Genomic DNA, 144,179 nt, shown 5'->3' on the forward strand with positions numbered 1-144,179 from the left:
CAGAGCTGCTCCAGAGGAACACCCAGGGTTAGGGGAGCACAGTGACCACCTGCGCTCCCAAGCTGGACAGTCCCACCAGGTCCTGCCCCAGGGACCCACTGGGTATCAACACACAGTTTCTCACAGGTTTGCAGAAGGAATTGGGCTGTCTGCAAGATGGAGTTGTGCGCAGGCCAGCTGGACAGGGCTGGATGAGACTGCGGCAGTCCTCAGGCTGCTGAACCTGAAAACATTCACAGAAACAGGAGTCTATCACCTCACACTGGGCTACCAGGTCGATGAGCAAGCTATCTCCCTGCTGTCCAGCTTTCTTTTCTGAGGACTCACTTATCACTAGCACAGGATGTCCCCAGCTCACACCAGGGAGAAGAAACTCAATAATTATGGTTTAGTCAATTAACCTTTTGGACTCCAGCTCTAATGGGGCTACCGCTGACATCAAGAAAAGGGATAAGGGGTGTTGTGGGATCTAAGCTTACTAAACCAAGGCCCAGATTAGCAGAATTTTAAGGTATTGGAAAATTATATCAAATATAATTTATAATCATAGCTGTTACAGAGCAGATCCAATGAAAAAAAAAAAAAGTCCTTTGACAAAAATAAAGACAGCTACAAAATAACCTTTCTGAGGCACTAGCATTCCCATGTAAGAATCTGAAACCAAATCTATACTGCAATGAAATAGTTTTCTGCAAAACCATGCTGCAGTCCATTGGCTAGGTCATGCTCATGAGCTGAACTGTGACTCTGGGATCTAAAGGCATCAGTCACTTCTGTCAGAGCAGTGTTAGTAGTTGTGAAGCAGGAACCAGGATCTGATCTCTGCAAAGGGACATAGACAAGTTCAGTCAATATATTATTTGCTGTGTCTACACTGACAGCTGGATTGGATCCAAGCCCCCTGGCCACCCTCTGATTTACTGGAGCCTTTTAGTAACTGCATTTCTGCTTTAGCTCAGTGGTGAGCCAGAATTAGCAAGTCCTGCTGAGACCCCCAAAGAAGGGTTGTGGTAGGTCAGAGCAGCTGTAGCCATGGGGAGAAATGGCAGATTTCTGTCAGTGTCCAGTCAGGGATTGTGGCAACTCTGTGGGAACATTTTCCAAAGATAAACTAGGTAAACATCTCATTAAGACCCTTTCCTGTTGGCCATCAGTGGATACTCACTTTCTCATCTTCTCAGAGAATCCTATACTGGATTGCCATAGGACCAACATCAAGCTCAGCTACACTGTTCCTGCTGAGAACTGTCTTGGTTCATCACGTCAAAGCCACTGTGACTCTCCTGCAGGCTCTCACATCCTCCAGTTTGGAAAAAGACAGCACAGAGTCAGGGCAGCAAGAAAACAGATATGTCTTAGAAAGTCCTCCCCAAGCTTAAGTAAAATACAGTGAGCTGTGAACCCACCCAGGGGACACTCAGACTGAATCACACTCAAAGCTCAGGCTTAAAATCAGGCTGGAGCAGAACATCATGTTGATGATCAGTGCATTATTACACAGCAGCTGGGCTACAATAATTGTACTCCTCCTTAGCCTTGGTAACATCCCAGATAATACAGCATGGCTTATCCCCAGGAAAAAGAAAGGTTACATCAAGCTGCTCCAGTCTCAGATTAAAACCATGTGAACAGAGGGGCAGCCAGCAGTGCCCACCTGCCTCCCAGTGACATACTGAGCCACTTTAATTTGGAAAATTGTCTAAGGCCCATATTTCATGGTATTTCTTTTAATATGCTGGAGGGTGTTTGTCGTGTTAGGCTGTGTAGCTTAGGGCTGGTTTGTGGTCTGTTACAGGGCACAGTTTTTTACAGTTCCTGTGCAGGTGCTGGGGAAGATCACAAGCACTACCCATCATGTCAGGGACACGTACACCACTCCTCTCAGCCCATCTCACCAGCCTCTCCAATTGCACAGGAGTGATCCCTGTGCTGTTTAATACATTTTGAAATCCATTAAGGCTGACATTGATGCAAATGTAAGTGTCTCATCCTTATTAAAGGGGATGTTTAACTTTGAGCTCCTATAAGAATATGTGTGTGCTGTGGCCATCCAGGAGCCTCTCACACCTTCTGCCTACTGAGACAAATGGGGCATTTCAAGCAGCCTCCCTTCTTCTTCCCTGTGAGACCACGAGCTGTTGGCACAAGGGCTGAGGAAAGCCAGAGCCATACTGACACTGACTGACTTGTTCTATGCCTGCACCAAGGAAGGTCACACAGACATTTTAATCTTCATCAGCACAAAGCCCTGCATCTGAAAAAAAAAAGACCAAGAAAAAGGAAAGGGCAGAAGAAGCCTGAAAAATTAACACAGGGCCACCTTCCCACCCCTGTCTGTTCATACAAGGAAAGGATGTTCTATCAGGACTGTAAATGGAGCCCCCAGTTGGGTGATGCTGAGATGTGCAATTTTCCTTCATGCTCTGCCTCCCACAGATGCCACTAAATGATAGTCTTGGAAAGCTAAGGTGTCATCCCTTTCCTGGAGTGATTTCCACATTCTTTGCCTACATGTGGCACTTAGGGACGTGGTTGGCAGTGTTAGGATAATGACTGGACTTGCAACCTAAACTGTTCTATAGCTGTATTTGGTCACATTGCACTGTTCATTAAGTGATCTCAAAAACCTCTTTGAAAGGTGACTCCTGGCACTGACATCCTTGCAGAGAGGGCAAATTGAAGTGTATTGTGGTGAGGGACCTTGCCTGTGGTCCCAGGGATTAGGAGCCATTGGAGATGGTTTTGAAGCCTCAGATTAATTCAGGCTGCATAATCCAGGCTGGTACTAGGTAGCTGCTGGCACTGTCAGCTCTTGTTCCTGCAATGAAATAATTATTTGATCATGAGATTTCTCATACACATATATCTGGCATGTACACATGGAATTAGCCATAACTGCTTCAATTCTAAGCCACATGAACTCATTAAAATTCATTCCAATTAATGCCAATGAGCCGAAAACAAACCCAACACCTGCAAGCCAGAGAGAAATCAGCAGTTACAATACTTTACATATGTCACCCTACCTTGGAAGTTTTGCTGCAGCTTTAATGTGCAGGCTGTGAATTGAAAATGAAAATTTCTCTGCTTAGACAGATCTTTACAGCTAAGGAGTTGAGAAGGTTAGGGAAGCCAGTGCACAACTAACCTCATGTGGCACTCTGCATGCAGCTGGTCCAGAACTACCTGCTTGCACAAGTTTGGAAATCTTTCCCTCATCTTACAGCCAAGGAAAGTGAAGCACAGAAGGGAAGGCACAATGGCACTAGAATTGTTCTCCTGTGAGTCCCACCTAGAGGAAGAACATGCACACAGGTGTTGACTTGATCAGGGTAGAAGAGGCAGAGTCTGCAGTTCCCCTAGCCCACACTACTTTGTGACAGAAGTATCCTAGAAATTGTCTGCCAAAAGCAGGAACGTGCTGGTGGTGAGAACAGCCTGACAAGCTGCTGAGGTCCAGCTGCAGCTGCCAGCCTCTGCCCGAGACCTCTATCAATCAACTACAGCCCTCGGGGTAGGGAAGAGAGCTTGAAAGCACAGGAGCACACAGGTTATTCTCAACAGCCCAAAACATCACATCCTCTCCCAGCTCTGCCTCTGTGCTAGAGGAGATAGAGCTGAGTCCCCTCCACAAAACCATATCCCTTCCAAGGGTGTTCCACGGCTCTAGAAAGGTTTAGTCATGGGGACCTCACTTTAGCCTCATGCACAGGAACATGTAAATTGCAATGGCAGCACCATTTCCTTGTGTCACACAAAATCTGGGCTCATGGAGCTTCTGGGGCAGGAGACCAGAAAACAAAAATAAAAGATAGAAACTTCTGAAATTCATGTAAACTATTTCCCATGTTTCTGCAGTGCAGCAGCACTTCAGAGACAGAGCGTGCCTTGTGTTTGTTCCCTCTCCTATCTGCAGAGCTGATATTTGCTTTAATGATTTTTTTTCCATTTCTTCTCTAGGTGTTCACTGGGAATTGTCAGCATCTCTTTTCCCCGACCAAGAGTGAATGAACCACAAGTGCATTTTGTATTCAACTGAACAGACTGATTGACTTTAGACTAAGTTTCACTATTTCTCACCTAACTTTCATTACCTCGAGTAAAATGGTAAGTCAACCTGAACTGAAAGTAATTAAGGGAGTTTTGGAAGGGGGGCGTAAAAAATAAAAGAAAAAAAAATCATTCTCTCTTCAAACACATAATTGTACAAAAATAACATAAAATGTAAATTACTTATAGATGTGCCAATCTGGCTCATTTGTTGTCACTTTGAAGATGGTAACTACAAAGGGCTAATATTTGTAATCTACTGACACAGTAGTACTGCTAAAGTGTGCTATTTAGCATCTTCCAAAAACACCTCCTGGGTGTTTTTGGAAGATCCTAAGCTTCCTTCAGATACCTCTAAAAGTATCTGAAGGAAGCTTAGAAGTCGCTTCTCATTCAGACATTCCCCAAAATATCAAATCAAGCAGGATATGGGATAGACTCATGTGAGTTAACATTCCAGCTCTTGGATTTCACACAAAGGAAAGTACAGCCCCTTTGCCAGCATGACTGGCTGCAAGCTCAAGGGTATATGGTTTTAAGGGCTCTGTTCAAGGCCAAAATATTCAAATGTACCTTGTCCAAACTTGGATCTGCACATGACAGGCAGGATTTCTTGTGTAGTCATTACCAGTATTAGGAGTTTTCAGTATTGGTAGATTAAAAAAGGTATCCCAGAGAGTTATAAGGGACATAACAGAATAATGTTGGAAATTATCTAAATGTATTCCAGTCTGCTTTGGAAAAAAAATCCAAACAGACTCATAGGGACAACCTGAGTGTTGAGAATGACACTTTGTAGCTCTAACTACTTCATCCAATAAAATTTTTGTTTTCAACAAGTGCCATTAAAACTCTGGTGGCAAACATTTGATGGCAAACCAGGAATGATTTTGGATAAGGATCAGGGAGAGGGCAGAGAGCAGGGCATGGCACACTTTGCCTCTAACCCAATACACATTACACTCCTTCAAAAAATCACTTAATGGTGATTTCAGCCTAGATCTTATGCTGCTTGAAGCACAGGAAGAGATAACAGGCTCCATATATGGCCCAATTAACAGTGAGAGGAGGCAACAAAGTGTTAATGACAGCAAATCCCCAGGAATGAGGCAAGGACCAGCAGTGCAGGAGGAGGAATACATGGCACCAGCTTGTTCAAGTCCTTACCCTAACAGCTGATAAATGCCTGCCATTGAATCACCTTTTGGTCACACATCTAAATAAAGCTTCCCACAGAGCAGAAGGCTCCAGTGGAACAAGAACTCATTTCTGACATGGAAGACTTTCTTCATCTCAGCAGCACAACAGTTGAATTAAAGATAAAAATTGGGCCAGGGCTTTAGTTTGGGGCAGGTCAAAAGCACAAAGCACAGAGGTTTTCCTTTCCCCAAAACATATAGTGTGAACAGCAGCTGTGGCTGCTGTGAGATGTCCATGAAAGCAATAGATTTCTGGCCACTGTGTTTTACTCATGGTTCATGGACTGGAACCCCATTGGATGTGGGTCCAAAGCCTTTGGGGACTTTTGGATGAATGACCATGAAAAAATATTTTCTCTCATTTCCAGATATCTGTGCACTGCAGGGATTTATACTCTAAACAAGATATTTATCCTCTGAGTAAGCTTCTCTGTCATATTAAAAATAGTGAAACCTCTTAAAACAAAGAGGAATTATGCTTTGAGTTTAAGCATCCAGCATCATGAAAGGGGATAATTTATGCATCAAATAAGGAACTGTCACTTTGTTCTGTGATGGTGAACAGTGTGAAATTCATCACTCATGCTGCCTCCCAGCACAAACTGTAGGGAACATGGATGTGAGTAGAGTGCCCTGGGTAGCTGGAGTCTGCAACTAGCATCCTCTACCAGTTTTCTGTCAGGCTATGAGACTCCAGCATGTCCCTTGGAAATTTACAAGCAAGAATTTCCACAGATGAGAACCAGGCAGGGGATACAGGTGTAGAGCTGCCTGCTCACCTGGCTTGTTTATAGGCTCTGAGTCTGTGTTTGCTGCTGCTACCCACATGCCTTCCTGCCAGGTGAGAAACAGTCTGAACCCCTCCCATGCTGGATCTGGTGCCTAAGAAGGAAACGTATCCAATATCTTGCTTCATCACGAATGTGTTTTCTTCTGAGTTTTAGCAGAAGAGCAAGATCTGGTTTATCAAAGCTGCTGCAATATGGTAAGAGCCCTTTATTCTCATAGCACATCTGGCCTCCAGTGATATCACAACCATTTATTAAAATTGAGTCTCTCACAATTACATGGGGGGGCCATTATTCAACTCTGAGAAAGCAAATAGTAACAGTCTATCCTAAACCCTACCCATACATACCAAATCTATCTATTTCTCTGCCATCCATCATTAAAAGTCCTCCTGTCCTCAGGCCCTTCCTAGGGCACACTTAAGTTGCAGCTCACATGACAAACAGCCTTTGGACAGTATGCCACAACACTGTGTGTCCTCTGTGCATTGACAGTGGCCAGACAACCCTTTCCCACTACCTGCTAATTTCTAGTGATGCCAGGTCCAGATGAGCCAAATAGACATCAGCTGTTCATAGCAGTAGCTCTGGAAGCAGTGGGGGTTGAAATTTTTAGGAAAGACTGTCCTTTCCTTCTACCTCTACAGCTGTCCTGTGACCTAAAGGGAAAAAAAAAAAGCTTAATTCTTTTTTCATTAATTGTTTTTTAATTCACTCGATTCTCTGATCCTGTTCCAGTGCCTTTGCACAGACAGTGCACAGTCTGTGCAGCAAAGGTAAGATCAGGAGCAGCAAGAGGAAGGAAAGGTTTGAATGCCTGACTCAGTATCATCATGAATGCTTGACTTGGGAAATCAAACCTGAATGTTCCCACCTGTTTCTGAGATTTTAGCAACCCTTTTCACTCTAATTGTTTCACTGATGACTGTAATTAAATCAAAGTACAACAATTGCCCCCAACATTTATTTACCTGGAAGCTGGCTGCTTGTGCTTTAGGCCCAAAGAAAGGCTGTTGTGCCCACCAGTTCCTTCAGTATTCAATTTTTTTCTAGATATGGCTCTTGATCTAATAAGAAAATCTATTATCCCTGTCTGTCAATTTTATCTCAAATATTTATGGTGATTATGTTACTAGGGGCTGTAGAGTTACTTATCTGTCAATATATGCTCACTAATTTATATGTTCATAATATTTTTTTCATTTACCTGCAAGGCTGTTTTTCCTTTTCCTTTTAAGATCTATTTAGCAATAGAGCTTCTTTTATGACAAAGTTTCCAGGCCAGGTTTGGTGCAGAAGCAGACATTCCTCCTCCTCCTCACATTCCCTCTAAATTGTGTAAGTGCAAACACAGAACAACTGCAGAGCTGCATTTATACAGCTGGTCCCACACACCACTTGGTGACCCCTACCTTCAGAGAGCTGACCTGAAGTCCAGCAGTGGGGAGAAATCCCACCCCAGATCAGATCCCGCACTTCTGAGCAGGACAGACACAGCTGGCAGCCACAGTGGTCTCCTCACAGAGAGTTATCTTCATAAAGGACACTTCAAAGTTAAATTCTGGGCTAAACAATTAAAAAAAAAACCAAAAATCAGGCTGGAAGCACAGCTGGGGTTCAAGGCAAAGGCAAGATAAGAATTCTATGGGAATCTGGTAGGGACAAACACAAAGCCCTTGGGATAATAATGGAGGATCTCTTATCAGATCTACCAGGAATCACCTACTTGACATTATGCAAATCTTATAGAGCAAAATTCTATACTCTATTAATATTCTATAATCTTAATAGATTATAGAACATTAATAATCTATAATATAACATTTATTAATATTATATAATATTAGGGTTTAGGTGTTAGGTTTATCAAGGTGTAGTCAAAAGGCCTTTTTTTTTCCCTTTAGTGCTCTGTCACACAAGAAACTCATGAGATCATAGCCCCTGTACAGACTTGAGCAGAACCTCTAGCTGGAGTTTTACCGATTAGAAAATGTGTAAGGAAGGGGGATGTCACCCTTTAAGGCTGCCTCAATTGTGCTCATGCAGGGAAACAGCTCCTGAGAGCTTTATCTTCCATTCAGCTCCTTCATGCTCCTGGGGAGCTGGTCACCCTTTTCCCACTTGTCCTATTTCAGAGTCAGATGGCCAGTTTGGTTATTTTGGGCATGTTTCAGCACCCTTTCAGGTTCTTCCAGCTGAGATAAACAGAGAGAGACTTTAAGGGGAAAAAACAGCTCAACAAAAACACTGTCCTCTTTATTTCTGTAAACACAAAAGCTACCCAAACCTTTGATTTGGATTTGCTTTTAGAGGATGCCTGCATGTCTGCAAGGCACTGCTGGAACACCAGAGCTGAGCAGAGTGGACCCACATGCTGGGCAATTACCCAGCTGCTAATTCCCACAGACAGAGCAGCCTCTGATCTGGAATGTGCTGGAAGGACAGGAGCTGCCAACCACTTTGGGCACATGTGGGAGCTTTGTTCCTGTAACTTCAGAGGAGCCATTTCATCTGGGCACCCCAGCAGCCAGCGAGTGGGGCAGCCCTGTCAAATGCAAACTAGCAATGAGCAATGCCTATAAAAGAGAGATATCATGAGAACCTGCCTCTTGGGAATAATGAAAGGCTCGGGCAGGTTGCTCTGATTGTGCAACCTACCCGGGGCCTGTCAGCTCTGATAACAATGGCAGCCATCAATTCCTGCAAAAACGGCAGCGGCGTGAATTGCAAATTGTCAAGAACCATTTCGGGTCGAAATGAGATTTTCTTCAGAATGCATTTGTCTGCTTGTTCCCGTTCACTTGAAAAGCCCTGGACAGATCAGAACGAACATGAAGTAGCCAGGGTTGGGAGGGGTTTTTTTGTTATTATTCCTCCTCCTCCTTACAAAGCAGTTTTAAATGCCAAGAGCTTTCACAAAACAACAGTGGTTTCAAAGCTGCCAAAGGGCAATTTGAAAGTGAAAGGTATTCTCTTCAAATTACCTTGGAAAATGATACATGTTATGAAAGGGGTTTACTTTTTGGAGTGTTAAAGAGATACCAAAAATCCAATTTTATTGTCAGATTATGGAGGCAGGCAGTAGGGGACTGTGTAAAATTGCCAGATCTCCTCTTTAGATTCCACAGATGTCTATTTGCCTTTCACTGACACCTACAATGAGGTATCAGACAGAACTGAAAGGGACAAAAGAGTTGTGGTTGTTTGGAAAATCTGTTTTGTTAGAATATTAACAAAAAGAGTCAGAGCTCACACAATTGTTACCTATTAATAGTGAGGAAAGAACTTGAGACAATGCTGGTCAAACTCCCTGGAGAGACAGGAGCTACAAGAAATTTTTGTATTGGTTAAAGGAAGGTTGAGCCTGAAGAAGAAAATAAGTCAGTGACCCTCTTTATCAGCTTTAGATAACAGTATTTAGAATGCAGGTTTTTAATAGGGCTTTTTCCCCACACCCTTTGGTGCATGGAAAAGAGATTTTTGCCTTTTCATTTTTCTGAACAGCATGACATCTATTATTCCCCAAGGGAAAGAGCAAATCAAGTCAGCCTCCAAAATGTATGTTTTCTAACTTGTAGAATGGATGGATGGAAAATAACAGCACAGGCCTTTGAAAAGGGAAAATTGAGTCTGAAATCTGAATAGGATGAACATAATCGCTGTGTTCCATGCAGAGGAAAGGGCAAACCTCAGGATTGAATTTTGCCCCAAGATGAGCCGGGAAAAGTAAACCTGAGGAGGAGTTCAGTCCTGCTACACAATAGACTCCTTTTGCTTATAAGTCCCAGTTCTATTTTCCCTCTTTCTTGTTCTTGAATTGGTTTTTATCCTTTAGAGAAAGATGGATCAGTAAAAAAAGCTACTTTTTGAAGAGCCTAGCACACTTAGTTCCCAGATAGTAGATATTCCTTTCTCTGAAATCACAGAAGACTTCTTTTCTCTTCTGGTCCAGGCTGACCAGTGACAGCTCTGTCCCTGTGTGCAGAGATGATGCTCATCGATCCAAGCCCAAACGTGACAGTCATGGATGATGCCCTCTGACAGCTTCTGGGAGACCAATTCTAACTCAACTAAGAGCAGTCAAATCCAGCTCCCACTGGAGTCAGGTGGTCCACACTGTCGTTTGAGTCCCTCAACAAGCAGTCAGGTGGAGGTAAGACTGGTGAGAACTTGGAAACCTTTTCTGTCTCTGTTTCTTGAAAGCAGAAAGTGACAAATTGCTTCCTCTTCCTGGAGAGCCCCTTTGCAGTGGGACCAAATCTGGAGGACTGTCCCCCTGGTTCCCCCAGTTGTGACTTTTTTCCTGTGCTAAGTCACAAGCCACACTGGGAGCATTTTAAAGCTGGCGTCTGTGACCACACAGAATTTAAGATGCACTAATATTTGCTTTGCATAACAGGCAAGGAGCCACACCTGGGTTAGGGCTCGCTCTGAGCCCAGTGGAAGCAGGGCTGAAAGCATACTTACCTCTAACTTTCTCCTGCATCTGTCACCCTTAAAGGAACACCTGCAACACAGGAGCAGAGCTGCATTTGTGATTTTTTGAGCTCCAACACTTGTCTTTGAGGGAGAAAGACTGCAGCATGAGCCCGTGTGAAACACACTGTATTCATACTGTCCAAGGTATTGCAAAGAACCATCAGGAAGAGAAACAAGCTCCCAACAGCATCTCATTGCATTACTTCTAACTTGTCCTTTCCTTGCCAACTAAGCTTCTACAAATTCAAGAGCGTTCACTGGAGAATTTCTTTTTGAATCAGAAAGGTCAAAAGAGAAAAAAGGGGGAAAATTGTTTCACATTTCCCATTGTTGCTTGCTTTGCTATTAAGGCTTCAAAGCAGGCTTGCAAGCAGGTGGCAGATCTGTGTTTTCTGAGGCTGAAACATACATGGGTGCACACACACTCTCACAAAATACCAGTCTCTATCTGTCAGCTCCAATGAGCTCTTTCTGCCTTTTTTTTTGCAGAGAAGGCTGGAAACCATGTCCCTCAGCCCATGCTGCCGTGAACTGTTATGCAGCTGAGATAACAGAGGCAGATTAAGGGGAATTGAAAGCTTTTGGGGGGGAATTTGCTACCTTAGAGAGATTTGTGAAGTTTACAAAGCCAAACACACCAAAATCAGGAGCTAAGTCCTTTTGGAAAACAAGCCCTAATTTGTTTGTAAATAACATCTGTGCATGTATGCATGCACATGGACATCCTCCCAACACCAGAAGCTCTGATTGTACCTGCTCTTTGAAAGCCAATGTTTGTTGCTTCATAAATGCTTAATGAAGTTTCTAAGGAGAAACACAGCTTGCTTTGGGAATATGTCATTCATGATTCACATTAGTGGCCAAATTATTGCAGCTTTAGGGGCTGGGGGCATAGAGAGGCCATTTGCTCGGATGGAATATTGAAAGCAAGGCAGTTAACCTTTTGTGGCAATCATGGTTTACCAGGAACCTTACCCAGAGAGGGCCTGAGGGCTGCTGTTCCTCTGGCTGGGTCTCAGCCTCCCTGACTACACGTTGCTCCCCACTGGCAGCTGCAACTGGAGCAGTTTTTTACCTTCCTATTTTATCCTCAGACTCTGGTTTTCCAGTCTTACCATGTGTAGGCAACTGATGCTTTGCTTTACAGTGAATAACATGTTTTGCAGGTAGAGAAGACAGCCTGGGGGAAAGAGCAGCTGCTTTTCCAACCAGAGTCTTTGGGGAGCATTTGTTTGGAGCTGGTTAAAGCCTTTGGGTACCCCCATCACAGGAAAGCCCAAAGAGACCCAAACTGAAGAGGTGGATCTTGGTGACACCCAGAAGGGAGTGGCACTGGGCTGGCAGTGCAGCACTCATGACAGGAGCCAGGGTCCCCTGCTCGTGCCTCTCTGGTGGCACTTGCACACAGCAGTTCCCTTCCAAGACAAGCCTGGGTGTCCTGTGCCATGCTTTGGTTGTCCCCTTCAGACCATGGAGTGATGCAAATTCTGCTTCCTTCCTCTGCCAGGGGATTTCTATTCATTTTCATCAATATAATAAACCAGCTTTCAGTGATTCATTCCTGCTGGGAACCAAAAGGTTTAACCCTTACTCCTGCCCTTGCTTCCCCATCTGTCACCTGTGGTGGCACAGTGATAAAGAATGCTTCAGAGCCTGGGAGATGCTCACAAGCTAGCAGGATGCAGGAGAAGACTGGCACATCTTATTTTGGCCAGCTGGGAAAGGAAAGCCTTAAAACAGCTTGGGGCTTAGCATGTGCTTCCAGAACAGCAAGAGCGTGTGCTACACTATTCACCCATCTTTGATATTCCACTTCTATCATCATCACAAAGAAGTAATTGATTAAAAATTAATATCCCAGCTCTGAGATAGCAGTATTATTTCCTAATAAGTGTCTTGCCAGCCGCTGCAAAGCAGTAAATCTCACATGGCATGGTCATAGAGGAAACATATAATCCTTCACCCTCTTTTTAAATATCTACTCAAAATTCATCCCCATGCCTGTAGAAGTTTCCAGGTATAGGGAACCTTGTCCTTCCTTCTTAAGCAATGTGAGGAGCAGTAGTTAACAACAGTTAATTGTAATATTTGTCTTGAGGAAACCTTTTGCAGTGTTTGGCAACACCATCATCATCAGAGACCTCTCTTCCCCCTGGGGTGTTGAAGCATCACCATCTACTCACTGTCCAATTATTTTTGTGTCAACTCCTGGCAGTCTTTGAAGGCTAAAGAGTGAGAAAGGTATCATACCCTGAGTTACTAGTAGTAGGACCTCCATTCAACCACTTTTCTTTCAAATATCTTGTCCAGAACATTCATAACCCATAACACAGATTTTTATCCCATTATTTATCCTCTCTAAGGTCTCATTCTTCCCACCACAAAAAGATGCTGGAAGCTGATACATTCCTGCCCCAAATCCTCGTGCTAAGATCTAGAGCAGGGGTATTATCTCTTATTAACACAATACCTCCCCAAATCTAGCTTCTGCACTGCTCAGACTCAGTCATGTGCCCCACAGACTCAATGCTCAGCATTCTCAGGCCATTTGCTAAGTACAAGCAGACTCTGTTCAAAGCAGGGTATTTCTAGGCAGAGAGGGGATTTAACAATCAAAGGAGGAAACAGCAGCAGTCAAAATAAAAAATATTGACTTGTCCATTGTAAGCTGAAAAGTCTAATAATAACCAATAAAGTTCCTCTTCTTTCCTCTACTCCCCAACCTAAAATATGTCTGCTTTTCAGATCAACTCATTGCTACTCAGGCTCCCTGCCTTCATTCCTTTAATGTTTAACACAATATATTAAAGCAGAAAACAATGCCCTCAGCTCCATTTCAGAAAGCACTATGAAGTAAAGTATATCATAATCTGCTTCTTTATCTTTTCTCCAAGGGAATCTTTGCTCTCCTTCCCTCATAAACCTTCCTAGTAAACTGGTACTGCTGATTAACTCCTGCTCTCTGTCGGACTGGCTCTGCCATTTGCTTCTGTTTAATGTGGGTTTTTTTTTTTGTTTTGGCCTTTTTGCTCTGAGGTTCAGCCCCCAAAGTCCCAACAGGCAATGAAAAAACACCAGAGCACTTGGGGTTTGGACTGGGCACACTGTGTGAAGTCTCTGAAGACAACTGCTGGAGACCTTCACTCACCTCCAACTTCTGGACAGAGATGAGGAACCACACCTGGGGACAGACCTGTCCCTTGCACAGTGTGTGCAGACATCTGGTGAAATCCTTCATCCAGCAGCTCAGGTTCCCCCAGGTGCTCCTGGCAGCCGCTGGTGTCTGACAGCCCCATGAGAAACTGGATTCCCTTTTACACTGGAAAGTGGCAAAGCTGAAAGCAAAGATGACCAAGGGCAGAGGGAGGATCCAGCCTCCCAAGTGGCAGCCAGGCTGCAGCACACAGAGCCCAGACCCCTGTCTCTGAGCCCTCTGCCTAAACCACAGGGCTATTAAGCTAATAGGCATTAGTGTATGATTTTTCCCACAGGAGCATTTAGTTCCTTGTGTGGTTAACTGCTTTGTCTTGTATTTCTCACTGTCATTGCTGTGTTGGCATTCTGCAAACCTCCTTATTTGCTGTTCTTTGCCCTTCTCTCGTGGGTTTCTGTCTGCACTGGGATTGAGGTAGACTGAGGCGCCTTTCATCTCACCTGCTGAAGTAATGATGTTTGCCATGAGACAGAGGGTTTGATCAGGGAGAAGGAGGGGGAGGATTTAGAAGGAGAAAAACAGTGAAAAGAACATGAAGGAAAAGTAAGTCAGGCTGAGAGAAGAGATTGAAAATGTTGGTTGATTTGACACCTGATGCTTTGGAGAAATTCTTGGCCATATCTACTAAGCAGGAGCCTTTGTGCTCCCTTTCTAGCAGCAGCAGGAGAGACACAGCAGCAGAGACCTGTGCTGCAGACAGTCAACAGAATATCTCATCCTCAAAAAAGCAACTGCTGTCCTTGTTCTTAGGGATAAAATGCCCTGCCTGGATTTTGTGGGGTTTGCAAATCCTGGAAAACTGTATTTGGCTCCATTTTACATATTGCTACTTGTCTTTATTTTTGTGCTTTGCCTTTCCCTAGTTCCTGCCAAAGAGTCTCTATAGTCTCAGTAAAACACCCCTGCTGTTTATGCTTAGGGGAAGTGAACACAGGAACAGAAAGCAAGTCTTCTTTCTGATGGAGCTGTTTCCCTTTAGGCAACTCAGGACTTGATTCCACAAAGCCACCAAGACACAGAAACCAGATCTGGGGACAAGTGGAGATGTGTCCAGCCCTGTGACCTGCTCTGCCCAAGCACTGCTGACTCTGCTGTACCACCACAATCAGCTCACCTGTGGCTCAGACTTACTTTTTCCCTGTACAAGGAGCAGAACCAAAGCACAACAAGGGGAAAGGAGCTGTTGAGGGAAGCCTCCAACTGGATGAGAAGAAATAATGATTCAAAATCTAGCTAGCTGCCCTGGGCAGTACTAAAGCCCAGGGGAAGCACTTATGCTGTCTAGAACAAGTGGAGATGCTTTGCTTCCCAAATCACCAAAGCTTCAAGAGTATTTCAGGCCTTAAAGCTGCCACTTCACCAGGATGGGATGTTACCTCTGAGGCTGGGAGGTATTCACCACCCTGAGTGATGAATTAACAGAGAAGAAGCATGGAGATATACACATGTACTCACCTGTATGCTGTGCCACCCAGCAGGATGCCTGTGACAGAACACCTCCCTGCCAGGGCTCCTGAAATTCTCCCCTGCAAAGCTGACAGAAAGACACTGTGAATAGCAGTGGGTGGATTTATGATTCATATATAGACACCTAAATGTATTTCTAAATCTCTTTATACATCACGAGGGCTGCCTTGTTCCTGTCTGGGAGCCCCTGGACATATCTAACATGCTCTTAAGCACATGGGCCACAGGTTTCACATAAAAAGCACAGAGTATCCACACAGCAGATGGGAAGGGATGTTGTCAGGGAAGAGGTAAAAGTACAGCTTAGGTACCTTATGTCAGACTACACTGGAAATCCAGGAAAAACAGGGAAAATTCTTAACATCAAACTGAACAATAAAATGCCTAGGAGAAAATGTAATGTCCCATTACCTTTATATTTATTTATACAGCTGTATTTAATTAGGTGGGTGCGTAGGTTATATGGGATAAATAGATTTGACAGATAACAAATTGCACAGGAATATAAATAAAACATATTGAGTAGGCAGATTTTACATCATGGATCAGCTGCTTAAAGCTCCTCAAACCCATGAAATTGTGTCAATCATCCCCAGGAGACAGGTCAGTGCTAGGAGCACAAATAAGACAGCAACCAGCACGCCATGAGGCTGTGTCTGGTCTGGATTCGTGTGCCACTGCTCCCTCTCAGCCAGGCAAAGTCGGGATGAAGCTGTCACTCAAAGGTGATGCTTTCCTTTGGGACTAGACAGTGCTAACAATCAGTGGGGTGGCATTTTATAGTGCTCCCTTCCAATACTTCCTACAGAGGTTACACACTTTTCCTTTCTGCTACCTATAGCAGAAGTGTGTGTCCGGCATACGTGGTCACTTGAAATGCAAAAAATAGAGAAAACAGAAATGGCCTTCTCTTTCTACAGGGCAGTGATTTAACATTGCCAGATGTGAGCCCAAACTCAGGCTTGCCATAAAGCCACTTGAATTCCAGCACAGTGGGACTGGAGAAAGAGAGATGTTACCAAACTGGGACTTTTCCAGAGTGCCCTTAATTAAACCCAGCATGGCAGGACACAGACTTCTGCAGTTTGCATCTGTGGACTATTTTGTATAAAACCCCCGATGCTCCTTCTGGGGATACAACTCCCCGTGTGTCAGCGAGAAAATTGAATAAGCAGAGGGAGCAGCTCAAACCACAGGGCAACACTGCCACCCTGAGCTGCTCCTGCGGAGCTGCACATCTGCAAGGCAGCAAGTTCAGCTGCCTAAGGCAACAGGATCTCTGTGCAGCCTGGCTTAGGCAGGAGCTCCCACAGCCATGAAGAAAGCTCTCAAACTGCTTTTGGCTTCAGCCAGACAAGTTACCAAAGTGGAATAGATGTATCTCATTCCTAAAGCCCAAGTAATGTGTTAACCAGGCATGGCACTCATGGCTGTGCTGTCCTGATAAAAGCCTGTCAGGTGTCAGCTGTGACACCAACCCGTCAGTCCAGATTCCCTGTGACAGAGCCATTGCTGAGCCTCCCAGCCTTGCTCCCTGGGAGAAATGCTGCAGCTCAAAAAAAACCCACAACATGGAGTGTTTGAAGGACAGAGACTTCATTTGGCATCATGATATAAAATCCCACACCTGGACATTTATCTGCAAACTGTGGCAGTGTTTCAACCCTGACTGTAGGATCTCCTGTCTCTCCCCACAGCAAAATTCCTCTTCTGCCAGGGCCAACCTTCAAGCACCCTTCCTTGCTCACAACCTGCCTCCTGCAACCTTCCAAAGGCTGAGGGGTTGTGCTGCTCCCAGGGGACCTGGCCACCTCACAGGGACTTTTTTGCTTTCTCACAGGACCTGAGCCACCTTGAAGGAAGAAATGTGCCCTTTGCACAAGCATGTCAGTAACACACAGCAGTCCCCTGAAGTGTTGGTGGAGATACCCTGTCTGCAACACTCTGTGCAGCACTCAGCATGCTGACTCTTTAACTGAATTTAGGAGAAAAAGGTATGCTGTTCTTTATAATGCACAGGTCAGTGCTATAAATCTGGCTTTTACAAGTGCCTGGTGTGATCAGTGCTTTCACAACCTTTCAGTGTGGCTATAACCAGTCCTGTGGCTTTCACTCACCACAGGGTGTTGCAAATGAAGTACTTTGGTCCAGCAGCCCAGGCGCTTTTACATCACGAAAATTTGCTTTGTCACAGAGTCCATTAAGGAGAAATGGTGCTGTGCTGCAAAGCAAGTCTTCTGTACCCCTGTAAAATCATATAAATCTACCAGTCTCACTGCTGGGAGTGACTGCAAACAGGCTGAGGGAGTTCTGCAGAGAGCCAGGGCTATTAAGTGCTATTGACTGGACTTTAAAAAAACACAGGGAGTTGGTGGTTCTTTTAAAGTCCGTGTTAATAACTATAACACACACACCCCAGCTCCTCATCAGAGAAGTTGGCCTTGTCTTCTATTTGCTGCTGAAAGATCTGCCCAGCTGCCATTATGCTCTGCCCTTCTCCATCTGATGGCTGGACCACACTCCCGGGTGTGATCCATCCTCAGACAAGAGGACTTTTCTCCTCTGAAGAGAGGGTGATAAAACTTGCTCCCAATAGTAAGAAAGCAGAGAAGAAATAACAACTCTGCAGCTGTAGGGCTTTATCCTAATTACAAAACTCTTCCCCAGCTGAGATGGGACCTGTTATCTTTCTTCCATCCCATCCCATGGACCAGTGACACCTGCAAGACAATTTCCAGCCACAGCAGGAGAGAGGATGCAAGAAGCATGCTTCTTGCTGGGGCTCCACAGCCTCCATCCCACTCCAATTTTTTCCCCTAAACTCAGAGCCAGGCTGCAGCACTGCAGGGCTGAGGTTTTTGTGAGCTATTTCTGCTGAAACAGCAGTGCTTTTCCTCAGCAGAAACAGCTGCATGGGGGCAGGATCATAGCAAAAGCCCCAAATGCCACAGCAGCAAATCCTACAAGAGCTGTAAAGAAATGGTTTGCAAGCAAGGACTCACGTCTGTCAAAGCCAGCTCTTGAGCCAGCCAGGACCCTGGCTGTAGTGGGAAAGCGAGATCTGAATGTCATAAGGAGGAATTGAGTCTGGAAGAAGCCATAAGAGGAAGGCATTACTTGTTCTCATACCCAACAGCTGCTAGCCCGTTGCCATGTGGTCTTGAATTTGAAGAAGCAAAGTCATACAGTGCTGTCCCTGGTAGCACTGAGAGACACTTTGTCCCTTCTGCAATGGCTGTTATTAGAGACACGTGTTCCTTCCAGCCTGTCCCAAAAGGAAAATCAACCCCTAGGAGACACATCATGCTAGGCATGATACTGGGCTCTTGTGACAGGTTTCCTGCTGAGAAAACATGAATAATATTTCTGGAGATGAGGAGAAGTCCATCTCATTCCATAGGAAGCCCAATATGTTAGTGATTTCTGACAGAAACTGGACACAGTGGCCATCAAAACCTGTTCAGAGACTAAACAGGACATGGGGTGAGGAACCTATAAACCAGCCTCAGCTGCTGTGCTCTTAAGAGCCTGGAACTCCATGACCTCCTGTGGTTATGCAGAAGTCTGGGGCAGGGCAAAGACCAAAGCCAGCCCTCCTGAAGCCCATTGCAGCTGAGCTCCCTTTCCTGACCCACCTACCCTTATTTAGAGATGATCTTTGGTGTTCCAGAAGCAAATTGTACATTTATCTTGTTTACCTTGGCATTGGGTATTCCTGTAGCTGCCAGCTCTCTGTGACATGTGACCAACATTCTTGAAAATGGGATTTCTCAAAAGTGTCTTGGAACCTCTGAAAGCAAAACACCCATGATTTCAGTAGGATGTAGGCATGGAGGCTTCTCAGTCAGTCCCCACAAGTATTTATCTGAATCCTCCAGCACCTAAACACCGTAGAAAATCCAGCCCAAACATCACACTGCAGCCTCCCACTAGGATGTCTGAATAGTTGCATGACTGACATGAAAACGTGCAATTTCCCAGCTGACAGCTGCTTCCACTACAGCAGTGCCCACGTTTGTGTGAGTGAGTATCAAAGGGGGACGGCTCTTGTACATCATCACATTTGGCCAGAAGATAACTAAGCACCTATCAAAGCGGAGACACAGATAACAACACAGATAACAAAACATGGTTTCAAAGTACAAAACAAATCACCCTTTTCCCCCCTCATTTTCTTTGCTTATTCTTCTTCTTTTTTTTTTTTTTTCCACTCAAGCAACTGCCTAGTGACTACCCCACACCTGAAGACAGGTGAAGCAGAGGTGCTTTAGGAGTGCTGCTGCTGTGAGACATTCCATGTGTCACAAAGGCTTGGCCTGGCTACCTGTCCTGCAGAGAAGGGCCACTGAAACATTGCTCTCTTTGCTGTTGTTCTGCCAATGTGTCCCTTCTCCCTTAGCCATGGAAAGCCCAATTTTGTTTTCTGCAGCTCAAGATCTTTCTGCTCAGCAAGTGTGATGGTTGGCACCATCCCTTAGCACGAAACCAACCCCTCAGTTTTAAAACCAGGCTGGGTCTCGTCCTTCCTGGAAGGCTGTCATGGTTTATTGAAGAACCATGTCCCTAAGATGCAAAAACTGCTTGGATGAACATTGCTGTGCACAGGGAGGGGAGATGCAGGAATGGCCTCAGTGCTGTACGCACATCCTCTGTTCCACACACACACAGAGGCTGCAGCTCAGTTGCTACAGACTCCCCAAAGAGTGGTGCAGCCACAACAGCAACCACCTAAGGAGGTTAGGTCTTCTTCAGGCTACATTTAATTCCTTCACTTATAAACCTACACATTAATAAAAAGGGGGTATTGGAGGAGCCATTCATCTCCCAGTGCAAATGTTTCAAGAGACCATAAACGAGGCCTTGCAGGAGTTAAAGAGCACCAGAACAGCAGAAAGTTCAAGTGGAAATGAAAAAAAGTCATTACAGATTAAACCAGCTGTGTAAAACCCCCAAAGCTTAGAATTAAAAGCTTTTAAAAAGCTTTGCATGGACTCACTGACTCATCAAAATTTAAAGGCAGAATTATTCCAATGGAGATGCCAGCAGACTTTTAACTCAATGATGGAGAAAGAAGTAGAGCAGGAAAGGATTTTTAAAAATAAAGAAAAAAAATTCCTTTCAAGCCCCGATAGACTTGAGCTGGTCAAGCTGCTGATAGCAGCACTGCTGAGTGGCTGCAAATCCCATCTTCATTGTGGAGCATGAGGCAAATGCACAGCTGGGAACTGCATGGGCAGTTGCTGCAAAAGGCTTGAGCACACTGGATCCCTCACACTGCCTTCTTCCAAGGCAGGGATCAGATCCCACTGCCCTCTCCCAAGGCAGGGATCAGATCCCACTGCCCTCTCCCAAGCTGCTCACCTCTCCAGGGCTCCCAGCCACAAAGCCTGAGACAGAGGTCCCAGAAGGTCCTTAATCCAAAGGAGTTCCTGCTGTATCCTGCACCGTATCCCCAGCTGCATCCAGCAGTCACAGCACCAGGACTGCTGCTGGTTGTGACTCTGAACATTAGCTCTCATCAATTTCCCCTGTCTTTTCATGCTCTTTAGCCTAATAACTGTAAGGAGTGTTGCATTTCTGGCCTGGACACATACTTCTTGAGACTCAGAAACAGAGCTCAGAGAGAAACAGAGGTACAGACAACCCAACTTTAACTCTGAGAAACCTCCATAAGAAATTTTCTTTTGGGCATCTCAATTCCTGTTGAAAAGCTTGGGATTTAGAAATCTCCTGATTTCTATTTCAGGATCTGTTAAGATCACAGCAGTTTCACTTTCTTTCCCCTTCAGTTTCTTAACACACACTAAGATCTGCAGGATTCCCTCCTGCTGCTGGAGATAAAAATGGTGCAAGCCCAGGGCTCTGCTTGGGAGTGCTCCATATCTAAGCTAAGCAAGGCTGGTCAACAGGTGCATCACCTTACATCAAAAAAAGAAAAAGCTTAGCTAACAAAATTATAAAATTTGTAGAACGTTTGTAGAAATATTATGTTCTAATGCTTTGATTTTCTACTCTTCACTTCCATAATAGGACTGTGTAATTAAAATCAGGAAATCAATGTTTATAATAAAAAAGGAAAAGCTGGAACAGGAAAATACAGAAAACAGGAGTTCTCTGTTTGGCAGACTGGTATTATGCATCAGCTCACTGAAACTGAGTTTTAACTTTTAATCTCAATTTGCTTTTAAGGCAAATTTGAAAGTCTCAGGCTAGCCCAGAAATAGAAAATTAAACTTTGATTTTAATTCCAATCCACATTTATTCCTACATCACCATTTATTCCTACATCACAAAGAGCTTATTGTATCAGAACAATAATGGCAGAGGAAGACCCCATTCCTGGCTTTTGCCCAAATTTCCAGCATTAACAGGCAGTTCTTGAGAAAGCTGCAATTTCTGCAAAGGGACTTTGAAAACACACAGAGCTCTCTGAGTCTGCTGCTATGGCACCTTCGTGTTGCCCAGGTCCTTTGAATTGCACCTAACCCTGCAGATCCCACAAGAAACCCACATAAGATAATCCTGCTTATAAAGAGCTTGAGCATCAAAATTAATCACAAGCAAGCAACAGGCCACAAAAATGACACCTGGAAGGAGGAAGTCAAAAACATAGTCTAATTTCAGGAGAGAAGACTTTCCTGGTTGTCTCACACTCTCATCAGGAAGCCATTTGTTTATTCATTATTATTATTATTTATGATAAATGAAGTGTGCTGTAAACCCAAGGCCGGAAGAAGCTGTGCAGCTGGAATAAGATGCTCCTCAGATGGCTGCTCTGGGGAGACTGAAATGTTTTTGCAGAGCTAATTGCCTCATAAATTGGTTTTATTCTCCTGGCTGAGGCTAATGTCTTCTTTTAAAGTTAATAAAAAGAACTCAATTTGCTGATTGTTCTGGACTGCTACTAGGAAAAAGAGCTGCTTAGGGATCCTGGAAGGGCCCAGACAATTCCTCAAAGCCATTGCAGCTTGGATGCTAAGTGGTGACAAGCAAGGTGTTCCCTGTCTGCTATTTAATCTGCTTTCCAGCGATCCTGTCACAGTGCATGCCTTGGGTATCCCCAAAAACGTTTGAGGGAGAGAGATTATAGCTGACAGCCTCCTGTAGCAGACTCCAGGGCCTGGGGATTGAGAGAACAGAGCAGCTGTTTATGGCAAAGAGTGTGTTATCAGCAGGCACGATGTGAGCCCAGGTCCCAGCAGTGCTCCAAGGCGCAGCAGCCCCGTGCAGCCTCCTCACACCACACATTCCATGGCTCAGGGCCACCAGCCCACAAACTCACCACTCCCAAGGGCACCCCTCTGCAGGTCAAGGTCTGAGCAGCTCTGCAGAGGTTTGTCAAAGGGGGCCTGTAGAGTCACTCCTGAAGCTGGCACACACTGACAGCCCCATCACAGGCAGGGCTGGGCTCTGCCCCACCACCCCAGAGCCAGGTGCATGTGCAACTGCACCAGGAGGAGCATTTTTGCCCTGGTCAGGTAAGAAATGAGCTATTCCCTGCTGCTGATCCTTACCTACGCCGACATCCAGAGTGAAGTGTGAGCCCCTCACAGCACAGAGTCCCTGCCTTTCCAGTCAGGAAGTAAAGGAAATCCCTATCCATGCCATGGCAGTGCAGTGCCTGGATGCTGCATGCAATCATTGCAGACACACCAGCTGCAGCCACCACCCCTATGGGACCTCTTTGATAATCTGAGATAAATGGGAATGTCACAAACCTACAGCTTCTTACATGGACACACATTTCCCAGGACTTAAGCAGGGACTGACTGTGGAAAACTTCAACTGAAAACTTCAGCAGGGATCCAAGGAGGCTGCTTAAAACTCGGTGCCCCTTGGCCCCTCCTGCACTGAAAGGATCAAATCCTCTGCTTGTGCTGAGCACAGGGAATTCAGCTCTGATGCTGAGCTTAATTAAATAGAAATATGAAGTAAGAAAGAAGGGCTAATTAGATAGAAATGCAGAGTTAGAGGATGTGAATGCTGATTAACCTAATAATAGACAATAATGCTGTTAAAGGGAGTTAAATGGATTGCTTAATGGATGGAATGATCTATAGTATATAATATATAAAGTACTTAACAGTAAACATTTAATTACCTCTTCAGTTGCATTTTTCTTTACTGTGTGGGGAAAAAGTGCTTCATAAAAGAGTTATTGGATGGGAGTAATTTACAGCCCTGCAAAAACATCTGTATTGTATGGGAAAGAGCAACAATTTGTCAGAGCCACAGCAGAAAGCCTGAGACACAGTGAGCAATGCTGGAGCTGCCAGACAGGGCAGAGCAAGGCAAGTTAAATACCTGTGCTCCCGGTATGGTACATCACTGCCTCTGTGGGGCAAGAGGCACAGCCTTCCCTGATGTGCCTCCCACAGGAAGGAGGGCTTGGGAAGTAGAAGATGGATGTGACACTTCATGAGATAGCTCCAGGTGAAACTTGCTGAGGATTTAGGAAGGTGACCACTTGTCACAGAGGAGCAAAGCCAGCTTCTGCTGTGCCTTGTGGGGAAAGTTCTTAGAGGGCTGGAAGCACCTCTGGATAATGTGACCATCAAGTGCAATGCCATGGCCCAGCCACTAAAACACTGTGACTGCTCCCAGCACAGATGAGCTTTTTTCAGTTTGAGCTTTTCTCAGATTTCCCCAGGGGAGCCAGCCAGAAGTCTGGCGTACAGCAGGTGTTTTTCAGACCTTTGGGATGTTTCATACTGAGACAGGGAGCTCATGGATGTCACGAGTGCCTCCGTGTGGCCAGCTGCCTCCTAAAGCTGCATTGCCCTCAGTAGCAAATACAGCACTTTCTGCAAAATCAATAGTCAGGTCTCTCCTGGAGGCCTCTAATAGAGATGTACAGAGGCAATCCTGGACGTTAGAGAGGGGGAGTCACTCCAGGAGGCTCTCACAGGTCATTGAATTGGAGATAGGAAAAATTACAGTCTGTGGCACAGGGGTTTCTGTACCTGCTTCTCTTCTGCTGTACTAGGCATCATTGTGACTGTCACAGAACGTGCCCTAAAGGGGCACATGATCACGTCCCTTTGGGACACAGGACAAGGCTTGCACTCCTTACTGGCAGCACAGCAGCAGTCTCAGTCCCATCACATTCATTTCACACCCTGGGCTGTATCATATTGCTCAAAAGATGAAAATGTATGCAATTTAATTCCTATACCTTGCACTCCTGCTAGAGCTTTTCTTTCTCCTATCTTATTGCTAAGCAGCTGGGACAGAGGCAATCATTTGCACTTGGTGGAGCTCAGCCCTCTCCCTGGCAGGGTCACTACTGGAGTGGATTGCTTCCTCGTCACTTGGATTTCAAAAAGCAGCCTTGCTTTCATGTCCCCGTTACAGCACAGCTCTGTCATCTCCAGTGCCTGATGCAGCATAGGTGGCACCTGAATTTCTAAATATTAATTCATGAGGAAGTGCTGAGCCAAGCAGAGTACATGGGAAGAAGTCAGCCTCAGTAAGAGGGAGCACAAGCAGGACGTGAGGAAACAGCAGGGCTAGGAAAAGAAAAGCTGATATTAGGTTGGGCTGTGCCAGAGTTGCCTACCTGACTTTGATAACTAACAAGTTCCCTTACAGATCTATTCCCCCAGCATCCAAAAGAACAATCTCACCCCAAACCTCAGCAGCACATGAGAACAGCTCACAGAGTCTGCCCATTGTCCCTGGCAGGGGGCTATGCCTCGTCCAGTGGGAAGCGATGCCTGTTCCATTACCTGCACCACAGGGCCAAGGAGAGCAGCCTGGCCATTAACTGCCTGTGATGAGCTAATTAATCACGGGCACTGGCTGAATACCTGCTCCCACACCGTTATTAATGGCTCCGTGGATTGAGCTGCACAGCAGAGGCTCCTCCACGTGCTGAAGCAGCAATTCTGCTCTGCAAAGGGCACCAGCTTCACCCAGCCAGCAAAGAGGAGAAATTGCTGAGTGCTGCCCCAAACTCCCATCTTCTCCTCACTGTTATGGACTGACTCCTAGCTGCCCACTGGGGCTCAAGCTTCCTGTCACAGGTCTTCCAGGGTGGCATGGGCTCCTACTGAAGGACAGCCCTGGTACCAACTTGACCCTTCATGTGGGCATGTCATGAGGTGACTGACACCAGTCACTGCCAGTCCACTGCAGAACAGAATGCCCTGGCTTCCACCTTGCCACTCCCAGACACTCCAGCCTCACCTGGTGCCACATGTGTCTCCCCCATTTTAGAGGCTTCCTTCTCTAGCTGTGTTGCCAGAGGGATGCCCAGTCTTCCCTCAGTGTGATGAGGTCCACTGAGGTTGGACCAGGGCCCCTTGAGCCTGATCCTGCTCCAGATGCTGCCAGAGCTTATGTGGCCACAGCCTGAACATGGCCAATGACACCAACTGCTGCTTGTTTGGAGCAACAAAACATCACTGGGAATGAATTGTGCAGCTGAGCAGAGGCTCTGACAATGAATTCTTCACTGCTCCTACTCCTCTGTCTTCTCCCCTCCCATTTCTTCGTATTTCTAGGTGATGGGAAGGAAACTGTGTCAGGCAGGACAAGCAGAAGGCATGAACAAAGCCTCTGGGTCTTGCTCCTGCCCGGTGAGCTTCCATCTGCAGCAGAGCTGGCCCAGCTCAGCCTCCCAGGGGCCACACACCAAGGCAGAGCCCGAGTCACCAACTGCAGTGATAGTTCCAGGGGCACAGCCTGCCTCTTGTTCTCTCTGTGCCACCAGATGTGACTCAGGTCCATCCCGATGCCATAGAGGTGAGAGGCTAAAAGGCACTAAACCCTCCAGGCTGTCTGGAAGCAAAGGAATGGTGCAAGAACAGCCTAGACAGCTCCCTGAGCTGGCTCCAGGGCTTTTGGGGCTGCTTCCTAAAGCAGTGGACTCTGGCAGTCCATCCATCAAAGTGTGCACTGGCACCAATTTACAGCTGTGCCAAGCCTGTCTGGAATCAGGCATCTGAAGGAGGGAGTGGCCCCAAAACCAGTCAGCTATGAACTGTGAATCATTATAATCCTGTCCCTCAATCCCTGGGGCTGATGGGCACAAACAGATCCTTTTCTACCTGCAAAGGAAATGTCCAATTCAAAAAGCAGAACCCAAAGCCAGCCTGGGAGCTGAGCTCATACAGGTGTGGCAGCAGGCCAGAGGGAGCTGAGAAAAGTTTGGCCAGGTGGCACAGAGTGCCCTTGCAGTGTCATAGTCCCACCAAACACCTGCCTTAGACAATGAAGGTCACACTACTTTGGGGTCAGTAGCTAATAAAAAGATCTCAAATCCTTCCTTACACTACTTTCATTTAGTGTCACAATCAACTGGACCAGAGATGGCTGCTACAAGAGCTTACCCTGCTTTTGTAAGGACCAGCATCACCTTCTCCATCCCATGAGATTGTAAGAACTCCCAATGTTAAAGGTGCCTGGACACCAAACATCTATGAAGCTACTCATCTCTGTGGGAAGAAAAATGTCCTGAATTGTTTTAGCTTCTTAATATAAAGGTAGGAAAAAAATAGAGAGAGAAACTGACACAGGATTTAGGATGACACAAATTATATTTCTGAACATCACCAAGAAACAAGATGGGACAAATTCATCTAGTACTTGTGGAACTGGGTATCACAGCTCTAAATACAATGGGAATTGTTCAGCTTTGATTAAACAAAACAAAAATTCATTAAAAAACCACTCAACCCCCAAACACGTTTCAGGTCATTGTGATTAAACTCAGAGACTGAATTAACAGAAGGAAAAGAGATTGCTAATACACTGCCAAAGTCGTCCCCACTTAATTCAGCTAAAGAGAAGCAATAAGCCCAGGACTGCATCTGGCAAGTTTCAAGTAGGCACCTTCTACATGAAATGCAGACTAGGGTCACGATAGCAGAATAAGCTGCAGAAGGAGGAGAAGGAATTATAGCCATAGGACACATCAAAGTACAAGCTTATACAGACCAGTCTTCACAGCTGTAGTTTCTCCATTTAGCTTCATAAGAAAAATTTCCAAAAGTCTTTTATTCTTAGCCCCCATGTGTCACCTAGACCCGATGGTTTGTGAGGGCTGGTGCCACAATCCAGCTCTGGGCACCACCCTGGGCTCCTTTCCACCAGGAGCTATGCAAAAAGGTGTGAACCAGAGCACGCAAGCAGAGAGGTGTCTGCACCAGTACCAGGTGTGACAGTGCCTGTGTGGCAAGGAGTAGCTTCCCTTTGGTGGCCCAGAGAAGAAAAGCTGTTGCTTGTTTTCCTGATATCAGCACTATGAAGCTGCATTTTGTAGGATTTGCTGATGGACATGTTTGTGCATCTTCTGGCTTTGCACTTTTTGGCTGGTGGGACGTGCCCGATGCTGCCATCATCCTCAGAGAGCATGGGAGAGGCTGGGAAGTGAGAGGAGCTGGAGAATGGAGCCAGTGCTGAAATCAGAGGTGACTGTGTTAGATGCACACAGTCCTCCCTTGTCTGTGGGAGACCCAGAGGTCTTCCTAGAAAGGGCTGAGAGACACCTCTGCCTCCCTCAGACAAGGACATTCACTGTTTGGGGGCACTGGCTGCACAGCATCCAAATACCTGTGGCAGAGCATTGCATCTGTCTGGCCCAGAGCAGGAAACAGGCTCTGAACTCAGTGCCACTGGCAGGCAAGAAGCACCTGTTATCAGATTGAACATACACATCTTGGCCATCCATATTTTGTTCTCAGCCCTGTAGAGTTTCTCTCTGGAACTAAGAGGTGAGGGAAGTCAGTGCATCCACCCAAAATGAGAAAGATGAGTCATCCCTCCATCCTCCTCCATCTCCTTAGCCTTGGGCCTTTTCCCTCCAAGAGGCTACTGCAAAACCTAACTGAACTGACATCCTAGATCCAGGTAGAATTTGGAGCCCTCAGTCCTGCTCCAAGTCCCCTTTGACTTGGGGCTGTCTGCCTTGGCCACGGTCTTAGGATAGTGGGGCAGGAAAGGGCTCTGCAACAGCGAGCAAAGCTTCAGGTATTGTGGCACAATTCACACAAAGCACTACCAGCTTTGAGCAGCTGGAAATGAACCTGCACAACCCCATTTACTGCCTCACCTCAACAGCCAAGCAAAACAAAGGTGATAAAAGCAGACAGCTGAGGAATTCCCATGGAAAATAGCACAGAGTATGTGGGAGTCTCACCTGGAACACATACTCTTCTTCACCCTGGGACTTTTCTTTAATTCTATCAAATAAATATATTACTGACACTGCTGAGATAGAAAAAGGGGGTGAAAACAATGTCTTATTTCTTTCTTATCAGTTGGGTAAATATTAATTCCCACTTCATACTAGGATTAGGCTCAAACTGGAGCATCATAAATCTGTAACCAAACTGAAGCCAACAGAGCAAGAATGTCTTTTTAAGTCCAGCTACAAAACCAGTCAATGGCATGGGATGAGAGATGCTTTTATTTTTCACCCAGTAGAACAATCAAGTGGAAGATTATTAAATGGGGAAGACAGCAGTTTTGATGGGCCAGATACCAAGTAATCCCTGAAATGTGTCCAGTGTATCTGTCAGAGGAGCAGAACTGGGCTTCTTTGGGTTCTCTTCAGTGGATAATTGCAAAAAAAATACAGTTTAGAGCTAACTGAAACCAGTCATCGGATTAAGAAAAACGGCAAAAAGGCTATTAACATTAAAACATTTTCTTTCAGCATTTTCAAAACAGAAGGTTTCACATTTTTGCTTCAAAGCAACTTGTTACAGCCCAAGACATAACGTTTATTAAAATGCAAGCCTAGAAATTAATGTTTTATTTTGGTATGAAAGGATTTGTTTGTTTCAATTTTTCCCTTTTTCATTCCACTGCGAAAATGGAAAAAAAAAAAATTGTCTCAGGTCACCCTTACATTTTTTCTCAATTTTTCAGTTCAGCCTGCAAACTGAAAAACCGTAAGGGCACAGCCTACTTGGGAGTTTACTGTCCCTCCTTTTATTTGAATCAGATCTAAACCAAAGAAAAGGGGAAGTTCATTTCACCAGGTAATACCAACCAGAATCAAGGTATTTAGGAGATGTAAAAACACTGAAAATGGGAGGAGCCATTGCTGTTTACAAGGGGCTGAACGACCCAGGAGACAGCTCTCCTGGCTCTAAAGAACACTGCCATCTACAAGTTTCCTGCTCTGCCATCCTACTTTCACCTAAGGCAATTTATGAACTGTGGGTCTGATCCTGCATTTTCAGAACCTGACTGAGATGTGCTGACACCACTTATCTGTGAGCAATGCAAGATCCAGGTAACCCACCCTAACCTGCTCTAAGCCAGGGGGCTTGGGGGTTTTGGGGTTGGGGGAAGCAAATGGAGAGAGACATAACACTCTCCCCACCAGCAACACTGGAGCATCACTCACGTGACCTGAAAACAACATCCCTTTTTTGCAAAGTGCTACCACTTCTGCAGGGACAATACAGTACTGGATAGTTGCTCTGCAAGCTCAATAAAATGAAAAGGCCTTACAAGGATCTTTGTCGGGACAGTCATCTGGTTCAAGCACAGCAGAGGACAACAACAGCAAAAAAAAAAAACCCACAATAAATTAGGTATCAGCACAGCTTTCTAAATGGTCTAGAACAGTTATTACAAGACAAAAATCACAGCTCTGGTAACTTAGAATCTTGTCCTTTTTTAAAAAAAAACAAAGCTATTATCCACAGGTTTTGCATAAAAATAAACATTTTAAGCTGACAGCATTATGTTAATTGGATCAACCCGCTTTTTTATATATATATATTTCTATGTATATTTAAATGTATATTTTTATATGAATAATCTTTAAAGGAGTAATGGGAGTCACAAATGCATAAAAATAGATATTTTGAAAAACAAAAAAGAGTAATAATAAAGACAACCCTGATGAAAAAGGAAAAAAAAGTCAAACAGGGCAGTATTCTAAAGCAACAGCTCACCATACCAAAATTTGTGGAGTCCAGTCCTTCTATATTGTGAGCAGTTACTCCTAAATACTATTGGGGTTTCCAACAGTGATGCAAAATAAATTCCTGCACATTTTTTCTTTTATAAAGGAGAAGGGATTGGGGTATATAGGACAGATTTAATGCCTGTTACATTGCTGTAAATAACTAGCATAAATCTTCTGTCAAGATGAAAGCAGGAGGAACTTCAACAATGCTTGCATCTATAAGAATATATTTTCTAATCAAAATCAGATCTGTTCCTCCAAACTAAGTTGTTGTGGTTTTTTTTTAAACACAATTTTTGCCCTACAATATTTTTCTGTTGTTCTACAAATAATCCAAACAGACTGGAAAAGGTGAGATTTTCAGTACTCTGTCAGGATTTTGTGCAGCTTTGACAAAAGCCAACTCCTACCAGTTTGGAAGATCATTTCAGAGTGATCCTGAGCATGGTGTAACCTCACTGTTAAAAATCCCTTCAGGGCAAAACAATCATGGGGGAGGAGGGGAAGCTGTAAAAAATTAAAATAGCCTGACTTGCTTGCCAGCTGCATCAGTATTCAAGTAAAGTTTATAAAGTACCTTTGTGGGACTTCAGAGTCTTGGAGAGCCAGACTGGCTTATATTAACAAGTGTAATATGCACTTAGAATATGCCTTGTCATCTGCTTGTCTAAACTAAAAAAAAAAAAACAAAATTCAAAAACAAACAGAAGCAAAGGAAAGGTAAAGGAAAGGACTCAGCATCAGTATTGGACTGCAGAGTGTCTTCTTGACACTGACACTTTGATATTCTTGCCTTCCTTTCTAATGCATTACAATAGCATGAAATCACACAGCCATTTTAAACGAGCATTTCAAGAGTCCAGTTTTCAGAGACTGAAAACTTGATCATCAGCACAGCACTGGAAAAAGCTGATCTAACCATATTTCACTTATAGAACTCTTCAAAGGAAAATAAATACAATTCCACAAAAAACAACGCCAAAGAAAAGCACAGGAAGTAATTTGTTTTTTATCAGTGTTTTCTCTTTGATATTCTTACAGGAAAAAAAAAAATCCCTCATCTCTGTCTTTAAAAGCAAATTTTCTAACCAGTAGATTTTAGAGCTATTTTCCATCTACATGAATCTAAGTTTTTCTGAAACCACCAATAGGTTTGGATTTTTTTGGGGGGTATGGGGATGGGGATGTGTGTACTAGAGAATTCCCTCTCCTAAATTTCAGACATCCAAATGGCATCTGTTTGTTTTGTCTTGTTTCTCCTCTTGAATTTGTCCATTCCCCTTAGGTTTTCAAAGGCCAACCCTACTGTGAGAATTTAGGCGTCCGCATTTGAAGGAACTTTGGACCGAGCACAGCTTCACACATTTCACCTTCTTCATGCCCTTTCCATGTAGTTTCTTCTCTCTTTACATGTATAAAATCACAGTTTATGTAACATTGTTTTAAAGGAAGAAAATAAAATACACACACACACACACACACATACATTGTAGTGGTGAACACTATACACTAAATTTTTTTTTCAACAGCATAACAGAAAGTTTGGCCTACTGTAGGTTGAAGATGTAGGGAAGGCTGAATTTTTATGGTTGCCATGCAAGCCACCTTCAAGACAAAACAGATTAACCCACCCAAGAGCAAATGCAGCTTCTACTTTCAAGCCATTCAACAAATAACTGCCTTTCCAGGAATCAGACTGACATCTGACAATTCACTCAATGCAGTATTTAGAGAACCTCACTGAGTTGCTTCTGCACCAGTCCTTTGAATCCAAATGCTGTTTAAACCAAAGGGGAAGAGGGTATCTGAACTGCCTTATTATTATTAATATGTATATATTTCAATAACACTTTGAATTTCAATTAACTTCTGAAACCCTGCTCTTTGAGAAGAACACATCCTTTAAGTTGACTTTTTTTTCAGGCTTCTACTCCATAATTCTCTCTTCATTTCCTTTCATAGTTCTTTTTCAGTTATCTACCAGAAAACTTGCTTTCTTCCAGCAGAAATGCAGCTGGTGGGCTTGGATTTTCACTGCACCCGTTCTGTGAAATTCTCAGGGAAAACCCCTCGGCATTGGTCAAGTTCCTTATGCTGGATCCAGTCAGACTCCTTCACACCCATCAGCCATCCTTCGTCCTGGAGGAGGAGACAGAGATCAGATGCTAAGGGACAGATGTGAGCAGGGATTTTTCTTACATGGTGCAGGCCAAGGAGGTGTCAAGACATTACCAAAGCCATGCTCTTATTTGGCTTGGAGACAATCCAGGAGGAGTATGGGGAGAAGGAAAAAATGTTGTTGTTTCCTTTTAAACAGAGAAAAGGCTACATCCCACCAGAGTTCACACCAAAGCTCCCATCTGACCCAGACCGTGCAGACATAGTAAAAAATCTAACAAAAACATGTCAACATTTACACCCACTGAAACAGGAGAAATTCTGCCAAAAGACACTCCAGAGCTACAGGATGGGAATCACCTCTCTCACCCTTCACAATGCAAACATGAGGGGTCTAGCATTCTCCACAGTCATAAAAGAGACAGGCACCTCCAGCATGTAATTCACCCCATTCATCACAGGCACAAGTCTTTGGAAAGGATGAAATCAGCTCCAGGAGGTGCTCCTCCCTGCTCCAGCCAGGGCACCCAGATGGCTGGCATTTTAGAGGTGGTACAGGCAAAAGGAGTCTTACTTGCTATGCTGAAATCCTGATCTATGAGAATTGGGAGCTGAGGAACCCAACCTATCTTCCCAAAACTCAGCAGTCTGTTTGGTTTGATGCAAGGTGAGGTCAGCAAAACTCCCAAATTTTGGCTACATGTGATTTAGGTGTCTCAATAAGGTCTTCCCTAGCCTCCAACCTATACATCTAAAAACACAGATGAATTTTCAGTCAGGCAAAAGGAACCAGGCTTGATAGAAACTGTTCATGAGCAAAACCACACTTCCCACCCTCTGCCTGCAGGTTGTCTGGCATTGAGATTTCTGCTCCATCCTAGGCACATGAGGGACACATTCAAGATATTCAAGGTGGGAGGGCTGCACTGAGCTTGCAGCTCAGGTGTACAACCACTCTATTCTCTGCCTGCCTTGGAGCTGCCACCATGGAAGCTCCCCTTCCATGCACATCCCCCACTCATTTGCAGTGGGGCAGCCAAGGGGTTTAGAGTGCAGCATGAGGCACGAGAGCTGCACAGCTCCCAGAGCCTGCAGGCTCACTTAGCCCTGACTGCTGCCTTCAATTGGAACATCCAGGAGATGTCATGGGAATGACGCGAGATGGGAGCCCATCTGCAGCAGCCAGCTGCAGGGGCTGTGGAAGGACTGACATGCCATAAATCAGGAAGACAAACAACCAGGCAGAAGACACTGGGCCCAAGTATCTAGGAGGCAGCTTCAAGCTCACAGCACGTCAGGCACAAAAGCTCATCCATTTGCACATAGTGCTGTGCCATAGAGCACGCATGCATCACTCCCACCACATCCTGCTATGAAGGGTCTCCTCGGCTGTAGGGATTAGACGTGAGGATCCAGATGGGGCCTTAACAATTTTAAGCCACATCACTTGAAGTGCCAGCTTAGAAGTGTTGCTGCCCTCAACCCTTTCTTCTATTAAGAGAGATGAATCCAGGCCTGGACATAGCCACAAACTGAGACCTAAGCTGCAAGGTAGGGATGGGAATCAGTCTAGTATCCTAAGCTCCCTCCACTCACGTGCACAGTTCATGCACCTGTTAACAGCCAGCAATTCCTGGCTGGGTATGGTTGAGGTTAGGGAAATGAGTTGTAGCACAGGATACACTGTAGAAGGGTTAGAGGGCTTCAGTGCAGCTACAGAGTCATGTTAGCAACACTCAGAGCTCACCCTCTGCAGCTTGGAGAGTCTCGAGTTCATGGCTGTTGCACCCACATCCAGCTAAAGTGCAAACACAGGGCATTGAAAAACTCTGATCCAAAAACCCCATCAGGTTTCTACCACAGAAACTGGGGGAGCTGATACTCATTTCCCATCCAGAAAGCTTTCTGAGAAAGAAATGTTCACAAATGCTTGTGCGGGGCAGTCCCACCCAGTGGGGAGTCTCGTCTCCAGAAGGAATCAGTGCCTGTTCCCCAAAAACCTCTCCTCCTCTAGCTGTGTGGGAACTGTTGGCATTTTATAGCTCCATTTCACAAGCATCAGCATGATCTGCCTCCACAATTCACAAAGCTAACAGCTGGGCCACAAAGAGGACTCACATTTTCTGAGTTAGTGAACTACATCATCTTCCCTTTACCCCTTGTGGCATGCAGATTTTATCTGAACTAGGCCAAAGCCAAAGAGCTGATGACTGCTCAATCAATTTGGAGAATTCTTTCTTTTCCAAACAGAAACCTAGAGATGTGAGCATTAATTTTATAAACTCAACACCTCTCTCAGTCAAAGTTGTAAAACTGCTGCAGATTGTCAGCTGGGTGCCCTCAAACACAGAAAGTGAGGAGGACTTACTCAAGGCTTCTAGCTCAAATTAAAGAAAAACATGACCAAGTAAAATCAGGCAGAAGATAGGCAGCAAGACTTGTTCTCTGGAGCTGAGACCTGTTCTAGCCTTTGGTTCTACTGCCATCTCCTGACCAAACACAGTCACTTGGAAACAGCCACTGCTGTGCTGAAGTGCAAGACATCATCTACCACCAGCTGCCTTCTCAGAGCTCCAACACTTCTCAAAAGAGAAGAAAACATCATAAGGTATGAGTCGCTGCTTTCAATGCCATAGTCTGTGCTGTAGTGGTCATAGGGAATGTGCATCAAGTTTAGGGGCAGTGAGGAGGCAAAGTATGGGGTCTGTTGTGCTCCCTGATCAAGAGAGCCACTGTATTGGCTCAAATGTTTTGATAGGGACAAGAATCCATGGCTACTGCACATGCTTTATGCAGGATAGTGTCTCCACTTTCCAGTAACAAGCAGAGTCCTCCCCTCTGTTGCAAGAAGCCAATCTCAAGCTCAAGGACAACCAGCTCTCTTGCCAGCTCCCAGCCACAAACTAACGGCTCAGGATTCAGCCAGCCAACTGTTAGTGAAGAAAGAAGCAGCTCAGGAGACCCCCTTGGCTCCGCCTGGCCCATGCTCACACCCTGCCTCCCCCACTCACCTGCTCCTCAGGGTTCTCAAATGGAATCACAAGCACCACGTCCCCGGCCTTCAGCTGCAGCTCGTCAGTGTCGGTGGCCGTGTAATCGTGCATGGCCTGGACCTGCAGGGACAGGAGAGCAGCACTTTGAGCACTACAGCCTAAAATGCCACCTGAAACCACACTAAATGTTATGAGCCTCCTGTCATTCTTCAGGGCTTTGCCATTCTTTCGCTTTCAGTGGAACTCATAGAAAAAAAATGGGAATTACTAAAGCAGGGAAATGTTCCTATAGTAAGATGCTGTAAATTTTCACTTTCAGGGCATGATACAGCTGTGCTTTCTGGCTACCACATTCCCCTACAGACATTAAATCTGTGGCTTTTCCTCACCCAAAATCACTCCTTCCTCCACTCCTTTGCTGCAAGTCATCTTAGGCATATTCAGAATGTCCACTCAACTTCCCTGTCTAGTCCTATACCTTCCTCTGTTAATTCTGACTTTCTAACTTCCCTGAACATGGAGTCCTCTGTTCCTGCTGGTGTTCCCAACTCTTCTCAACTTGTCAACTTGCACCAAAGCTTAACTTTTCCTGTCAGGAGCACATTTTATCCACTATCCAGAGTCTGTGACTGACACCACCACACTGCCAAGACAGAAACCACTCCAGCACAGAGAATGGATTTTGCTGCACAGTACAGCAAGACCTTTAGATGCTGATGCTCTTACATAATCCTCTGAAACATCTGGAACTGCATGAAGAGGAAGAGAGGAAGGTTTATCTCTTCTTCAACTTCTGTTCTGCCCTTCAATGTGGCCTAGCCCATGGCCGTGCTGAGTGAAAGCAGTTAATGCCTTACAGGGGAGGAAAAAACCCTCACCAAGAACTCGATGCTGCACAGCCACATACTCACCTTGAACAGAAATCCTGGGGGCATGTCAGCTCTCTCAGATGAAGCACCTCCTTCCACAGTGCCATTGACAGTTGCAGGGAAAGTTTCCACAACAACAGCAGGCAAAGAGCTCTGATAGGCAGTGGCAGCCAAAAGGAGGGAAAAAAAGACATTGAGAAAAGAGAATCCAAAACTGAAGTTCCAAGTCCACCCTGGAGGATCCAGACCCCAACCATCCCATGGCTTCAGTGGGTTTTCCAAGCACACCAGTCAGCAGCAAGAACACCCCAAGGGACAGCAGAGGCGGCAGCAAGAAGGCAGGATTGGTGACTGCTGTCCTTCCATGCCTAAGGCTGCAGAAAGGCAGGGGTGAGTTGTAGGTTTCCTGAGACTATAATGCCCAGCATTTACCAGTTGCTGTGGTCACAATGCAATCTCATAGAGCCCTCCTGGAACAGACAACTCAAATGTGACAGCCTGTAGGAACAAAGCTGCCATGAGATCAGACCTACCCTTGTTCTCTAAAAGGGCAGTAGTGTGACCAAAAAGAGAGGAAGTCTGGATATTCAGGAGACACAGCCAGAGCCCAGAGGACAGGCAGGCAAAGTAAATGGCAAGCAAGAGGGAATCCAGCTGACAACACAGCTTAGGACAGCATGGGCTGTGGCCTGACTTCATAACATGGGTGAAGGGACAATTCTTTTACTGGATTTTCCAGCAGGACTTCTCCCTAAGCATTACACAGATAAAATGCAACAACTAAGTCTGGTCCCTGAATGAGAGCATTGTAACTCCTCTGGTGGCAGGGATGTTTTTTTTCCAAGCAGCTACACAGCTCTTGTCCCAGTGCAGCCTCCCACATGTGCTGGGTAACAAAGGGATGGAGGAAAGGGATTGCTGTCCCTTGAGGTTTACCGATCCTGAGTCAGCTTCAGTTTTAGATGCTTCAGCTCCAGCTGCTGCTTCTGATCCAGCTGCTTCAGCTCCTGCGCGGGCTGCTTCTGCAGGCTGCAATACAAAAGTCATCCCAATGGGAAGTTACTCTCCTTCCAGCCACACAAAGAGTGTGCAGCAAAGTGCAGCCCAGCCTGCCCAAGTGCTCTGTGCCATTGCCTGAGCCATCTGCTGACTAACAGGTGAGACACTGCAGGGTCTGGCTGCATTTCTGTCTTCCCCTTTCTCTGCAGCTCATGGAAATCACAACAAAGTCAGAAACCCTCAACTCCAGCCATGCAATAATTCAGAGGAAATCAATGAAACGCCAAAAATTCTGTGTGCTTCTCTTTTCATGATCCAAACTGCAGATCTACTTAACACACACAGTATCTATTATTAGATCTAGATTGTCCACTTGTAAGAGAATACAAGTTCTCCTGCATGCCAAAGAACAAGGATCTCTCCATAGTCTACTTCCAAGGACAACAATCACAGAAGATTTAAGTACTTGCCTACTTCCAGAAACAAAAGAGCATGGTAAGAATGTGTCCAGATATGAAACTTAGTAGTCCAGACCCAGCACCACCATGACAATAGCACCGAATCAAAGAGGAGACTGTGTTAACTTTCACCCCCTCGAATTTTGGACAGGCCCAAAGAGTTGTGGATTTGGATTCTTTTGTGAATATTCTATTACTAACAATTTTCTATGAATATTCCAGATGGGGTGCGTAGCACATTTGTGTTGATGGAAAGTTTCTACTGCATAAAAGCTGCCACCACCAAGGAGATTCAGTATCACCCACAAATCACTGCCTGACAAAGACTATTCTAAAAAGCCTGGGGACAAGGGTTTCTGTGCACAACAGAAGACCAACCAAACACCTATGACAGGCTTCCAGCGGTTCAAGTTTTTATTCTCCTTTATCTGGAGTCAGATTAACTCTTTTAAACACAAAATTAAAGATATTAATTTCCCCCTCCCAGAAACTGCAACAATGCAGGAAGTACATTGGATCTGGTAGCACCAAGGCTGCAAATCAGCCCCTTGGGAGACTGGCCAGGCAGCATCATGGAAGACTCCCAAGATTTGCCATTTTACATACATGGGAATACCCAGCTTTAGTAGGCCTACATGCCTCATACATCTGATAAACACATGCTGTCCTCCTTCAGCTGGGATAGTTGATTTTCTTCTTAATAGCTAGTATAGGGCTGTGTTTTGGATTTAGGATGAGAATAATGTTGCCAACACTGATGATGTAGTTGTTATTGAGCAGTGCTTACATCAAGTCAAAGACTTTTCAGGTTCTCATGCTGCTGTGCCAGCAAGGAGGCAGGGGGACACAAGGACAGGAGGGGACACAGCCAGGACAACTGACCCCAAGTGACCACAGGGATATCCCAAATGCCATCATGCTCAGTGTATAAACTATGGGAAAAGCTGATCAGGCACCACTGCTCAGGAATGAGCTGGGCATCAGTCAGCTGGTGTTGAGTAACTGTTTTTCATTTGCCTCACTTGGGGGTTTTTTTTGGGTTTCATTTATCTCTGTCATTTTTCTCTGCATTACAATTATTATTATGTTGTTTGAATTAAGATGGTCTCATCTCAATCCACAAGTTTTATTACTTTTATCCTTCCAACTTTCTCCTCCAGCCCACCAATGGGAGGGAAGGAGTGGTTGTGTGGTGCTTCACTGCCAGTTGGAGTTAAATCCAAACACATACACCCCTGCATACAATCATATTAAAAACAAAACATTGTCCAGATTCCTTAATTTTGCAGTTCTTATAGTCCCAACCTTACAAAACCCCAGAGTAAAGCAGTCACCATGGTAAACCTTAAATGTACCAGCTGGCTACTAGCCATGCACTAGCACAATGCTCCAAGCAGCATTCTAACAACAGCAGCAATAAGAAAGAAATAAATCTTTGATTTAATAAAAATCCATTACTTTACCTTCAGCTGCTCCAGTGGTGTCATCTAACACATGCTTTCCTCCCCTATCATATCCTTCCTCATGTCTCCCAATCACCATGTGCACAGCCCTATACTGCCAGAAGACATTACAAAGAGTAGAGCTGTTCCCATCCCACAGAGGATTCCCTCAGCAGCTTTGGTAGAGCTAAGGTAAATACAAGCATATGAAATGCTACAAAGGATCCTCCTGTTTAATTGGATTCACTCCCAGGTTTTCATTTGGGTTCAGTGAAACTGGAATTAGGACAAATGCCAGGCCAGCTTTATGTGACCACGCTTGAGTTTGATATGGACAAGTGAAAAGGACCTCAAGATGAGGGTTTGGGGTTGTTTCTTGGGTTTTTTTAAGCAGCTAATTTGCAAAAATAGTATGGAATAATCAGAGAAACTGGATCTAAATTAATCCCTTGAATTTCAACAAAGGGCATTTTCATATCAACTATTAATTTTTCTATTTTATATACCTGTGGGGCACCCTGAGACCTATAAAAGCATTTACAGTCATGGAAAGAAAGAACTGCTCACTGCTGTTACCAGGTTTAAAAGCTTTGCTTATTCCAACAGCAGCATCATGCACACCAAATGCACATTTCCCAGTCTGCAGAACTAAGCCAGCTCTGCTGCACTCAAGGTTCTATGCAGTTGATAACCTCATGGCCTATGGGACTAAGGAACCCCAAAAACAGTCTCCTCTCATCAACAGCTAAGAACAGTTATAACAAAAACACTTCAGAAGACTTGAAGAGGAAGATTCCCCAGCCTCAGGAAGCTCTGCTATTTGTGTATGGTATGCCAAGGTGAGAACTGGTACAGGGAGAACACCTTGACTAGCAGCATTTCCTGGTTGAGCAGATTCTCTTTGGGGTAAAACCAGTTTGCAGGATGAGAGAAGTGGTCAAAAAAAACCTTTTACAGCCAAGACTGTAAGCACAGCTCAATCAGCTACGGTCATACCTTACCCCTGCCCATTCCCCTGAAAGGAATGAGATTTTTCCTAGCTAAACCAGTCTCTTCTTCCCTATGACAGATTGACAATGCACATACAGGGGAAGGACAGATGTTAAATACTGATGGCTGATACAACACACAAGGGGAAGCCTTCTTCCTTGACATCACCCAAGCTCATGGGAAGGAGAGTAGTGCCCACAGTGAGTCCTTAGGCCAGGGCTATGTTGTGTCCTTCCAAGTACACTCATTCTAGGGGGTGATCTGGCCCTTGGGAATGGGAAGGTTGGCAGGACTCAATTCCCCTGCATGAGTCAAGGCCATGAGCTTACTCAGTGAATACAGCCAGTTCCAGCAGCAAGCCTGAGAACCCAGACCAAGCATTTTCTGTCCACACTGCTGGCTGCCAGTCCAGGGGGACTCAAAAGTAGTTGTGCTTGAAATACCTCTCAAGGGGCTAATCTGCAGCAACCTGAGACCTGCCCAGACCAGATATGTAGAGAGGGCATAAACGAGGGTCAGGGTTTTGTTCAGATGCAGGGCATGTGCAGGGTCTCCCTGTCAGCAAGCTCCAAAGCTGAGGCTGAGGCAGATGCCAGGCATGTCTTGGGCCTGCAGTTAACTTCCAGTGGAGACACAGGGTGTGCAAATTCACATCAGCCTTTCTGACAATGACGGTCAATGAACAGCAAACAGCACAGACAATTCCAGATGTGTACATATCTAATGGTACAGGCAGTAATGATGATATATTTATGACAGCTGAGATATTTATGCATTGCACACGAGACCAACAAGATGCAGAGAGTTTAGGAAATGCTGTGTTGTGGAGAGTGAGGATGATGCCACAGTGGTGTTAAGTATGAGGTGAAGGTCACAGCATTATGGCAAGGGAAGGATGAGTGGGTTAGCAGGGAAAGGCAATGGGCATGTGCACTGGTAGAATGGTAAGTCTTAGAGTGCCAGACTGACTTGCAAACGTGTGGCTGGCCCTGGGGCTTCATACAAGGTGCATAAGTGGGTCCAGCAGCACAAAGAGCAACTTTGGCCTGGGGTGTGCAGGAAGGAGAAGCAGTGAAGGAAAGGAGACAGGCATGTGAACAGAGCTGGCACTGGCATGTGAACAGACATGATGAGAGACAAAAGCTGTATGAATTTCTTACCTCCCATAAATCCCAAGGTAAAGACTAAGCATGTCAAAGAGCAACAAAAATAAAACATGTTTATACATGATTATATCAGTGAGCACAAACATTACAAACACTGATCAGACTGAAGCAGACATACACATTCAACAGCACTTATCTCTGCATGTTTTGAAAATATCTGTTATATACATCTCTGAGAATAGAAGATCTTTAAGGTCCCTTCCAACCCCTAACATTCTATGATTCTGTGGTCTTTGGATCAGCAGTAAAATACAGTAACCACTCTGCCATACTGCCCATCCTACAGGAAATAAATCTGACTGTTCTGATACATAGGTGGTTTTCACTATTTTTGTACTTTGGTTACCAGTAGAAATTACTTATTTTTTACTCTTTTAATGACTTCTGAAGCTACTAATAATTAGGTTAGAACACTAAATATGATATTGCTGAGCACTTTTGAAAAACCCACTTAGTGTAACATTTGTTGCTTACTGAAAGGATAACAATTTCATTTTAAGTCAAATTTATACTCGTATTCTATGTAAGTATAACCAATCATCTGAGTTCTAACTGATGATTCAGAAAAAAAAAAAACTTTTTCAAAAAGGCTTATCCTGATATGCAGCTTGTCCTGAAGGCAAGTAGACACAAAATGCCCATGTACCCACAAAGTTCCAAAAAAGGATAGCTTTGCCATATTGTTGTGTATCCAATTATGACAATAACTAGTATCTTGCAGATACAGTATTTTAATTTAGGGGAATCAAATGCCTAAATGTTTGATTGCTCTGACAAAAGAAGTCTTATTCCTACAAAAATCTGTGCCATACAGACCTACTTAACATGATGATACTGGAGATGTACTATAAACAACCCAATTATGTTAATTACAAATTTTAGTGGCATCCATGGCAAAAAATAACCACTTCACATATATAAAATGGAAAACCTCAGCAAGGACAACCACCATATTCAGGATGCACTGCAAAGCCTCCTGTCATGTAGACATAACATGAGGCACAGTTCATCTGCCTCTGGCAGATGACAGGATCAGGTACAGACCAGAACAGAATTAGGCATCTTCCTTTTTGATACCACACTGTGACAGGCAGGAAGCTGCTTCTCAACTGTGAATGCAGGCTGTGTCATACACAGAAAAAGAAGGGCTTCACATCACTTGAATATCCATTAACAGCCTTATTCACCTTAAGTAACTGCAGATTATCAAAGTGTCTGTTAATTAAAAATCCATTTGAGAGCAATTTACAGCAGGAGCTCAGAGCTCAGGCTGAATTCCCATCCACAGGTTAACAACTTTAATACATACAGCATACAGAGGGTGCTGCTCTAGGGAGGGACATACATTAAGTGGATCATCAGAGCAAAGCCCAAGCACCCCAGAAAGACCTAGTGCCTGACTGTGGCCAGGCCAGCAGCCACCTGATTCTTCCTGGACTTCCACATCCAGCAGAGAAGAGCAAGGTCCACATCCTGGGCACCCACACCCAAGCCCAGCCACCCACAGCTCAGGTCCATGCTATCGTTCAGGTGGGTGCAAGTCAGTCATGAAGGGAGAAGGAATGGTGATATGAACCAACCTGGGAGGCGGGTGTGGGGGTCTTCCCCACAGTGGCATCTGGTTTAATGGGATCAAAATCCAGATCCAACAGGCTGGCTCCCTCCTGGAAGGGCCCAGGGGCATCAAACTTGGCAGCAGTGAGGGAGAGAAGTAGTATGAGCATTAGACACGCGCGTGTGCAGGGTGGAGGGAGGGTGTGTGATATCCCGGAGCTGAGGCTGCAAGCGCAGAAGAAACGGTGGCAGCGCAAACACTGGATGTGAGTCCTGACTGCCTGGTGCCCACGATCCCAGGCAGCTCACATGGGGCCCTGCAAACCAAATCTGAGCCTCTTCCACAGCACTCATCTTCCCACCTGGCCAAATGAGCGACATGGTGCGAGCACCTGATCTGCTGTGGTCAAAGGGATCATGGCCCCTGACGAGTGAGAAGGACTGCTCCTCTATCTGCATCTACTCCCCACAGCTCATCCAGCGGCCTTTACACTGACAGACCAACTTCCCCAGCTACACATAAATGAGCTCCCATCCATACAACCCATCTCAGAAACAAAATTCCAGGCAGAATACCACTCAAAATGCTGAAAGGGGAGTCTGAGAGACCTGAGCTAACTCCCAAAGCTTGTAATTTCCTCCTGCCTTCTGAGTCAGAAACACAAAATATGGCTAAGCCATATTCACATCTCTAGCTAAGGGATGCGAATCCCCCCCAACTCAAAAAATGTTGTTTTCAAAAGTTTTCATTTCTAGGCATCCCATAAACTTACACATGTAAGTCTTCTAAAAAGCACACATTTGAGAAGCTTTGCTACTTTATTTAAAGTCACCAGAATAACTCCCTTTGAGTGAATAATGCTCTACCTAGAGACAACTATCCCACATTTGTGGATTACCATTAATAAGAAATCACTACAAAAAACACAAATTATTAGCATTTAAGACTGGACTATCACTTTGGTGGTTTAGATTTAATCTAACCACAAGACACTGCTTTCTACTCAGCTTCAGAAGAAGCTGCTGTCTCTGGGAAGTCAGGAAGACTTTGCCCCCGTTTCCTACAACCTCCCAGCTCACTGGCCCTACTCCTTCAGCTACCTTTTCAATAACACAAAATTTGGCAGGTTGGTCTCCACAGTTACATGAAAATCCCACAATGGAAAAGCTTCTGGAAAGTAGCAAGTGACACCCTTTAAGGTAAGTCCTCTGAACCATCATTTTCACCTCTTCTAATTTTCTCTTACTCCAATTTTCTTACAGATTTTTCTCTGCCTTATGAACATGTCTTTTTGGGATCCACAAGGATGAGGACAAGGAACCAAGCTCTTTCATCTCACAATAATGAGCCCTGACCAGCATGCAAAACCCAACTATCATTCTAGTAATTCTAGTATGTTCTTCCAGCACATCCAAGCCACCCATCAGAAAGGTTACGACCCCAATCTTTAGCTTTGTTTAGTAGTGAAACCTCAAAGGCTGCAGCCATGGAATAGCCTTACCTGTCATTCAAGACATGAATGCAAGGGCTAACACTCCTTGCCTTTACCCAAATCTCCCACAAGACAGCTCATTGGAACTAAGACAGCTGACAGGAACAGCCCTGGGCAACACACTGAGTGCCAGGGGCTGCTGGGCCCTTGAAGAGAAGATTGTTCTGGAAACCAGAGTCCTCCCTCAGAACTCCCATCTGGTCAAAAGTCACAGCAGATCCCATCCTGGCTCAGAGCACTGATCAGGTGCAGAAGAATACATGTAAGGGCTGACAGTCACATGGAAATACATGGCAGACCATGGAGCAGAAAGAGCTGTCCATTACAATACAGGAGAAGGAAGCACAGATGATGATAAAGAGCTGCTCAGCTGCCTGCAGTCCCCGCCTTCCAACACTGATGTCAAAACATCTCTCCACTCTCCAAGTTTTATCTATTGCAATGCCAAATCTGACATGGACTTCCTTCCCTCCCCACTTCATCTCTGCCCCTCAGCAGCTGGATGGAAGGTGGCAAACCAGAGGCAATGGAGCAGCGTGACGCAAGGAGAAATGAGAGAATGAGTCACAGATGAGCACTGACAGAGATATGATTTGTGCTTTAACAAGCATTTAGGGAATATATATATACACACATGTGTATATATATATATATATTTAAATAAAGTAGATGCAGGTATCTCGTGATACAGCCAGAAATCTGGTCAGGCTCCTATATACATAAGGACTGCCATTCTCTTAGATCCAACAGAGAACTTCCCAACTGGGCAGCTTCTCTGGTAGTGACATAAATCAAAGGGCAAGTGAAGAGGAAAACCCATAATTTGAAAACTTTTTCCATTTTCAGGGCTTCAGATGGTGCCACTTGACAATACTGACAGACTGTGTCAGCAGACTTAACTACAGGCACAGTCCTGCCCAGCTAACTGCATCAACTACTCTTTGCAAAGAGAACTTTGGCAATTCCTTTTGGTCTTTCCTGCGCATACCTGGGCTTTAAACCACAAAGCCCGTGGGTGAAGACACAGAGGGCACAAAACTGTCTTCTCCAAGAACTGGCAGAGATGCCAAGGTCAGCAGTTAGGGATGCACATGAGCAGAAAAAACACATTTCATCAACACTCAGGATCAGTGGCTTTGGAGAAAGCATAGCACACCACAGGATATGAAGGGAGTCATAATCCATGTGCACTGCTGCTGAACATGGAAATGCAGCAATTACTTTCTGGTATCTTGACCAGGTGCATTTCTCCTGTTTTTGCTACGAATGAAAGCTCTCAAAGGGCAACCTGTTACTGCCTTTCAGGTACTCTCCCCTTCAAGTCAGGTCCTAAGTAATCCTTTGCCTTCTGAGGTCCAATGCTGAACTTGCTTTCCTCCTTCACCTGACCAGGTTTCATGGCTTGACACCTCCAAAGAGAAGAATGGTCTGAAGGAAGAGTTCAGAGGCAGAGAAAAATTAGGCAGGGCATAGCAGCTAACCTGCGAAGGGGTTGTCACACTTATCTCAGGGACAAAATTGTCATCAAACAGACTGATGATGTTCTCCTGCTTGATCTCCTTGGAGGGGGTGACTTTTGGAGGCGGAGGCACCGGAGGCCCTTTCCTCAACTGCATGCAAGTGAGCACATGGCCACAGCACAGACGGCGACACCCAAAAAAACCAAAGACAAGAACCAGGTTAGTCACAAAAACTAAAGGTGAGGGAAATCACAACCACTGGCACAGAGCAGGGTCCAATCAACTCCATCTGAAGAGAGAGGGGAAGGGGTGAAGGGCTGAACTGAAACAAAACAAAAATCAATAACCACACGTCTCCAGAGAAGGTTTGGCATCATTAGTTACACTTCAGCCGTGGGCAAGTTTCCCTCTGCAGAGGAGAAGCGTAACACAATTAATATGCATTGACAGGACATGCATACATAATTAAAGCATGTGCAACCTTCAAAAGAACCACTGGGAAGGGAGCAGATCAATTACTGAGAACATGATCCAGCAGAACAGGCCAGCACTGCCTCCCTTTGCCATACTTACCATACCTAAGGGAATGAGAGAACAACTCCATTTGTCCTACAATGGGCAGGTGGCCATGAGGACAGACTGATCTGCCCAGCTCTGGCTCCCCGGTGCACTGGCACTCAGTCTGCTGTAAGAAAGGTCTGCAGGAGCTCTTGATGGCATCTCAGCTTTAGGCAAGAACAACTCAAACTCCTGAGAAGCCATGACTGCTGTGAGCCCAACTCTGCTCTCAGTTTCACCAGTGACCATTGACAGTAATGAAGTCATGTCTCCCAAATGGAGATCCTGGTGAATACATAAAACCACCTCACTCTGTGACTCTAACCCATTCTATTACCCCTCATGATGCTAAAGATTCACCCTGACACTGCCTCCACAACCCCATGGAAGTTGTGGTAGGCTCTGCCATCCACATAACTTTCCATATTTTGCTGTGCACAAGGCTAAAAATTTCTAGATCAAATCAGACTTTGAGGAGCTGCTGCTGTGTTGGAATAAATCAGCCATACAAGTTCCCAGCACCACAGCAATGCTTAGCAATGACAATGCCTCCCATTTACAATGAAGTTTGCCAGCTACTTCTTACTGCATCCAAGGCAGCAAGACCCAGAGACCTGACAATGTGTACCCAGTGTATCAGTGTCAACCCAGATCTGAAACACAGAAATCCATTACTCCTAGGCCGGTGTTCACACTCCTCCAGCACATAACTGAGCTCTACACAGCCTTTATTCAGACATGTCCAGTTTTCTACCGGATTAACCTACTTGAGAGAGAATGATTGTGTATGAAAACACACCTTTTTTCCCCCTGAATAGATAACTAGGGGAAATAATGGAAGCAAGTGAGTTCACTTCCAACTTTTTGTTTGCAGAAGGTGTGTGTGTTCATATTCCCTGAGAAAAATTCCTTCCTGAAAACCCCCGGCCTTCCAGTTGCAAGATGGGACCAGAAGTTTCAGGGAAATGCTGTTCTCAGAAAAGATCCACCCTCTGCAGAAAAGGAGGGCTCCAATTACTAACTCTCAAGTCAAAAATAACACAACTCTTCTACTATTTATTCCTCTGATATGGGTGGCCAGTCTCCTTCATTCCAATGCAACAGTGTTTTGGAAATCACCACTTCCACACTATTCCAGCATTACTTCCAAAAGCAGTCTAAAAACCACATTTCAAAGACAAGATGATTGCATATTGATGTTGTGTTATACCCATAAATTCATCATGCACTAACAACTTTGTTGCCTAGAATCCTCTAAAATCCTTCTGCTGACTTCAATCTAGAGCTTTATCTACCCAAATTCTGCACAGTTGCACTGATTTCAAAAGCCTCATTACAGAGTTTCAGTGGTGTAACTGAGAGCAGAAGTCTGACCTTTTAAGTTTCACAGATCCCCTCAAGTCTTGTGTCATCATCAAATTATTCTGCAGAGAGCTGAGAACATTCACTTCTTCCAAAGGACAGAAATCAACTGCTTTTAGAAATTAAATGACAGCAAAAGAGTTTGAGGTTGTTTTGGGTTGTAGAGGGAACAGTTCAAAATTTAGTTAGCATTTATTTGATCACTCCTGGTCTTGTCTTTCTCTCCGCAGCCTTTGCTCACACCCTGCATTGGTACTTCAGACACAAAGAGGCCGGGGAATTGTTCTTGCTTGCTGCTTTGTGCTCCATCCTCCCAAAGAGGGTGAGGCCACTCAGCCTCCCCTGGAGGACCCATGAGAACAAATCACTTACCCATAGGTCAAAAGTAATGACACCTGTGGAGATTTCAGTGTTAAAGTCAGGCACTTTGCTGTTGAGAGAGCAGACACTTGTGTTCCCAGCTGCCTGGCAAGCTGACACACACTTGATTTCTAAATTTTATCCACACAGACACCAGGCTCGGCTCTGAGTGTGAAACTCCTGCCTTTGTCTTCCCTGCCTCTGAAGCCAGCTCCTTCTCTCAGCAGCTGCTGTGAATGCAGAGTGGAGCTCTTCTCTTCCTGACGCCTGGGGGAATGAATTAAACAGAGACTGGGAAAGAGCTGCCGGGCGGTGGCAGCATTGGCTGCAAATGTCATTTCAGTCTCCCCTGTGACCCATCCAAGCCAGGGCTGTGCTGGAATATCCTGCTTGTTCCTCAAGGGGTGCCTCCAGCCCCAGTCCTGCGGGCAGGCAGGCAGCAAGTGAAGGAGAAAGCACTTGCAGGCTAGCAAAAACAAGGGTTGTGTGTGCTATTTAAAGGAAAGGGAAGAAACCAAACTCAGCAAGATGAGTCCACAGGCAGAGTGAGCGAAGTCTGTTGAAAACAGCTTAATAAATCTCTATAGGATTTCTTGTTCCAAATTTTAGTCAATTCTGGAAATCTCTGGGGGAATAAGAAAAAAAAAAAAAAAAAGAAACCTGCAACAGAAGGGCAATTTTGGATATCCTATCTTCCCTCCCCATACGCACAGCCTACTCCCAAAGGTCCTAAGCAGGTTGGAGGTCAGGCTCTGCACTGCCGAGCTTTTCAGAGACCCTGGAGAGGTCCTGAAAAGACAGTGCCAGGCACCCACACATCTCACAGGGCTAGAAAAGAAATTTGGCCTCATGTCCCCTTCCTGTCCCTCAATAACCCTAAAAATCAAATATGCAGTGGAGAGAACAATATAGTGAGAGGCTATCTAGAAAGAGGAGAAAAACTACCCCACAGGCTTGGATCTGGAATCACACTGCTATTCATGGGAACAGCAAGGAAGTTCTGGGTAGCACCCATCTCTTTTCAGAGGCAGTGGGTTTTCTTACCAGTTTGGCCAGAACCCCTCTGGGCTTTAATTCTTCCTGAAAGACTTCTCCCAGTGTCCCACTTACTGAGACACAAGGACTGGAACCCAATGTAAATTTGGCCTAGTTACTACTTTTCCCTACTAAGCTTTTTCCCCACTCGGCAACAGAGGGACAAGAAGATGAAGTAAATGTTTTATCTTCCCAAAGTAGAACATATATGATATGATATGCTGAGTTGCTATATCTAATGTTTTGAACATGCTGCTGGATATTTCCTATGTAAGGAAAGGCCTAATGAAGGCCATATGGAAGGTATCAGACTCATACAATGGGTCATATCTTCTTCCTGGAACCCATCTAATTTCTTCCTAGCATAAAAATATAATCCCTTTTTTTTTTTTAGCATAATATTGTCTCTTGATAGTAAAGTGAAACATCATCCAATGTACAGATGTTCTCCTTATAATATTAAGCTTTTTTATTTTAACCTTTCTCAGCTACAGAAGTTCTTAAAAATAAACTGGACCACTGCATTCCACTGGTTAATTCAAAGGTAAAGAACAAAGCTCCTTGCCCAGCTACAACTCTATCCTCCTTGGATCTTCTTAGCCATCCTATCAGACAGCAAAATGTATTACTGGCCTTCTCCCGTGAAACCATTCAAAGACAATCCTTGTAATAGAAAAATGGCAAATAAGCAACTTGCATTCTTAGGAACTTTCTAGGGAAGCAGTGGAAGAGAACAACCATCATGTGATACTCTGTGTGCTGAGTAGCAGGATGAGGTCTAAAACACAGCTGATGGATGCCTTTGACCCACAGAGCTTGTGCCATCAGCAGAGACATGGTCAATGTCATGGGGACACTACCTGAGACGGTGATTTTGGGATGCTTGCCCCAGGTGCTTCCAAAGTGGACGGCTCCAGCTCATGGTTGGCAGTCTTGGTCTCAGGGCTGGTGATGGGAGATCCATCTGGTGGAGGCGAGGGGCTTTTATTTGCTTTCGCTGGGGTGCTGTCACTGAAGGAAGTGGAGAGAGAAAGGGGGAGACAGGGGGAGAGAGAAGGGAAGAAAAAGAGAGAGAAGTCTGAGCCAGGCCTAGGAGGAGCTGTGCTAACCAGCACAGATCAGTGGCCTCCATTATCTCTTTGCTTCACTGCCCAGATATGCAATGAAGACATTTGGAGCTCCTGAGAAGCATCTTTGCTGAGTCACTCGCAGCCCAACACACTGCAGCAGCATGACTTTGCAGCAGGCTACTCACTAAATGCCTACAGAACTTATATACTTGCCTCAAACACAGAAAAACAAAAACTAAACAACCAGGCATCCTTAATTTTGCTAGATTTTCATGTAAGTGCCTGACGTTAAATTATAGTCTTTAATACTGGGGAAGCAGATGGGGAAAGGAGTTCAGTGCTGCTCATTCAGTTTTAAATGCCACAGATTAGAATTTTTCTGTGTGGTAGTCTATGGACCTCTGCGTGGGTTATAACTCATAGATTCACAACACCTGAACTAAGGCTGCAATCACAGAATATCTTATTCTTTGATGTGGTATGAACTGACTAAGCTAGAAGAGAGGCAAAGTAGCCAGAGGTTTCACAGATCATTCCAGACAGCAAAGGAACAGTGAGATTCTGGCTACTAATAGAGATTTCTCTATTATGAAAGGTCTCCCTAGTTGGTCTCTGTTCCAAGAACGTTACTGACACACAGTCAAGAGGGATTCTTCAGGAAATTAAGATGCAAGAAGCATATGCCAATGGCATTTGTTGGTTCACAGCTTGGACAGATTTGGGCAGATTTTTCAAAGGCATGGCAAGAGGCACATGGCTTTCCCTACAGGCGTGCCCTGGCTGGGTGTCAAGTCTCTGCTTCAAAATACAGAATCATGAGAGATTTAGTAAAAAGCTGATTACCAGAGAATTTCAACAGGAAAAATTCACTGCTGGGGGATATTTTAGCAGAAGTGGTTACAGTTTTGCAAAACCATACGCAGATGAAAATATAATATCATAGCATATTGCAAAAGGGCTGTACAACCTCATCTACAGGGAATGGTGTTTGACTCCACTAAAAGTCACAGTTTCTGTGAAACTCAAGGCCTTGAGAAAAGCTGAAAGAAACAGACCCTTTCCTACAGCTTGAGACACTAAATCCTGGCATAGAGCCAGCATTAAAGCAAGGCAGACCTGATTCTGCAGGGAGATCAAGTAATTTATTACTTTACTCTGTCCCAAGAGAGCCCAGAGCCTCAGACATGTACATCCACTCACACTCGGATGCCTGAGTTGTAGTGCTCACTGGCCAACATGCATGATGGCCTCATTCCTAAACATTTGTTTGCAAGTGGGGGATAGCAAGAGGAAGAAGGGATAGCAAGGCATTTCAACAAACCTCCTCTTACAGGCAAGCATCTCACCCTGCTCAGCATTCCAGCTTTCAAGCTCCCCATCCCATTCCCTCTTCATTCACTTTGCCCTCACCCATTCCCCCAGCTTTCTCCCCCATATCCACACCCCACACACACATTTCCCCACAAAGCACTTTTTCTCAGGTCCTCATGCAGGTTGGACACTTCTGATGACACTGATGCCAAGAGCACACCAACATGATGCAACAAACCCAATGACATTCTCTGCCAGCAGCTCTCAACCAGGGGCACACACACCAAGGGAGAAAGAGGGACAGGAAGAAGGAGAGACTACAGAACATGTATGCCAACCCCTGCAGCTCTTAAGTCTGACTGAACAGTGTGCTTCCTCAGAAGTTCCCAGAAATCACCTCAATACCTGGAGTCTGTAAAGAATTCTGAAAAAATTTACACAGTTGTGCTACAGATTCAAAGTAGTAATGGCTGGAGGGTGAAGGTAAAGTCCTGATCTAAACAGGAGTCACCAGGAAAAGTCAAAGAACATCCTCTAATGCTAGATTTGGCGGGGTGGGGGAAAGTACATGTTACCTCCCTTGGAGCTGAAAGCACTTTGGAGAAAATGGGGGACACAGTGATCTACACCTAGAGTGCCAGGACTTCCCAAATGCCCAGACTACACTGGGAATACTGGGACCACTGGCTATCAGCTGGCCTACAAAAATGAGGGCAGACTTTTCCTTTGAGGGACTTGGAAAGGCCAGTTCTCCCAGTGAGAAAGGAGTTCAGGCTTATTTTCTAAAGGCCATGGAACAGTTTTGTAGTGACTTATTTCCAGTGCCTGGCAGTGACTTAATTTGGAGATATATTGGTAAAAGGCTCCCATGTGAGTCAGCCCCTGTAGGATGAGGGGAAGAATTGGGCTGTGAGGGCCCAACACTAAAGCCTTCATTAAGTCACTACTATTTACAGCTTGTTTGATGTGTTGGCCAGTCCCCCTAGGAAAATGCCAGTGCTAATTTTGGCTGAGCCTTTTTCAGCCCCCTGAGTGGCACCTTCATTCCTGCACTTGTTGCTTTATAACTCTGCTGAATTTAGCCAGTGCAACCAGCATCAAGTGCGATGGTCACCAGGATCCTCTGTCCTTCACATGTCCCCAGCAAGCACACACTGCCCACACAGAGCAAAGTCTTGTCTCCTGCTAACTGATTGCTCCAGGAAACACAGGAAAAAGCACGGGTGCAGGGACTCTACCCACTGAGTGAACATGAGCACCACAGCAAAAGCAAGCCAAAACCACAAGGTCACTGCTCTTTTTCCTTCCCATGAGTAAATGGGAAGTGATGCCAATTCCAGGAATATCAGGCAACGAAAGGGAAGGAGTGTCAACTTTCTTCTGCAAACAGAGAGCTGGAAAGAGAGCTGGGTCTAATACAGCTGAAGGGAAAGTCAAAATCCCCCAGCCTCTTTTTAGTGCTGCTGAACTCCCAGACACTCCAAGGTGCTGCCTCATTTGTTCTGGAAGGGCAGAGTAATATCTGCAGATGAGTTTCCCTTGCACTTGTAACAATCCTACATCAGAGGATAAAACCTACTTTCCAATATGGTAAAAACAGATCAGTCATGTCCTGCCAAGTTCTCAAGTTAAAAAAGAAAAAAAGGTTGGCATCTCAGTTAAGGCTCACTCTGGGCCTTTTAGCCAAAGGTAATTAAATTTTTACCTCTAGAGCATACTGGAGAATTATTTGGAAACAAAAATATTTAAAAGGAGTGGGTGGGAGAAAGAAGGAAAAAAGAACCTACATACCCAAACATATGGTGGCACAAATGTACATTCTTGCTGCAGATCAAATACTGACTGAGTTCCAGATCCTCCTTCTCTGCACTAGGGATTGCACATTTCTCTGTGACCCCAGCAGCTGCTCTGACAGCACAAACCCCCAGCAGAGCCCAGGTCAGGCACCTTTATGGCAAGGTCAGCTGGACTTTACCAAGGCTGAGAAGGAGCCCATGGTGAGTAGAGCTCAAGGGGAGGTTTATTAGCTCTCTCCTTCTGTTGCATAATCCATCCACTCTCAGGAACTGGAAAAATTAGACCTCTTGTCTGGTACAGATACAACACCAGTCCAATCAAGACCAGAGACAGACATCCAGAGAAGTACTCCACTGAATCCTCCTTTTCCTACAGTAGAAAACCTCAGAATAGTAACCACACAATCTATTGCTTTACTACTTGCATTTAAATATATAAATACCTAAGTTTGCCCATCAGCTTCCCTGTGAAATTACCACTCTTCACTCTCCAGCTTCCCACTTTACAAAGTATGCACAGCAGACACAAAGAGAAGGGCTGCATGACTTGCCCTAGTCAGTGGGAAACCAGATCAGGAAAAACAAGAATCCCAATATACCAGCACTTTCTTTTATTGCTGGCAGGACACCATCTTGATGATTATAATTTTTTTTTCTCCCTGTAAGGATCTCATGGAGGAAGTACCAAGACAAAAAGTAAGAAAAACAAAAATCAGAGGAATTTTCCATGCCATTATGCAGCAGTTCCCACTTTGCTCCAGAGCATGTTCTTGTCAGGGTCCTTGACCTATGGTAACTCCAGGCATTGTAGCAATCCAGACAATAAATGCCATCACTTTTTTAAAGGCAAGATGCAGACATTAGTCTTCATACAAGACAAGAGGCTTCCTATTCCTCCAGCCTTGCACAAAACATTAAATGGAGGGAGCAAGATAGTGAGGATCCTCAAGAACAGAGCAAGTAAGGAGCAAAGCTGGAAGTATCCTTCTCCACTTCATCATTCTCCCAATTGCAACAGACAGGATAGGATAGGACTTCTGAGTGTGGAAGACCTGCCTACTGGTCCTCCCTGGCTAGGCAGAGGATGAGAATGCAGCATTTCAGACCTGTTCAAAAGAACAAGCCCACTAGGTAAAACTAGAAGCTGTTAAACACCAAAATTGATTATATTTCCCATGGAAAACCCAGCACTGCATTTTCCATCATACAAAAACAACTGGACAGACAATGCCTGAGTTTTCACACTGCCTTCTTAGATAGGAAAAGAAGCAAGGATTCAAACCAGGCACACAAGCAGTTAATGGGATTATCCAGACACAGAGAGATCTCAGCAGGACCCAGCAGGCCACAAACACATCTTATCATGCAAAGGACCCCTCTCCCACCACAGGGTTAACACGTGCCAGGCTGTTAGAGTCCAGCAACAGCCTCTCCAGTTTTAGGAGCTAAATGAAACACGTATCGAAATGCTGCTCTCCATACCGGTACCTGCTCATCTTTTTCCTCAGCCTGGCGAACAGTTTAGTTTTCTTTCTGTTGAGGATGGCACGCAAATCATTTCAGTTACAGGATGGCACAGTCAAACCAGGGAGGAAAAGTTAAGCTTCCAAGTACCCATTTAGCTGGTGCCACAAAACTCGCTGTAATTAAGATGACAGGATCTCCTCCCTCTCTCTCTCACACAGACACACGAGTATACACATACACACTTCCCTTCATTACTAGAAAGCTATGGCTTGGTTTGGAGAAAGCAGAAGAAGGTTCTTTATGCCTGTCAAAGATATGCACACATATAAGAAAACTAGAACTTTCCCTTCACTTGGGAACATAAGGTCAGGGTGCAAATGGAGAAAAAGAAAAAGGAAACTGTACAGACCACCAGAGTACTGTAAATGTCCTTTCACAGCTCCTCAACCTCCCCTGTGAATATTGCTGCAAAAGAAATAAGCTCCCCATTCTTCTTTTCTTATGTAGTCTGTGCAGTCTTATACATGGAACCTACACAGCAGCTTTCCTGCCATGTCTTTTTCCAGTTTGCCCAATCATACCAGGATAATCCCACAGATCTCCTCGGTCTTTAGGCATCTGAGCCCTGAACATTCCTAACCCTTTCAGAAGCACATCCCAAACATAGGTCTGAGGTTCCCAGAAATACACCAGCTGTTCTGTGCTACACTGCCAGCTCCAGATACATCAGCCACAGTAGTATTTCTGTAGGGCCTCACATGAATGCCATAATGATGTGCAAGATAACTGCCTCTCTTCTCACACCTCCTCATTCATTTCCTGCCATTGTATCAATCTCCAGTCCCCTTCCCAGTAGAAAAGGGTTAGGGAAGCATCTGCTCCTACTGCAGACCACAAAAAGCTGTCAGATGAGTGAGGGCTATTTCCTCCTGGACACTCTCACCCCAGCCCGGCACCACAATGAGAGGCCAGATGTGCAGCAGACACAGAAGTGCCTCACAGCATTTCCTGGTCACTGCAGAGCTACCTTGGCAAATCTTTGCTATATCCTCCTACAACACCCTGCTCCACTGTGCTCAGGATTCACTCTGGGGCAGGTCTGGCTCCTCAGCTGAGATGCAGAGAGGGCTACTGCCCACACAGGGACCCCTGTGCATGCACTCAGCTTTGGGTTTTAGGGCCATGAGGTCTCCTAGTCAGGCAAAGGGCAGAGAACTGCAGCTGAGACACCCTCTACAGCCCCAGAGCAAGCTAGCAGGTTGGGGGCAGAAATTGTACAGATATGGAGCAGGAATTGTAAAAACAGGTAAAATTTGTTCATTGAAAGCTCTTTAAAGCCAGAAACTATGCCACAACAGCACTGGACATCTCTGAGCCAGGTTGCCACTACTGCCTACAATCAGTTCCTCAAGGAATAGAGAAAGGAGGAAAAAGAAGCTGGGCAAAGCAATAGTACAGCCTTCATCTGTCCTGTTACCTCATCCTCCTCCAAAGACCCTGGAGGATGCTGCTCACAGAGACAACACAGCCCATGGCAGCAAGAGGATGGGCACCACAACCTCCTCACAAGGTTTCAGTCTGGTTGGACTGTGATGATCAACAGACACCACATGGTAACTTGGGAAGAAGGCATTTTCACGAGTAGCATTCCAACTAGCATCATTGAAATCTGCTGTCAGCAATCCAGAATTCAGGGACCAAATTCAACTCAAACCTCCTCTTTCTTTAGAGTTGGCAACCACCACATTGCAGGAATTGCTGGGAGAAGACATGCAAGTCATCTGTGCATGACTGCAACAGGTTAAACTGGGAGGAGAGACAAGGGAGCACAGAGGTCTCAACAGCTGATCTACCCCTTCTAAACCAATGCACTCAGACCACAGCTTGCCCTTACTTCATGCTGACCTCACCACCTCCCTCCATCAACACAGCAGCTGAGGACCTGGGCTGTGCTCCTGCTCACCCAGCATGTTGGATTAGCAGCAGCTGGAAGCCAGAGCCCAACACTGTTTCATCACTCGTGCACTTGGGTGGGAGCCAGTCAGCGTAACCCAGAGCCCAACCCCTCCCTCCCTTCTCAGTGCTAGGGAATGTGCAGAGTTGCACTTAAACATGCAGGACAGGACCCAGCTGAGGAAAGAAAACTGAAGGCCCAGAGGACACTCACTCCTTGCACACACACAGATTGGAAGTGCTCTGAGTTCAGGAGGCCTCGTTTCAGTGATGCTGCAACTACTTCCACAACACACAGGAAGGAGAAACACACTGCAGCTGGGTACACAGGATGGGCATAAGGCTCTGGCAAATGGTGATTCCAAGTCTGGAGAGCCAAAGAAGGGGCTGGGGAAATGAGCTCTTGGGGCTGAAGCTGACAAGCTGCAGGTACATGGTGGGAGCTTTTGAGGGAAAGAACAGGACAGGTGCTGGGCAACTGGACCCAGAAAGAAGGGCAGCTCAGTCGCTGGAATTAGATTTTAAAAGCAGAGCTCAGAGTCAGTTGCCTAAATATCAGGACCTGGTGAACGTTTAGGTCTCCAGATGGTACCCTAGAAAGGTAAGAGGTATTGGATTGCATCATGCAGTGCCAAGTGCAGTCCTGGGCATGGCTCTAGGAAGTCTCAGGGGGGCACTGGAAGGCGGAAAAATCCCTTGCAACTGACAGCTTGGAGGTTTCAACACCCCTGGGTAGGCAGAGAGATCCCTGTCCCACCTCCCCTGCTGAGGGAAAGACACTACCCACAGTTACTGACCTGGGCTGTGCTTTAACAGGGAAGGCATTGCCCGAGTACTGCTTGTCTAGACCCAGCAGGACATCGTGAAGATTTTGGTTCAACTGCAAAACACAAAAACAAAAGACAGAAAAAGAATGAGAAAGGAGCTCAGATGCCAGAAGGGAGCCCTGGCTGGCCTGCACAGACTGACCAAACACAAGCTTGTGGCAGGACATGCACAGTTCCTCAGCTAGCCCAAGAGAGGACACCCCTAAATCTGTTTCCACTTCTCTGTGGGCTGTGCACTGCTACAGCACTTGAGCCATCAAAGAGCTGCTGGCATCTCTGGGAATGCTCTGTCTTCCTTAGAGATCATCCTTTTGCTTCCCTATCACCTGGGCCCACCAGTGTGCTGCCAGGTACCACTGCAGAAGCAGGTTGATTGTTTAGCTAAGATCTGTGTGCTACAGCTGGAGCTCCACTCAGGATTTGTAGCCAAAAGCTGTTTCTCAGGCCTGCTCACCAAAGCTTGGGACACGGCCATTTCAAACGTGGAGCCAAAGGCCTTCAGGTGAACAACCTTCAACTTCACCAGCTGCCTGGGCCATCTAGGCTTGGGCAGAACCTGGGTGTCTTTGCAGAAATGCACTCTTAGGGGTTAAACTCTCCCTGGCACTGCACAGTGACTCCAGACACTCCTATTTTGGAACAGCCAATCCATGAACGAGACAAGACCCCGGATTTATCACCGGCAGGAGGAGGGATCCCATGAAATCAAGGTTGGAGGCATTGTGCAGGCAACACCAGCAATTAATTGGATGCTGTAGCAGTAATAAGAAACAGATGGTTCTTATGGAAACAAAGCAAAAGCCCTGCCCTCATACAAAATTCCTCAAGAAAGAAAAAATCCTGACAAGAAAAATCATACAAGAAGAGAATTCCTGTCTAACAAGCATCTTCCCCATGTTTTGTTAAGTGTGAGTTAGCAGCAACAAACTAGTAATTCTAACAATCCTCCCTATTCTTAACACTTAGTTCATCCCTCAGTGGAGAAGAGCAGGCTATTAACTGGAAAAGACCCCATAAATTGTCAGCAGGGCTCAAAATTGATGTGTTACACCAAGGCAGAGGGCCCCTGACTGCTGGGAATTGAAGGACTATAATGTTTCCTTGTTGCTTAGTGGCTGTTTTGTTGTCAGGATGACATTAGGGAGCAGAGGGAATATAAGGGTTTTCCAGCTGGGCTCTCAGTCCTGCCTCAAGATTAGTGCAACATTTACATTTTCAAGCAGCATACAGACCTAAGGAATTCAGGATTTGTCTAACTCTTAACTGGAAGAAGAACATATCTGTAAAGGACAGTGGCAATGGGGGACTTCCCACAGACTGGTCCTGAGATCTCCTGTGGGTGCTGCCACACAGCACCAGGATCTGCTTGCCAACACTGCTTTCTGTTGTGATTCCCAGCTCGAGGCACACTGGGAGCCCATACACGGCCCACACTAAGTACTTAAATGCCTTCTTTTGGGTCACAGGGCAGGAAAGAAGCCAAAGCAGAGAGGCACTGTGGGGGAGAGCCTTTTTGAGGGACTGGAGTGAGGCATGTCCCAGTCTTCAGTCGACTTGCAGACTCCCTGCTGGTTTTAACCTGCAGTGAGGGCACACAGCAACTGGCTGCCAGGCAGCAGAGGAAGAGGAAAACATACCATGCTTGGCCTGGCCCAGTTATTGGTTATACAGAGCCATAATGCAGATGAACTAAAAATGGCAGCAAGAGATAGGTCTAAGAGTGGTTTCGCCTTCCTCTGGATCTGGAAATGAGTGCTGTAAAGTGACATGAACTCCCCACTGCTGCCCTGTGGTCTCTTCCCTGTGCTCCATCCCTTTACATTACTGTGTCAGACTGCCTTGGTCCCAGGTGGCTCAGAAAAATACTAAGGGTTTGTATTATGCTCCAACATAGGGCCATTTTCTCCAGCTGTTTCTTAGCTTGAGATTTTGGGGGTTTTTCATTTGATTTTTGTTTGTTTTTTCTTTGGTTTTGTTTGTTTGAGTTTTGTTTGTTTGCTGGATCTTGGGTTTTGTTTTTCTTTCATTAACAGTGAAGAGACAGTAAGTAGGATAAGCTGTTGGTTGCCTTACCTTGCTCATTTCTTTATGGAAGTTCTCTTCTAGGCCAGCTATACTCTGGAATGTGTTGACATAGAAACCAACACGACTGCCAAATGAAAAACAAGACAGAAGAACTTAATGGACACAATGCTCTCTCAAAATCTTTCAGTCCTGCCCTTTCTGCTACCTCCCACCCACCATTCTCATGCAAACTCAACTCTGCCAGATACGGCACATGTGAGAAGAGAGGGTGGCAAGAAAATGGAACTATGAGCAAAGGCCAGGCACAGGACAAACATGTCCAGGATGAAGAAGAGACTGAGTAGAACAGGATCTGAATTTATGCTGGCTAAAGGGAGAGGGAGGTACACGGTAGGGAGGAAAAAAAGAAAAAAAAAAAAAAAAAAAGAAGGGAAAAAAAAAAGCACCAGCAGTAGTAAGATGGAAAGAAAAAAGGATAGAGGCTGTGATGCAGACAGTGCTGGGAGAATTAGCAGGGGGACAGATATTAATTCATCCAGAAGTCCCTTAGCACCAGGGAATCAAAAAAGGCATAATCTCTTTGCTTCAGGGGCAGAAAGAGTAAGAAAGCAAAGGATAGCACAGAAAGCACCAGGGAAACAGAAGGATCAGCTGGGAAGCAGGAGCCTGTGAAAAACCTGTGGGGCCTTAAAATGCCAGCAGCTGCCTTTCACCAGCCTGCCAGCTGCCAAGAGAGTGCCCTAGCAGCACCCTGCCAAAGGAGCAACAGCAGGAGGGAGAGGAGAGGCTGTCCAAGGCCAGCAGCATCTGGGCTCTGCACAGGGAACCACCCAGTGCCTCTGTCCCACCCAGCCTCTTTCCCAGCCAGGCCTGCAGGCTGCTGTGAGCAAGGAATCCTGACTCAGGCTGGTGGAAAGGGGAGTGAAGGCAGACATCAGCACTTTGCTTTCCCACCCCACTGCTGCCCACTTTCTCAATCCTCACAGACCAGCATTGTCAGCCTGGACATGACCACTGCATTTAAAAATAAATAACTGGTACACTGCTAGGAAGAATTTGCCAGTTTTCCACTGTGTTGTCCCCATAAATCAGCTTCTGCTGCCCTGCAGTTCATCCCCCAAGCTAAATGTTGGTCTTTGTTTCACCTCCCTTTTCATCACTACAATCTCTGGTATGGCAAACCCATGGTCTCTCAGGTCTTTCCTGAAAGTTGAGCAGAGTTGGTAGGGCAAAGGGATTAAGCAGACAAAGCAGAGAAATACAGTTTCTCTTTGTGGTAAAATCATGTTTTTCAGGAAAATCATGATGTAAAGCACAAGAGTGAACCTGTGGCTGGGGGGAATCCTAGGACAGACAGAGACAATCCAGGAAAAAAAAAAAAAAAAGCAGACACCCAGTCTAGGCTAAGAAGAATTGTGATCCAAGAGCTTGGATATTCATTTCCTTCCAACCAGCCCTTGGGAAAACTTCCAGCACTCACCTATTCCATAGTGAAGGCAGTTCCTCCTGCAGATCAACATTCATCTCTTCAAAGACCTTCTGAGCCTTTACCAACTCTTCTTCAGCCTTAGCAACAGAGAAGGGAGACTGTCAGCTCCAGCACAGACAAGCACCCTGCAGGGCTGGAACAGCTAGGACTCTTTTGACTTCTTTGGGAGACCAGGCAAAATTCTGGCATGAGGTAACCAGCATCCCAAATGAGTCTCCCAGGAACCAGGGCTGCACCATAGGTGACCCTTTAGGCTGAATGTGTTCCTCTCGGGTTCCCTCAATGGATTTCCCCATTTATACACTCAGCAAGTAATTCAAACAACCACTAATGTGTTTCAAGTTCTTTAAATTGCCCTGACTTCAGAAACTGAAAGGAGTTGGTCAGGCAGTTCAGCTTCCAGCTTGGATACAGATAAAGGTAATAGGGGCCTCTGTCCCTTGCCAGATCTCAGAAAGAGTTGAAATCCATGCCAAATGGCTTTAGAGAAGAATCCTCCTCTTGGGGACTCTCTGCTGAGGTAAGGTCATGCCAAAGCTCCATCTCCATGAGGAAGAGAGAAGGTCTGCATCCTTGGCTGATACAGCTCTCCCACAAAGCTGACTGGAGAAGCAAGGAAGGGTATGCAAAGCATGAGTTGTGCCAGAGGGAGGCCAGGCTGCAGGGCTTCAGCAGCACATCCTGGTTTCTGTGGTCTCACACAAGCGCAATCCCTGGCTGCTGTCAGCCCCAGCTCCAGAATGGATCTCCTTCTCCAAGATGAGAGTTTAAATTTGATCTGTTCATTGGACCTAGACACTGACAGATCCCAACGCTGATGGACACATTCTGTCAGGTTTCAGCAACAAAAAGGATGCTCCTGGTTTCTGTTGCTGACAGCAGAAACCAGCAACAAGCACATGCCCTTTCCTACATCTGTCCTAGGTCACCTCCTTCTCTTTTCAGTGCCCTGACTTAAAGTTCTCTAATTAATATGTCTCTATCCTGTAATCTATAGCAGCACAGCATTCTGCCATGCAGTGGGATGTACAGTGGAAAAAAAACCCTGTATGAGCAATTCGGAAGGTCAGCACAAGTGCCTATATATGTGACAACAGCAGGAATTTCACAACACCACAGGCCTCTGCAAAGAGCCCACAAGCTACAGAAGCTGGATCTCCCTACCAGCCTGCAGTCAGATTCCTACACCTTCTATGAAATCCAACTTTATCTTCTTTGTGTCAGCTTAATTAAAGAAATCCAGCTTACTGCTCCTTAGTGACAGTTATATAGAACAACAGGAATGATGGGAGAAAAGGCTTAAAAATATTTGGCAGTTCTGAATCCTGTTCCTCACAGGAATCACTCTCCATTTTATAGGGTAGGATCCTTTCACTCTCCATTTCTCTCCTGACTCAAGAGCAAACCACAGGAGCTCCTACTTTCCAGCTAGCTTCACCTGTCAAAGGGTTGCTCATTGCTGCCAGAGGCAAGGCTAAGGCTCTGTACTCAAGACCGGGGGAAAGGATTCCCCTGGAAAAAGACACATTTGGGAGGTATTCAGAAATTAAGACCTGGTGAGGAACAGGCAAGGGGAGAAGGGGTCGTGATGCTTCCACCCAGAAACCCCTGTTTCGCTGCTACACTCACTGAAAAACTCAACATTTCAAGAGGGTTTGCACAAAAAAAAACAAAAAGTATTTTAAACAGAGACACAGTTTATGCTGAATGAGAGACAATGATCACAAAGACTCATTCTACCTTAAAACACCTCTATGAATGAATGTTTCTAATGTAACCATTTTAAAGGGAGTAAAAAAATAAAAAAAACCAACAAGTCCACCCTTTGGCTTTATCTTATTCTAACTTCCAAACTATACTGGAACCCGAATCAGCAGAATCAGCTCAGGAGATGATGTGACACCACTGAATGCTGTTAGTTTTTCAGATGTGGTGACTATTAACATTCTTTCCCTCTCTCATTTACTTCTTTTTAAGGTCAAAGAACCTGGAAAGCAATGTGTGAATACTGTGACATCCCGAGGCAAAGGCAAAGCCAGTAACAGGCAACGTTCACTCTAAAGCAGTTGTAGGAATCAGGGATCCATCCAGCAGGGCCTGTGGCTCAGCTAGTGCTCTCATCCCCAGGTAGAGCTCTGAAATAATGCTGCAGTCCTTAGTCTGCCTAGGGATCTTCTCACCAGTGGGATTTACTTTGCTTGGAAGCCAGAATCCTGGCACTTGATAGCCCTGACTGCTTCCAGACAGAGCCAAAGCCAGACATCAGCCTGATCACAAGCCCTTCTAGAGAAAACATAGATTTTCTGAGGTCCATTTTCCTTTCTCTCCTCTCCCTGCCTGAAAGGGGGAAGTTTAGAGCAGGAGATGGACAACAAATACTTTCCTGACCTTCCACCTAGCCAAAGCTCAGAATGCCAAGCACAACCAACTCAGTTGTGGCAGGGGACAATTTTTCCATACTGTTTCTGCTACTACCACACATCTCAGCCCTCCTGACTGTCTGGTTATGTCCAGCCTGGTGCTTTCAGGCAGTCTGGTGACCACTTCACTTCAAAGACTCTGTTGTAAACTGTGGTAATTAGGCACTGCTCAGTAAATAGTTTAGATATCCAAGAGGCAGGAAGAGAGCAGGAGGACTCCCTCCAGACCCAAGCCCCACCAGTCCCAACCAGACCTGCCTCTCAGAAGAATTCAACTTGCTCACCTTTTCCTACAGACAAAGATGTTGTTCTGTTATCACCGCAGCACCAAGGATGTTATTTTTTAGTCTGCATTAAACATGTCAGCAGAGCTTAGTCAAAAGGCAAGAATGTGCTGTGCTAAGCCATTTTCCTCTTTGTTTCAAAAAGCACAGTCACTGACATTTCTAACTGGGAGTGTGCAATAGCAACTCCCACAGCAGACTTAACAAAAAATCCCCACTGTGTTGTTTTTGGTTTTATCTGCTAAAGGCCTAAAGAGCCAGAAGTTTGCACGCTGGAGGGAAGGACTTGGCTTTACAGTAGAAACACCAGATCTCACTGACCCCATTCTTGCATGGAGGCTGTAAAAGTATCAGGCAAGAAGAGACAGCAACACAGCTGCTGGTAAAAGGAGACTTTCTTAAGGCTTAACATTCTGAAGCTTCCCAATAAATCCAGTGTCATCAGCCCGCCCGGTTTTATCAAGATGTTAATGAGATTGTCATTAACACCTTCAGTCTTGAAATCACACGAATGTAAAAACTGAAGCCTTTTTTTCCTACCTATTAATTTTTGTGAAAGCAAGCTGGAAAACCTACAGGCTAAGAATAAAACTAATGTTCTTTGTTAAGGGTTTTTTTTTTTTGGTTAGTCTCCAACCAAAAGTAAAATTAAAATAAAGAAAAAAAGCAAAGAAAAAAACCCCAAATATTTATACAAATAGAAACAAAATATTAGGGTTGACAGTAGCATGACTTAGCAGAGGAATAAAAGGGAGTGTTTTGAAAATATCTGTGGTCACTGAGTAGATTAAGGCCAAGTACAGGGAGATTAACGCCCCCGCAGCACAGTGGGTGGAGAGATTAGAGAGCCCCTTGCACATGCTGTAGGGCAAAGTGACCCAGTTCAGTGAAATCATGGAGTGACTCCTGGTATCCTGTCTAAGATCCACGGGCAATGGATGAGGGGGGACTCATAGGTACTGCTGCTCTGGGCAGTCTGTGCGTGCTGCTATTACAGCAGTGACCACAGCCAAGCCTGAGAAGAGGAAAAATGCCCAAGAGCTGATAGATTTATTTATTTATTTGTGACTTGAGGAACTTCCCATACCTGTTTTCTAGTCCTCCAGTCAAAAAAACCACCAGTCAAACAGACCAGTCAAGAACCACAACTGTGCAGGTAGCTCCCTGCTCCCAGCTCCCAGCTGGGCCAGCAGAGGCACAGGAAAAGCCCCCAGGAGGCTGCCATGTGTGTTTCTCCCTTCAATCTAGAATGAATACATATTTCCTCCCTTGGCTCTGCATCTTAAGCAGGGCTGCTAACAGCTGTTCTTTTCCCAAGCTTTACTGATGTGGTAATGGAGTCTTTTCCCTGATCCAAAGTCATAAAGTGACTGTGAAAAACCCAGGGGTTTAATAAGATAAGAGATGTTTCTGAACTGTAATTCATCCAGTGGACAAGGAATGTGAAAACACAGGAGCATCTGAATGAGAACAGACGAGCTCACCAGGAATTTGTGAGCAGGTAACTGGTGCTCTCCCAGTCTGGGAAAGGATTTGTTACATTTGCTCACTGAAAGTATTTTCTTCTCACTGTCTTCTGACAACTCCCTCTTATCCCTTAGGGTGTTCCAACTGAAACACTGATCGAGATTTCATCAGAAAGTCACACTTCTATGCAAGTAGGCTTGAAATTTTTATTCCCTACAGTTCCTCTGAGTTGCTCACATCTCTCAAGATGCTATAACCTAAGCTCTGCTAGATGACACCACCTTGATCTCAGCCTGCTCAAATATGTCACACAGGGTACAAATTGACTGATCTGGGCCCATCTCTTCTGCGCAGATCGAAATTGTATCTAAAAATGGCTCTTTTAAACCACAACAGCCAGGACAGTGCTCATTTGGGAATATCACAGGAGAATGTTGCAAGCTAACTCAGCAGCCACAGAAATCACAATGTTATTTTTTGTGGCTTTACTCAATGACACGAATCCATAGGCCAATTTTTCAGAGTTTCCTTTTTTTCTTTTTTTGAAACAGCAACAATAAAAATTGACTGCTTCTCTTAGAGCAAAATGGAAGCAGTAACTGGAGGAACTGTGTATCACATCACCCTCTGCCTAAGAGTTATTCTACAGCCTTTCTTCATCCACATTTCACCTCAGGGGGAGAAAACAACAGTCCAGTATTAACACACCTGACTAGAAATCAGTCAGGCAGGCACAGATTCATCCACTGGTCAGCAACTTCCACATGCCCACTGTGGCTAAGGAGTGTCAAGGACACACGGATCAGAGAGGACTAGAGTGAACGTTGCCTAGAGATTACTTGCAGGGTACAATCTAGAGCCCAAAATAGCACATGCAGGGTTAGAGCCAGGTAGATCAGCAGTCACCTGATTTCGGAGCAGATTAGTTTGTGCAACGAGGTGAGCTTGTAGCTTCCCTTGACACCACTGAGGCGCAGCTTTCTCAAGCAGCGAAACAGGCTGGGGGAGGGAGCATGTTTGAGTGGGAAAAAAAAAGAAAAACAAATAAACAGAGAACAAGAGAGACACAAACATATATCTTTTAGGATAAAAAAATTAAAATCACAACAGAGAGTGTATTTAGAGGCTGGGCCAAACCAGTATCACCAAGGCAAGAGAAAAAAAACAACCATCCCGGGACTGATCAGTTAGAATCCTTTGAAGCATGCCAAGCTTAGCAGTAATTAATGTTCCCATGTGGGCTGGATACTGCACACCAGCCAGGCAGCTGTAAGAGCAACAGATACAGTTGTTAGTGACCTAGCACACAGACAACCCTAATCCGAGGCATGGCTGTGAAGTTGGAGCTCCTTAAAGAGAGGTCAGGATTAATTAACCATTATAATTATTTGCATGCAACAGCTGAAAGTCCAGAGTGATTTATTTTAATAGCAGGATGTAAGTTTAGCAATAAGTGGCAGGGGTCCTGGGTGGGAAAAGAACATCCATATATTAGAGAAGAGTAAAAGAGACCATGTAGTGCCAAAAAGTATTTACACTGCTGTTTCTGTGACTATACCATGAAACTTTAATCAAGACAGTTCCCACTTGTATCCTGCGTCAGAAACATGATTTCTCTCTCCTAGGGGTCTGCCATCACATTCCAAAGGAACTTACACTGGAACAACCCTACTTCAAAGGTCCCAGGAGCCCAACTCCAGGCACAGAAACAGAGAGGTGAACTACCTCCAGCGCAGCTGAGTGCACGCTGAGCCCTGGCTGCTGCCCACAGCCCTGCAGAGCTGCGTGACTGCAAATGCCAGATCCCAGGCTGGGCACTGAGAACTGCCCCCTTGGGAAGGCCATACACACATAACTCCCTGGCACTTCTGCTCCCATCTTTGCAGGATCAGGACAGTGCAATGTGTCACCTATTACCCTGGGCATGAGCTTATGGCCCAAATTCCAGAGGGTGCAAAGATCCAATCCAGTGCATGCTTTGGCTAATGACAAGAGTTTGATCAGGTGCTGAGAGACCCTTTCACAGGCTCATGAATAGAGCACCAACTCCTAACTCTCAATATTTCACTCTTCAAATATTTTTCTGTTATTTTGTTGTATCATCTTAGCTGAACATCTGGGGCAACAGTGAGTGCAGTAGTGATAAAGGCAGCCAACCTGTGCTGCAGAGCACCAGGTACCAACCTGAGTAGATCAATTCCTACAAAACCATTTGGCTTTATCTTATACTGCAGCAAAGATCCCACTGGCATGCACCAATAAAATAACATGCCCCAGGGAAATTCTGCTCCTGCCCCAAACACAATGAATTACTGCTTTGAGCTGAAGGCACAACCAGCTGGGCCTCATGCCTTGCATACAGAATCAAGACTTGCTTTGCCACACAAGTGATGCAATGACACTTGGGCCATCAATCTCTCTCCCCTTTTGTCTGTCAAGGTTAATCACAGTGCATGCAGTGCACTGTAGATGACTGATGACCTGCAGCTTAACAATAAAAATACTGGGGCCACTAAACACACATCTTTCACTCAGGGTAGGGATGCATCTTAATTTCTTCTGTGCAGGAAAAACACCAGCATCTCTTACATAGCTCATATTCCCCCCTACCAGAAATAACTCTAAGCAAAAGATGAAACTCTTGTCAGCCTGGTTAAAAGATACAGATCCAGGGTCTTTCTTTCCTGTGCTGCCTCTACCCTGAAGAGTCACAATTTACCATGGCCCACACTGAAGAGAATAAAAGATGTCCCCCCAGGCCTGGACTATTCTGTTGTGTCAAGAAGTGTCCTGTGAAGGGAAGCACATGGATTCAAACACACTTAGGGTACAAGAGGATTTCATAGCTCATTTTAGGGACAGTATTCAATCCATGCACCTACTCTAGAACAAAATTAGCACTATTACCTTTTTTCTGCAGCATTAAAAAAAATGTATACTTTATTTTTAATTAAAATAAATCTCATTAAAAATAAAATCCTTCACTTGACAACTGGGCAAGCCCTGGGTCAAGCTATTCACAGGCAGGAAAGAAACCTGACAAGAAAAAAAACTCTTATTTTTCTGCTTTCAGCCATATTTATTATTCAGCAATTGTGGCCAACAGACAATAGAATACATTCATCAAGTGTGCATAGAGAGCACTTCCATCGATGTAATTCACACTCCAAAGGGTCTGTGTCCTAGGATATCAGAGGGCTTCACAAACACAACTGAAACACTCTTACCATTGCTCTAGGACAGGGAGAAAGTCCCAAGAAGCAGACAAATTGTAACATTTTTCTGGAGCACTGCAAGATTTTGCATCCCCAAGGGGCACACAGGCTTTTCTGCCAGAGGTTACTGGTCCTGTGCCTGTGATGAAACCCATGCCCAAGCATCTGGCCACCAAGACTGGCAAACTGATAACAGTGAGTCTGAACCAACCCAGCAGAGGCCATCCTGCCTCCCAGGAAAACTAAACAAATGAGAAGGAAATACCTAGCAAACCTCAATGATCTTAAGGATCCTTTCCAAAATGAATGAATGAATTCTATGAAAACACAATGAAGTGGTACAGGTGAACTTGAAAGCAGCTCAGCTGGCAAATGCAGAGCTCCCAAAAAGAAAGGAAGGCCGCATATCCTCCTGATTGCTTTACCTTTGCAATTTTGGTTTCATCCTTCTTCTTTGCAGTTTGCAGGGCTTCAAAGTGGTGTCTGGCACTGTCGTAATCCACAAGCTTCCTTCCTCGCTTGGCGATACGAGACTAGAAGGATGGAGAAAAGAGTCACCCCAGTCCTCCCCAGCAGCCAAAACTGCAAAGCTTCCCAGGAAAAAACCCTCCCAACTTCCAGAACACCCCACACTCTGCCCATGCAAGGACTCTCCCTGGATCCTCCACACAGGAGGCCCTGGAGCCACCTGTGGCAAGCACCATTTCAGAGGGAGCACCTCAGGAGGAGAGAGGAGCCATCAAGGGGAGGTGAAGGGATGCAGCCAACAGGCCCCACCTTTGGGTAACATGCGTTTTCAGAACTTTAGCTCCCCTGCTTCCTAAGCCCCACCATGTGCCTGCATCCTACAACCTTCATTATTTTCAGGGCTTTCTGAGGGCTGCAGCCAGTCCCTAGCTAACTAGCTCACTAGTCTGTGTGGAAGCCTGAGAGATTAGGTTCAACAAAAGAAGGCATTTCTGCTGCCAGCACAGCAAAAGCACTCGTCCACATGCTCAGGATACACCATGGACAGCCTTTTGGACCTTGTGACAGAAGCTGCAGACAGTAGTGACTGCCAAAGGCAGAAGTCTGCTGTCACCAGCATTCAATCAAGGGAAAACCTGCAGCACTGGGTCACCAACACACAACACTGAAGCCAAAACAAACACAAGGAGGGAGCTGACTGTGTACCAGACTTAGATTCAGGAATGGAGTCCTGACAAACCCATGGCTGAGAATCCAGGGCAGACAGTCAGGCCTGTGGCCTGGTCCTGCGTTGAACTGAGGAGCCTAAGGCTCTCCCTCTCAGCAGAGCTGCACTTATTGAGGCTCTGGCCCACTGGGTTTCCCTGGTTTAGGAACAATCCATCCCCCAGCCCCCTGCCTCCCACACTGTTTGCAAACACCCCAGACTATCTGGGTTGGAGCACACACCTTCCCAGCCTTACCATAACCCTTCCCCCTAGATCAGCGAGCCTGGACCAGCGTCAGTAATCAGCAGCCCAGAGACAGGCTGGATAACAGAGTGAAAAGGCATGGCTAAGAGCCAGGAGCACTTCTAATTAACCACAAAACCCAGGGACATAGTGCAGAATGAGGAATCAGCACTGGGATTTACTTGCAAAAGCAGAATCCCCCTCTCTCCTACCTTGGCAGGGAGCTGTGGTTTCCTCTCCCCAGGCTCCTGCAGATATGCTGCAGAGCCATGCTCGGGGCTGATCTGTGCCAGAGCAGCTCACACACCTCCCACACACGCTCCTCTGCTCCTCCAGCAAGCACTGCTGCAGCTCTGGGTGAGTCACAGCAGAGCTGCAGGATCTCAGCCACATGCACACCCAAACTCTCCTCTAAATGCTTGGCTCACTCCAAGAGAGGAGTCACAAAGAAGCTGAGCCACCCCACAGCCAAGGTCACTAGAAGACTCCTCCCAAAAACCACACTGCCAGCCAGGAGACAAAGTATTGGAGGGGGCTTCCAGCTGCACAGCAATCTGAGATGCAAGTTAATGCATCTTACAGCAGAGGAAACATGGCCCCATCTGGGATTTAAGAGATAGCACTTTGCCCCCAGGGAGAGACAGCTGGAGTTTTCCCCACCTGTGACATGGCCACACAGCCACTTCAGTTTTTGGGCTACCCCACCAGGAAGTTTGATTCAGCATCACCCATCTTTCAAACAAAGTCACTCCTCCATGTTCATGCAGCTCCCAAACTTCTAACATCACTCCCTTGTTTCTGCTGGAGTACAGGGAAATGCTGCAAGGTACAGACCCACAGGGTGGGAGCCCTCCTGGAGTAACCACTGAGCACACCACTGCCAGTGATGGCACTAACAGGGTTTTCAGGAAGGCTCAGGGCTCCCTTCTATCACTCCAGGACAGCTGCAGGGACCCACCATCACCCAAATAAAACAGCTGAACTCCAAAAGACTTTACTACTTGGCAACAAATCTATCTTAATTTGAGCCTTCTTAAAACAAACAAACAAACAAACTCAAGCCATCAAAAAACCACTTTTGCCCTCCACACCCTTCTTTACTGATATTTGGTTTTACAGCTAGTAGAGCACCAGTTTTAGTTCAAGTCAGAAAATCTCCAATTCAACAGCTATTCAGAACTTGGGCTGCAGTTCATCTTCTTTGGCCTCACTGCAGGGACCTGCACTATTATTGCACATTGTGCAAAACCAACAAAAAATTCACTCAGAAATATTAAATGTTATGCAAGAAGAGTCCTACTCCAAGAAGTACAGACACTGACCTGCAAAGAAAGCTTAAAGTACTTTTTGCATTCCCATTTTTGAAGTTAGAGAAAATGAGAGGCCTTGTTCAGGGGTGAGCATCCAACATTGGATAAATTATTTTCTTTAACACAAAAAAATTCCTTACTAAAGGCATGTTCTGTTTTCACATTCCTACTGTGGATCTCTTTTCAAGTCCAAAAAATCTGAGGGAATTTTTACAGCCCTTCAATTAAGTTGGATTGAGAACATATTAGAATGCAACAAAAAAATAACACATGCATGATCTAACTCATCACACATTTTAATTACTAGGCTATTAACAAAACCAGGCCTTTTCACAAAAAAATTAAAATCATCTTTCTTCTCTCCATTAATCAACTTACTTTACTAGAGTAATGCCAGAATTCCAGGAAAAGCAGAAAATTTCATTTTGTGGAAAACAAAAACCAGAAAACTAATACCACAACAACAAAAACCAACTCAAATATTCTGTAAATGACATGAGACTGGAACTTTTTTTTTTTGCCTGCAAATCTCAAGAACTCTAATTTCTTATGTGAGGCCTAGCTATACTTCTGTACAGACACAGCAATATTCAACAACTGATAAAATGTGATTTGCACCAAAGCAGTGCCAAAGTCTGAGTCTACAGCAAGCCCAAAGTAAGGCATCTTGCTAAGGAAGCAGCACAGGGTGCACTTTGAGGCACAAGGCATCAACCCCAGAGAGATCAGCCCTACAGCCTCCAGCCCTTCCCCACTCCAGACTTCCAGGGGCAGAAGAGGCTGGAAAAATGAAGCAAAACCAGGAGTCCCAGGAGACAAGGACACTGCTGTGCAGGGCTGATTTTACAAGCCTGTGACCTGCCCCCATCTGATACAGCACAATCCTCCAGAAGCAATAAATATTGACAAAGGTTTCAAGAGACACGTTGGGGGGAAAGGACTGCTTTCACTGGAAAGGAGCCAAGCTGATACTTCCCATATGGTGATATCATTACTGGTGCTTCCATATGGTGAAGACATTTCCTGCATAGCCTCAAAATGAATAGAGAGGAGATAGCTGTGGGGGAAGGGAAGGTCACAGACCAGCATTCAAACCCCGGTCCCTGGATACAATCTGTCCCAAAAAAACACCTATCCAGCACTCTCCCTTCCCTGAAAAAAGCAGGGTACACACACAGCAGGACTTCAGGGACTCACAGAAATCTGCCTTCCACACCAGCCCTTACTCATAAAGTACATTTGGTACTAACTGCTTCCTCAATGTTTTCTACTTACAAGGAAGTTATAAGACAAAAGGACCAAAAAGAGATTGAGACCTTCTGAGCTAGTGCTGACATTGACCCCTGCACTCTGATGCAATAGGGAATTTCATGGATCCTGCTGTTTCACACTTATATTTTCTCTTCAGCATCTTTCCCCTGAATTCTTCAGTCTTGTTTTAAGCCCAAAATTAGAACAAGACATTTTCAATTAACCCAGAGCTGCAGAGATCTTGGCTGCTTTTAAAGACGACCTTGGACAAGCCCAACACACATTCTCCTGGAGCAGATACAAGAAATTGATCTTCAGAACTTTTATCTGCTGCAAATCTCTAGATCAAATAGTTCCAAGAGAACCTTACTTTAATATCTGGAAATTGGCCAAGGTATGTATCCATGGTCAGAAGTGCTTGATCCACCAGCTTTTGATGGAAATCTGTCCACAGGAGATCATTGTTCTGAAAAACAAAAGTAATGAGTTAACTATTAAGAACACAGGGCTTCACATTTCTGGTTTTCTCTGTGAGTGCTACAGCCAACAATCTTGGGCATTCAGAGCTCTTAAGAAACAGCAAGTTCTTTGGAGAACTAATGATAACAGAGATCTTGGCAGAAATGAGAAAGCCTGATGCTGCTAATTCTGGTGACCTTTCCAAGGACAAAATGCCTTTGAAGTCCCATCTTTCCCCTGCAATGTTAAACTCAAGTCTGTACAAGCTGGTTTTGCCTCCCTGTCCCAGCAGCTACAAAAAAGGCACACCTGACAGCACAAGGCACCATTTTCTGTTATTCATTACAGTACAGCTTCCTGGAGAATGATGAACAACAGAAAGCTACACAATCAGTCTCCAGCCCTCACACCACCTGCCTCCACAGCCCCATGGAGGACATGGCATGTACCATGAGCTGTGCTCACCTTATCCTTGACCTTAGCTCAGGCACAGCAATTTCCTATCAACACCTTGGATTAGGTGAAAATTATCCCTCTCTCCTGTTTTTCCACTTGAACAAAGGGTTTGGCCAAAACATTCAGGAAAAATTCCCACTTCATGCTTTTTATTTGGCAGGAATAACTCTTCTCTCTCACCTGTCTTTTCACAAGCGAAATATAAACAAGGACTTAAAGGGGAAGGTGGAAAGCTGGAAATATTCTTGCAGACCCAAAGGGTAGCTACAGTTAGCTGTCAGGATTCATGTCCCCTTTGATGTCTCTGGCTCAAATTTTCTGAAGGGTCAATCTCTCAGGAGGCACCATAGTGGCTCAGGACAAAACAAGACCAAGAGGCTGTGAAGTCAAACCATACAACTCCATTACTTACTGTAACAGCACTTCCTAATGCAAAGTTTCCATGTTAATGAAAAAACTGACCTGGAAACATTCAGATTTTGTTTGAATTATCTGCTTTGAAGTCATTATTTCTTGGGCAAGATACAGATGTTATTTCAGGTGAGATTTTCTGCAGGGGAAAGAAGAAGGAAAGAATCCTCCTCCTGCTCTCCTGTCTACTCCTTCACTACTTCTCCAATGGCACAGACAGCTGCAGGTAACCCCAGTCCTGCAGCCTCATGGCAAATGAATCCAGAGAGCTGAACTGCCACAGCTGCTGCTCAGCAGAACAGCTGAGCAAGAGAGCAGAGGGTGCTGCCTCCAGCTGGACCCACCCCAGGCACAGGCCAAGGGGATCCAAGCTGCCAAATGACAGGCTGTGCCCTCAGCTCCACAGAAAACACCTGGGCAAGCTGCACAGGCATCACCTCACCAAGGGATGACAACACCAGCACTGTGGGGTGACAACACCAGCACTGTGGGGTGACACATGGCTCGGCCAAACAAGGGAGCAACAGGAACAAGGCAGCTGGTGGTACTGCCATGAGGGGCTGTGGCAGCTGCACAACTGGCTGCTCTGACTGCTTTAGCCAAAGTTTTATCTGCCCCTTTCTCTTACACAGAGCATAAGCAGTACACCCAGCTGGCCCTCCTGAGTTTCTGTAGGAATCCTCTGTCCCCATTTAGCCACTCAGGGGAAACAAACAGCCTCTGGGTATAAGTGTACAGTTCTGTGTAATGTACAAGCATTTGGCAACAACCTCCTACAAAAATACAGGGCACATCCTTCAAGCCTTCCTTTCTTCACAGTGCAGAATTTGTCTCCAATTCTTCTGTGAAGTCATATGCCTGAAGAAATGTGGTGCACAGACATAGCTTCCAAAGCTCATCTCTGACAGAACAAGTCTGGACATCCCCACATCCTGGACAAAGTCTTACCTCTGCTATTTTATTTGTGTCATCTCTCCCAGGCCAATCTGGCTCATAAACCTCCTGCAAACACTCTGTCAGCTTCTTGGAGGCCTCGTGCATAGCTAGGAAAGAAGAGGGAACTGTTCAGGCAAAAGAAAATAATGTGTTCCTCACAGTTTAACCCTTACCCTGAGGAACAGAAGCACAGGAGCATTACAACAGATGCTGAGCTCTTCCTTATTAAATGTCTGAGCCTTGATGACACTGAGATGGAAGGTAACCAGAGGGAGAAAGGAACCAAGGGTGCAGTTGTATCAAGCCCTTTGTGTTCATCCTCCCCTAGAAGGACATGTGAAGGTCCATCTGCTAAGACACCACCACGTGTTTGGCATCAAAGCACAACTCCATTCCCAGATGGTCCCAAAGGATTCTGAAAAATTCCCCCCCGACAAAGCTGCAACTCATGCCTGGGGAAACACCAAGGAGGGGAAGGCTGCAGAAACCTCACTGGGAGGTAAGTACTGGAGGGGAACAAACCTCTGCTCATGCAGACCTTACCTTTGACAGAAGCCAAGTAAGTTCGGAGGTCCTTCTGCAGCCTCGTGCCTTCGGACTGCCAACGTAAGGAGATCATCAGTTATTCTCTCAGCTCAGGAGAGTCTGTAAGAAGCACTCAAGCATTTCTAACTAAAGAAAACTGGTCTTGCAGACAGGTTACACACCAGTCCTATGATCACATGAAACTTCAAGCTATCACATTTTTTGTATTTTTTTGCTCTGTGTTCTAGGAACTTCTAGGACTTTTGCAGCAAATGTAATCGTAACTCCTCTCCTCTTGTACTCTCTTTGGGTCAGTTCCCAATGCTTCCCAAGACCAGAAACTTTGTTTGTAAAACTGGCCAGCTTTTTCCAATCCCTCATTTCCTTTGCTGATGGCAGTAGGAAAAGAACAAATGTGAACTCATCCAGAACTTTCGAGGCATGGAAAACAATTGGGCCATGCTGCTGGAAGCAGATGGATTTCTCACAAAGCTATGCTATCACTGCCACTTCAACAGCTGGGCAGATTTAGCCTCTGCTTAGAGAGCACAGCTGCACCGGGAGCACAAAGGATCTCAGCATGAGCTCAGCTGAGACAAGAGGTGCCTGAGCGGTGGGAGAGCTGATGGGAAACATCTGCTTTTGAAGTCAGTAGCTCTGAGGCAGCTGTTGAAGATGTCCTGTGAGCTCCCTGTCTCTGGAGTTGGCTTCAGCTGTCAAAATTCATTATGCTGGGGTGCCCCCTCAATGGGGCACAAACTGGGAAGGAGGAAAATGACAGCAGGCTGTGAGGTGCAGTGGTCTCTTTTCTGCATTCTTGTTTTGCAAAAGATATGCAAAGTCCCACCAATGGATACATTATCATCCTGCAGCTGTATCATTTTTAAGAATAACTAAATTTCAACTCACAATTCAGAAGTTATAAAAAACTATCAGCAGGGAAAGTCCTCTGTAGAACATGCCCACTACACAATTGGGCGCTGCAATGTCTGGAGCAGTAACATTCAAAACTGTAGCATCTAAAAATCAGAAGCCACTTCTAAAATTGTGTCCATGCTTGCCCTAATCCTGCCACAGCAGCAAATGACACAAGCCAAACTCAGAACTCTTCAAGTCTCAATACACAGTTCCAAAGCCATGGAGACAAAAGAATCCATGGAGCAGAAAACCAGCACCACAAGTAAATGTCTAGTCAATATTTTTAGATAGATCACCTGAAAAACCTACAAGTCAGGGCTGAAAACTGGAGCATGCAATTTCAGCAATGCAGAACCAGCCTTCTGTGCTCTCCAGGCATCCTCACCAGTGGTGCTGCATCCTGCAGCTGGAGCGCTCCCAGTCACCTCTTGCTGATGTTTAAAACTCAGCTGTGCACTCAGTGCACATTTGACATCTGAGGGGGCAGGAGGTAATGGCCTGGTCCAGATTAGATTAATGAAGGGCTGGAAGAGCAGACTGTGTAATTACAGGGAGGGGAAGCACTGAAACAACAGCTCCAGGTAAGCCCCCCCGCCTCAGCAAAACTTTGGAACTGTTAAGATAGAGCATGAACTCTGGGAGAGAAGCTCCACCCTGGGGTACCACAGGGGGGTTGCTAAGCTTGTTTTACCACATAGGGCTGAAATGGAAACTGCTGGGCTTGAGGCATTCTTGTCAGGGAAGAAACCCTCTCTCTGAGCTACTGACTGCAATGGGAACCTACTCTGTGACAGCAAAGGTCCCCACTGCCTGCCCTGCAGCAGGGGCTGTGCCCAACACATGTGGAGCAGGCAGAGGTGGGTGCAGCCTGTGCCAGCAGCAGCTTCCCTCTCTTGTGCTCAGTATGAAAGGCTGTAAACCAGCCCAGAACTTCCACACAAGTGGCAGCTCATGAAGGGTATCAAAACCCAGCAGCTCTGCCAGGCAGAAACACACATGGTGCCAGCTCTAAGAGCTGCCACCAGCATCACGCTGTCCCTCCAGTGAGCACTTCAGCTCAGGACAAGAGAAGCCAAAGCCTGGCACATCTCAGGAAGGGGCTGAGCTGCACCTCTACAGGAGGACTCTTGCTCCCAGGTCAGCAAGGACAATATCTGGGACAGATCCTTGTGCCAGTGACTGAACACAAGTGACACTGGGAAAGGAAAGGAGGAGGGAACCTTCAAAAGGCCATTTGGGAAGGTTAACAGCCAAAGAATCTCCATGAGGGAGTAATGAGGGGCAGTTCTGCTGCTTGTCAAGCCCTTAGGAGACACAGGCAAGCCCTGCACCTGCATGGCTGTGTCCAGCTCTTTTGCCACAAAGCAAATCCATCGGAGACAAAAAGTTCATACCATTCAGGGACCTCAGAGTGGTGCTCTTATATGAACCTGATGGACAGAGAGTTAGGAAGTGCAATGCCCTCCCTTATGTCCACTCAACCACTATTTGAGAGAACTACAAACACCTTGGTTGAAAATGATTGATTTTTAGACCTGCACTCCATTCCTCCACAGACCACACACAGAAACACGTGTCAGAGTGGTCCAACACAGTCATTAGAGTCAGAGGAGCCTCTAACCAGCCAGTGAACAAGGTCACTGCCTGCTCACACCCTAGCCAGCTCCACAAGAGAGCAGCGCTGTTCTGTCACCAGCCTGCAGCAAAAGGTCAGCTTTCCTCCAGACCTCCATTCCCCACTGGAGCAGACTTTGCAAAGAAAGGTCACAGAAATCCCAAGGATAACTATACCACACACACCTTATACATATAAAAATATAAATAAGTGTGTATACATGTATATAGAGCCGATTTTTTTATTCCCCTAGCCCTCAGCTCTGGATATGCTAAGAATCTAAGATTCTTAGGAAGAAGAAACCTAACTCACACTCATGGTTTGCCCTGTAAAACAGGCTTTGTCTACATTTATTTTAGTAATAGGAAACTGAAGGCTTAAGCAAATGCAGAGCAGCCTCCAGCTTCTCTGATTAATTATTTGGGGAATTTAGTTCATGGTCTGTTCCACAAAACAGGAGAAAGAATTCAGATGTAAGGGATACAAGACACAGTGCCTCTTTAACAGGCTCCTCACTGCACCACTGGAACTCATGGCCTTGGAAATTGAAAAAGCCATCCCAGAGAGTCACATATGGAAATGTAGATTTGAAGGGTTTTGTATTTCTCATTTATGAAGGTTATTTCTTAATTGCTTAAAAATTATACCAAGAGTCACATCTGGTAATGCCATGTTATCAGAAAGCAGTTAAAATGTATTCTGCTGTCTACAAAAACGTATCATTGCTGGACATGCTACAGACATGCTGAATGAACTTCTGGAGCAATAGCTGCTATTGCTGCCAAGAGAAGGAGCATTAGTGTCCAGGAATCTGCAATCAGCTCTGGTTACACATAAGTCAAAGCCAGACTGAAGGATTTCATTACATTCAGCTGTGGCAAATCCCTGCTCAGCTGGTTTTGTGACACAGCCACATCTGCTGAATCTCAACAGACATGATGCAGCTGCCACTAACAGCTCTAGAAAAAGGTCCTAAATGTGTCAAGCCACAGAAGAATAGCATTTCTGCAGTACCACCTGAGCTATGTTGTGACACATATTTCCTGCCACAAAACAGAAGCAATGCTTCCCCTATCAACAAGCACCAGCAAAATCCACAAGGTAACTGGTGTTTTCCCTTCTGGGAGGCGGAAGGCACTAGATAAAAAATAAAACAAAACACACCCAGTCGAAGATTGAAACCTACTGCTGTGTAAGTAGGAGGGTGGGGGAAAATTGCTACACTGTTAAAATATTTCTGTGCCCCAAAATACTGGGGGTGAGGCAGACACGCAGAAGAATAATGACTCAGGCCTGACAGTGATTGTGCAAGTATGGGAAGGAAGTCAGATTTAGGTCTCAGCCATGGAAGGATGTTCCCTTTTCACCATTTGCTTTCTTTGTCTCTTCTGCCCTACATGGTGCTTAGGAAGCTGAAACTGCCTTGTTCCATTTCATTTATTTCTAATCTGTTTCCCAACCTACCCCTCGTTCAGAGACACAATGTTGCTCTTATATCTCTACTTCCAGCAGGGCAGCAAAAATTACATTACAAGGCAGCTGCTAACTGAAGAAAGTGTTCTGCTTGAGCTATTTCTTTTTCTAAAATTGGGTCTAGAACAAGCATTATTTTTACTGATCTCTTCACTCTCGTGACCAGCGACAGGACTGAGGAAACAGGATGAAGCTGAGGCAGGGGAGATTTCGGCTGTGTATCAAGGAAAGGTTTTTCACCCTGAGAGAGGCTGGGCACGGGGACAGGCTCCTCGGGGCAGTGTTCACAGTACCAAGCCTGCCAGAGCTCAGGAAGCGTTTGGACAATGCTCCCAGGCACAGGGTGTGACTCTTGGGGTGCCCTGCACAGGGTCAGGGCTTGGACTTAAGATCCAGGATGGGCCCCTTCTACCTCAGCATGCTCTGATTCTCTCACTGATTCCATGAAACAGACCCTGGAAGTCTCAGTGTCATTTCTTGTAAGTGAGAAGTTTTGAGTTATGGGTCACTTCAATAGGTCTCTGCCCTTGTTTAATTTAATGGCCTTTAATTACATTGCAGCAGATGACTGGAGGCTAATGCTGAAACCCAGGGTGCAATTACATATTGACAATTATCTTACCAGCTGTTTGTTGAAGTTTTGCACACACTGTTCAAACTGCTCATCTTTTGTTTCATCTGCTTTACCAAGCTTCTGAAGGACCTGCAGAGAGAGAGGAGAAAGGACACTTCAAACACAGATACAGAAAAGCACAGAAAGTAACAGCGGCACGTTTTTTGTCCTGAGACCAAAGTTAAAAAGTCACCCCTATTCTCGTGCCCAAGATTTTCAGAATATTTTTCCACAGTCATAGTTTGAAAACAGATTTACAGATGAGTCAGGAAGAACTCAGACCCCTTACATTCTGCTGTACTGAAGAGCATGGCTGAGGATCTCTTTCACTGATCTAATGTTTTTTGCAGACAAGGCAACAGCAATCCAGTTACCTCCTGAACCAGCAAGACACAAACCACACCCCTAATATGCCTTGTGCAGTTACATTTTTCCTGATTTAACACTAGTGTCTAGTCCAGACAGGGTGGAGTTCTGCTCCCAGAACTGCCGGATTGGCCTCAAACACAAACACAGAGAGCTGTGCAGGGATCTCAGGGAGGGAGGGTGGCTGGAGCAGTGAGAGTCCCACCTTCTTTCCACCTTTTCTCACTATGCACATGCTTGGCAAGAGCTGGCTGCTGAGAGCCACCGGGGACCTTACACCATTAATCTGTGTGACACAGTCCAAGTGTCACTTCTGAGAGTGTCAGCAGCCACCTCCCTGCACAGCACAGCTTCCCGCAGCCTGTACAAAAGTCCTTATCAGACTACTTCTCTTATCAGCCTTCTCTCTTAGCTCCCTCTCCGTGCAGCTAAGTGGATTGTTCCCAGGCTTAGAACAAAGGAGTATTTCATGTTCTGGGCTGGCAGGAACATTCATCACAAGAAGTCTGGGCAAACCTGTGGAGGAGGGCAGCAGCTATGTGCCATGCCCCAAGCAACTCCAGCTGCAGGGAGACTGGGATATACCCTGTAATTGGTAAATGCTGATTATATCATCTCTCTGAATCAAAACTAAAACCTAACCGTGCCAAAAAAAAAAAAAAAAAAAAAAAAAAAAAAAAAAAAAAAGGCAAAAAAAGGCAAAAAAAGCCTTGTCCCACAGGAACAGTGAAACCAGAGAAAAGCCCTCCCAGCCCTCAGCCACAGGAGGTTTTTCAGCTCCTTTTGGGGAAAAGGGGATTAAGGCAAAAAAAGCAGGTCCTTGTTATTGATACCAGGTCTTCATGCAGACCATTAGTAACTGTTCCCTGACTCTGAGGGACTGCCAGAGAGCCATGACAGTCACCCAAACCAGTTTCCTCCAGCTGCCTTTGCTACCCATGGATCTTCTCAGAGAACAGAGAGAATTTTTCCCCTGCACAACAGGGATCAGTCTTTCATGATTAGTCCCCAAAACGGAATTTAAAAGAATTGGGCAACAGGATGTAGAATTGAATATTTTCAATTTGAAGTGACCTACAATAATAATTTAGTCCAACTGGCCATGCACCTACTGGCCCTCTCTCAGGGCTTTTTTATACTGTTGAGGTGGAGAACACCTGTTATGCCTATTTGGCTAAGCTCAGTTTCTCTCTCCCCAATACATGAATGGATATTGCCACCTCACCCCTGACCACAGTAACTGACTGTAGTGGAAGATCTGATAAATCAGTGCAGTCATTCAGCATCCAGCTCCTAAATCCCCTTATTTCAGCTGGGATTAAATGTCTAGGAGGGAATCACTGTTTTTCAACCTCCCTCTGTTCCACAGCTTCTCTTCATCTCCAGAAATTGCTGAGGTATTCCAGTATCAGTAAAGGAGGGAAAAGGACACACACAGAGTGCCCTCTTTGTCACCAAGAGCTGAATCAAGGACCACCAGAATTTTGAGTACAACTTTCTACAGCTCAAATGCCAGCAACAAACCCTGCAGCCACAAACACCTCACGTGCTTGGTACATCTGTCTACACAGCAGGACACAGACAGCATGAATATTCCCTTCTTCCTCACAAACCCTTGGCACACAAGAGCTTGCTGGAGAGAGAAGAGGCAATGTTGTTTGTACTGGCAGAGTCCTGTACACCAGACACTGGTGTCTCCTGAGCTCACCCACTCCAGCGAAGGGGAGCACATCCCACAGCAGCACTGCTGCTGAGGTTACACTTTCCTCTGCCATGCCAGCAGGAGACAAGGATTCAGTATGGCCTCATCTTTCTCATCAAGTCATATCTCCTCCAGATATTGTTCAGCTACACTCCCCTAGGCTGTCAGATCTATGGAGCATGGGTTCCCACCTGCTGGGTGACTTTCTAGGTGTCCAAGGAGCAGGCACACCAATAGCAGCCATCACTATAAAGTATGCAAGCTGTAAATTCCAAAGAAGAATCACATTCTCCCTCAATGTGCAGATCAATAGAATTACTGGAGATACAAAGGAGATGTTTACAGGGCAATGCATCTGTCTGGCTATTCAAAAGATGTGATGCTTTCAGGCCTGGAGGGAAGGAGAGCATTTAACTGGGAGGAATCTGGAGTATGTCACCAGGGTCAAAGACTTAGAACAGCCTCAGTGCTTCCTGGTGTAAAACACAGAGCAGCACTCACAGACTATTCATTATGGAGCCAGATGCCTGCTTCCATCATAGTCAAGGAGTTAATTTCAGCTCTACAGCCCCTTGGGGAACATGCACACTTAGTCTGGGCCAGCTGGGGAAATCTTGTTCCACTGTGCTGAGGTGCCCTGCACAATTCCTGTAAAACACTGGGCACTGCAAAGAGCTCTAACTCACAGCCTATCTCCAAGGAAAAAACTCCTGCTGTAACACGAAAGCTCAGATGAGGAGCAGCTCTGAATGAGGAGAGAGGAAGTAAGAAGAAACCCTGTGTGATTCCACAGTGGTGACAAGGGATGGGTGAAACAGATGACTTGAGGATGCCTGCAGAGAAATAAAGCAAGGAAAACAAAACCAGGTACAGGAGAGAGCCTATGAGAAGTGAATCCCTGGATACACAAAAAAACCTCCATTCTTGCTTCCTACACTACTCCCCATGCGGTAGATGAAGGCTTGTGCCCCATGTCTGCTGGCCCTGTGGGCAAGCCCCAGCCATACAATGATCCCTTTTTTACCTGCTATGATGCAGCACAGAGACAACAGCCCTGGGCTGCAGCAGGACTGTGGTTATCTCCTCATAATGCTCTCCCTCATAGCCAGATCTGCTTCACATGAACAGCCCAGAGGTCAAACCCCAAGTCATCTGAGCAGCACAGAGGATGGCACACCTCAACGCTGGCCCTCAAGCCTACTCCCAGCTCCCCCATCAACGAGCTGTGCTGGCAAGTCAAACTAACAAATCCCCCTGGGCTCCCTGAACCAGGCAGGGATGGAGCAGCTGGCCCTGGGCGTGCTGCTGACTGCAGACATGTCTGTGCTCACTGCTAATAACCCGTGAGCTCACAGGACAACTCCCCTCCCAGGCTGGCACTGCCGTCATAGGTCAGGCTATTCCGGGTGAGGCTCCCTCCCTGCCCCTGCCACAGGTTTTAATCCTCCAGCTCACTGCAAAGCCAGATAAAGTTCGGATGGAAACTTCAGGCTCTTTGATAGCTATTAATGGAGCAGATTTACCAGGGCAGGAGTCAGGGCTCCACCACAGCTCGCAGATCTCGGGCGGATCAGAGATGGTGTGATGTGTCAGCTGCTGTCTGGCGCAAACCACACCAGAAGCAGGCATGGGTCTGGCATTTAAGAGATAAAGCAGCAACCATGGCTTGGCTCCTTGGTCTGCCCTTGACCTGAGGTGTCCTGGCCCTGCATAAGGATAGGGATCATTTCAAGATGGTGCAAGATAGGGTGAAGGAGGGAATACTTTGTATGAATCCCACAGCACACGTTGTGAAATGGATTTCAGAGGAGGCTCTAGTGTTGCTGTGGGTTTCAGTCCTGATTTACTACGATGTACTATGATTGATTGATTTACAGTCTTGATTTACTGTGACAGGATGGAGCTGTCATCCCAGCCAGTGTTTTTGGCTTCAGGCACCAGGTATCTTTTCCAGTGTTTCTCAGAAACCAGGTCTCTCATAACTAGACCTGTAAATGCTCTGCATACACTAAGACCAACAGGCACAGACCAGCTACTGTAGAATCTCCAAAGAGAGCCAAATCCCACCCACGGACCCTCAGTTTTTCCTGCATTTGAATAAAAGCAACAAACAAAACAAGGAAACTCAAGAGTTCAACTGAAGTTTTAAAAGCACTTTAAGAACCTAGAAGGCAAGATGCTATTAACAAATCAGTAAATAATCACATTCCTCTCATATCACGCATGTGTTAGTAATCTGCTGTTGTGGACAGAACCATCTGCAGTAAACTCAGAATTGCCACACTCTGAGAAGTAACACAGTAAAAGTGAAAGGAAAATATGAAAACCCTCATACCAGAGATGTGGCATTTGCTAGCAATGGTCAGAGAAGTCAAGGCATGAAATAGCCTTTAAAAACAACAGCTGTACCTGGCAAATTTGAAAAATTGCTTTGGGCTATCCAAGTTGCAGGTTCTCCCCAAAGACCCTTAGACAATGACTGATCATTACCTAAATACCACAGCTCTGGACAACTCAAAAGAAAGCAGCTCCTGTGGCTGCAGTTTTTTCCCAGGTCTATACAGGGGCAAACATTCCTGAAGGGCAAGCCCCACACTGATTAGCACAGGGTCTCCAGTGCTCTGCTTCAAGCACTGGACGGGAAGGGAATGGAGATCTGGACATCAGCCCTGTGACCACCAAACTCTGATAGAGAGCAGCAATCCCCAGTAAGGACAAACACTTGCTGGCAGTGCAGCAGCTGTCAGCACCAAGCACCAGTATCAGACCAACTAAAATGCAATTCTGCTTTGCTCAAAAAAGCAACTGCAACCACATTTATGCTTTCTAATAAAGAAATATATGCCAGCTGCTTAATGCAGTCACAGTCCTCAGTCAGCACTTTCCCTCACTCCCTTTTGAAATACCAATGCCACAACACAACAAAAGCCCTGAAGCCCCAAATATTCTCAACAAACCACAAGTAGACTCATTATGTGAGCCAATAACCTAGTAAAAATCTACTTTGCATGGCATATGGGTCACCCAGGCCAAAAACCAGTTTAGGGAATGCAAGTAATGAGGAGGAAGGCAATAAAATAATTGCATTTATTTTGTGGATCTCAAACAAAGCTAAATCTGCATCTGAAACACCTGAATTTAGAGTGGTCCAGCCCTGATGAAGGGGAAGTCATTAAGCCCACAGTCAGGGAACTTCAGCCCTACAAGTCCACATCTTACTCCCCCACAGTATCAGAGAGAGGGGCTGCACTTACATCTTAATGACATGGGCCCACTGCCCCTAAATCACTCCATCTCCTGACCTCCCCACCCGTATCAACAACACCTCTGACTGTAGCTGTGTCTGCCAACTCCAGGGCATGATCTCCAAGTACCAAATGGGCACGGAGCCAGTAACTACTGTGACTAATTTTGAATTGCAATAAATTGGCATGTGTCAATGGGTCGACCAGCAACAGAACAAACAGACCTTTGATCTCAGGCCACTGCCTGTTATCCCATGGAAAAGACATTCTACTTGGAACAGGAGGAGAAGAAAAGAGTGTCCAAGTCAGATGGAAAGCACAAAGCCATGTAACTTAATAAGGTATAAACAAAGGAAGTTTCATAAGCTTTTTTAAGCCTTGTTTCTTCTGTGCCCAGATACAACGTGACTTGTTCACTGAAGTAGATTTCTGCTCATGGAATACTTTGGTTATTGCATTCAGATTTGGGGAGAAAAGCATGAGCAGCAGTGGGAATCTGCTCCCCCTCCAGCCCTCCCCAGGAGAAGGGCATGTCCTCCTGCCCTCCATGCCTGACTCCAGGCTGGTTTTAGGGACAGCCTGGCTTTCCTCATGCAAGCCCGACACAATTAAGTCTTTCTTTCAAACAACTGGACAAAAGAAGATGGGGGTGGAGAGGAAGAAACTCCAAACATATTAATGCTTAATTTTAAATTGAGGAAATTATTCCCATAGCTGAGCAATCACCAAGGCCCTTGGATCACCGGAAGATGGGAAAGGGCAATGTCAAACTTGGCACAGACAGAGCAGTTCTTGTTTGCTTCTTACTTGCTAACAAGGTTCAATAGATCCCACAAAGACAGGACTTTGCCTCTGCTACAGAGCTAAGTGTTAGGAAATGAGGGTCCAATACTGCATTTTGTTAGCAACTTCCTGAATGACCTGGAAAAGCCATGTCTAATGTCACACTCATCCAGCTGTAAGGAGGAGTGTTTGGTCAGCATGTCACAGAGTCACCAAATTTATCTCTGGCATTTCCAGCTGGCTAATGGGAAAGAGGAAAAGCAAGATGAGATGACCAGGTTTCAATGCTCAGCTCAAGGCACACTGAGTTTGATTTTCACAGGTGCCCCTACAGTTAAACTGTGTGAGAAATTGCATGCTTAGAGCCATATTGTAAAACACAAATTACTAAAAAGATAATTCTCTGTACATATCCCCCAAAAATATGTTACCAGAGAGGAATTTAAATCATTAGGATAGATAGCATGAAAGTCCTTTGCTAATGAAAGACTTTAAGACAAGCATCTCAAGTGTGACTTAAGCCAGATTGATCCCACTCTACAAAGGAGTCAAACCATATAAGGCCCTTCCAAAGCTATTCTTCCCCAAATCCAGAAGATGACAGCTTCAATCAAGGTCAATCACTTCTCCAAACAAATACATCAAAAAGATCTCATTCCTTTCTCCATACGATACAAAGTGTGTGACTAGATACTAACAAGTGTGACTAGATACTAATAACATGCATAGCCAAAGAAACAGCATGCATGTGTCAAAGAACCATCATCTTCCCCAAATAGCACTATATTTAAAAAATTCTGTAGGAGCCAGTCATGCTGCATTGCCTTGAAGGCTCATCTCAAGTATTCACCTCTGCCAGGTGTTAAACAGCCGCCTCACCATGACCTGCAACTTCAGGACACACCTCAAGTTTAACATGACTCAGTGTGGTCATATTGCCATGCCTTTCACGCTTCATCCTTCTCTCTCACTCTGTAGTCAATATAGAAAAAAAAAAAAATCAAGTTCCAAGTTTTCTCACTCAGAATTATTTCCTGGAAAACCTGCTTCCCCATAACGGGCTCAAGAGAAAGATCATGGCAACAAGTTTCACCAGGCTGAAGTCAGGTCAGCATCTAAAAATATACAGGACATAGAGAGTCCTAAGACCATAGGTGACCAAAATGAGAAGAATCAGGTCTAACTCCAGTTTTTGGACATTCCTCCCACAACTACCTCCGTGGATTTAGTGGATCTCAGGCTGTTCCTGCACCTGAAGCTCAAGACACTGTCCTCCATGCTATTGTTGGAGAACTCCTGACCTGCCTGGCCGGTCAAAATTGCTATAGCCATAAGTAGAACCCTGTGCCCAAGATAAAAAGCCCTCCTGGACATGGGGCCAGAATCCCAGTTAATCTCCTGCCCTAGGAAAAAGGCCAGGATGATTTTCATTTCCCTGATTACCTCTTCTTCTCTTTCTACTGCTCTCAGAATCTGCAATATCACCTGCTGAGCCCATTCTCTGTCTCAGCAAGATCAACATCCCTGAGGACCCACATAAAAGCATCTCTGTTTTTGGAGTAGAATCTACAACAGTATCTCCCAGGCCATTCCCACTCTACTGACAATACTCAGTTTTTCCCAAAGCAGGTACCAAACACTTTGCCTTCAACCTCTGTGCTGTGATCAAATCACTTAGCTAAAATGGGCTTTGACATTTCCCTGCCTTAATGCCACTCCCACTCTGGGAAGCCTTGGCTATCTGTTAACACTGTCTCTAACTGTGCAATGCTTTAAAAAAATGTTCACAATCCTTTACAATATTGCAAGGTTCACTGCTACTTCCCACAAAACTGGGCTAAGTATCTCAGTGGGATGGGCTGAGCCTTCCCAGAACACAGCAGTGGGACTTGTGCAGGGCAGAACTCTAAACCAAAAGGCACAGTAAGTTCTGCACAGCTAATCTGTGCTGACTCTAGTCTCAAACAGACTCATTAAGGAAAAAGATAAAGATGACATTCAAGCGTACACAAAGCCCAGGGGCTCAGTCAATTTTTTGCAGCATCAGCTTTGGCAGAAAGCCTACAAATAACCAGCTCTTTGAAGAAATGGGCAAGCTCTATATGCACTCCCTTGCTTTTACTTCAGATAAGCACTTTCAGGGGGAAAAAAATTGTTTGTATTTCTCTTGAATGGCTCCAGTTGAGCTCTAAAGAAAAAACAACAAAAGAAATAAAGTACAAACTTAAAACCAAAACCACAAACTCAAGAGCTCCCCAAAATCACTGAGATATATTTAAAATCTCCACCCCAAGCTCATTATTCCCTCTTAAGTGTCAATTGAAGTAATTTTTTTAAAAAAAGAAAAGAAAAAAGCCACAAATAGAATTGTTCCTTTAACAGTTGTATGTCCTGCATGTTTTTATTAGCTGTCCTAGGAAAAGTTTAAAATTTGCTTGCAAGAATTTTTAAAACTGCCAGTAGAAGAGCCCTCATTTATTCAAGCCCCTAAAGTAACACTGTCTCAATGGCCAATTGTGAAAAGACATTTCTGAACAAATTAGCAGGTTTTTTAAGTCATATGACCAGTCCCCAGATGTTCTTCCATCTAAGAACAGGTTTGCCAAGCACAAGCTCTCTCCTTCCAGCAACAACTCCTGTGAACACATCTGCATCAAGCAGATTGCTCTGTTAGATGGACCCTGAAGTTAGAGATCTTTAGAAGGAAGATACCATGAAGAGATTAAGTCAAGAGCACCTGGCTGGCCTGGCAGCAAATGCTTTCATCTCTGCAAAGGGCAGAACCAGAATACTTCACTGTTTTCTCCCAAGAGCACAGATCAAGGTGAAGGACATTACAAATGACATTTCTTGATTGCACCATTTGGGGAGAAGAAGGCCCTTACACATTTCACTGCCTGCATCAGGTACAGATTTCCCAGCAGTGTGAAAGGAGTTGCTGTCCCCATGCTACCAGTCACGTATGTTCCACAGCAGGCAATGACATGAGGAGTTCAGCTGCCCCCTCTTCCCCAAGGATCACAACTATGTCCTCAACACAGAGCTCTGCAGACTTCTCAAGTGTCTTTTTCTTTCATGGAAGAAGATACCAAGGGCTGCTGAGAGAGCCCAGCTCAGCTGACACTAGCACAGGGCAGCAAGGGTGCTGAGGTTCTGTCACCAGCACCTGACAGCAGGGATGCCTGAGTGTCTGCATCTTGTGAGTTTGGTAAAGGAAGCCAGAGTGGGAGAGACGCCTCAGGGTGCTTTTGCCTTTTTTGTTTTACTGTTTTTTAAGAGAGAGGGCTCCTTCATATGCTAAAGCAGCAGCAATTGTTTGCTAAATCCTTAAACAGGGTACACGGGAAAGCATGCTGTGCTCTTAGTTATCAACTCAGTCACTTCTGTCCTTCACAGTTTGCAGTTCTCAGATATCCAGACCTGGTTCAAGCTCAGCAGCTTTTATTTTTGACAGCAGTCTCTGAGCTCAGTTACCAGCCTTGGACAAGATGGCTCTGCTCAGCTTCATGCTGGAAGGGTGTCGACAGATGCTGAATATATTATGAGCAAGTGGACATGAACTGTCACTCCCTAAGGAGAAGAAAATGCCACACTGAGGAAATCTGGTCACTATAAATCAATTGGAGGGGGGTCTGTTAAAAGATCCCCAGATTGTTTTTATTCCTGCTGTGGACCATACATTAATCAACATTAAAACAGGTCCATGAAACAACACAGGAACAACAACTTAAAGCTACTGCAAAGTTCTTCAAGGAGAGCATTACACAGCTAGAAATGGCTCAAAACATCTCTTTATTTGATGAAGTGTGGTGGAAAGAAAAAATATTTCCTTTTTTTTTTTTTGCCCAAGCAAGGCAGTGCCAATCCTAGGTATCCTTATAGACAGATATCATAGATATCTGTACTATCGATGTAGATATCCTTTCACTCATATCTTCATAGATGTCACATGAAATGTCTAGGGATTTTAGTACTACCCCATACACAGCTACTGAAATAACAAGATTCATCAACCAGAACTCAGTACCTTTAATTCACAAGAGTGTTGATGGACCAACTCTTCTCTCTCACCCTGGTAACTCCATGCCCCAGAAAATCCCAAATCCAGGCAACCAGGATTGCTGATTACAGCATCAGCACAGCTGCAAAAGCTTGGTCTGCTTAGTATCATCATTCATCATATGCAACCTCAAGGCAGAAGGCCTTTCTTGTTCCAGATTTGTTTACAGTGGGACCCCAACCCTGGAGCTTTACTCTTCAGAAGTGCTGCAGTGCTAATGCACAATCACACTAACAAGAATGAAACTGGACCATGTGTCCAGCTTAGCAAAGAGCAGAAGGGTTGCAAAGCACACTTAACTGAAAATCCCCAAGTCTCCTACAGACAAAAGATGCAGCTCATTCCACAAACATCAAGTGACAACAGATAACACTGCTAGCACTGCTCACAGGTATAGTTTTGCAAACTTGAAGAGCAAGGACTAAAAAGTAGAAACAGAGGGTCGAGTTATGCATTAGCCCAGGATGTTTCTGGCTCAGCCATCACTGGACAAGGATCTGCTCCTCTCTCCCTGTGCTACCAGTTGCTTGAAGATTCAAATAGAACAGGCTTCCCCTTGTAGTCCTCATCCTTCAAAGGCCACCTCTGCTCTTTTGGTCTAGCCTGCTGTGAGAGGCAGGAGAATTTCTGTCTCGCAACAAGGTTCATTAACAGGAAACTCTTCTGAAGGAGTAACAGGGATGCAAGGCAAGGAATGAAATCTCAGCAGTCAGCTAAGACCAGATGCTATTTCCAGATGGCTTAAGGACATACACCCACAAAGCATGTCATTAGCTGTGCACAGGTGGGGCTAAGGCTACCAGCCAACTCTAAGTTCAGCTTGCCCAGAAAACCCAAAACCACAGTCACACTGACAGCCCCAGAATTATGAATATTTACCACACACTTCAGGAGAGCCAACCCAAAGTGCCAAAATAGGTAACAACCTTTAAACACTCCAGTATCTCAAATGAGAATCTATGACAACTAGTCCATGAAAATCCATGAAGGTTTAACACCTCCCTCTTTCACATTCAGCCATAGTTTGGAATTCCTGTTACATTTTCATTTGCAGAAGGCCTCCCCTGTTTTTGTATCTTACCAAGCACACACATGCAGACAAACACAAAATCACCACCTAAACTTAGACCAGAGAAGTTAACTCTGTTGTAAATGTCAATGGGTTTAAGCCTTGGCTGGGAGGAGAACAAGTTTGTGTTACTGTCAATCAAAAGCCAGGCAGAGACACATTGCTGCACCAAACACCATTGTCAGCTGTCTCCCCCAAAGCAAATACAGGGTCTATTCTCAGAATCTGAGAGCCCTTGCTGTGGCCATTAATAACCAGGGAACTGTCAACAACCTGCTGCTCTCTCAAAGCCCAGCTCCACATGCCACCACTTGATGTTACAGCCTCACTTGGAAAGGCCTGAGATTTCAAGTGGATTCACAGAAAACAAGGTTTTATATATGAATCAATGCAGCTGCCCCTGGTTTGCAGAGCAGCACACATGAGTGGACTGAGCCAAGCACGGGCTCAGCTCACCTGGATCATCACTCAGGGGGGTGTCACAAAGAACCAGCATTTGCTCTGCACCATCCCAGTCACACTCTATTACAGAGTGACAAAGAGGCAGCCTGGCACTCACAATCTCTCATCTCTCCAAAAGGCTCACTGAGAATCTAAGATTCTCTAGGAAAGTAGTAGATACTCAGTAACCAGAGAGCAAACCCCCTTGCTTTTATTTTATTCCAGCTTTGTGGCAGTGCTTGTCCACAAAACCAGGCTCAATCATTTTGTTTTGCATCTAGGATATGAGAGACTGTAAAGAAGGGGATGTCTTGTTACACACTACAGACTTTAAACTTCCAACACAGACCTTTTAAAGCTGAGCAGAGACAGTACCTATAAAAAAAGGTAGAGTAACCAGAAGGAAGATATGATTTGTGGCTTTCTGCATGGAGCAAAGCTGGGCAATACCTAAAGGAGGGGAGCTACATCCCTCACCTTGGGCCCTAGGCACGTATATCCCTGGAACAATCAGAGCCACCAGTACCTGAGCACTCCCTGCCCACCACATCACTTGTCTTCCTGTTTATCCACTAAAAGCACCTGCATATCTACAAACATCCCCACCACTCTTTCCATCCTCTGTCATAATTAAAATTATACAAATATCAGTCAGAATCATAATGGTTGCTAAGATACCCACATGCCTAGTGATACTCCCCTGCTACGCTGTCCTGGCCTCCCTCTTGCTTGTGTTCTTCTGTTCACCATCTTCACTTGCTTTTTGTACACATCTGGGGCCACAGCTCTAAAAGACACCAACTCCTGCAAGAGGAATCAAGCACACAGTTCTCACTCTTCCTGCACAGCTGACTTTGCCCTCAGTATAATTTCAAAAGGTGTTTAAGGGGCCTCTTGGAAATTCAGGGGTCAGTCTGGGGTTCTCTGTTCACTCCCACAAAAAATGTGCAAATCAAAGCCCTTTGCAAAGGTGTGAGTCATTACAATGAAGATCCATAAAGTTACTGTGCCCAGATAATAAGCAAAAGGAGAAAGATACAAGGTACAAGGAGGACAAGTGACCTTGCCACAAATTCTTAACTCCAATTGCATTTTCATTATCAGCCTAAGATCTCAGCTTTAAAAATACAACTCTCATCACAGTATCTGCTTAGCAAAAGACACCCAGTATTTACATAGGTACTTCCCATTTTAAAAATATGGGATCAGCTTCATTTCAACATAAGGAAAACTCCAGAACCATTTCAAAGAAAAATAATCAAACAGAAACAATAAATAAATAAATAAATAAACCCACCACTCTTTTAATGTTTGTGTTTATTAAAGTTGAGAGTTCCCATGGAAAACACTTGTCACTGAAGACCTGATTTTGTCAAATTTTTCAGCCACAACATTTGTCATGGTAATGAAAATGTCTTCATACCAACCCAGATACAGAAGATTAAAGACCACCTGGCTTGTTCTGTGAGTCATTTGGTGCTAATCTTGTTATACAGGCTAACAATAAAATCATAATGTCTGTCTGGAGCCCGAAGGCCTCACTGACCTTCTGTAGTTAAAGCACACTTATTCCATTGCTAGCAGCACTCACAAAAGAAAGGCTGGAAATGCCTCTAGTTGCTTTTATGTCCTCTTGCCCAAGAGTTTATTTGTAAAGGGTTACCAGGAGCCAGCAAATACAGATACAACTCAAGCTGTCTCTGTATCACAGCAAACCTATTTAACCACATCACTCCTGTTCAGATCTCATACACATTCACTGCTGCCCACCTTTGGTTATGCCACCACCAATTGCACAGCTTTGTAAAGTCCCCTTGAACATTCAACATGGCCTGCAAAAATACCATCAGGACATCTTCATGTCTGAAGTCACTTTTAGACATAAAGATGACTGAAAGATGACATAATCTTCTATGCCAAGACTCCTGTATTTCACAAACTTTTTCTGGATTGCCTTTGAAGTACCAAGAGCCAGTCCCTAGAAACCCCACCTCACACATTTTAAGTCACACACAGAGAACAGAGAAGCCCCTGCCAGTACCTAAGAGCATTCACATCCTCTTTTCCTCTAATATTCAACTTGTTGAATTGACGTGCAATAGACGCCTTTACAGTGCACTGGATGACCAGGAAGGATTGAAGTGCCCAATCTGCTTAAGAAGTGGGACCAAAGAACCTCCTAACACATCTCTAGTCCTGGACTCACTCTGCAGCAGTACAGACACGTGCATTAACTGTCTCCAGACAGTCATGTACAACTTTGTGTAATGATCAGTCTCTCAAACAGCTTTTTGAAAAGCTTGTCTCTGGAACCGAGCCATGTTTGAATCTTTACTATAAAGTCAACATTTGAAGCACTTTTATTCCACATAATTACATGCAAGCGACTTTGCCCTTCTTAATCCCACACATGAAATACAACAGAGGCCTTTTGCATTTGCCCAGTTCCTTGCAGCAGATTTTTTCCATAGGTAATGTAAAATAAAATTTTGTTTTGATATAAACCCCCTTATCAAGGTGGTTCCCAAGCCTGCTTCTACTCTTGTTGCTGCTGAAGTCAGAGAAGAGCAAGAACCAGCAAAAGAAGGGAACTAAGATTTCAGTGACTAGAGTGATTGAAGGTTTTGTTCACCTACCCAGAAAACGAAATTTCCAGAGAACAAACCCTGCAGAGGAGAGTCTAAATCTGTGTTCTAGGGGAACAGGAAGGGCAAGGGTCCAATACATGAAATAAGGTAGAAATCACAACATATGATCTGGTACTGTGAGAAGCATCAGAAAGCAGCCACATGGGAGTTGCCATAGAAGTTACTCCTTCTCTGATTATCCATTAAAGCTATTGTCAGTCAGGATGTGAGACGAACAGTGACAGGCAGGCAAAAACAGGCATCAGCCAAACAACCTCCACCATATATTACCAAAAATCATCCTTCTCAGAAGAGACAAGGGGACCAACGAGGGAGCCACACAGTGCAAAGCCATCTCACCACTCTGGGAGCTACATCTGAGCAGGCAATTTTTCTTTGCTCATGTTTGGATGGGAATGTCCAGCTCTTACCAACATACTGTGCACCAACAGAGTGGTTCAACACAGCATTGGTAGGGGTTGCCAGGGTTTACTTTAAAAGTACCCCAGGAATACAAAGGACACATGAAAGGTAAACACTGTCATTAATCCAACTTCTTCAGAATGGGAAGAAAACCCCACTGAGTTTTCAGACCACTGCCACAAACAAATCTGTTACATCAGCCCAGGATTCCAGATACAGGAGACCATGTTAGGAAAAAAATAAATGTCTGAGCTCACTCTGCAACAATCATGCTAGATTGTGGGATGGTGGTTCAATTTTTTTTTCCCCAGCTGTAAACAGCACAGAGAGTTACAGACAGCAAGGCCAGAAGATACTGGGTTGAAGTTACAGATCTGGCAATAAACACAAAAGAATGTCGCGTGATTTTCAGCATGTGGTCTGCAGACTTCAAGGCCAATGAAGAACAACTATGGAAAGTGAGCTGTATATCTGGCATTTACAGCGAAGGCCAAATCCCTGGAAAAGAAAATTAAGGCCCCATGACCCAAGAAAAAGTTTGAAGCCCTCCTCTAGTTCATCTAGAACATGGATGAGACTTTTTTTCATGAGGTACATTCCTCTCCTGGTTTTAAGGGAACCTCCTTCAATACCACTGACACATTCACAAACAACTCAGCTATGGGGAGCCAGTACCCGGTGTGTCTGAAAAAAGAACAAGCACCTCATTAAGACTAACACAACACAATCTGCTCCCACTATGAATAAAGATTTAAACCTGAAATGAGTGGGGTATGAAACAAAATGACCATAGTGATAAGATTTCTTGCTAAAAACCTTATAAAGGCTTCTCTGTTTTCTGTAATTCCCAAGCAGAAGTAAGGGGAATTAAGTAATATCTCTTTCTTGGTCTTTAAACACAGAGCCACGCCAGGCCTGCCAGTACAGCTGTCCAGGTCATGTATCCAGCAAGGCTCCTGCCTCAGCCACATCCAGCCACACCAGTGTCACGGCTGTGGTCACTGCCCCTGAGCCCTGGGTGCTGCAGTCGTGCTGGCTCACACGAGTGTCCTTCCAGCACAGCCACACAGCCTCCTGGGCAGCTCCTACACACTAATTTTGGCTCAGCATGGTTTTAATAAAAATGAGTCATGACAGCAGCGAGCAAGTGTTCCATGGCTGCGGCTACCCACACTGGTGGCTCAGGAAAATAAAAATGGCCTGTGCACACATCTCTGTGCCTTCCTTCCCACAAGGCAAGTGCCATCACCTAAATACTTCTGCTGTCACCTGCAAGAATGAGGGTGGGCATTGAGGCTGCTGTCAGCAGCTGCTCCATCCATTCCCCACCACACTGGACAATGCTGCAGATACCAGATGGGCACGGGCACTGTTACAAAACCTCCCTGCTGGATCCTATCCTGCCACAGTTTCACTTCCCGCTCCTTAAACAGCTCTGCGTGACAACAGCCAAGCAAGCACAGGAACTGGAGTGCTCCCATGGAGGGGAACAGAAACCTGAGAAGGGAGGAGAACTTCTCTCAGCAGGTGGGTGTTCCCCAGCTCATTCCCCAAGTCCCAACCTCCTCCTCCAACATCTCTCCCCACCAACCACTGCACTTCAGTTTCAATGATGTGCAGCCTGCAGAGTTTCAATGGTGTCAAGTGCTACTACTGAACACAGACAGGGCTTAGGAAAAACAAAACCAAACCCCAAAACAAACACACAACTGAGATTACCTGTACAGAGTATCTTTAAGAGTGAAGGTAGAAGAGAACAGGGAACAACATCTGCTTGTCACTGTTGATTGTTTGTTACCTGCACCTGCCCACAAAGGGTCGCATTCACCCAATGTTTAGCTTCCTCCTGTGCAAACCTCAACCTCACTCATGCCTTTTCTCCTCTCCCAGGATGACAACAGGAAGCACTCTCTGGTCAGTGTGGTGACTCCAAGCTGAGACACACACACACCCACACCCCAGCAGGCTCTGAGATCCCGCTGGAATCGCTGGTGATGCCCCAGCAAGAGGCAAGTGCTGAGAAGCACGTCCATGCCCTGGGCTGCAGCTCCCAACAAAAGGAGCCTTTGTCCCCCGGTGGCTTTTGCAGGACTGTGCCAGAATCAACAGGGATCGATTCCAGCAGTGCTAGGAAACAGGATGGGGCAGGAAAAAATAGGCTGGGCTGCTCCTACCTTCTGCTCACCTCTGACTTGCACTGGGGGGGGGCTGCATATCAAAGGAAGCTGGCTTTGAAGAAGAGTACCGTCCTAAAAACCTTCAGGTACTTGACATGAGACATAGGAGCCATCTTCTGTAGACAGCTTAGATATACAAATCATTCAAAAGTACTGCCACCTTATCACTTCCAGGCAAGAGACCCAATGGTAGCAGTTTCCAGAGTCAAAGTTCTGCTTTAATTCATGTCCTGCAAGAAACAATAGGACCTTCCTTTAAAGTACATTTTCCAGCACAGATGGGCACAGCATCCCCTCCACCCTCTTTTCCAGAATGGAACTATCATGTTCAGGGGATAGAGAAAAAATCTGCTTTGGACTGGAGAAATTCCCAAATCACAGAGAAGTCTTTGCAGAGGCCACAGTTTTGTGAATACTTAAAAGCTTTCCCAAGAAGGCCACTGAAAAAGCCTCATTTCCTACTCTCTCTCCTACCTCTGTATCACTGTTCCCTCCTTGTGCTTCCCCAAGAATGCAAGGGCTAAAGGCTGAAACAGGACTGACAAGCAAACCTCAACTCAAAACAGCAATCCAGGCTGGGCCGAAAGTAACCACTGGTTTCTGGTGTCCCAGCCTGGCTCACAAGGAGTGGAATTGAATTTCCAAGTAGCACTGCTGCACTTATGCCCTCCTGTAAATTGTTGGGCCATTGTTTTCACTAAGTCACACCAGTGAGGGTGGATTTTGGGCTAAAGGACTAGAAAGGCTGGGCTGTTTCAGCAGAATGTCCCCTGTTTCTATCACTCTGGAAAACACCAAGCTTTAGACTTGCTAAACTTGTATAAACTTGTATTTCAATATTAAAAATTTCCCACCCATTCCTAAAGTGGGAGAATCACTGCCAAGCCTTTTTCTTTTTCAAGATAAGATGTTGAATTCCAGGCTCAGCATTTCAATTTTTTTTAAACTCTTAATTATTACGAGGGAGATGCAGATAAGTCAGACACAATTTGAGACAAACCCATTCAAATTCAGTGGTTCAGGAACCAGTTTATTGACTGAAAACTTTGGCTTTGCTCACCAAAAGTAATTTCCAAACCTCAATATTTACATACCTTCTATAACACTTGAAGTTCTCACTGAGATTAGAGTGTTTAAAAAAAAAAAAGTGAATCTACTGTTCTAAACAACACAGAATATGACCCATATTATGGAGATAAAACTGCAATGGCAAAGCTCCAAACCAACCTTACCACATATCTTCACAGTTCATGTAACTTCTGGGGTAGGTTTTGCTGTTCACACAGGACAAATCTCCCAAGAAACTGAGTGCTGGGTTTCTGAGACTTCATTACTGTCAGATTTTTAAAGCAATACCATCTAAACTATTACAAAATTATTTTTATACCTAAACTGGTTTTTAAATTATGTAACTTTTTGAGACGGTTTCTCAGGCTGATAAGACCACTCTGCCATTGTGGTAGCTACTCTCAGGACAAACTTCAGAGAACAGTTAAGAGGTTAAAATTACTGTATATTGCCCAAATCACTAATTAAAATTTTGAATGAAAGAGCCAATGCACCTTGTAGTGTTACTTCCTCAGTAAGAACCAGAGCCCTATTATTAAATGCAGGCTAGGATCAAAGAGGCAGCCCCATCTGGATTCTGGTCTGATTGCACAGCTGCCACAGGCAAAGGTTAAAGATGATGGGAAGAGAAGGAAAAAAATAGAACAATGAGGATCTAGATCAACAACTAAATAGATATTACTGTGGAACACCACAGATCCTGAGACAGAAGCCTTAACTTGGAAGAGAAAGGGTCACCTGTGTTTTGGCTGGTCTATGATTAGGGGACAGAAAGCTCTGAGGAGTTGTTTGATGTGACAGCTTCAGGTTTTCCAAGAGCAGGAAAACACAGTCAAAGCAGGGGCACACTCTCTGACACCAAAAGGGAGCTGGGAGCACAGACAGGCTCCCAGGGCTTCCCTTGGAGCTCTCTGGGGAAAGCCCTTCTCAGTAGCTGAGGAGGGTATCCCCTCCTTAAGCACTTGGCTGTCTGCCACCTGTGGAGATGGCTGGGGATTATCATGGGGGATTGGAAGGAAGGTGGGATTGGAAGTAGGAACTTGTACAATGCCCAGCTGATGCTGTCTAGGCCTTAGGTGCTTTGCTAAGCAGATGAAAGGCAGAAATAAATGCAGAATCAGAGCTGATCACGAGTTTCTTGTGAAGGAGAGTATTCAGCTGCAGCTATCTTTTCCACATGCACCTGCAGGTGAGTGTAAAATGCTTGGACATCTTCCTCTGAAACAAACACAGAACCTTCTTCTGTATCAAAAGAAACAAGCACATCACACAACAGCACTGGTACTGCCCCAGTGCAAGCACAAAATACTTTCTTTCTCATCTCTGACTTCAGAGCGGGGACACAAATAAACCAAAGATGCTGGCTGAAAGCAGGCAGTCTGTCTCTGCCAATCTTCACCAGCACACACAACACAAACCCAGAACACTTCTGCTGCAGAGAGCAGGGCAGTCTCCCCCACAGCACAGCAGCACTGCCAGGAGGAGAGCAGGCTACGTGCAAAGGCTTGGCACACACGTGTGCTCAAAGACCCCAGCACAGAACCACTTCCTCTTCACTATTTGAAAATGCCAGAATGAGACCTCTAGAGAACAACTAAGTTGGCCACAGCTGTACAAGGAGTACTCAACAGTGCTACAAAATAACCCTAAATTACATGTAGGTCAGTAATAAACAGTAATGTTTATTACAGAAGGAATGGAGAAACTGCCACAGTTCCCTTCAAACCCAGGAAAATCTGCACTGAAAAACTGCCTCTGTCACAGATGCACAGCTCAGTTTTGTACAAACCATGATGCCCTTCTGCATCATTGCCTTCCCTTTCTGTCACAGTGGGGCCAGTACTCTCACACACCCTCAGAGGAAGCACAATATAAAAAATCAGGTGCTTAATTTAAGAATTCCAAGCATTTTCCCTTACCACTGCTGGGGCCATTGTGTATGGTAGCACTACATTCTTGCAAGATAAGATTTCTGTCAGGTAGACAAGTCCAGCTGGCTTCTTCAGCAACTGCTAAAGGAGATAAAGATGCTGATTATGTTCCTGGCTCTCTTTTTCAGCCTTCCAGGTTTTAAACACTGGGTAATGGTGAGGGCAGAACAAAAAACTGTTTACTTCTGCAACCTTGAGTCAGCTTTGCATGGGCTACATCTCAGCCACACAGGGGATTTCCTTCTAAAAAGCAAGGACATCAAGTAAAAAAAAAAAGTGAAAATCAGTTTAAGGGGTTCAAAAGAACATTTCCAAGGGGTCATTCTCAAAGTGAGATTTTCCTCTTGGGCAAGACAGGATTGAAGCATCCAGGCTGCACAGGCACTGGTCCCAAGATATACTAACACAGGTAAATAAACACAGCTACTCCAACCCTTCTCTTTTTTTCCTGCATCCACATGTTACTAGTAAGAACTAGTTCTAAAGCCCAAATAAATGAGCTGCACTGGTGCAACATGCCCCAAGGACAAAGCACAAGGACAGGGGAACTGACTGACCTCACATCATCTCCTTCTCCCCTGCAAGAGCATCCCAGAGAAGTCACAGTTGATTAAACAAATGATATCCTCACTCGTACCTTTCTTTTCTTTACAAAAATGACAAAATCACTCCAAGCATGACTGATGACTAGAAGGAACACTAGAGAGAATGGCAGCAACAAACAGAAAGCAGATCAATGGGTTTTAGTAAGGAAGCTACAGAGCCAGACAGCAAAGGCAGCAGAAAGCACTACTCATGAATTTTCACCTCTCAGCCTGCCACCACAAAAACAGATTCTGTTTTCATGTTTTCGTCATGTTTCCAACCACTTGCTAACATCCCTGCTTATCCTGGCCACAGTTTCAGGATAACACTAAAAATCTGTCTGGGTTGGTACAGGCACATGGGGTTAGAGTAGCGGGGCTACCATCACCACTGGAGACAATATCCTGTGAATAAAAACATCATCAGAAGGTTACTATAGCCAGAAAACTAAAGGAAGGCAGCAGCAGGAGGAAGAAATTAAAGAAGAGTTTGTTGTCTCAACACAGCCTCTTTTCCACATTTTAATCTCCCATCATCCAGAGATTCCTTACAGGTGAGTGCTTTAAGTGTGGCACAGGAGTCTGCACATCTTTCAGACCCCAGTTTCCCCTTTTTGCATCTTCCCCAATAGCTTCACCACAGAAAAAAATCTTAGGGATGGGCAGAAGGAACAGAGGGAACAGATCAGGGAGGGAACAGGAAGGACTCAGCCCATCACTGATAACCTCCCTACAGTAACAGACCAGAGCAAATGAACAATGCTCTCTGTTCGAACAGCCTTCCCTCCAACTCCAACCCCACTTTTTTAGAAAAAGAAAGGGACATTACTCAAGTCTTTTGAGTTTCCACGTGGGAGGGAGCTGATTTTTACAGAGTCATGTCTTAGTGCCACAGATCCACCAACAGCTCAAGGAAGAACAGAGGAGGAAGCTCCAAAGGCAGCAGGTTCCAAACATGACAATTTCAGCTCCAAAAACAAGTACCTGTTTCATCTGATGACAAAAAAAAAAAAGGTTTTTTTTCTGCTCTCCATTCCATGAAACAAGGAATTAGTCATCCCTTAAGAAGGACACCTGGTTCCTCAGCACCAGGAGACAAAAAACCCCACAAAAATGCAGGAAAAATTAATTTTTTTCTGGCCCCTTCAACCTTTGCCCCTACTTGTTCTGGCTAAAAATATCTTCAAGGCTTTTGATATCCTTCCATACCTACAGCATGATTGGCTTTGGGCCCACACCATCCCTGGGCTCAAAGAATGCACTGCAGGGTTCCTCCCTCGACACAGAGGTCAGCTGTCCCTTTCCTTCCCACTGCCCATCACTGCAGGCTCTCAAGGAGGGCTTTACTTCCAAGGCCTGCCACTCCACTGTCCCATCCTGGTTTTCATTAACAGCTCCATTCATGATGGTGAAACCCTAACTCACCCAGGCAGCCAAGCTGTGCTGCTGTTCCTTGCTGCCTGTGGGGCCCAGGATCTGTGCCTGCAGGGCTCTGAGGACAGGCACGGGGCACACTGCACAGGCAGCCTCTGCCAAGGGCAGCAGTGGGGGTAGGAACCTGCTCAAGAGCAGGACTCAGCCCCCACCAACACCTGCTGCAGAAAAACAAGGCAGACCATCACACTCGAGGGATTTCTTTGGCAATGCCTTTCTTTCCTGTCCTTCTGAAGTAGCACTTTTCTAGATATGAGCTGGCACTAGTGCCATTTCCCATAAAGCAAAAAGCCTCATTTCCTCCCCTGGAAGCCCCACTCCAGCCCTCAATCCCTCCTTTTCTTCATTAGCCCCTGTGCAACTAGACCCTGTTCTATTCAGCCCCCTAAAACACATTTGTTTCCTTTACACACTCAGATCTTCTCCTGGGACAAGGAGAACATTTCCATTCTCTTCCCCAAGCAGCCTGTGCAACTCCCACCCAGACACTGAGCACCCCAAGGTTTCTGGTGGCCAGGTCCTTCCATCCCCCCTGCTGCTCCCACACACTGAGCACCCCAAGGTTTCTGGTGCCAGGTGCCTCCTTCCCCCCCTGCTGCTCCCACACACTGAGCACCCCAAGGTTTCTGGTGCCAGGTCCCTCCTTCCCCCCCTGCTGCCCAGCACAGACACGGGCAGCTTCTCACTGAGCCTGCCCACCACCCATGGATGGTAGAGCATCCAGCTGCCTCCCATTTGAGATCCTGCTGTCCCACCAGGTAGGACTCTGCTCCTTACACCACGGGAGAGGGCTGGAGCTAGGAAACATAGAGGGTTTAGAGCAATTCCAGTTTAGTTTCAAGATTTGGCAGGGCAGAAGGATCTTTTCTTTTTCTCCTGTTTTACTCCAGAAGACTTTACTGGGTGCCTCAAAGATCACCACAACTCACTGGTGACAGTTTTAATGACACCGCTTCCCACACAGCACCTTACTATCTGTCTCCTCAAGTTCTTCAGGACAGAGCAGCTCCCCAGAGCTGCTTTTTGGTTGACTTTTTCCAAGCAGACTGCACTGTTTTGCCAACTAACAAGACTGCCAGCTCAAATTCAGCTCCTGAGAACCTCTCCCTTCCTTCCTTCCTCAAGCATCCATTAACTCCCATTAAGCCACCCTCCTGGATAATCAGAGTAATGCTCTTTAAACACAGAACACAGGGCAAAGCCACTCTGTCTGCAGGTTGTGTTAGAGGGCATGGTGACCCTGCAGGTAACGTGATTGGGAATATTATGCTCCAGAGCCTCCAAATAATCCATTTATAGAGAGGGGTCCCCAGAACAGGACATGACTACAGCAGAAAAGGCACTTTTGCTGAGTCTCCTGGCATACTCAAATACACCTGGCTAAACAGCAACTCACTGCAGTCCTAAAACAAAGTGTTCCCCTCCTGCAGCCACCCTGAACAGCATCTCACCTAATTAAGGGTGACATTGGATGACTCATTTCTGTCTGTGTGAAAGAAAATCATCCTGAGAAGAGCTGCCAGCACAATTTCCCTCTCCTTTTCTGATAAATTGTCCCGGTCATTAGCATCCACACTATACAGAATTGTCAAACAGTCAGTGCATGGAACACCAAAGGAGAAGACACTGGGACTCTTCACCATCACAACAATCTGCTTTTCTGACTCCCTGACCTCGGAGCAGGAACTGAAAAAGGCTTTGGCACCCATTGCAGGAGAAACCAAACTGGTGCACCACGAACCAGCAGAAATGGAAAGCTGCTGTTAGCACCTATCAAATACCTTGGAATTAAGGTGGCAGGGACTGTAACATCACTTAATTCCCCCTTTTGTCCCAGGAAAAGAGCCAGTTGGTGAGCTGTACCCTCATCCCTCATTCCCCCTTGTGTGCACTCAGTCACAGTCAGCTCACCACGTGCAGCAAGAGGCTGGAAGGAGCACAGGTTTCTCATCCATTCCTGCCAGCCTGAGGAGCTCAGACTCAGTGAATTCAACAAACAAGGATCAAGACTAAGTCTTTCAATATCTACAGTAAAAACTGATTTTTTGCTGCCACTTAATATTACAAACAAAGCAAATTAGGTTATGACATTAACATTAAGGATGTGGCTTCTTACATAAAAAACCCTCAAGTGACTTTCAGAAGGGACTGAGATGTAGCACTAACCTCTGAAACTGCTCCAACAACAAAAAGGCCAGTACAAATCGGAGACTGGCCCAACAGTGCTGCAGCAAAAAGCCAGCCTTGGAAATAGGTGAACAGTAGTTGTTTGACCTAAACTGAAATCTGAATAGAAGTAAAGATCTATCTTAAAAGTCTGTATTCACTGTTGTAAGAGAAAATTAATGCACCTTCTGTGTGTCTAGTAACAGCCTTTATAAGGGTCACTTTTCTCTAGAAAACAGCCATATTGACAGTTTAAGAAAACACAACAGATCTCCAGGATGCAAGAGTTATTTTCCTCAAAGCAATCTACAGCACGTTTACAGAAAGATACAAATAAACCCCCGGTTCTCCGGATGTTTTGCAAGCACTCTTTGCACATGGCCAATCAGTTAAGATGAAAGGTTCTTTTACCTACATAACCACAGGCTCAAACCAAGCATCTCCTCTCCCACAGAGGGCATTTAGAAACAAGACAAGCCTCGAGATGGTGAACAGGCTGGGGCCCCTGGGGTGCATCTAGCACCGACACAAATCCTAACATTCCAGGATTTTTTCATATGAAGATTTTTGTCCCTTCAACATGTTCAACATTTCAGGTTGTTTCTCCCTCACCCTTCACCCACCATTTTTGCAATTTAGCTCCATTTGTCAGTCAAGTCTAAATTAAGTGATGCTCCAGCAGGAGTGGTGCTGTGACAGACAGCATGGAAAAGCAATTCCCTGTCTCCCTGGCAGGACGCTTGGTGTCTGCACTCACACTGTGCTACACTCACACACTTGCAATGCAGTTCAGCGGCTGCCCAGCCCGAGGCCACCCAAGCACCTTCAAAAGCAGGTTCCTTTTCAAGGCTCCTCCTACATTAGTTGATTTATCTTGTTACTCCTCTCTTTCATTTCTTTAAGTCATTTTGCATTATGCCTGCCCTGCAGGTACAGCCCAAGCACTGTGTTTGTACTCCAGCATGAATTCAAGGGCTGGTTCTCAGTTATAACCAACATTATATAACAAACTGAAACAATAATTATTTCCTCCTTTTTTCTTTCTTAAATATATCTATGCTCCCACCCCCCATCCATCCCCAAATATCCAACTGATATGTCATGTTCCCTGTAGGTCTAACTCACTGTGCTATTTAGTGGACATTTTTTCTCCCTTCTATTAATGAACAAACTTGCCTTTCTAACTAAAACTTATTAGGGGAAAAAAAAGTATTGGGTTTTATTTATCTTTTCCTGTTCTTTACTGATTTTAACAGTTAAAAAGAAAATAGATATTTCCCTCTTCTATCCTTTACTTTTCACACACATGCCCCATTTATCTTTAAGGACATGAAAACGTCCTGCTTTTTCACCACCCAAGCTTTTGAGAATAAAAACAAATCCTGGAAAATGTGATTTAAACTTCACTTCCAATTTTTTCTTCATCTATTTTATAGCCTTCAGTCAGGGGTTTCAGAGAGTCAAATATAAGCTAAAGAGAACATAAAATTAAGAAGCTGAATACTAGCTACAGGTTGAGCTGAGCTGGGACAGAGGCAAAGCTCAGGCACCATCCCACTGCCCTGTGGATTGCTTGTCTTTTCCCTGTTCCCACACTTTTTGCTGCCCTCTAGTCCTCCATCCAGAACTTCCCATCTACTCTGCCTATGAGAGGAGAGATCTGAAATAAAAACAGGTAAAGCAGCACAACCAGAGGGCTGATAATGGAGCAGCAGAATGCAGAAGAGAGAAGGAAAAGGTGCAGCTAGAGATGACACGTCTCAGTGGCAGAGGTGATTTCAGAGTGATGTGAAACAGCTGCCCCAGCAGGAGTAGCTGGGTCAGTCTAAACTTCAGTCTGTAAAGACAAGACTTTATTTAAGGCAGGCAGATGGAGACACAAAGAAAGCAGCAGCTGCACAGAGCAGAAGACAGGGCAGCAAGATAACTATTCAGAAGTGGTCACATCTCCCACCAGAACAAACCCAATGCCAGAAGCAGGCACCTGCCTCAAGAGGTGTGGGAGATTAAGAATATTAAGAGCTTAAGCCAGAGTTTTCAGAGTTTGAATGCTTTAATCTTGACACCTAAAGCAGACGGCCCAGTTCCTGAGGTGCTGAAAACAGCTCCACCAGGAGACACAGCTCTGTCAGCCTCAGTCTGCCATGTCTGGGGGGCACAAACTGCACACCCTAGGTACCACTCTACCATCACTCTGCCACATCACTGCCCCAGAGACAGACCACTGCCCCCTCAGCTCCTGGGTGTGCTGGTGACACCTGGCCATCTCCACCATATGCAGTTGTATGCCTCACTCATAACTTTGGGGGCAATTCTTTTCTACTCTGTTTGCTCTTAATCAAAGCAGGCAGCTAAAAACACTGCACTCATGAGTTCATGCTATTCAACAAAGCAGAAACTGGAGAGAATATGTATTTATCAATACCCTGAAAGTAAAGGAGGAGGAAATTTCAGTCTCCAGAAAGCAGGTAAATTTCCACCCTCCCTTCTGTCTGCCCCAGCCTTAAGCAGACACCAAACTGAGGCCAAAAAAGTGGCACAACTGTGGAGCTAGATGGTCACTACATCCTAGCTCTGTAGTTAATAAAGCCAAATGGCATCATTTAATTCAGCTGGCATCAATGTGACATTCCAGGCAACAGAACTTCAGCAACATCAATGTCTATTACATGGGCAGGCATTTAACATAGCTTAATTAAACCCTATCTATAGCCAACAGTAACACTAGCAAGAGGAATAGATAGTATAAATAGTGTTGTTTGCACAAATTCCCCTTCTCAATTCCTCTGCCTCCTCCTCTGCAACGCTCATTTTAAATGCTGATACTTTTGCAAGAAGTAGTTTTATTTTTACACAGGCCCTGATGCAGAATGAAGCAACCAAATTAGGAAAACATAAAAGGCATTTGAGGCCATGACTGAGCTGGAGAAAGAGATAGAGGAGCAGGTGCATGCTAGGAGGGAGGGGGCCAAAGAGCTCTCACAAGGCAAAACAATGCTAGAGGGGGACTCCAGAAGGGACAGGCTGGACGCAGAGCCCTTAGAGGCCAGTACAGCTCCTTCACAGGTTCACAACCACCTTGCTGAACAACAATGAGAGTTTCTTAAGTGCAGGACAGATCTGGAACACGTGGCACACGCAGTGGGGCACAGGAAAGGCACGGGCATCTGGGTCAGCTCTTGCAATTCCCTGAGCTGGAAGGTGATAGCTGCAAGGGATCAGCCATGGGCCACTTGGAAACAGTCCCCTCCAGGGCCAGGCTGAGCCACAGAATGTGGTTTGTCCCATCACAGCGTGAACATATGATCAGCAGATGATCAGCTCTTGGTTCTTCCCTAGCACCTTTTGAACAGCTCTTCTCCTTTTCACCCAAGAGGATTGCCTTTCCTTCAGCAGAGCTGAAGGGCCAGGAACAGTAAATTAGAGAGCCAGGCTTGATAGGGCAAGTCCTCTGCCTGCAAATGAGTGTTAAGTCCATCAGCTTCTTTGCCAGAGCACTTGTTAAGAATCTGGGCCACACTGGTTTTGGAGAGGAAAATCACCACAAAGTGCTCCCCCCAAAGAGCCTCCTCAAAAAGGAAGCCCTTAACTGGAGACCTGGGACTGCCAGCTCAGGAGACATGGCAGCTAAAACACCCCAGCTCCAAGTCACCTTCATCCAGCATGACAAAGCAGCTCTTTTAACCTACAGCCTCATGGTAAGGGCATCCAGCCCTGATAACACACACTTCCTCCCTGAATTATTTATGGCCACCAAGGGTCATGGAATAAGGAGAGCAAAAGCCTCCAGCTTGGCCAAAAGTTCTAATCTGGCAACTGACTCTGACATCCATTCACAGAGAAGTCCCAGACCATGAGCAGTTGGGTGCAGCACACCATTCCAGAGCTCTGTGACTGATGGATCACGTCACCCCTCTGACCTTCTGACTCCCACCACATGTCAGGTCTCCAAACCCTACTGTCCCACATAAACTGCTCTTCCTGTCCAAAGAAAAACAAACAAACAATCTCTTTTTCCACTCTCTTCAGCTATTTTCACAAAAATTTTACTGCTCAAAAACAGTCCTGAACCTTTGCCTACAAAGCAATTCATATCAAACTTCTGCAAAAATATCTGAAAACCCTTTTAGGCCTTTTGGAATACACTTTTACTGAAACAAACCAGAATCAGCTTTATTAACTGAGATTGTCCACTATTTATATTGGAATTGTTTCAGAATAGGAAATGGCTTTTTTTGGCAATACATAATGCAATCACACTGCAGATACTAACAAAAAATCATACTGACTGCTTGCATGATGTAGGAAACATTATCAGAGTGAGCACATCCTTTTAATAGCTCAAGTTTATTAAGACACAATTAAGCTTGGCCTTTCACAATGGCTGTCTAGTCTAAACAGACAAAAAAAAGAAAAATCCCTACTATTCTTCAACAGCGGAGGTCAATTCAATACACTGAAGAATGACCATTTCACTCCTCTGCTGAGGAAACTGTAGCTAAGGAGTGTTTCAGTCAGAACCCAAGTGTATTTCTCCATCTGAATGATTTTACATTCTCCTTGAGCACTGTTCCCCTTATGGAAGCTGCCATCTCTCTCAACAGAATTTTTCCAAAAACACATTTTCACGCAACCTTTGAAATATGCTGTCCCTCAGCAGAGTAACTCAAACCCCTTCTGTGCCTCGTGTGTCAGACTCAACACCTGGACCAAGGGGTCATGTTGCACCCACAGTGGAGAAAGACAGTAGCTCTCCAAGACAACACTTTACTGCCTGAAAATTGAAAATTAATGAGCTGAACATTTAAATTCCAGGAAAGGAATTTCCTGCATTTTTTAAAGCATACTCTTTTTTCTCCCCTCAAGCTTTTGCCCATTTTTTCCCCACAATGACTGCAGAAGCAGGAATAAGGAAATAAGGTTGGTCCTTCCACACTCAAGGCTCACAGAGCTGGCAGGATCAAAACTTAAGTAGTTATAACAACTTAGAAGAATGCTTAACTTCACCTACAAGGGTACTGGAGAGCTACAAGATCAGCATATCTGTTCAATAAAAAGATGCAGAGATCTACATTTTCTTCAAATGTCAGTCTTTATACCTCCTTGGTGTAAGTTTGTATCTGTTTCCGGCACCATTGCAAGTAAATCCAATGGGAAGAACTGCTGTTTCCCTCTGCAAATACCATCCAACTCAGTTCTGAGTCAGTTAAATCACACATTATTGTTCCTGGGCTGATAAAATGTTCAATCAAGCCAAGTAGTACAAAGGAAAAAAAAAAACCAAAAGTGTAAACACTTTTAGCTGTGTTTTCAAATACTGCAGTTTCTGTACCATTGAAGTTCCCTTTCCATCCCTGCTGGCAAACAAGCATTCAGCTCTGTGTAATACAGTTCCAAAGCAGAGTATTAGCAATTGCCCAGTGAAAAATGTTTGCACTTCAGCTGTATCAACCTCTAATCTCTCTCCTGAAGAGCTAACTTTGAAATCAACTGAGAAACTAACGTGGCTTTTAAAGTTTAACAAAAAGTTCTAAACCTATTTAAAATAAACAAACCAAATACGATCAATACAGAATTACAAAAAAAAAAAAAAAAAAAAAAATTCAGAACAGGTTACCAGCCTTCTGAAACTGCCTGTCAAATCCTTGCAGAGAGGGCAGCACTCCTGCATATCAAGAGATTAAATACAGCCCATGGTTTTCAGAGGGATTAGTTGCTGTTAAGCGCTGCTTTCTCCTTATTCAAGTTTGCACTCTCCATCCTGCCTGGCAGCCTATATTAAGAACACACTGCCACCCAGACTTCTTCTTTCTCGTAAAGAATGGGACAGAAAGAAAGGCAACACTGTCTGGCTTTCAGGACTCTCCCAACAGCACTTCCGTGGAAACGCTTACTTTCAGAAGCTTCAACCTCCCAGCCACAGGTCTGAGTAAAGCTCACTCCAGCCCAGCCTAAACAGCAGAAAATTCTATGTTGCACATGTGTACTACCAGAGATCTGAGCAAACACAGTACCTATTTCTCATTTCATAAAGCTGCTTCATAGTGACTCTGTGAGACCTCTGTCTACATCTGAATGCCCCAAGCTCTGGGTTCCAAGTTCATCACAAAATGCAACTCCCTGCTCTGGCAAACCCTTCCTGAATGCAGGCTCCCAACATAACAAAGGAGAAGTACAGGAAAAAAAAAAGGAGAGGAAAAAGGAGAAAAAAAATAAATTAAACTATTGTACAACTTCAGCAAGTTGAAGAAATTTCTATTCCCTTCTGTTCCTTCACATCACAAATCTATAAATCTAAAGAGAGCTACAAATCTACAGAGAGGTACTTTCTGAGCAGCAGCTAAGAAACAAAACTATGCAAGCAAGTTGGCATGATGAAAATATAACCCAAAAAAACCCCAAACAAATAAAAACCCCCACCTCATCAATCCTATTTTCTGCTAACAAATACACTTCCAGTTTTTCTCCAGGAATGTGGCACAGGACCTACCCTGCAGTACTTGCCAGCTTCATGAAGATCAAACAGCTTCAGAGGCAGGGAAAGTGCCCAGGGAAACCTGAACAGTCTGAGGTCCACCAGCCACTTGGATGCACCTGCTGAGAAGACACCTGACAAAGATTTATTCATCCCCTGTGCCACTGCCAATAGCTCAGGCAAACCTGCAGGGGTTCCCCTCTCCTGTTCTGACAGCATTAAGTACTCAACTAATACCATATTTAAATTTGATTCTGACTAGCAAGAAAGTGGAAATTGCTTTCTTCTTTCTCCCAACCCCTTCCTGTGAGAGATGTCCCCTTTTAGCTCAGCAGTAGGGATGTCAGAATGGCACAGGTTTGGGGGCACTCATGTATTCAATATTGTAGTTGCTGGAGAAACCCAAGTAAACAGTCCCTCAAGAGAAGGCTACAACAACAGCCTGAAGTCAGAATGGACCTTTTTGCACTATTCTACCTGCCAGCAGTGCTCTGAGGAGGCTTTATTCATATTTTAGTGTTAGTTCCCATCTCATTGCTCTGGGGTAGAGAATGCACAGTCTCCTGGTCAACATTAAAACAGTCTCACCCCCATAAGAAGCTGATGGTCTGCACACCCTGAATGGGCCAGCCCACGTAGGTGGCTGAGCTGTGGCCACCTCAGGGTGACAGACCTGCCTGCTCTGCTTGGCAAATTGAGTCTGCTTTGTGACCATGTCAGGGTGCCAGCACAGAACTTCTGGGAAGACAGGCTGACCCCTCTGTGTACAGGTAGGCAGCCAGGACTGTAAGATGATCCTTGCAAAGTTGCAGAACTCTCACCACAGGCAGCTCAGGTGTCTGGTCACCATCACAACAGCAGAAAAAAACAGCCACTCTAATACCTGCTAACCAAAGGGACCCTCTTGTCATCCCAAATGCTTTTTGGACCAGAACTTTATTATACATTTGAGCAAGCAATAGGGTCTTGTCTCTCTGACTAAAGAGTCATGAACAAAGGAAAACTTGTTTTATTCCCAGAGGCCCTAGTCCTGCTAGATGCTGAACATCTCAGGCTGCACCCAGCTTTCCCCAATGGCTTGGCTACAGCCAAGCAAAGAGCAAGCATGATGTTGGAAAGAAAACAAACATCTTGCCTGAAAAGACAAACCTTGCCTAACAGCATGGAGGATGGAGGGAGAGCAGACAATATTTGATGTCACCTCCTGAGAGATGAGGTCTGTAACACTCAGTATGGCCTACAGCCTCTTTAAAAGTCCGCAGAGAAAAGAGATCTTCCAGATCCTGCTTCACAAACCTGATCTCACAAGAACTGCACTGAAGAGGACTGTTTGCAAGACTAGAACTTACAGGGAAGATAAAGTGAAGGAATAGGGTTGGGCCTTTTCCAATCAGAAAATTCCTCCATCCATGAGATTCTGCTTCACATAAGAAATCTGTTGCCAATAGCCAGACAGAAGGGCACCTTCAGCACAGCACTGTAAGGGCCCTGCCAGTCAGACCATTCCATGGGCAAAGAGACATGTGGAGCCTGGTTTCCTATTTCACCTCCTCCCTGTACCATGCAGATTATCTGATACCAGTAATACAGTCTGAGCTCATACTGGAATCATCTGAACATTAGGGGCATTAATTCAGATCTTCCTGCTGTATCCAGTGCCTGTTTTCCAGCCACCTTTAGGCATGAAGTACCTTTGAGACTCTACCCATCCCCTAAGCCCTGCATTCTTAAGAAAGCAAGCTAACAAAGCAAAAAGCCCTGTCTTTGTCATCTGGGGAGTCCCCCAGAAAAAAAAAAAAAAAAAAACAAAACATCAATTTTCCTGCCAGATCAGCAGGCAAACAATACTTGTAGCTCTTCAGGCTATTTGTTCTTCACTGGCACAACAAGGCAGACTGCCACCAAACCATCCTACCCTATGCAAAGGCAAGAAAAAAACAGAGTCTCTGCAGAGACAGAAGGATCCTGAAGGAAAACCAATAAGGAACTTCTCTCAAGTAGATAGATGTATTACCTCCCAATAAGAGAACTTTCTGGATCTACCACTTTTATAGAAAGGCTCCCTCCCCACCTGCAGAGCTCTCACAGAGCAGAAACTGAGAGCCTCTGACAGGTGAATCCTGATAACAGCTGAGTTTAAATTTGCTTTAAGGTTCTTGGGTACTGCTCATTAGTATGGACTCTCACCTGCCTCAACAGGGCTGAAATGTTATTCTAGGTGTTCCCTCCACCTATTGGAGCTTGACTTAGGAGGAGGAAAAATGTCTTATCAGGGCAAACTCAAAATACAAACCATGCCTCCTGCAAACCCAGTTCCACCCAAAGCACAATCTGAGAGACCAAGACTACAGCCCAGCCTCCTTGGACTGCGCATCCAGAGGGGAGCAGAACTTTGCTCTGACAGATGGTTTAACCGGGAAAACTTCAAACACATCTGGGCAAGCATCAGTGGAATTAACAAAGCCAATAACAGGAAAACAAAGTGACATTTCATGGCAACAGGAGAGCGAGAGCTGTAACCATAAACGGCAGTCTATGACCTAAATGTGACCCCCTAACACAAGGGAGTTGGGATTTCCAAACTAAACTTTGCCAGGTCCCATGTGGAAAACAAAGCCTTCCCCTTTGGTTAGGGATGGAGAGGGAGAAAAGGGGATGCCTTGGTTTGTTGGTACATCAGAAGAAACCCATGACAAAATCCAACAGTCTACATAGACTCTTCATTTTGCCCAGCTTTGTAACAAAAAGAGTGAGAGACAACCACTACTACAGGATAAGAACTTCCCACACTCATTCTAAGTAAAAACAAATTAATTCCTTTCTACTCCTCTCCAGACCAAAAAAAGTTCCCAAGGGGAAAAAAAAAAAAAAATAAAAATCTTTCTTTCTGATGTCAACTTTACAGTTCATCTCCTCAGACAAAGCTAATAACCTGTATGCAACTAAAATCAGCAGTTGGTGCCTGTACAGCCAATACAACTTTCCACACTGAATCTCCACCTAACATGCAGAAGGCAAGCAAAGAGCCTGATCCTGTGACAAGGACACTGCCAGCCAAGCTACTAACTCCCAACTCATTTGCTCCCCAAGCTCAGCTCCCTGCTGGAACCCCACAGAGGAGTTACCCTCAGCCCAGGATTGCATCAATTCACCAAGATGCTGCTTGAATTTGTTCAAAGCAGAAACATGCACATGCAGGCAGACACATCCAATAATAATGTCCAGAAACATTATTATTGGAAATGTTTTCCTGTCCAGAAATAGGACATTATTAGAGGAAAATGGGAATTGTGGAAACTTTTTAAATTTTCCAAAGTGTCAAGATAAAACACAAACTTTAACCAAGATCATGGATTACAGACATAAAGAATAAAAAAACTTCATAGCCTCACTGGAAGAGTTTAAAAGAGCTGAAAACACCAGATTCCCTCTAAGACACCATGACAATGGGGGCAATACATTTTTTACTCATATTTAAGAAGTTTAAAATTATGAGAAGTCCAGAGCTCCACATCTCAGTCTGAAAATCCTTCAGCTAAATTTAGGATGAATTGATCATGATTTCCAGTTTAAATATCCTAATTAGTTGAAAAAGGTGATACGAGTTAGAAACAGTTGCATGAGTTCCTTCTGCAAGGTGTGTTCCTCTGGATAGCAGCATCAACTTATTTGATACATTTCACTGGACAATGGGCAAATTATTGCCCAGTATTGTACTTAAGGCTACCTCTGAGTAGAGATGGAGGTTAAAAGGGTTTCCATCTCCTTTGTAAAAAGCACAGTCGTGTATTTCCTGTGGGATTGCTCAAGTGCCTTCCAAAAATAGCCATCAGTTTTGCTGAAAGGCTCAAAACAAACAGCACTTCTGAAGGAATATCTTACATAGTTTACATAATAGGCATCTCAGAAGGGAAAAAAGGATGTGTACAGTGTTTCAATGTGAATTCTGCACTGAACAAAAAGACATCATTCTTTGCTTAGCACAAGGCTGAAATTCACCAGGAAGAAAACTGCTGAGGTCAAAGCCTCAGGGCTCAAGTTGAGAGGGAGATATTCTCAAGGGAAGAACTTTTTTATCCTTGATTCAAATCAAAATACGATATGGAAAAGGAACAGTCAGCTTGTTTAAGCCTCAAAAAGGAAAAGATCAACTCTAAACAAAATATATTCAGAAAAAAATCTAATACATCTTTAAGTTGTTACCAGATCCACCTCTGCATACTTCTGCTTACCATTTTTTTAAATTATTTAACACCTGCTCCTTATCTCCTGACCCACGGTTCACCCTTCCTGCTAAACACAGTATCTCAGTTTATAACTAAATACCACAAGTGTAGTGTCATAACCATTGGTGCTTCCACATCACTTCATATTCAGCTGTATCTCTCCTCACAACCTGAAAGCTAACACTGACACATATTCCTCAGTGAAAGTCTGTCCTTTATGGGTAAAACACTGAATGCTTCACAAAAGAAGAATTGTTACAGACAATCCTGTAGCAGTATGAAGAGGCAAAGTCAGATGATGAAGCAAGCAATGCTTTTTTTTTTCTTTGAGAGCCCAGAGATTTAAGCTGCACTGTTTGCATCAGGATAACAACAGCTGAAGGGTCTAAAATTTGTGTTAGCAAGTGTTTTGGGATTGTTTTCCTTTTCTCCTTAGAGGAAAACAAGCCGTGCTTTGCTCTTCCCAAAGAGACAACTGCTTTCAGATCCTGCAAATCACCTGCAACAGCCAGCTAACTCTCCATTATTATTGTCATTCCCAGTCCCCAAACACCACCAGGGAGTGAGCAAGGAAGTGAGCTAGATCAACAGCTGGCAGAAATTTGTGGAAAATCCTCCCTAGGAAAAGAACCTGTGTATGCTCGATAAGAGACAGGGCAGGGCTTGGCAGGACAAGCTTGGTTCCAAGCTGCACCACTAAATACAGTAACTCCATCGGCGGGCCCAGGAGCTCTACCACCTACCCTAACGTGAACTACAAATATGGTTGCCATCTGGTGGCTAACACAGAATGAACTTTAGCATCTGTGATGAGTTCAAGGTGGACCAGATTCCCTGTCCTGTTCCCTCTGGAACAACAGCAGGATAAAGAAAACCACAGATGTGGCCATTTGGCTCTTGTGTACAGAGCGAAGCCAGGACCTTGCTGCTGCAGTTCCATACTGGATCTGGTAATCATTGGGGATTTTCACAAGCGGTCAGACAAGTTCAAGGGATGCTCCTAGTCTCGGCAAGTGAGCTAAAAGTAGTGGAAGCAGCATGGGCAACATTAAATAAAAGTGGTTTGGGCTGCCATTCTGACCCAGCAGCGGTTTTGAGCAGTGTCGGAGATTGGTACAAGGCTCAGGCCAGCACTGCATTTAATCCCAGTCCTCCTAGATTAAATCGAGCTGCTAAAGATAACTCCCGGGGAACACGAGCAGCCGTGGGCAGATCTGCTCGCCCGCCCTCCCTCAAAGATGCACCAGTCCTTATTCAGTCAATGTCATCTCGCAGCAAACCACTGAAAACCAAGACGAGCGTGCCCGCAATAAAAGCAGCTGATCAATGTCCCTGCGTAAAACGCTCGATAATCCCTGCCCAGAGCAGGCAGCTGGCATCAGACGGAGCATGCCAGAGAGATGAACAGGAAAAGTATCCATTGCATATTCCTGGCACCTTCTGCCGGCACAGGGGTGGGCGGAGAGCAGCGAAAGGGCTCCCGGGATTCAGAAATCCCCCCCTCTCCCAGCAGATCGGCACAATCTTTAAAGGCCCTATGGCTGAACCACCAAAACGAGGAGCTCAAGGTCAGTACAGCAAGTAGCGACTAGCACGCGATGCTGCTGGAAGATAAGGGGCGAGTGTCCGTCTCCTTCCCCTCACCATCTTTGAGGTTACGCATTTAGTGCTACGGCAAAACACAGAACCGCTCTCGAAAACGCTGCATAAAGCACAGCCTAAATGCCACAGCGAGAGCTCTCCTCTGGTGAAACAATAAGCATCCGCGGATCCAGCCCGAGCGTGCGGCGCTCCGTGCTCCCCGCCGGAGCCGATGCCATGTTTCCGCCGGCGGACGGCGATCCCGCACCGCTCCAGCGGGGACACCCGGCATTCTCAGGATGCAGAGGGGCCCCGGTTCCGCAGGCAGGGAAGGCGGCTGCCACCCCCCCCCGCGAGCACCCGCTGCGAGACGCATCCCTGCTCCGGGCAGGGCTGTCATCCCCGCTACCCGCGTCCCCCGCTCCCAGCCCCGCATCCCGGGGATGCCCCCTTCCCCCCTACCTTCTCCTGCGCCCGGGTCAGCTTCTTCTGGACGTTGCTGGCGATTTTCCCGGCCGTGACCCCCTTGCTGCCCAGCTCGGCCATCTTGCCTCCTCTTTTTAACGGGCTGCGAGCGACGGACCGGCAGGAAGGGGGGGAAAACCCGGCGGGCAGGCGATGGCCCCGGCCGTCACCGCCGCCTCCCGCCCGCCCGCCGCCTTTTAAAGGGATAGCGCTGCCTTACAGGGACAAGGATGGGGGCAGGTTTGGGACGGATTTCCCCCACCCTGCCTCCTCTAGGTCCCCGCCGCTGCCCGTCCCAGAGGAAGCCAGCAGGGTGGGAAAGTCTGGGAAGCATCGCAAGGGATTCATCTTAGGTGGTGGAATGAGTTTGCTGCCGTCTTTGATCCCGCAGCAAAACGGCACTCTTGTTTTAAGAGATCTGTGCCACTGATTGTTATCTCTGATTGTCCAAATTCATAAGACAGAGGTACTTTCCAAATTACTCCTGGATATTCACAAGAACAAAGGAAAATTTAATTCCTTAAGGAAGGGCACCTGGAAATTAATCAAACCCCTGATTTTAAAAGGTGACATGAAATTTTAGAAGATTCTATCCTTTAATCCTGGAATTATGAAGGTTGGAAAAGACCCCTCATGTAACTGAGTCCAGCCATTACCCCAGCATCACTGTGTTCACCACTAACCATACCCCCAGGTGCCATATTCCCCCGCTCTTTGAACACTTCCAGGGATGGTGATTTCACCACATCCCTGGGCAGCATATTTCCATGCCTGACCACCCTTTCAGTGAAGAAATTTTTCCCAATATCCAATCTAAACCTCCAACAGCACATCCTGAAGCCATTTCTATTAGTTCTGTCACTTTCTATTAGTTCTGTCTGGGAAAAGAGAACAACCTCCACCTTGCTACAATCTCTTTTCAGGTGAGCACAGAGAGTGATGATGTCGCAGTTGAGACAGCCACGATACACAGAGTGTCATCATATAATTTCAGAAGGCTTCAACCCATACAGAGTAACAGCATACCTCATCAGAAGGCTTCGAGCATCTGCCCTTCTTGTTCTCTAGCCCAACCTTTTAAATTCTTCATCTTACATGGTTTACACCTGTGTGCCCTCTGTTCCCTTTGGTGGTTGGTCAGTGCCCCTGGGCACTCCATGGACTTGTGCTCCAGACCTTCCACCAGCCTTGTTACCCTTCTGTGGACACACTCCAGCACCTCAGTGTCTTTCCTGAATTGCACAGCCAGGAAACCGAGCACAGGATTTGGGGTGTGGCCTCACCAGTGCCAGGTACAGGGAGGTGATCACTGCCCTGGGCATGGTGCCCACCCTGATGCCATTTCTGATGCCATTAGCCACGATGCCATTGACCTTCCTGGCCACCTGACTTTGGTTTTGCTTTGCTAGATCTACTGGGCAAATACCTTTTGTGAAACTTTATTCCTTTACACGTCAGGACAGAGTTCTGCTTCCTGGAGCACAGGAAGCCACCTCAGTGCTGTTATTCACATCCTAATCCTCAGCCCCCAAGCTTCCCTCGGTACCACACACCAGGACTTGGGCGAGTGGTGGGGAAGCTTCCTTCCTTCCTACCCTGCTCCTACACACTCATCCCAGTTCTTTGTGGGAGCTTGGGACTATGTGCACTCAGTACCCAGTACAGTACCAACCAATCCAGTGCTCTGCAGAAAATTGAGATATATAACAAACTTGCATTTACCTTTAAGATGGGAACACCTATTTTAATTCAACAATGGGACCAAAACCTCCATGTGTCCCTGGAGCATTTCACACAGTCATTATTTTTCCAGTTGAAGACTGTTATCTCCAGTTTCACACACAGAGGAAATAGTGTAGCATGCACTACTGCAATGTAAAGCCACAGGTAAATGTTGAAGGTGATAACTTAAGACAGCTAAGCCAGGTTTTCAAACATATATGTCATTTATTGCTTCCCATTTCTGCTTCAGTACTATTTCTGTTCATTCAGAACAGAAAAGAAAAATAAAAACAATTGAAATAAAAACTATTGTCTTGCCAGGGTCCTTAGAAACTGTGAGCAGAGAAGCTGTCAACACCTCTTTGTAAGGCTTCATGGGACAGTGCCTCTGCATTTCTTGCCTGTTTTGACAATGGCTTTTTTAATGACAAAACCTTCATTCAGAATCTAGTTTAAATCCACATCCATGGTATATTTCAATTATGTGAGTAGACATACTATTCCCATTTAATAAAATGGGAATGTGTTCCAGTTGAGCATAAGAAAAGTGCAGTGATAGTGGACATACTCAGTGTGTGACTACCCATGATGTCAATCTGTATTGCAAACTGCAAATTTATTAAATTCCTTCCTGGCTTTACATCTAGTATTCTTCTATCTGTATGATTAGCATTTAGTATTAATTTAGTATTCATTTTCTGTAGTATTTGTCCCAAATGCATCTGATGTTTTCCATAATTTCAGCCTTACTAGTTATTTTCACATTACCTTTCTTCTTGGGTATCATCCATAATTTTTCTCTCACTTCCACCTCCCCCGCCTTAGCTGAGCTTTAAGGTTTTAAGGCTGAAAGATGCACATGTGGTTAAACATTTGTAACATCACGTTTAAAAGAGCAGATGTTTCAGGGTCAGAACACATTCCTCTCCACCCTACCTCATATATTTGCTTCTCCTGCTTAGGCTTTTCTTCAGTGGAACTGGTTTTGAGGGGATTTTTGTCTGATTACGTCTTTTCAAGTGAAAAGCAAATTAGCTGAGAAGAGAGTCCACAGCAAACATCAGACATTTGTGAAACAAAGGCAGCCAGACACACATGTTCACCACAATGAGAAATGATGACAAATTGTGTGCACTTTAAAAGCTGGGATTAACAGCAAGTATCCACCTCTCAGCATGAGTCATTTCCCAGTTATTTCTGTACTTGATTGGATCAGCACCAAAGCTGCAAAGCATTTGCTGGGCTCCAGGTGTGTTGCAAAAGGTACTCCCCTGGCATGACCCATGGATCACGAGTGGCCATGCACCTGAATGACCATGTAAGCCATTTCAGCCAGGTCATACATGCAGGAGGTTGTTGCTTGGAGAGCAAGAAAGGCTTCAGTCTCATATCTATCCACCATTGTTCTGATCTCAAGCTTACTGTGTTTTACAAGGTTATAAATGTAAATAATTTCAATTGGACTGCAGTGCAATTATGTAGTTATAAACATACAGGCTGGTAACTTAATGCTTTTATGTTTGTTTAGGCTTTGTGTCATCGGGTGACAGAGATGTCAAGCCTTTTGGAAGCCATTAGTGGCAGATTCTGCACAATTGGAGTTAATGTGAATCAAACTTAATGCTTATGAGTATCATCTGCAATGAGATTAAGTTCAATATGTGCATAGTTGTCTAATCTATTTTAACATTGGACCCTAGAACACTTCATTTTGCCCAACTGTAACCAGCTAAATATATTTAATTTCAGCTGAGTCACCTTGGCTCCTTTTATAGTCAAAAGAAAGAAATCTGTATCTCCAAAGCTGAGGAAAGATAAACCAGAAAGGTCTCCCTTCCCCCTGAGCTACAGAGGGAGATTAGCTGGATAGCTTAAATAGCTGAAGTGAAGAAAGCCAGATGGGTTATGAAACCCACCTGTAGTCCATCTCCCTGGTGACAGCATGACTCATTGCCACAGTTCAGAGGGAAGAAGCAAATCTCTCAGACACTCCAGCACAAACAGGCATATTTAACACGTACATAGCCACCACTGCTTTTTTGTGGCTCTCTTAATTGATTAATGCTCTAGTCAATAATAACTGTGTTAGGCCTCAGCCCCATAAGTGCATTTCACTTCTCAGTTGTCTCATTAAAGGGAGATGAACTGTTCACCTGTTTACAATTAAACATATGCTTAAATGCTCACTGGCTTGGAGTCTCTTCTTTTGTAGCTTAGGTACAATTTATTCCCTTCATTGCACAAATTGTTGTTCCAGCTATTTTTTTTCATTATTATCAGTATTCCTGTTTTGCCAGTTTTGTCCATCTGGGAGCAGGATGTTTTCTTCATAATTAGAAGAGTGATTGCAAAGAGTGATTTCAGCAATGTATCCATTAAATTATTTTTTATTTTTTCTGACTGGAACCTTTTAATTGTAGTTCATGTGTTTAAAAATACAAGCTGGGTTAATCAAAATCTTCCCTGCTACTGATGGCAAAATCTTTCATAATACAATTCATTTAAATAAAATTATTGTAAAATAACAGCAGAAGTGGTTTCTACCGTTCATGGAACTAGCAGTATATATTCTCTGTTCCAATTACACAGAAGATTAAAAGCAAGTTAAATTGATTTTTGTTTCTTTTCAGCAAGGAGTTCTATTTTAAGTGTATAATTACAGTTTTTAGAAAATATTTAGTAGAGTTCAGTTAATTAAATGTTTATGGAAAACATAAATATGTCATTATTGGATTCTTTAAATTCTTATATTTGTACTAAATAATATTTGCAGTAAACTATTTTAAGAACTCTAAAACCCTTTTCCAATTACTCATGTGATGCAAAATGGGTCTATTTCAATCACAATTTCTTGTAGCATTCAAAGCTGAAGTTCAGGTATTAGACAACCTGGTTGTTTGGATCTGTAGTTCTGTTCTGACTCTGGCTGTAGCACTACAGGCCAGTTGGCATCACTCCCTGCCAGCACCACTCTCTTGCTTCAGTGATGTCAGTTGAAAGACTAATTTAAGACAGTAAATCCAATGTCTTGAAAACAACAAATTGCACAAAATATATCATGCAAAATCTAAGTTCCTATCAAGATCTAACTCCAACCTTGCCCACCTTTTTCTTTCCATTGCAGATCATGCATTCTTCTGGGGCAGCATTCCAGAAGATTTTGTAAAGGTGACTTCTGTCTTTTTTTTTGTCCTGATAACATTGTCAGGGATAATTTGGTTCTCAATTTCACCATTATCTAGTTTGCCTTAGAATTCCTTCCTGACTGACTATAATCTTTTGCAAACTCTCCCTTTGTTCTCCCACAGAAAGGTGCAGGGAAGAATCAGGAAGTTTCCGCCATAAAAATAATAGATAAGAACTTGCTGATTACATACTCTGTCCTTTAAAACAAGAGCAACATGAAAGAACTTTAATTTTAAAATAGTGTCCGAAGGTGTTTTCTCCCACACCTCTCAGACACTCAGTTCCTGTTCGAATCTCTCCATTGTCTTTTATGAGAAACAGAAGATGATACCCAAGTTACTCTTCTCATGCTCTAAACACACAAAATAAACCAACAAAAAAGCTAATATTATAGCACTGGGAAGGCTCCAAAGCTGAGAGCTTTGCCTATCTAGTCCAGACTCACCTGTTCTGAAACAGGGAGAGGCAGCAAATAAAATGGCATTAAAACTTTGTCTCATGTCTCACTGAAGTCTGTCCTGTGATTGCAAGCTTGCTTGAATTCTAGGGCATTATTAGGTGTTCATGATGTGCCTTACTGGAACCTCCAAATTTTGGCAGATTTTTCAAAATTCAGAGTGTATTTCTTTTCCATCCACATACCTGTTTGGGTGCTTGATACACATGCATGTAACTTTTTATTTTTTTCTCTGCCTGAGTGGATTTAGCCATTACAAAGTGATCTTTGGCCCTGAATTTGTGACAGATTAGCTACCCTTCACTGTTAAATGAAGTGAGTGAAGAATGGCAATGGTCTGTAAGCTTTGCACAAATATATTTCCAAGAAGCTTATGAAAATTTTTGTGTACCCTATTGTGCAGGAAAAGAAGGGATTTAGCAAATATGAAATAATTTTGGTTTTACTTTTTCATTATCATCAGTCAGCAAGGAACAGGCAAGTGAATCATGTGCTTCCTTTGGAAAATATTCTGAGAATTCTGGAAGCCTTCAACTATTTATTAGAATATCTAAAAAAATCAGAAATAATTATATACTCAAATGGACTCAGTTTATACTCAGTTTATCCCCATCTCTAACTACAGTAGAACAAAAAATCAGAAATAATTATATACTCAAATGGACTCAGTTTATACTCAGTTTATCCCCATCTCTAGCTACAGTAGAACACATGGGCCAACTGGTGAAATCACATAACACAAAGGGTATCATATCACCAGGATACCACATCAACAGCACAAACTGTCACTGAAATGCAGGAGGTATTTGATATTTTCTATCAAACACACGTCCACAAGGTTCCACACTTGTGATAACCATGCCAGGTGGATGGTTATGTTGCAGTGTCTTCCTCCTTGTTTCCCTTTACCAAGAGCCTCATTTTATTTCCTTGGCAACAAAATAGGATTACTTATTCACTGCACAATACTTACAAGAGCCATCTCTCCTTCAATTACTGCAAGATTGCTACCAATTCAAATCTTTGCAGTTTTCAAAATTATCCAACTCTTTACTTTTGAGGTTTGGGATTTGATTTTTCAGAAAATAAGGATGGTAACCTTCCAGTCTGGGCAAATCCTCTTTTCTGCACATACCTAATAAAACATTTTCTATTTAGAAAGCTTTTTTTTTTTTTTTTAATGGGGGAGAACAAGAAGGTTTGACCTTGCCATTAATGAAGTGTTTCCTGGAGATATTTAGTTAATTATCCTATCCTATCCTATCCTATCCTATCCTATCCTATCCTATCCTATCCTATCCTATCCTATCCTATCCTATCCTATCCTATCATTATCACAGCAAACAAGTCTTCATCTTCTTATATAAATATCAGAATATATAAATGGAAATACACACAATTTGTGCTTTATACTGTATAGGATGGAACAGTGCCCCAGACAGGTTTTGATAAAGCTAATCAGATCAGTTACGATCTTTTTATAAAAAAATTTTACAGATTCCTGTTTGTTTATATGTAGTATTAGAGGCAGTTCTTTAGATACTAGTCCCACATTAATTATCTTGCAATTAGAGGTTGGTGTTCGTCCCACAGGAATGTCCAGCTGATCACAAAGACTTTATTGACTCACTGCTGTCTTTGATGCATTTCTCTTGGCCCCTTGGTTACAATCAGTAGTCTCTAAAAACACCCATCACAATCACAATCAGCCAAAGGAAGTATCTCCTAGCTAGCAGTTCTTACCCTTTCATGAGTTGCCATCCCTTTAAAAAATACTTCAACAAACATTGAAGTGTGACAAGCCTTCCTTGTTTTAGTCCTTCTTTACAGATCCTGGAGAATAAATAGTGGATTCTCATTGCTCCCTGCTGCTGACACTAAACATCCATCTCTCCAGTCAAATTGTTCAACATTACACTTCCAAACTTTAGATGTCAAGTGCATGATGATAACCAATAAAGAGAGTGCTTCCATTTGTTGCCTAAAGACATCTAAAAATAATGAGCTCTTTTCTCCTCTCTTTTTTCTTATCACTGTGCAGTTACATAATAGTCATAGAAGTAAAGCAAAGGCCTGGGAAGATTTTCTCCTCTGAGAAGTAGCCAATTCAATGGAAAAGCCTGAGGACCCTGACCTAACCCAGCATCTGGGAAATATAAGGTTATTCCCCATACACTATATGTTTTTCTGTAATTTAATTCATTTTAATTTTATATGAATTGCACAATTGATATTTCATCACTTCTCATGGCAGAAAATCATTAGTATTTTCTGTTCCAGTAGAAAAAGGACAATGTGCTATTTGTAATTATTTTCTAGCCAAATAATAGCATAAATTTCATTTGGTCTTGCCTATAGTACTGTGTGGTGGAATGCCAACATCAAAAATAATAACAAAAGTACTTAATACCAAATTATACACCAACACAATTGCAGTAATTACAAGCAGTACTCTTGCATTCCAATGTGACCCAGAATTGTGACAGATTAAAACATTAATCTCTACCTATGCATTTGCCAATGAAGCTTTGTCAGTCAAGATGACCCAGTCCCAGAAAAGGCAAAAAGAGGAATTCAACACAATGAAACTGTTCAGTGTGGGCCTAAAATTTACAGCCTTGAAAACATTCAAACGTTATAGACATCTGCTCTGATGATCTAATAATCAGCATGGCTGTATTAGATCTTTCCTGCCTCAATTTAATCTGACATAACCAGTGGATGGAGAAGTGTAGCCATTCCCTGCAGAGGTGATGACTGATCTCTGCATCACTGGATGAGTTAGAAAGCTTTGCCAGCTGAGATTTATGTCTCAGAAATCTGCAAAGTTGGGATGTTTTGTAACCATTTTAAAAATACAATGTAGGATAGAGGTGAGACAAATGGCTGCCCACACTTCCTGGAGCTGATATCTATTTATATTGCAAAACTAAGCTGACTAGCAACCAGTGAATGATTACTTCTTGGATGAATTTGGTGCCTTCATTCTTTCTAGAAAGAAATGCATGTTATTTCATACAACTTCATCTGAAAATAACAGGTGTTTGGTAAAGTGATCATGATTACTATGCATTTATTATTTATGAATTTGTGACCATAAGAGAAGCATCTATAAATGTGATAGTCATTAGGAAAATTAGAAATACTGATTGCCTTTTCAGTGGTCTCTTCTTAGATGAAGATGTTTAGCCAAGTCCCTCCAGATATGTGTAACTGATTCCCTGCATACCTTTCTGATTCTCTAATCCACTAGACTTAATGCTTCTTTTTTGCATCTGGGATGAGACTGTCTCTGCATTATTTGGGAATCTTCAAGCAAATTCAAGAGTTCACCCCGTCTGCACAAAGGAGACAAAGAGCTTCAGGAGTTGAGCTGCTGAAAGTGAGAAAGACTTGTCCAAATGTTTCTTATCCCATACTTAACTGTGGTGGCAAACATTCTCTTGCAGTCCTTTATCCCTTAGACATTTCTTTCCAAAATCCCTGACTCCAGCCTTCCTTTTGTCCAAGTAAAGTGGGCTGCTTCAGCGAGTTTACACTTCAATGTAATTGTTTCCCAACTAGATAAACATTTGACAGCAAACACTGTTTAAAACATTGCCAAGATTGCTACAACACCCTCTAAATGGTGTCAGATGGTCTCCTGTTTACTGCAATGTTTACTGCAGTAGTGTCTGAAACACACAAATATTCCCCTCAATTACTTCCTGTCTCCTTTACTCTTATCTCACCCAGACTGTGATCTCTTCAGAGTAAGAACTGTTTTTTTTTTTAATTTTGCAGGATAACAAGTGGAGTGTCAAAGCTCAATGATTAACAAACTGTTAAAGACAAATTTCAGCAGGAGCAATACAGGACTACAAAGGCTGGATTTTCTCTGACAAAACTTTTCAACTTTGGACATGTTCTACTTTTTCCCACATGCAAATTCCCATTTAGAGCGAGGATGTGCGAAAGATGAACAGAAATTGAGAATGTTTACATGTACAGGGGCAAAGAGACGTTGTCAAACAAGTGTAACCAAACTCCTCTGTCTTTAAGAAGCCATAATAAGTACATTGCTCTTAGCTATATATATATATATATATATACACATATATATATATATGTATATGTTGGTGTTTTTTTTTCCCATAGATACATAATCCCAGACTTTCACTAAGGAATACTATAAAGGCAGCACCACCTAGTGGCACCAAAACCACAGTGTAGCATTTTCAGTGGTTTCCTGAAAATCCTTTTGGAAACACAGGGGAAACTCAGCTGAAATTATTTTTGAATTACCCACATGACATTGACATATTTTGGTCTTTTTTTTTCCTAGCAAGAACGTGAATAAATATTTGCAAGCTCTTAGCATATATATATATATATATATATATATATATATATATATATATATAAATACACACACACACCCCCTATATATATATATATATATACACACACACTTGTTTTCTGTTGTAAGTACCTTTTGAAAAGGAAAAGGGAAGTAAACACATGCATTAATCACAGCAGATAAAATATTTTTTTTTTTATTGTACATATATACATATATATATATATATATATATATATATATAAAATACATATTTTTAAAAGATCAGGTACCAAAATAATTATTACTCACAGCTTTCCATCCAACTTTATTATTTACCTACTGCATGTGTAAGGTTTAGATGAAAACCTACACAGGAATAAGAAATACCTGGCAACTTTGGACCGATTCCCAAATATTTTCCAGCACACATTCCAGGGAACTGTAATGTATCTTGCTTCAATAAATACAGTCCATGACAGAGGTGCTCACTTCCAAAAGTCAGTAGGGTCCAATGTGTCAGACCAGTTTTCCTCCCCAGAGATGGTATTGTCACATGTATTTACATCTGTGCTCAGCAGCTGTACAGTGCTGGGACTATCACTTGGTAGCCCTTTAGATCATCCTACCATCTGCTTTCCACTTGCCCCTGTAAATCCTCTATTGACACTTCTGTGACACTTCAGGAGTTGAAAAACCCTTGGATTCATCTGCATCCGTGGGAGCCTGCCAGTGCTAACTACCATTGTTCTGAGCAGTGAGAATCAGTGGTTTGTTACAGCCCTTCCTCTGGGCATGCACTGGTGAAGTTTGGCGTTACCAAAGATATAAACTGTAGTAATTCTGTGAAATTATATGATAGCACGTTTTAAAGTTAGAAACATTATGTGACAACATAGCATAGGAAGGAAAAACCTCAGAGATCAAAACCAGTAGTGGCCTTGTTTTTTTAATGCAGTGCAAATAGTACACAACAGACATTCCTAACTATTCCTGTCTCATCCCTTTTCTCTCAGCCTGCCCCATTCTCCCTGCAGCCCACAGCTCACCTCTGCACTTCCTGAACTGGCACCCCCTGTGGTATTTGGTACAGCCACAAAGCCTCCACTCAGTGTGGCTTTCCCACTCCTCCCTTCCCAGTCCCAAGTACCAGCACAGCTCTTCTGTTCCTAGCTCCAAACACACTCCCAGTGCTTACTTCTCTCCTGTCACAGCTGTCAGGCATCCTCCTCTCCATCTTCACAGCCATGTCACAGCTGGGGTATTTAAGAAGCTCCTAAGTTTCATTCACCACTGGCATACAATGTTGCTGGTGCTGTCACTATTTCACCACTGACCTCCTAGATTCCTTCCTTGCCTACAAGAGAGTATGGGAAAACAGAGAACAAACTGACTGAATAGAGTAATTCTAGTTAAACAGTTTATGGAATTCTTTGTCATTTCATGGTTGGGGGTATTTTTTTTTCAGTCTTCCCCATGTCTCACAATGACTTCATTCTGAACTCTAATTCTCCTGATAGTTTGAAACCTTCCACACCAGTTTATTTAGTCATTGTTTCTGGTGCTACTTGTTTTGAACAGGCATTGTCCTTTACCTTAAGGAGTAAAGAGCTTAACCTGAAAGTATTTGTAGAAAAGATTTATGTCCTCTTACAATATTCACTTTTCTAGACTAATTACATGAATTTTTTGAGGATAAATTTAGTCTCTTGCAGACATCCATGCTTCCACTACCTGTTATCTAATCCAACTGGAAAGAGCAAAATCAACTCAGCAGTTTTGTGTCCAACAAAACAAGTTCTCCTAAGCCCATGGTTACATAGCTTCCAGATGTGCCAGGGCTACATCTGCCAGCAAACCACAGGGAGGCAGAGCAAAAACCACTGTAGGATAACCCCTTCTCCACTCACAGAAACTATGAACCTGATAATCTTAGTGTATCCTCATCTGTCCAAATCAAACTCCACCTTTCTTGAACAGTTAAGCACACTGTGTTATAGCAGTTAAGAAGAACTATCTCTGATAGAAGTTGGGGAAGAATAGGTTAGACTGCATCTCATACATTGTAAGCTGTATTTCTCATTATTCCCACATTCTTGCACTTTCTAGTCACCTGTGATTATCTAGGTCTTCCTCCACATATTACTTTTTCAAGTGGTGAGCTCCTCAAATAAATTATTTTTATTTCCTACATATATATTTTTTGCTATTAAATTCCAGCCCATTTCTATTACATTCTGCGTTGTTTTTGTTGTTGCTTTGATTTTCATACTTTATGCCTTTTTTCTTTATATCTTTAATACTCATCTGTGTATTAAGCAATTAATCAAAACATTAATTAGAGTCAATCCTTGGGTATTTCTTGGATAACTTTGCCAGTACCTTTCCTCCACAATGACCGTACTCTTAACATAATGTTATCTCCCCTTTTGCCAAGTCATTGCACACCTTAAATTCTAGTAAGAATCCCCCTCTTTTCTAGCTATTATTTTCCATGGAGTAGTGAATCTTGCAGTTCAATACAACAACTTAAAGACTTGAGGCTGCTAAACAAAAATGCAAATATAAATAGTAATTAAAATAAGAACAAACCCTTGTAATTTCTGTATAAATATTTTATTATGTATAAAAGACAACTGACATGGGTAGGTGCTCGATTAGGACAAAAAAACTGGCTGTTTTCATTAAAAGATTCAAATGCTATAAAAAGCACTTTAGAATGTCTCTTCCATCTTCTGCACTGACATTTTACTTAGGGACTCGTACCAAGCAGCAAATGTACTGCAACATAGCAGTGGCTGGTGTTTCTAATGATGCTATGACAAAACTAAAGGAAGGCACCATATGGCATCCAAATTTGGATTCAAGGCAGGAGCTCCTTGTCTCCAAGTCAATAAAACCAGGCAGAGTTATGAAGACAAATACTCAGTCCATAGACTTTTAAACAGATTTTGCAAAACATCTCCTTTGGGATGTCAGCTGGCTCTGGCAAATACAAATTTCTTCATTTAATTTAAGATGGAGACAATTGAAAATAACAATGGGAAAGGGAAAAAAAAAAAAAAGGAAAGATGGAATAATTGAGAGTCTTGGAAAAATCAGAAGGCAGGCTTGTTCAAGGAAAATACTCCCAACAGAATACCTGGTTTTCTTACAGTTCACATGTATGCTCAACACAAGAATAATATTTTAAAGTCCTTATGTAGGCATTTAATCCTCTACTAGATCAGATCAATTTTGTTCAGAGTTATTGTTTTGTATATGAGATCCATACAGAGGAAATTTTGGGTTTTTTTTAGTCTAAACCTTGAAAAGACACCACAAAAAGGAATTAAAATACTTTAACAGTGTGACTGTAGTAGTAGGCAATGTGAAATTTCATGTACACCATTAAAACTACAGAGTTTTTAAATTTCTAACCAGTATTTGACTTCCAAAGACTAGACAATCAAAGAAAAATTTTGTCATTTTAAAAAGCAAGTTGCAAAACTTTTGCTAAGTTTATTTAGCTGAAGCATTTATGATTGTCAGTATGTAAACTACCTCCCAAAAAACAGTCAGAGCCTGACATGTAAACAGTTAACTATATATAACTACATATGTAGCATAGTAGGATATGCAGGTTTGAACGTTGTTCAAGGCATAATGTGGATGCAGGGTGCAAGGTTTCTCTCAAAAATGGGAATGTAAGGTTAGTGCAGTGATACTAAAGTTATCCAAAGTATCGTGCAAGGGAGAGTTTTCTGTTGGCTGTCATAGGAAAAGTAATCATAATAAAAAAAACCAACCAACCAAACAAAACAACCCCCAAAAGACCAAACCCCAACTTCCAAGTGTCCACTCTTTCTGTTAGGCACCAGATAGTAAACAAACTTCTCTGAATACTTCAGTAGTCACATTTCTGTCCAACAGAACTCTGTATTTGCCTATGGGTTCAGCAAGTTAAAATGGGAAGATTCCAGTTCTTTACTGCTGAAGAACAGTAAAATTTACTGTTTCCAGTTCTTAGTGTTGAAGAACAGAATAAAGTCAAAAGTAGTATTATAATTAAATGATAAAAATGTAACAACTACTTTCTTTTAATATTTACATTTGAGTTTGGTATATTAGCTAGAACAATGAAAGTGGCTTGTGCTTTGGTGATGAGAACAATGCCTGGCTTCAAACTCTCCAATGTGATATTTAAACTTTCATTTTTAGGACTTGTATTTTTTTAAAACTATATAAAAACATTTTATGGGGATTATGTTTAGATAAATTTGTATATGTTCTGTATTTCAAGTCTAAACAATTTGACATAAGTTGTATTTTTTCTATCCTTACTTTTCATATTACTGGAATTTTTTTTTTTAATACATGCAGAGTAAATGTTTTTACATATTAAAAAAATTATCTCATAATTTCATTGTTATGTGGAAACCTTTAAAAAACACTGGAGGACAAGAAAATATAAACTTATACATGCAGTTAATTTCCACATATTATATAATAATCCCCTTGCTCTCAAATGCACTCATCGAGTAGCAGCGAGACAAAACCACTGAATGATACTGACATGTCTGAATTTACTTCTGGTTGGCATTTTTTTTATGAATGTGCTGTTATTACAAGGAATTCTCCCAGATAAAAGGAGATTCCCAGTGCAAGAAGGAATCTTTTTGGTTTGTATTTTCATATGTGTAATTAAGTGTTACAGGAGAGGTAATTGCTCTTATGTACTGCTAGAACTAAGGCAGAACATAACACTTCATGATATTGTCAAATACCTACAAACCAGAGAACAAGCATGTTTTAAACTTCCACAAAATGCAAACCTCTTTACATGAAAATTGTACAAGTACTTCCAAAACGTTTGAGTTTCACTTCCTGTCAGAAAATCTGACATTGATGGAGTTTCCAGGAGTCAAAAGTCCATGAGTTTTGGCACGAACTGGTTCCGTTTTGGGAGAAATTTTGATTTCAAAATTCTGAAGTAGCTGTGAACATAAACAGGACAAACATTAGAAAAACTGCAAATTTACCAATGAAGAGTAGCCTTTAACAAGAGAACATAACAGACTGTCACAAGCAAAATTTGTGTAGCCAGTTTGGCAGAGTTTAAGTGCTATGATTCCCATCCAGGAAAAAAAAAGGTGTTACAAGGTAAAGATTATAATTCAAAATCTTCCTCCTCTGATGGAGGGAGGACTGAGCAAGTCCTTTCTGAAGAAATCCCACAGAACCAGATTAAACAGTCTGAACTATCAAAGAAAGCATGGTCTCTTCCAAACTTTGTGAGGTTCCCCTCTATGTGTTTTTGATTTCACTTCCTTTAATATCAATCAATATATGAAATTAAGAGAGCTGTAGGAATCCAAATCCCATCAGACTCATTTTTCTGAATGAAGAATACTTCAGCTGTCTACTTTTACACTTTCAAGAGGGAAATACTGCAACATCCTTAACTTTTCCTAATAATAAATCTCAAACACTTTTTTTCTATAAATTAAGTAATTTTCTCTTATTCTTTCTCTAGTATGACTGATAACCAATGCATTTTCCTATACATGACTACATTTTTCAGTGTCAGATGTTGGACGAGGCTTTTATTCAATTTTCCTTTTTAAAATCCTTCTTGTTATTATCTTTGTCTTCCAAATTTACTTCAATTTGGCTATATTGTCCTTAAAATGCAGTGCATGGGGGTGGCTGGTTATTGTTGCTAAGTGAGGACTCATCAGTGTTTTGCAAGACTGAGTAATTTAGCTCCCCTTTCTGACATTCAAAATGCTTGCTAATGCTGCTAATGTTATCTAGAATCACATTGCCTTGTCAGAATTGAATGATTTTTTTACTATATCACTCCAGTCTGTTCCTATGGTACTAATATTACTCAGACAGTTGTTCATAAATTTGTATTTATGCATTTATTTCTTCTCAAGGGCACTAACTTGCAACTGTCATTAATTAATAACATTGTGTTGCTTCTAAAACATTTCTCCTTTTTCTTCAAAAATCTATATTCACATCCCGTGATTTTAAATTAATTCACATCAGCTTGGTATCCCATGCAAACTGTAAAAGTACTCTCTAAGTAATCCATCACTTACACTGTTAATGAAAATAACAGCCTAAATCGAATGCAGAACAGACTTTTACAGAATTTTAATTAAAAGCTTTCCCAGTTCAACAGCAATTATTCTATAGCTACTGCCTTCAGCTATTTCCTTTTTCCAACCAGCTGTGGATGCATTTTATGGGCATTTCCATCTGGAACAAATTCTATTAATTTGAGAGCAAAAACAAATTCTATTAATTTAATTGAGAGAAAAAACATACAGGACGTGTGAAAATACTTCCTGAAGTCAGAGTACATGACTTACTTTATACTTTATACCCCCACTTGATCAAGTCAAAAAAAGAAATTAGATTGGTCTGACACAATTTCTCTTTGATGAGCTCCATGTGTTTCTAATTTTAACACACTTAAGTATCATCTCTGTGTTTGTAAATAGGTTGTGTGCTGTTTTGGTCTACTTTCTTTCCAGAAAACAAAGCAGGTCCTCAATTGCTTCCATGAGCCTCCTTTTAAAAAAGATGGAAGTATATTTGTTTTACCAAGCCTCCTGGGAGCTCTCTCATCTCAGCTCCAAAAGACAGGCACTAATTGTTCAGAGATTGCTCTAGAAGTTTACTGAAGGAAATTCAAAGACAAATTCAATCAAGCTTTCCTTTGAATACATAAATATTTTTACAGTTAATCATCTATAAATAGTTACAAATCTTCACTATTTGATTGCACAATCTGTACTCATTATTTGAGCTATAGGCTGTCTTGTAAATGACAAAAAATGTAGCAGCTGTTGGGAACATTTTCTTTATGATATGAACCAATCAAAACCAATATATCTCAATATATACTATTTATATAGCTATAAATTATGTATATCTAAAATGAGAATGAGTTAGAAGAGAGAACCAGAAGAGACAGAAAAGCCCAGAACATAGAAAAATTCTACTGTTTGTCATCACACTGTGATCAGTACAAGGATATAAAATCTATTTTCAATCTTTGTAAGTTCTGAATTCTTCTAAATTAAACACAGAAACTGAGCAGGTAAACATTTTAATATACATTAAGAAAGATTTCTGATTTGCTTACAAAAGCCTTCTGTACCAAATCTATATATTTCCTTAACAAACTTACATTTAGTTTTACCATTTGCAATGTAGTTTAGGTACTATGCTATATTTCAAGCATGATTATTTTTAATTTTTTAAGTCTTTGCAGCATGAGTACATTAGACAACACTCCAAAACAAAGGTTTTGAGCACTGTAGGATACCCAGAAATGGCATACGTAAAAACAAAATAATACCATTCACTTTGCTCTTGAAATGCTGTCACATAGCTCTAACCTGAATCAGTGCAAGATGGATTTCCAGCTCTGCAATTCTTTTTCCTATACAACTTCTAATGCCATAACCAAAGGGGATGGAGCCAAAGTTGTCTACTCTGTCCAAGTTATCTTTCCTCAGCCAGCGCTCAGGTCGGAACTCATTAGCCACTGAGAAATTTTCTTCACTGTATGAAGTAGCATAATGACAAAGGGCCAGCTGGGTCTGAGGAAATAAATGATATTTATATTTAGCTAGCTCAAACACATATAACAAAATTGAAAAGCATTTGCAATTACTGAAATTTTTGCAATAAGAGGTGATAAAACTTAAGCAACTCTGAGTAATTCTAAAGACAAAAGAAAAAAAAATCAAAAATCAAATCCCTTTTTCAATTGGTGAAAGGAAAATATCTTCAAATTGTTTTCAATGTTGCTGCATATATTAGAGAAGATGCAGTGGGGAAGGAGATGGGAACAAGTTACAAGTATTGGGAATTGTTTCATGAGGTTGCTATGAGAAAAGGAGAAACTTTCCACAAAGGGAATTAACAGACAAAGCATTGGAAAACTGCAAGAATAATGAAATTCATGCTTTTTAAATTGAATTGTACCATTACACTGATGTGTTATTAATAGAATCCACCCTCAAGAATATTAAGAAGTCATGATGATAAATTTCATTTGCAGGTAAGGACCCAAATAAAAAATATCAAAACAACAGCAATAAGTCAATCATAAAATCTACTTGTGGCATATAAATGGGTATTACTGAAATACTTTCCTCTTAATGTTTGAAATCTTTCAAAATCAATGAAGTGCATATATGTTGGAGCAGATCATATTTCATTTGCAAAAATTAAACTGTTCTCTGCAGAGGACTGCAACAGAACCTACCCCTTTAGGTATCAAGTATCCTCCAATGATTAAGTCTTTCTGGGTCACTCTTCCATTTCCTGGCAATACTGGATATAACCTAGTGAGAAATATTTATCTGAAGTTCAACAGTAATAACTAACACAATTTTAAAAATGTTAAGATTCCAATTTGCATTCACAAATATGCAGGATGAATGCCATATTCATTCACATCAAAAGTGTTTTTCAGGAGTACAGAACACCTTGGAGCTTCAAAGACCTTGAATCATCTGTGAGAATATGATCATCATCTGAGAAAAGTTATTTATTAGTAACTGAAGGTTGAGCTATTTGGTCTATGTATTTATTTGCTTTATACATGTCCAAGCATGAAGGTAGGTGGTCAAGCTGGAGACATTTTAGTACTACTGGTAAAGCTGAAAATGCCTTATTGATGCCCTCTCTAAAATCCTCTTACTTCCCTCACCTCATGATGAACATTTAGTATAAACATATTAAAAAAACCCATGTCTGTCACATGCCTTAAATTTAAATAAAAAGCTTAAAATTATTGAAGTGGGACTGCAAAGTACCAGAGTGGGGAGGAGGTTGTTACATTTTATCACACAGTCTAAAGGGAAAAATCAAGTTTTCTATTCCCTACCTTAACAGACATGTCCTACATTTGTGAAACCACTTCTCCCATACTGAGAAATATTAAACATTATATAATCTATCTTATTCATTGCTTGAGCATCCTTGGACACAATACTGCTGAAATAAATAAAAGTAGAAGCAGCAAACTGCACTAGCAACAATAAACTACAAATGCTAAAATGGACTCATAATTCATTAGAATAACATGGAATTAAATCTTTTACTTGTCTGCTACTTACCTCAAGGTTTCTTTCAGGACAGCTCTAATCAAAGGCAATTTTGGGACATCACGAGCCACTGGAATGTGATCTTTTCTCAGTTTATTGACTATTTCCTCATAAACACGTTGCTGCACCTCTGGGTGCTTTGCCAACAAGTATATTGCCCAGGACAAAGTGAAAGAAGTCTACGGAAAAACCACAATCATCAAGCCAAACAAGATTATATTAATAATAATTTCAAGCCAAGAAAAACAATCAGCTTTCAACTATGTGTTTTATATGTTTAAAGTTATGAAACAGGCTGGCAATGATTCACATCTGGATTCAATGGGAGGTTGCCAGATGTTGCCATCCCCTCCTTCATCCCTTTTCCATCTAAAAGTCCACCACATATCAAAACAATCCCTGCTGAATTTTTCCCAGCGAAATATAAAAAGCAACAGACAAACCAAATGCAAACCCAACTATGTGAGCAATATTGAAACATAAACACTACAAACAGCAATGGATTAAGTTAGCTCTCAGTTTTCAATATGCTTTTCACCCTTCCTTCCAACAAAAACACTTTGATAAGATAAGAAAATTCTTCTCAGAACATTTCCAACCCCTTTTAAGCATATGGTGGTCCCCCCATAGCATCCACATGACAGAATTGATATCATCTCTGCTAAGATTATACTTTATCCTTTTGGTAAGCAATGCTGCACCACTATCATTTAAAAATATTTTGTGTGAAGAAGAAACAGAACACAAGGCAGAACACAATTCAACTTTGAGCACAAGAGGATTTAAAGAAGCCCATCATCTAATCTTTTTTCACCACAGCTGGATAAAAAATCAGTTTGTGGAAATGTCTTATTTTGGTCTTAATTTTAAGATCAATTTAGAATGCAAATTCATCATGATGGCGACCTTTTATGTCTTGTCTTCAAACAGGGGTATAGTGCTTCAAGTACCATTCTCATAAGCTTTTCTTGATTTTCTTGCAATATGGAATGGCTGTGCCTTCTACAATGCAACCCAGTTCTATTCCACTCAAAGGAGCTGGCAATTGTGCAGAACTTCTCTGATTAAACAGTGTTCCTTCCCAGGTTCCCAGTTTCTTCGTAACTTAAAAATTAGGACTGTTCCAGGAACAGACAAAATGCTTTGTAGTCAACAACTGCCTCACAATTCTGTTGAAAGCTTTTATAATCCTCAAAATCTCTTTCAGTTTCTATGATAAATTGAGATCTGAATTGACAGCAGTAGGAAAAAAAAGATTCTTTCAATTTTTGTTTTGTACTTGAAAATGAGGAAGTCAGAAGTATAGTCCTCTTAGAAAAAGACTGTTGCCAGCTGACAAAGCAGAATCAAATGGAAAGGGAAATTCTTGTTGGCATGAACATTGCCCTTTTATTTTAATGAAAAATGTCACACACTAAAAATGGAAAATGAACAGTCTGAAAGATTAGAAAATGAATAGGATTAATAAATGTGTTTTACTTAAGAACCAACATCAAAAAGCTCTGCAAATTCATAAGCCCTTGGGACATTTAACCAATGGAGTAATACTCAGCACATAAAGAAGTTTTACATATGCTCCTTATTTTGGAATTCAAAAGTGATTGCTGCTGGGTTTTTTTTTTTGTTTTGTTTTCTTTAGAAACCTTACAAACTTTCTTAAGCCAAAAAAAATCTGAATTCAATTATCCAGAGAGTTTTTCTTTAAGACCATTTTACTTTTTTACTTATTTAAAACCTTTTTAGTATAAGACTATTTAAGTCCTACATAGGACTTCTTTATCAAATTAATATAATTTCTTTAAAAAATTTGTTCAGTAACAATCATTTATAGTAGAAGTGTTCACTGATATTCTAAATAACTCTGTATACATTTTACATACAACAACTCATCTTTCTTTTTCCTTATTCTTCCAATGGTCATGCTGCAGTCAGTACTGAGCTACACTGATTTCATATGCCAGGAATGAGAGGGGAAGATACAGACATGACATTAATGTTTCTTCAAATGTATGGCAAATCAGAAGAATAAAGAATGAGAGACACTTGAAACATGTTCCTAGGTGTTAACATGTTGGATACACCAGCCCCATTAGTCCTGAGCATTTACCACAGCTCTCTGCCTCAGCCTGACTCTATGTTGCCAGCATAGGCAGGGCTAGAGTGAACTTGTGCCTTATCCACATCATTGCTGGTCTAGCATCCCCCCAGTAATGGATTCCAGCAGAAAGAAGATATCTGATCCATAATGTGTGTCCCAGTTGATTTAATTAGCCATACATGAAAATCCTTTACCAAACTCCACATATGAATTTATTGATCAATTTTTTTCACCCTAACTTTCAGCTAATCTTTCTATTGTGCTCTACCTAAAGTAATACAAACACCGACCTGATAAGCAAACTATTAAAAGAAAATGTATGAAATACAAGCTGAATGTAAAGACAATTGCTATTTTACCTGTTTAATAAACTGTGGAACAGACTCCCAAGTGATGGGTTCCTGTTTACCACAGCTAGATCAGAACACTGATTTCATTCCAGTGGAGAGATTATACACTACAGGAAGTATTTTGTATCACTTTAAAGGCCTCATGGCTTAAATGTGTTAAAATTACAGCCTCATGAGCAATGTAACCCCCCTGAAGAGAACTGCCAGAGATCCTGGTGTACAAAAACAACTACACACAAGAAAAATGGTAACAAGCTTACTGTGTCCACTCCTGCCAGAAGCATTTCAGTCATGTTGGCATAGATCTCTTCCAAAGTAAGTTCCTGACTCACTAGGAGGTGTGTAAGTAGCCCACCATTCACTACTTCTCCTTGGTCCAGCTGAGACTGAATAGCCTTCAATTTGTTGTCAACATGGATTTGACCTTTGGGATTCAAAAAAATTGTTAAGCCTCCATTTTTATTTTTCTGCTGCTTCCATTCAGTAATCACATTTCTCACGCTACACTGCACATCCAGGGGAAAAAAAAAATCTTTTTTCTTAAAGGAAAAATCCTAGAGGGGTTGTGGAGGTCCTTGGGTACTCATGGCAAGGAAAGATTGAGCTGACAGGAACCTCGGTATCTCACAGCATGAGAATGCTGAGCCCAAAGGAAGGACACAAGAGACTTCAGTGCCCTTCCTTGAGGGAAGCTCGAGGCCAAGTTTTATGTTCACCTGGCTTGTCTCCTGGTGACTCTGTAAGAAGGGGTGGACTCTGCAGAGCATGCTGCAGCTCAGCAGAGAGGCTGCTGCAAGATGTAAGCAGCAACCAGAAGGTCAAAGCCACAGAACTTAATTACTTGGTAGAGAAAGATGAGAACCATCAAGTGATAACAAAAATACAAAAACTTGAGTGAATGTCATGCTGAGCAATTTCACCCACAGTTCCATGAATACTCTAGTGACTGCAAACAGCATCTTTGGTCAAGCAAGGGATTTAAGAAGAGAAAAACTCCTCCAAAAGTTAATGGCTCACAGAATGAGCTTACAAAAAATGAAAATGCATGCAGCTTTCTAATATTTGAGAGAGAAAAATGGTTCAAGTTTTTTAACACTCAAGAACATTAAAAAAATAAAATTGCAAAGACAACTCCTTCTTCCTACTTACATGAAAACTGATTAATAAAGTAGCCTGGAATGTTTTATTTACCAAAAAAATCCATATTGTAGTACATCAGTGTACTTCAATGTCAACTTATACACTTGTATATATATAAATAAACTTTGCAAAGTGTTTAATTAATTGACAGAGTCTAGTTTATTAACTTTTTAGTCAGTTTTAGAGGTGATTATGTCAGGGTGCTTAATTAAAATTTTGCTGAAGTCAACAAAACTACCCTCATTAAAATTGAAGTGGCTTAAGACAAAACTTTGGCAAAGCACTTGGACCTGGAATGAAAGTGAGTGCTGAAAGAGATGAAGATAAATAAAGAAAGAGCAGTATAAAAAAGGGGAGTTTTGAAATGTACTGGTAAAGGTAATTTTCAGTGGAATATTTTTTAAAACAGTTCCCCTGGCCAGTCTGCATTTAATATGAAACTTACTTCTGCCACAATGTCTTCTTATAATTTTAGAAGAGAAATGCAGCTTGTCCTGTTCAAACACACACAGAACCTGCAGAATTACAGCTGAACTTTTCTACTACTAAATCTTACTAAATTTGAAGAGTCCATCCCAGGATCTGCAGAACTCTCTCCAGGGTTTTGGAATAAGTGGACGAAGCCATTTGGGAATAGCACCTGCATACATAGTGGTCTTAAACATGCTAAACATCAATTCCAGAGCTTCAATATATTCAACAGTTTGCTGTGGGATGTTGTTTTCCAGACAGCCCAACCGGCATTCGTACAGAATAGTGGCCACACCTGCACATAAAGAAATGAAAAAATTGTCTATACACATGCATGAATATATATTTATAATTTAAGGAATTAACTAGCATTAAATGGAACTACTTTACAAGAATTTATTATTATTATTATTATTATTATTATTATTATTATTATTATTACTACTACTACTACTTCAGTTGGGGAATAGATAAAACAGAAATTCAAACCACAGTAAAAGAGCCAAGCTAAACATTGCAGCAAGAGAATAGCTGCTATGTCAATAATGCTCAGCATGAGAAGACAGTCAGGAATTCCACCAGAAGCAGAGCAGACTCCAGCCTGTAGGCTGTTTTGCACTGCACTGTGAATCCTGAGCCTGCCCTGTTGGCCTCTGAACACTCAGAGACACAGAGTCCAAAGACATTTCTGATAACTGCTGACAACGGAGGAGTTTCTACCACTGGCTGTGTCTGTCATCAGCTGGTAGCAGATCAATACTGAGTCTATGTAAATGGATAAAAAGCTTGCATTCCAGACAATGCTTTTACTGCACGCATCATTCTCCACCCAGACCTAAAAACCAGCAGGTGTGACACTGCTGCATGTGACAATATTGACTGTCTCTTGTTCTGACTTGTGTAATTTTTTCACAGATCTTTTTCTGCAGTTCTGCAGGCACCCCCACAAGGCATTATCTTTACTGACAAAAATAATTTTAAAATTTGGTTATTTTCAACTCACTCCTCCTTTCCTAATTTTCCTCCCTGGGAAGATATTTTTCTGCATCTTTTCTTTCTTTTGTGCCTCTTTCAGAACTTGCTAGTTCTTATACATCCTCTCACTGCTTACATGGTCCCTTCAAAGAAATCTTATGTATTGATTCTCTGAACAGTTACAGCGTAAGTTAAATAAACAGCAAGTCATATAGAAAATAATTGTGTGCCAGGCACAAGTTATAAATGAAAAACTAAAAGAATGTGAAGAATTTAAACTAACCCATCAGTTACAGTGAATCTGTAAGCTCACAGTTTGAAATTCCATAAACTGGTAGTTAAATGTCATTTTTAGACACTATTAATGTGAAACAGACCAAGCAGGCAGCCAGCAATTTGACACAAAGTGAGCAATCTGGATATTTTTCAAATCCCAAATTACTCAGCTGCCTGTCAGCAAAGAGTACCAATGTTTTTAAAAGGCATTACATATAACAAGATGGGGTTGTATGCAGTCAGTTAAAGAAATACATAAAATTTGTATCACCATGAGATTTCTATAAGAACACAGGAAATGCCATACAGGCTCAGGCCAGGGTTTCCTTCAGCATTCCCTCATTAATGGTAGCCAGTGGCAGATGACCTTAAGGCAAGCATAACAATCCCATAGTTGGCATCTGTAGGCAGGGAAAAGCAGTATTTTTTCCCACATTAAGCTATGAACTGAATTTAGATACATCACATGGTGATTCCTCATTGGAATTGGGCTGGTATAATGTCAAATTAACATGTCTTAGAAGTCACCTGTCAGAAAGTCAGCACCCTTATCCCTGAGAAACCATTAGAGAAATACAGAGTACTGAGACTGTTCAAGACCTTGACTGAACGTTTTACCTGTACACCAGCATTTCCATGGGAATTGCTCCTTAATACAAAGACTCTACAAAGGAATTCTACTGATACCCAGTGCAGTAGCCAGGAAGACACACAAATGCAGAATGTCAAACTTCCTTTTTCAGATTAATCACATCGGGGCACAGTCATCTGACAGAAATTCCTAACCACAACCACACTGGTTTACATCCATTTTCTCTACAGATCCAGCCTGGGCTTACCTTCCATTGAATACTTGAAGAAAAGGTTGTTAACATTGGTCACTGTTTCCCCATCCTCCTCTTGACTTCTGAGGGTGTGGATTCTTTTAATTAAGTCTGTGATAACTTCATTGACTCCTTCAGAGTAAACAGCCACATCTTTGGGTTTCAGAATTTTTTGCCTCAGTACACTTCTCATTTTTAGCCACTGCTCCCCCTCCCTACAAGAAATTATTAATAATGTCAATACATGGTTTTCCTTAACAATCATCAGCTGGGTAAGAGCTCTGCAACCAAACTGTTTGCAATTTTTCACGTCAAATAAAAGCAATTACTAAAATGAAAATTATAATACTGTATGTTTTGTATTGTGCTCCTACAATTTTATTCTGCTCCTACAATTATATTCTGTATTATTGCATGTCCTCATTACATTTCAGTGTTGCAACATGTATCTTAAGGTATAAGTCAATCTCTGGGTTGAGAGACAAAACTTGCCCACTCAGTGATCGGAATTTGATGAGTGTCCCTACGTTAGTCTGTTAGTAGTAGCTAATGCAAGAAATTAGTAAAATATTCTATTAAAATGACTTTAAATAAACATTCAAATGGGTAGTCTGCAAAACTGCTTTTTCAGAGAACAAATACTTAATTACCAAATAAAGGTCTCACATTCACATCTGACAAATCAACAACTTGAGCTGGTACCATAAATTCTGTTACTGTTACATCACTTTCAGCTGTCCCAGTTCTAAACCTACAAAGTAAGAAGAGAGCAGAACTACCTGTAGAGAAATAACTTACACATTCTGCTTTATCTGAGCTATGCATGGAAACCTTGATGCTGAAGACTAAAAAACTGAATTGTAGTATCTATGTGCTCTGTATGAGCAAAGTATCTGGGAACAGTGGTTCCAGGGATACCTTTCAATTCCTTATGAAAATGGAAATTATCTTTTATGTGTTTGTTTTAAATTGTTATATTTCCCATTACTTTTTTTACCTGGAGCAATGCTATTGCAAGGTACAGAAACTTATCATCCAGCAGAAGAATTTGATCTCTTTAACAGATATTTCCTGAGTCTCCTGATTTAAGATCTCCTTTCACTAAGTATCAAGGAACTGTTAGTTTGAGTCTCAACTGCAGCTTAAGATTTGAGTCTGCAATGCAATACATAAAGCCTTTTGCTACCATGAAAAACAGACTGTCCATGACTCAGGAAATTAATTTCCCTCTAAATAAACATCCTATGTCAGTGGGGACTGTGAGTAGTTCCCAGTGGCAATTAACCACACCCACATACGCTGCCAGGTTATGCAAGCTGTACAGACAGATAGCTCCTCTGGAATCAGCCAGATTCAGAAATATCTGTCTGGGGATGCACTACAGTGTGAACTGACCATTCTTTACATTAGTCTACTGAGGGGGCACTTCAGTGAACAATAAAGCTAAAACCAATCTGAGCCAACAATTCCACACAGCATCCTGCCTGCTAGATGGAACAGTCTAGAACTGATGCAATAAACCCACATTCATGCAGTGCAGTGCCAAAGCTAGTAAGCTCTGTTCTGTAAAACTGCTTGCAGGTAAGTGAGTCAGCTCAAACTCCAGCTGATACACACTCCTAAAGAATGTCTTCTAGCAAAGTATCTCACTCCACACTCAACTACACATCATTCCCATCCCTTTGAAACTTCATGGCGGGACAAATTCACAGCATTCACCACAAATACTTCTCCCCACTAGACACAAAGATTTCCCCACACAGAAAAGCCTGATTTCCCAGATGACCTGTACAGTCCTTCAGAAAACCACTAAACTTGCACAAGAAAACAAGGAAAGTGAAGGGCTGACAACACTTACGCAGAAATGAGCCCCGTGGCTCTCCCCCGTAAATCTCTGTACTCCTGCCAGGATTCCATGTTGGCTCTTTGTGGTGCTCTGCCTTCTGCTCGGAGCACTTGAGCAACCATGTCTCGATCTGCAATGGATACAACAAACTGGGGACCAAAGTGAGACTTGAAGATCTTTCCATATTCCTGAGTGTGTTTTTGCTACAGCATCACCAACAAAGAGAAACAGAAGTCAAGTATTACTAAGGAAAACTGTGACAAAAGCAAACTGACAATTTGTTATACACAAACTCTCACACCTAGAATTTGATCCCCAGCCTTCCAGTCAAGGAACAGTTTGAAATGTCAGGAGAAGCATGTAAGCATTACTGTGAAATATTCACAAAGAAAACAGAGAGGTCACACAGTTCAGGACCCTGACTGGAAAGAGCCAAAGCTCTAAGGCACAGAGTGTGAGTGAAACCAAACGCTGAGAAGATGAAAGGACTTCAAAACACATCCCTTCAGATCAAACAGGTAAGAAAGAATGTCTGCAAAAATGAAAAACATGGAAGCATATAGGGTTAAATTACCAGTATAATACAAAGATATCTTCTGTGAATAACTACTTACTCTACCATTTAATTGCTTATAAAGAAGCTATGTATAAGTTTTTCACACCTAACCAAGAATAATGACAGTGCAACAGCCTAGTAAAAATCTGCATTTTGGAACAGATTGGTCAGCAGTAAACTTGAGAGAGACATATGCTAACTCTGCAAAAGAAAGGAAAAGGTGGCATCTTTTTCTTCAAGTGGGGTTTATTAAATGGTTGATCCACAAATCATGTGATTCAGGCTGGAGAAAAATAAGAGGATTGGAAATTAATAAAGAGGATTGGAAA

General features: G+C 43.7%; 2 protein-coding genes across 14 annotated transcripts in view; both read right to left on the minus strand.

The window, feature by feature from the left end:
• Nucleotides 1–28,590: 28,590 nt before the first annotated feature.
• Nucleotides 28,591–116,670, minus strand: BIN1 (bridging integrator 1). Of its 13 annotated transcripts, none has more exons than XM_059852777.1 (19): nucleotides 116,513–116,670; nucleotides 79,702–79,782; nucleotides 75,092–75,146; nucleotides 74,561–74,655; nucleotides 72,657–72,752; nucleotides 68,733–68,840; nucleotides 60,913–60,998; nucleotides 59,481–59,556; nucleotides 57,378–57,460; nucleotides 54,649–54,693; nucleotides 49,844–49,994; nucleotides 45,690–45,818; nucleotides 42,742–42,849; nucleotides 41,156–41,179; nucleotides 37,043–37,135; nucleotides 36,149–36,259; nucleotides 35,256–35,357; nucleotides 33,992–34,042; nucleotides 28,591–32,265 (listed from the first exon to the last, which is right to left on the minus strand). In XM_059852777.1, the coding sequence occupies exons 1-19, from the start codon at nucleotides 116,594–116,596 to the stop codon at nucleotides 32,158–32,160; spliced, it is 1,686 nt and encodes a 561-aa protein (XP_059708760.1). In that variant the 5' UTR covers nucleotides 116,597–116,670; the 3' UTR covers nucleotides 28,591–32,157. The 13 variants fall into 13 exon arrangements, with proteins under 13 accessions (XP_059708760.1, XP_059708769.1, XP_059708768.1 ...); XM_059852786.1 differs by lacking the exon at nucleotides 116,513–116,670 and adding an exon at nucleotides 96,128–96,238; XM_059852785.1 differs by lacking the exon at nucleotides 116,513–116,670 and adding an exon at nucleotides 79,982–80,105.
• Nucleotides 116,671–128,792: 12,122 nt separating this feature from the next.
• Nucleotides 128,793–144,179, minus strand: part of LOC132330450 (cytochrome P450 27C1) — a 19,667-nt gene continuing 4,280 nt past the window's right edge. Inside the window, exons 2-9 of the mRNA XM_059852792.1 lie at nucleotides 143,307–143,497; nucleotides 141,464–141,663; nucleotides 139,459–139,668; nucleotides 138,023–138,186; nucleotides 135,327–135,493; nucleotides 134,471–134,549; nucleotides 133,596–133,799; nucleotides 128,793–131,174 (exon numbers count right to left, since the gene is read on the minus strand). Coding sequence (XP_059708775.1) covers nucleotides 131,058–131,174; nucleotides 133,596–133,799; nucleotides 134,471–134,549; nucleotides 135,327–135,493; nucleotides 138,023–138,186; nucleotides 139,459–139,668; nucleotides 141,464–141,663; nucleotides 143,307–143,497 — 1,332 coding nt within the window. The 3' untranslated portion in view covers nucleotides 128,793–131,057. The remainder of the gene's footprint in view (nucleotides 131,175–133,595; nucleotides 133,800–134,470; nucleotides 134,550–135,326; nucleotides 135,494–138,022; nucleotides 138,187–139,458; nucleotides 139,669–141,463; nucleotides 141,664–143,306; nucleotides 143,498–144,179) is intronic.

The sequence above is a fragment of the Haemorhous mexicanus genome, chromosome 8, assembly GCF_027477595.1.
Source record: "Haemorhous mexicanus isolate bHaeMex1 chromosome 8, bHaeMex1.pri, whole genome shotgun sequence".
NCBI classification, from domain to species: Eukaryota; Metazoa; Chordata; class Aves; order Passeriformes; family Fringillidae; genus Haemorhous; species Haemorhous mexicanus.

Excerpts from the sequence above, each read along its gene's own strand:
- BIN1 (XM_059852777.1), bottom strand. The coding sequence starts at position 116,596 with ATGGCCGAGCTGGGCAGCAAGGGGGTCACGGCCGGGAAAATCGCCAGC. Across the intron at positions 37,136-41,155 it reads TACCTTGGGATTTATGGGAG|CCTGCAGAAGCAGCCCGCGC; the intron begins GTAAGAAATTCA and ends TTTGTATTGCAG. Across the intron at positions 35,358-36,148 it reads CCCCAGGATTTCTGTTCAAG|GTCCAGGCCATGCACGATTA; the intron begins GTGAGTATGTGG and ends CTGTCCCTGCAG.